Here is a 143,504-nt window from a genome sequence, read left to right as displayed (position 1 = left end):
GGTATGGGCAGAGTGTTTTCTCATGATGCTGCAAGTGGACCCACTGTTCATTTAGGATGTTTTAATTGTGCTGTGCCAGCCCACCACCTATACAACTCCCTGGAGCCAAATGAGCAAGATGGGACAAAGTTGGAGCCTTCGAAATTAACATGAGAGGATCCTGGAGCAGCCCCAGGCAACTTGCACTGGAGAAGTCATGTTGCTGTTGCCTTGAGGGCAGACAAGATCTTTCCAAACTGGCTGCTCTGTCCCTTATGCTTCTAAACAGGTCACTTACAAGCAGCCAGTTGGTTGGCTATGACTGACACATTTTTGTCTGGTCAGTGGAATGTCTTTTTCAACATTTGAATTGGCTTTTAACACTTAAAAATTAGGAGATTTCACATAGAAATCTGGATTTCTGGCTTCTCTTGACAACAGAACACCTGTCCATGTTGGGCCCTCCCTCTCACAGGGCCATCTCCTTTAAATGGGGTAGTCACTACCCAGCCTGCTGAGGCACTCCTTTTTGTCCCCCGCCTAGTCCCGGCTTTTTTCCTAATGACTGCAAATTTCAGTGGGAGGTAGGATCAGATAGCTAATCTCTGGCAACTACAGGCTCTATGATGCCCCTGGATGTGGAGGAAGTGGCCCAGGGCTCTGGGAAACCATAATGCGGTCAAGACAAGGCATTTGTCATCAACACTGATCTCTCCATCCTGTCGCATCCTGGAGGGATGGGCATGTGGAATCCACAGCATGGCAAGTGGATGCCACTTACTGAGCACTTATTCTCAGCCAATCTCTGTGAAGTAGATACTGGATTCCATTTCTAGGATGAAGATACTGAGTTAGTGCCACAATGCTGGTGGCAGAACTGGCTGGCTGCCTCCAGAGCCCTTCTCTTAACAAAGAGCTGCTCTCTCTCCCCCTGTGCATTATCAGCTCTTATTAGGACCAGTCTTAAGTTCAAAACACATTGCCATTGTGGATTCAATACTAGTTTTTAAAAGCACATAATAAAGAATATTTAAATGATGTATCATAGTGATGATTTTCTCAAGCAAAAGCGTAGTGATTTCCTATCTGTAATGCAAGATGGGAGTGGGTGGAGTAGGTGTGCCAGGGCTCTTTGCTTGCCTGGGCGAATGAAGGGTGAGCTCTGTAGTCCACACTGAGTGCCCTTGGGCGGGCAAGTAAGTCCCTGAGCCCATAAGGCTTCTCACAGGAGCAGCTCGTAGACTGCAACTCAGGTTCCTATAAGTTTGTGGCAGCTTGGAAAGAAATGGACATCTTAGATGTGCTTGAAGGTCATGTACATTTACTTTTTACTAGTGTTTAATTATACTTTCTCTTCAACTTTTTCCAAGATTGAGCAACAGTGTGTTCAACTGGTTCTAAACTTCCTTCCTCTGCAACCAGCTCCCTGTCTCTCCCCAACCCCACCCCACCTCACCCAAGCTTTTAGGGACCTGGAAACCACCCGGGGCGATAAGGTCAGTTGGGAATTTAGGAGGTCATGTATGTCGGAAATAACGGTGTAAAAAGGGGGAGGAGGAATTAGTTTTGGCTTTAAGACACCGGAACTTCCAAGGTTTTTACAAGACTATTTGCAGCTTGCGAACAACCTTCAAGTCATCAGCGCCCCACTGCGGAATTCAAAGCTAAGCTTGTCATAATTGTTAACACCTTTGACCAGTCTTTTCATATTTGACAATTATTCTCCTCTGCGGCTTTTTCCCCCCTCGGCAGGAGGGTTCTGCTGTTTTGGTTTCAGGGTGTACCGTATACAGGGAACAGCCCCTTCGCGGGCAGAAGTCAGGGGAAGATTTCTACCGGCTTGCAGGGTGAGTAAACTTCCAAGCTCAGAAAGCGGGTTATACTGGAAGTTAACAACGCTTCAGGTTCTAGGTTGAGCACAATGACCGCCTTCCTCTGGGCAGCTAGCTGGACCCTAGACGAGCGCGGAGGAGCTCGGCCTTTGGTGGGTTTGTGGGAACCCAGTTTCCGAGGGTGCAGACACTGCGAGTGGGGGAACCGCGTCCACGCGGGACCCGGCGTCCCGCCGAGCGCCGGCCGCGTGGAGCTCCCTCCGCCGGAGTCAGGAAGGGGGTGCTCCCTGGTGGCCCTCGGGGGAGCTCCCTCGTGGCCCTCGGGGGAGCCCTCCCACTCTTCCCAACTTTCCCGGCCCCAGGGCCGGAGGAGGGCGCCTCTCCCGGCGGGGACGCGCTCGGTACTTAAAAGGCGTCTCGGCGGGGCTGGCTCTAGTCAGTCGGAGCGCGCCGCGGCGGCGGGGAGGAGGGGAGGAGGGGCATGGAGCTGCCGCGGGCCTGCTGAGCACCGGAGCGCGGGCAGCCGGCGGCACGGTGAGCGCGGGGCTGGCCGGCCGCTTCGGAGGGGCGGGCAGCGCGGGGGCGGCGCAGAGGCCGGGGGCGCGCCCGGCTCCACGGGTGCCCGGCGGACTCCGACTGGCTCCCCCGGATGTGCGGGCGCCGCGTCCAGCGCCGGGAGGCGGGCTGAGGGCTGCGGCATCTCCGGGCTTCCTGGCGACGGGTCTTGCAGCCCCCTCCCCACTGACCCCTCCTCCCTTTCTTCCTCCATCCTCTCCTCCTCGGGTCTCTCCTCCCTTCCTCCCTTGCGGCTCTGGTTTTGTGAATGGATTAGGTGGCGGACGACAGTGCTGGGCACGAGGCTGGCCGGAGTCTCCCTCCTCCATGCCCTCCCGCGGGTTCGCACCTGTCCTGGCACCAAGACGCGTGGCGCCCAGGTTCCTGCGGGTTAACTGGGCCGCGGTCGCAGGTATCTGCTGGCCTGGGCTCCCCTTCTCTCGCCGGCTGGGAGAGGCCAGGAGGAAAGACCCCCCGCCCCGCGCACAAGTTTCCATCCCGCCGCGTGTGGCCCCGCAGCAGGGCACACCTGTCAGCTGCAGAGGCTGCAGACTGGGCAGCCCCGCAAAGTTTCGGGGGTAGATTGGTGGTGTGCGTCCTTGGTTGGAGGTCTTCTCCTTCCGTGGGCCGGGGTCGGGGTCGGTCTTAGGGATCGTCCCTAACCCGGTGTCCTTGAAGCCGAGCGCGCATTAGCCTACCGGGACCCAGCTCCCGTAAATCCCTTCTGAGCGAAGGGGGCGCGCAGGGGCGAGAGGCGGTCCAGCTTCCCTCCGCTGGCTGCGGGTGGCACGGTCCCCTATCTGGGCACCTCAGCCTGAGCCCACACCAGCGTCCGATTGTTCCTGAGGTCACCGGCTACAGGATCTTCTTGGTCTTCGGAAGGGTAGGGGGTGCCAGGGGGTGCCGGGGTAGTGCCTCCAATTCCTGGGCCGGGTGTGGGGGTCCCGCCCGGGAAAGGAGGGCGCCGGCGACACCAGGGATGTCGCCTTTGTCTGCAGGCACACTTTGCCACGGTAGCTGGGGCCCCGGGGAGATGAGTGGGGCCTGGTCTGACTGATTCCTTCGGTTTTCCCTTATGGGTCCTGGGAAACCGGCACGTGGGTGTGGTCGGCGCCGCTTTGGCCAGAAGGCAAGGCTCAGGTGGGGGTGAGAAGAGTGGCGAGTGCCTTCCCGGCTGCATTAACCTGGTGGGCACCGCCTCCAGCACTGCACCGAGGCGGGGCGCCAGCGACCGTCAGGTTGCTGGGCTGTCCTCCGAGCCCTCTGCCCTTTCCCAGATCGTAAGCGGGCACTAGTGCCCGCAGCGCCCCCTCCGCGTGTAATCTCTAGAGGGGGACGGGGGCGCTCCTGGGCCGTTGGTTCCAGGGTTTGGGGGCCCCTGGGCCGCAGGAGCGTGCTAGGAGGGGGTGGGGTGGGGACCAGGGAGTCCTGCAGAGGAAGCAAGCGGCAGGCTCCCGGGGATGGCGGGGCAGAGCGCCCGGAGGCCGCGCTTCCCGGAGAGGCGAAGCTGCCAACAGCCCTTTCCGGACTGAAGCTGCTGGAATGGTGCTGGTGCCTGAATCTCAGGCTGATTTAGGCAGCGACTGTGTGTTCCCAGGGCAACAAGGTGTGTTTATGTTAGGGTGGGGATGGGGGACGGTTTCAGTAAGACCTAGAGTTGGAGCAAGCTTGGAAATGAGACCTTATTGTCTGTAGAGGGTGGGTGGGGTGGTAAGGGGATTCTCCAGATCAGGCATTATCCCCTCCACAATCAGCCTTCCCACTTGGGTAGTCTTTCAGGGTTGGAAGTGCTTCCATTTTTAGGGAAATGATTTACCTGAGACCTATGGAGCAAGAAACCATTTAGAACCAGCAAGGGGGGAGATACCAAGTCTTAGAGAACTTGGGCAAGGTCAGGCAGCCAGGAGGTGGTAGAGCCCTGTCTCAAGCACAAGTCTTCTGGTGTCTCTCTAGTCCTAGGCTCTTTTCATTAAAGCACAGCTGTTTCCAACAGTACAGATGCTAGGAGCCCTGATTGTTGCAAACTAAATCTGGGAGCATTTGCAGGAGTGGCCAGGTTGGGGGGTGGGGTGGGGGTGAGCCCAGAGATTCTGTGCCGGCGCTAGGACCAAGCTGATGGGGCTTCCCAGGCAGCCACTCTCCCCAGGCAGCTGCACCGTGGCTGCAGTTCCCTTTGGTGCCCTGAGCACTGGGCTTCCAGGAGAGCTTTCCACACCCCAGCTCTCATTTCCCCTTCTTTCCCTTGTCTGCCTTTCCCAGTTGCTCTCCCTTTCTTTCCTCTCAAGTAAATGAGAAAAAGGTGAGAAAGAGAACACAGGGAAACTTTCTCTTACTGATTTTGCTGTTTGGAGAAGGGGAAGCTGTTCCCTTCTTTTATCCCTGGCTCCCCTTTACGTTTCCTGTTGTTTCTCCTCACTACCTCCCTTCCTCTTTCTCTCTCTCTCTCTTTCTCCTCACTGGAGGATATGGCCTAGAAAAAGGAAGGGAGAGAGAAAAATCTTCGATGTGAGAAACATCGATCGGCTGCTCCCCCTCCCCCATAAATGCCCCTACCAGGGATCGAACCTGCAACCTAGGTATATGCCCTGATCTGGAATCGAACCCAGAACCTTTGGTGTGCAGGATGAGGCTCCAACCAACTGAGCCACCTGGCCAGGGCCCCCCACTTTCTCCATGGGCCTCCTTGGTGGCTGTGCTTTACTGGCACACATTCCCCTCCCCGAGTGCAATCCCCTATAGGTAGCAGCTCTTGGGCCACTGGCTGCCTCCTTGCCCATCTCCCTCCCTTCTCCCTGGCCCCTCATGTGCTCAGAAGTGCCTCAGGTTCACCCCTGCTGATGCTTGCCTTTAAGTTTGGGGTCAGCCAGGTAGATCCCAGTTCTGCCATCCACTAGCTAGGTAGCTCTCTCCAGCTTTGGTTTGTGTAACAATTATAAGTGTTACTTTAAGTGCTTTATGTATGTAACCTATTTAAACCTCAAAGAGGCTATGAGGTTAGTGCTGCAATCCACATTTTACAGATGCATTAACTAAGGGACAAAACATGGTCACATAGACAGTGAGTGCCAGGGCTGGCACTTGAACCCCAGTAGTCTGGCTTCTGAAGCTACAAACAGTCTTAGTCATGCTCAGTAGCGAAAATGGTTTTAGTGGGTCATTTGCCCTGTTCTGGGCCAGGCCTAGAGAAAATGCCTCCATTCCCACTGACTGAAGATGCTGCCTCCTGCCTGACCTCCACATCTCCCCCCTTGTTCTGCCAGATGCCGGTGCAGCTGACGACAGCTCTACGTGTGGTGGGCACAAGCCTGTTTGCCCTGGCGGTGCTTGGTGGCATCCTGGCAGCTTATGTGACAGGCTACCAGTTCATCCACACAGAAAAGCACTACCTGTCCTTCGGCCTATACGGAGCCATCCTGGGCCTGCACCTGCTCACCCAGAGCCTGTTTGCCTTCCTGGAGCACCGGCACATGAGGCGGGCAGGCCGGCCACTGAAGCTGCCCTCCCCACCACGGCGCTCAGTGGCACTCTGCATTGCTGCATACCAGGAGGACCCTGACTATTTGCGCAAGTGTCTGCGCTCGGCTCAGCGCATCGCCTTCCCCAACCTCAAGGTGGTCATGGTGGTGGATGGCAATCGCCAGGAGGATGCTTACATGCTAGACATCTTCCATGAGGTGCTAGGCGGCACTGAGCAAGCTGGCTTCTTTGTGTGGCGTAGCAACTTCCATGAGGCGGGTGAGGGTGAGACAGAGGCCAGCCTGCAGGAGGGCATGGACCGTGTGCAGCATGTGGTGCGGGCCAGCACCTTCTCATGTATCATGCAGAAGTGGGGAGGCAAGCGAGAGGTCATGTACACAGCCTTCAAGGCCCTTGGCGATTCAGTGGACTACATTCAGGTAAGGGTGCCTCCCTATGAGTGTGTGGACCTGTCCAGCCAGCCAGGCATACCCTTCTCCAGAAGTTTCAAGTCTAGTATAGATCCCCTGTATCATGTACATCCCTCCTCTGCACTTAAGAAGGCAATAGGTATAATGGTTCTCAACAGCAGTCCTGGGGTCAAAAAGACCTGGGATGGAATCCTGGCACTGCTGTTACTTAACTCTGTGACTAGTGTCCTGATAATAATAATAGCAAGCAGATGTATAGCATTTACTCCATACCAGGCACTGTTGTAGGCTTTTCATACATATTAACTCTTTTAATCTTTATAATACTCCCAGGGGATAAGTACTATTATCTCCACTCATAGAAGGTGAATCTGAAGCACAGAGAGGCTAAGTAACTTGCCTAATGTCACTCAGCAGTAAGGTGCAGAGCCAGGATTTGAGCCCAGGCAGTCTGTCTCACATCTGCTCTTATTCACTGTGCAATACTGCCTCACCACTGGCAACATGGGGATGAACCTCTTCATAAAGAAGCGTGGTGAAGCCATAGCTGGTTTGGCTCAGTGGTTAGAGCGTCAGCCTGCAGACTGAAGGGTCCCGGGTTCAATTCTGGCCAAAGGCACGTACCTCAATTGCAGCGTTGATCCCTGGCCCCAGTCAGGGCACGTGTGGGAGGCAACCAATCTATATGTCTCTCTCACATCAATGTTCCTCTCTCTCTCTCCCCCTTCCACTCTCTCTGAAAAGCAATGGAGAAAATATCCTTGGGTGAGGATTTAAAAATAAAACGTGGTGAAGAGTAAAAGACATCATGCTTGAAAGCACTCAAATATTGTTTTAGTTATGGACCAAAAAGTTCTACTCTTCTCAGTGTTTAATTCGTGTCTGTAAGGTGGAGCGACGCAGGTGTGAATCATCCCAGTTTGCTTCTGCAGCAGTCTTGGCAGGGCCAGAACCCTGAAGAGACCCTGCCTAACTTCCAGTCAAAGGGGTCATTGACACCAGCCTAAAAGTTTTATTAGATTGACAAGGTTGAATAGCTCCAGTTTTCAAATAACAAAACCTAGAGAGAACTGACTAGAGCTTCATGCGTTTCATACCAAGTAGAAACATACCCAGGACACCAGATTTCTGGTCCGACATCCACACTATCCATTACTGTTTCTTCCTTTCTCCAGACTTGCCAGAGGGTTTTGCCCATCACTTGAGTGAGTAGTGGCTGTTGTGGTAGCCCACCTGTGTACTCAGTCTTGCTGACAGCATGTTAGGTACTCCACTATTTAAAGTTCCTATACTGTACCCACCTAAAATTAGCTTGGCACAGATTTTTTGTTTTGGTTTTGTTTGAAAGTATCATCCTTGCATGAGTCAGTTGGCACATTTATGTTTTTCCATGTTCCTAGGCCCAAGGACCTCCTCAGCCTTGTAGGGAGGGATCTGAGGCAGTTCTTGATTCTGCAGTTCACCTAGGGTCAAAGGGCCTTTGAAACTTTCCTGGGGACTCAGAAGGCTTAGCAAAATCCCTTGAGCCCTGGGACATGCTCAAGCCACAGTGACTTACTCATTCACTCCCTTGAAGCACAGGGTCCCCCTAAACCTGCTCTGCTACACATCTTCCTTTCCGGATCTTTCCTGTGTCTGGTGGTTTAGCAGCTAGGCTCACATACCTGAGCCAGCCTTTCTCCTCAGGGTTTTGGGATCATTGCCTGGGGCAGGCCTGGTGGAGTTCAGCCTGTCTTCCAACAGCCTTGCGGAGGAGGGTGTGTCTTTCTCTCTCAGGGAAATAACCATGCCCCAGGCAGTAGGGAAACACAAGAGCTCTAACTTCTCAGCTAGAAAGATCTTCCTGGTTACGGTCCCGGCAGAAAGTAGCCATGAGTGCTGGGAAGTTTGGTTTGTAAGCTGAGGAGGCTCTGGGAGTTTGATCGAGGCTCCTTGGGACCTTCCCAGACTGGACCAGAACCTAAGACTGTGTCAGTTGGGAGGTAGGAGGAAGCAAGTGTGATGCTCTGCCTGGTTCCCCCTCAGCCTTCTGCTGTTTGTCTGGCCACTGTCTTCCAACATGGAGAGAGAAAGCTGGGTAGGTTGGAGCATGTGGTGGTTGCCCCCTTCCTACAGGCTAATGGCTTTCACTCAGCACCTCCAGTGAAAGGATTTGGGGCTTTGGCAGAACAGGGTTTGGGCTCATCTGTGGATGCTGTTTTCTGCTCTGTCAGAGGTCAGAAAACCAATTCTCCTGCCCAATATTTATCTGGGGTCTTTGTATCATCTCAGTAATTTTCTAGAAAACAGACAAGGAGTCAGCCACCAGGGTCAATGTTCATAGCCCAGATTCAACTAATAATGGGGATTCCTGTTAGAATTGGACCATGAGCCTCCCTAGGAAAGGAGGGCAGGTGGGCAGGATTTGATTCAGGTTTTGGAGGCAGCTGCTGCCAGAGCCTCCATGCCCGTTCAGAGTATAATCCCCGCGAGACATACTGTGCCAAGGGAGTACTGAAGGCTTGGCAGCCATGCTGGTGGGGGGTTTGTAAGTGGGTAGATACATCCTCCGTTTGGGTTGTGGATCATCCAAGAGGCCAGAAGCTGAAACAGGGAAGACCCTGTTGTTAAAAATCCTATGGCTGCCCGGCCGGGTGTGGCTCAGCAGTTGAACACTGACCTAGGATCCAGAAAAATCCTTTGGCATAGTTTTGGGCAGTAGCCTCTGGCAAGAGCTTGGCCTTCTGAAGTGTGTGTGGCGGCCCTGGTCTAGGCACTGTTCCTGTCATCTGATTTCAATGACTTGTTCCTTCTTTCTTCCCAAGGACCCAGAGAAACATTTTAGGACCATTTCTCAGGAGCCTAGCTTCATAGAGGCTAATGGCTTGTCCAGTACTAAACATTTCTCCCTTCCCAGGTCCAGCACTGGCAGACTCTTGGGTTTCTCTCTCAGCCTAGTGGTTGTCAAGCCTGGTATCTGAACTCTCCTTTTCCTTTGTTACTCATCTCACCCTTTCTATTTGGTGTAGACCTCTTAGCTAGTGCTGGAAGTGAATCATATGAAAGGGGGCTATGTCCCTCAGGCTATGAGTGGACGGAGGTCAAAATGGGCTGACGGTGCATTTCCTCTACAGGTGTGTGACTCTGACACTGTACTGGATCCAGCCTGCACCATTGAGATGCTTCGAGTCCTAGAGGAGGACCCCCAAGTAGGAGGAGTCGGGGGAGATGTCCAAGTAAGAAGTAACCAAGGATTCCTGGGGGTCGGGGGGCTGGACTCTTTCTGCTTTCAGATCCAATTGGATATGTCTGGGAAATGGGCATCTTGACTGCCTAGTATTTTGGGGGGTGGGGTGCAGATATTCCTCTTTGTTTCAAAAGGCTCACTTGCTACTCAACACCTTTCCTACCCCTTTTCAACCTGAGACAGGGAAATTACCAGGTATGTGGCGAGCCTATGCTGCTGGGAGGGGCACAGAATTCTGAGGCCATTGATCCTGCAGGGTGCTTCCTTTTCGGCTGGTAGCACAGCAAGCACCTCCAAAGTTAGACCCTTGAGAAACCCTTGCTCTTAGGTAAATTGCTCTGAAGAGCTCTGGGCAGTGTGGTCAGAATAAGAGGCAGTATCTTCTTCCAGAGGGTACTGCTGGCAACATACCAGGTCTTCCCAAGAAGCTTTCCAACTGAAGGGTCAGGACAGGTGTCTGGGCATTGCTTTGCATCTTTCTCAAAACCTTCTGTCACTGCCACAGGCTGCCTCCTGAGACTGAAGGTGGCTTTGACTGCTAGAGTAACTTTACAGGGACAATCCATGCTGATGACACATTGGAGAGTTGGGGCTAGTGCTGGGGAGAGTGAATGTGGTTGGCTCTGAGCCTTGGGTTTCCCAGCCATGGCTGGTCTAGGACTGATGGCCAGGAATTTGAGCAGTGGGCTACAGAACTCAAGGTAGGGAGGCCTCATGGTCTCCAGTGTGTGTCTCCTGGGGCTCACGGTCTCAGGTGAGGAGGCCCAGCATCCATGGTTCCCTTACAGATCCTCAACAAGTATGATTCATGGATCTCCTTCCTGAGCAGTGTGCGGTACTGGATGGCCTTCAACGTGGAGCGCGCCTGCCAGTCCTACTTTGGCTGCGTGCAGTGTATTAGTGGGCCTTTGGGCATGTACCGCAATAGCCTCCTCCAGCAATTCCTGGAAGATTGGTACCATCAGAAGTTCCTCGGCAGCAAGTGCAGCTTTGGGGATGACCGACACCTCACCAACCGCGTCCTGAGCCTTGGCTACAGGACTAAATACACAGCGCGCTCCAAGTGCCTCACAGAAACCCCCACCAAGTACCTCCGGTGGCTCAACCAGCAAACCCGCTGGAGCAAGTCTTACTTCCGGGAGTGGCTCTACAACTCTCTGTGGTTCCATAAGCACCACCTCTGGATGACCTACGAATCAGTGGTCACGGGTTTCTTCCCCTTTTTCCTCATTGCCACAGTCATACAGCTTTTCTACCGTGGCCGCATCTGGAACATTCTTCTCTTCCTCCTGACAGTGCAGCTGGTGGGCATTATCAAGGCTACCTATGCCTGCTTCCTTCGGGGCAATGCAGAGATGATCTTCATGTCCCTCTACTCCCTTCTCTATATGTCCAGCCTCCTGCCAGCCAAGATCTTTGCCATCGCTACCATCAACAAATCCGGCTGGGGCACCTCTGGCCGAAAAACCATCGTGGTGAACTTCATTGGCCTCATCCCTGTGTCCATCTGGGTGGCAGTCCTTCTGGGAGGCCTGGCATATACTGCTTATTGCCAGGATCTTTTCAGTGAGACGGAGCTAGCCTTCCTTGTTTCTGGGGCCGTCCTGTATGGCTGCTACTGGGTGGCCCTCCTTATGTTGTATCTGGCCATCATTGCCCGGCGATGTGGGAAGAAGCCAGAGCAGTATAATTTAGCTTTTGCTGAGGTGTGACATAACCCTCAAGCAGAGCGGGTAAAGTGCAATGGGTAAGGGAGGGAAGGGGAATGGAAGAGAAAAGATGGGGTGGGAGGGAGAAGGGAATGCTGTTTTAGTTTCTTAATGGTCCAAAGGACAAATCTGAAGTGCGAAGAAAGGTGACTGTAGTATGGCCTGGGCCGTTCTGCTCAGAGAAAACAGATTCCAGCTCGGGAGTAGAAGAGACGTTTTCAGGCTGCATGTCTGCTACATGATGGCCTCTGGGAAAGGTTCCACTCCTGCCCCAGGATCCAGAGGGAACTCAGAAGTGTGCTAAATCAAACAGTAAGTGGCAACTTCTGATAGGTAAGTGAGCAATTCCAGCTTGTGGGAAGGGGTTCTTAGCCCAGTTGAACACAACCAGACGGGGTAGAATTTGAGATTTTGGGTCAGCTAGTAATGTCTTCCCCCCTCAACCTAGTAATCAATGCAATAAGATCGTGCCTGAGATACAAGGCCCAGAAGCTTGATTTCTGGGCATCAGAAAACAGGGTACAGGAATGGTGCTTTATTATGTGATGTACCCCATTCCACATCTCCACATCCCAAGGATGAGCCAAAATAGCAGGGAGTTAGCATTGAACTGCTTTTAAGTGTACATAGATGTGAATGTTAAAAAGGAGTTTGCCAGGAGGAACAAAGATTGCTGGTGGTGCTCAAGGCCATGCTATATGGAGGCCTATATGTATTCCACCTGGAAACTGCCCAGATGTCTAGATGAGCTTGTCTGTGATCTCTGCTGGGAAGATAAAATGTTTTGGTCATCTACCAGGTAGATTTAAACCCCAACATACTAAGGAAGTGAGGGTTCGGTACTTCAACCTGTATACTCCTGAATTCCTCTCAAATTCAGCTGAGTCCTAAGACAGCCTCCTCACTTTGCTTTCAAGGTGATGTAGTCACCTCTTTGCCCTCATCGGGTAAGTTTCTAAGGGGCCAAGTGAAGTCGACTCTCACAGGCTCCTCTGTAATAGGCAAGGCTGCCCTCAGCACATGAGGGCAAACCTGTACTATGAGCCTCTGCCCAGATTGGCTACCATCTTGGAACTGCTTGGGACAGATTCCTTGGCAGCTGGGTAGCATGCATGACTTACAGGTTACAATTTTTGACAATCATCTCCAGTGGAAAGCTTTTCAATGTTTCCTAAGTGAACCCTCAAACCCAAGCTGGTCATCTTTGAGACTCAATTCTCCTCAGTGGCTTCTCCAGGGAATTCTTATAGCCAAGCTGTGGATAGTCACTGCTACATTTGCTTCTTTCCAGAAACCAAACTAGGAAATGGAATTGATTCCTAAATCCTAAGGTTCTTGCTTTCTCAGACCTCTTGAGGCTGTTTTATTTCCTTCTGCTTTTTTTGTGTGTGGGGGGTGGTGGTGGTGGTGGTGGAATGAAGGCAGGCCATTTTTCTAGGCATTGGCAACCCACAGACTATTCTCCACTCTTGGGTTTGAAACCTGGGATCTTGACAAAGCCTCTGACTTAAGGGTTGCTTGCTTGTGCATGCTTTCTCCAAACGTCCATTCTCAGAGGGTTCAGCTAATGCCTCAGAACCAGAACTAAGGCTGAGAGAAGTTGAGGGTACAAGCCTCTAGTGTGCCCAGGTGCTTCCTACAAAGGAACACAGTGTGCTCTGAGCCACAGATTGGCAAACCCTGGTGCTTTCCTTCATCTCCCATGAACTCAAGGGTTTTCCAAGTGCAGCCAACACTGCTGCATCCCAGACCTCAAGTTTCTGATAAGACTGCTGGGTGATGTTGGGCCCAATCCATGAAGGCTAGAAGAGGCAGCAGGCATTTGCTAAAGGCAGTTGGTTCCAGGCTCTTCCGTGCTTTTGCTGGCCAAGAAGTAAACTATTTTGAGCACTACAATGGAGGAAATCCGGTCAGCCAACTGCAGAGCTCGGACTTCACTAAGGGCTTGTTTTTCTTCAGTTTTTATTTGAAGGTTAATATAGGATGGACTCCCAGATGGAAAACCCTTGGCTGTCCTACTATCAGCTCTGCCTTGCACTGTTATCAACTTTCCTCATATCAAAATAGACAAGTAGTGGGCTCACAACGTTTGACCTCGACTGGTTTTTCTAAGTTATTTTGTACATTTCTCAGCAGTGAAACCAAACTGGGTCTTCAGCTTTATCCCCATTTCTTGCAAGGGAAGAGCCTTTATACAATTGGACACATTTTGGTTTTTCCTCATTGAGAATTTTAACTGTCTTTTTTGTATTATTTCTACAGTAATTTGTAAACATATTTATTTTTACCTTTTTTTTAACTTTTCAGGTCAAATTTTTATACTGCACATATTTGTCAAAATAAAGATTCTCACATAATGCTGTTATCTCTGAGCTACTTCCTCCCTCTTTGTACTTAATGAAAGCCAGCTCTTTATTACAGTTGCAAAAGCAGCACTTGAGCTAGAAATATAGTTGCAGTAATTTGAGTGTCACTCAAGCAGGATAAACTGTCACAGTTGCCTTTGGACCTGGGGAATACAGTAAGCCTACACTGATGATACTGTACGCCTATGGTGGCTTGACTTTTATTGTAGAAGGTGGGGAGGATCTTTGGTGAAATTATTGGCAGATGAGTGAGCTAAGGCTAAAAATCAAGCTTACTTCTTCCTTGAGTGAAAGCATTTTATCTGGCAGATAATACAGGATTGTGGCCAAACTGAAACCATGAAAAGCAGTGGGTAAACTTCCTTCCCTGTGGAATAGGTAACAGAATGGAATGACATCAGCAGCCCTCTCATCCCATTTATTAAAGAAACAGTAAGAAAAGATACAACGCAGGAAAAACACCAACCATCCTTTCACATCAGGTTGAACAAAGCACAGTGATTTCTCCCCTTCACCCCCCACCCCCCTACCCCATGTCCCATCCACATCAATTTAAATTTTGAGGTTCTTTGATTCCGAGTACCAGTGGACAGGGAGTTGGATGAACGCTGGAGCCTTGTTTTTGGCCTCCTCTAGTCCCAGAGAAGGAAGCTGCAGGACCAGTCAGTCAAGCGGAAATTGTATTCGGTGGGTCTTTTAAAGTGGTTGCCCACCTCCCTGTTCTGTGTCAAGCCCCCAGGGAAACGTATGGCAGTAGAGGATGACCAGGTCCAAGCTGCCCAGGTCAGAGCTGCTGAAGCACGGTCCATTTACCAATGCAACACTTCTAGAGAGCAGTGAGCTGATCTGATTCTCCAGTGATGAGCAGGGGACTACATATGAATTGGGACCTGCAGGCCAATGTATCCCTGAGGAAAAGTCCACAAGAACAATTCAAGAAACTAGTAAGAAACAAGGGGCAGAAAGCTGTGGGACAAAAGCACAGCAGGCTTCTGGAAGGCTGGAGAGTCTCTCTCTCAAGGCTAGGATCATTCCCACCTGCCATAGTGTGTCTCCCACAAATAACATTTCACCTTCAATCAAGAAAGAAGCAGAGTATGAAAAAGATGGCTCGTTTGAACTTGAGCCCCAGCTATGTACTTCAGACTGTAGCTCCATGTCTACCACCCTTTTACCTAAAAAACAGCCTCTGTCCAGAACCACTATGCCTGGAAACCAAGGTGGTCCTGGAGAAAATGCTGTTTAAGGGGGTAACATTCCATTTGGGTACATTGCAGTCATTGGACCCCCTGGTCTGGGGAAAGCAGCCGGGTTTGTGCCAGGGAGACTACCTACTCTGGGAAATGGGACCAAAGTCTTGGCTACAGGACCATTCATCCTTGGAAAGGAAGCTGGGTTTAGACCCAGGGTCCCAGTTGGCCTTGCAAAAGGAGCTGGGTTGATACCCACAGGGCCTGCTGGAGAAGAGCCCAGAGGCCCAGGAGCTGACCTGGGAAAAGTAACCTGACCAGGGCCTAATGGACCAGCAGACCTTGGGAAAGTAGCTGGACTTGGACCCTGTAGGCCAGTGGCCCTTGGGTAGTTAGCTGGGTTGGGTCCTAGTGGCCCAGAGGCTCTTGGGAAAATTGCTGGATTTGAGCCCTGGAGGCCAGAAGACCTCTGGAAGGTAGTTGGGTTTGAAGCCAATGTGCCAGAAGACTGAGAGAAGCCAGCTGGGTTCAGTGCCCCTGAACCTGTCCCCCTTGGAAAGGGATTAGTATTTACCCCCATGGGGACAGCTGGCCTTGAAAAATGAGCTGAATTAGGGCCTATGGGGCCAGGAGCCCTAGACATGGGAGATGGATTTGGCCCTGGAAGGCCAATTCCCCTAGAGCCAGGACCCGAGTTTGGGCCTATGGGGCCAGGTATTCTTGCCATGGAAGATGGGCCTGTGCCCATGTTTCCAGGAGCCTGTGAGAAAGAAGCTGAATTTGCTCCTAAAAGACCTGCTGCTCTTAGAATGGGAGCAAGATCTAGGCTTTGAGGTCCAGCCATTCTTAAGTTAAGACCAGATCCTGTGCCCAAGAGGCCACCTGCTCTGGTGTCCAGATTAGGGCCTGGGCCCAGGCTACCTGCCCTTGGGTTGGGTCCAAGGCCTGGGCCTAGGCCACTTGCTCTTGGGTTGGGCCCAAGGCTAGAGCCTGGAAACATACCTGACCTTGGGGCAGGGTTTGTACCTACAAAGCCCGATCTCAGATTGGGACTTGGTCCAGGGCCCAGGCCAACAGGCCTAGTATTGGGAGGACCATTCCCAGAAGTCAACAGGACACCCGTTCTCAGGTTAGGTCCAGATCCAAGGCCCATGGGGCCACCACTTCTGGAGTCAGGACCTGTTCCCAGGAGACCACCTGCCCTTGAGTTGGGCATAGGACCTGGCCCTGGGAGACCCCCTAACCTTGGGTTAGACAGAGGCCCTGGGCCTGGAAGAGCCCCTCCTCTAGGGTTGAGAGCTGGCCCTGGCCCTGGCCCTGGCCCTGGCCCTGGCCCTGGGCCCAAGAGGCCACCTGGCCTTGAGAAAGAAACTGCACTTGCACCAGTGGGATTCATTCCCCTTGGAAAAGAAGCCATGCTTGGGTCACGAGCACCAGCAGGGAAAGGTGCTGGATTTGAAGCCAATGAGCTTGATGAAGTTGGAAAAGGAGAAGGGTTCCTTGGAAATGGGGCCAGATTTCCACCAAGAGAACCAGTTGGCATAAGGAAGGAATCTGAGATCATGCCCAGCGGGTGGCCTGTGTTTAGAACAGGACCCTGTCCCCCCTGTGGTCCCAGGGAACTGTCAAGCCGTCCTCGAGGTGGCAGTGGAGCACGAGTCCAAGGAGTTGGCCGCTCTCTAGGGAAAATCCGGGGTTCTTTCATACTTTCTTGGGTACGTTGGTGATAATGGGCTTGGGGCGAGTTTTGAAAAGAATCTTGTTTTTGATGAGTGCTGTCACCAAATACCGGGTGCCAGTCTCGCAGCCACGCTCATCACAGTCCTCCCCAGAAGTGTGTTTGACAAGGACAGCAAAAGGTTTCTCCAGGTGGATGATTTTCCCATACAGGATATGATGCCCCACGATCAGCACAGGGATTCCCTTTGGCAGAACAAGAACGAGATGCCTGAGGTTCAGGGCAATATCATAGCACTCAAGTGCTTCCTAAAGATGCTCTTGGCAGGCAATACTGGCACCTGCACTCCCTGGTCTGGCTCTTCCACTGCTGAACACCACAGTGGACAACCCACCCTCGTGTCCTATTTGGCCCAGGTAGAACTTTCACTTCTAGAACTGTGACCTTTCGAGATTCCCCAAAGCTAAAGAGGTGGGGGGACAACAAGCAGATAGCTTAGCAGATTAGCTAGCTTTTGATTAACAAACCTGAGGGGAGTCCTCACTCTGGGTACTGGGAGCACCACCTTGGTGTAGCTTGCTTTCCTGAGGCATTAGGCAGGGAAAGAAAAGCCCCCTCACCTCAGTGGTGTAATGTAGGTCTCCCAGGAGGTTTCCAGCTAATCCAGTGCTGTAGCGAGCCTCGATCTCCCCCTGTAGCTCCATCAGCACCCATTCTGCCAGGCCTCCAGCCCCAGCACTGCAAGCAAAGGGCTGGCGGTTACAATATTTTTGAGGGGGTGAAAGATGAATAGTGTCCTACACCACCATTCAAGGCGCAATGGAACTCTTTGTCCAGCACAAGTTCTTGGGAAACTGGGCAGTGCTACCCACGGAACTAGAGTTTGAAATGCAAGGATCTGTACAAGATGCACCTGAGGACCCTGATTCTTCCACGAAAATATCAAATCTGTATAGCCCTAAGCATTCAAGCTAAATAAAGAAGTAGCCAAATGTACTCACCTGGAAACAATAATTTGTACCATGAGCCTTCCGTCTTTAAAAAGTAAATGAAAATAAGCTGTAGAGGAAAAAAAAGATTTAGGACAATAATAATGATAGCTAATATTTACCACTTACTGTGTACCAGGCACTTGGTGCTCTAGGTACATTTTATTTCACTCCTCTAACAATTCTATAAGGTGTAAACTTTTAAAAAACTGATGTACATGTAAGATTGTTTAAGATTACTAAGGGTCAACTACAGTATGAACAGTTAAGAGCACAATTGGGTTCAAGGTTGCATAGCTACTAGTCAAAGAACCAGAATTTGAACCCAAGACATACACTGCATAGCCCATGCTCTTGACCACTATGTTAATAACTTGCCTTTCTCAAGGATATTTTAAAAAACTAGTTCTTTTAGATTTTTTTTCCCCCCTGGTGAGGATATAAATTTTGGGTCTACCCCTTCGGTTATTTCGTATTTCAAGATTCAAAGGACCTCCTTTAACTAAAAGCCTTGAGATCTGAAAGTCCTTCAGATGACTTTAGTGAATGGTAAGCTGATTTCTGATGTGACTCTCAAGTGCTTTAACCATCTTTCACTTAGAATCTACCTTTTTTCCGCCAAGGGCCATTTGGATATTTATAACATCATTCGCCTGCCATACAAAATCAAGTTTAAAATCAGCTATGAAAAAAGCTCCTGGATTTACTGAATTTCAAGTCCCGCCTGCAGTTGTTGCCTTGGCCGGGGTAGAACTTTAGGGTGCCAGCCAGAAGTTCCCCACCCCCGACTTAAGATACTAAAATACTTAATCAACTTATACAACACCACCACCTGGTGGCAAGTTTGCGGTACTCCACAAGAATATGTTAAAATGGGAGATTTTTGCCTGAAACTGGCTTCACTTGTACAGTACTTGTCTCTCTGGGAAGGACAGATACATGGGGGACTGAGGGCATGGGGGATCTAAACTACAGCTTTTGTATAAGTCTTTCCAGTGAATAGATGGAGCTTAGTGGAAGGTTATTAGTCTGGTGTTTACCAAATGTAGTACAGCAAGTTAATAAGTATTATAATTGTGCTCAAGCTTAGCAAACAAAACAGGTTTCTTTACTGATCTGTTAATTTTCATTTTGGATCTCCAGGAAAAAATATATTGCCAGCAAGTTTGTATACAACAGCACCACCTGTTGTTTGTATACAACCACTTAAAGCACACCAGAATCTCTACTCTAGAGCACCACACATACTTTGGGAACATGAGGTTGGTCAAATCACTGGACTTAAAATTCAAATATAAACGGCAGCTAATATTTATTGATTTTTCAATGAATCATATGCTGTGCATATTACATGGGTGTTATCTCAATCACTGTGACCATTCTATGAGATAGGTACTTATTCCTACTTTGCACATAAAGCTACTGAGAGATACACTTGCTTGTATGTGGCACACACACAACTAGTACGTGGTAGAACCCAGGCCATTTGACTTTATCCACACTCACTATGACTACCTAATTCTGTCCTCCCAAAGGAGAAAACCAAGTGCCAGTGAGAATGAAAAGGCATCAAGGCATCAGGCAGGCACTGCCTACACCCAAGAGTGGATCAGAAGGGCAACGGAATAAAAAAGGCATCCTCTAATAAGTCAGACCTTCGTAAGCAGCACTGGTTGTGGGACCACTTAAGAACAGGTAATACACTAGCTCAGGAAGGCACAGGTCTTCGGACAAATGAGGAGGCCCTAATCAAAAGAACTACCAAAAGCACTTTAAAAACTGTTTCAGTTTCTTGAAGGGGAAGGATAACAATTTAAAATCAAAACCCAAAAGGTTTGACTGGAATCAGAGCAATCCGTGTGGGATACACCTCCTCATTTGGCTTCAATCTCTATTTTGAAGTTAATTAGTATTAAAATTATTAAAAATCTGAAAAGTCAAAGTGCCACCACAATTTCTAAGAGAAAAGACCAGGTAGAGTGTTATCTTTACAAGTGTCATTTCTCACATAGCTAAACTTTTCAGAACACTTAGTCTGGATTCTTTCGGTTCTGAAATGAAAACAATCCTATTATGTAGGATTGTTGTGTCACTCCCATTTTACAGATGAGGAAAACAGGCCAAAAGCAGCTAAAAGTCAAGTAACTAGCCACAAAGTGGTACAGTTGGGACGTGAACTCTAACATCTCCACAATATGGCCTCTTGCAGTCCTTTCATAGCCCCCCCCTTATAGTACATCTGTACTGTCATATTTAAAAAGTCTGCTTTGGCACCTTAAAATATCCTATCACCTGAATCCTGTTATTTCTTTTTTTGAAACAGTTGCCCTTAGGCAAAGTGTGGGAGAACTCTGATTGCTTTACAATACTAGCCTTTCTCAGCATCACTTACAAAATGGCAAGTAACCTATACAGAAAATCTCACAACTTGCCACCGAAGTAGCTACTACATCTGGGGCGCAGGCAGTTAGAAAAGAATAAGCCTGTTTATTATCATATCTAATTGACTATAGAGGACATTATTTAACACTGTTTCATTTCAATTTCCGATAAAACTTAATTTTCTGAACTGTTAAGATTACTAATGTCATACAAAGAATAGCATGAGCAATGATCTTCATAACGACAACTGCCCCCAAAATAAAATGTGGCAGAATAAAGTATGGAATATATCCAATTAAATAGTACAGCTTTTACTGAAAGGGGCCCTGACTCAATGGTTTAATTTAACTACAAATAAATTTTTCTAGACCTAAATGTCTTATAATTTGTTTTCATTAGAACCTTTTTATTATTGTATTTTAAGCTTTTAAAGAAAGGGAATAAAGGCTTTAACTTTTGCTAGGCCAACGGCATTTAGTGAGCTCTTATTTGGTCCCAGGGACTAGTCTTTGTGTTTAGGGATACAGGGAGAAAAGTCATCTACAATTATGCCACTTATCCTTATGTGTGATAGGAGTAATTTAACCTTAAGTTTCAGATCCCCACCAATACATCAGGCATAAAAAAGAACTTATTTCAAAGAATTGTCAGAATTAAATGAGGTTATGAATGTAAAATCCTCAGCACAGTGCCTAAGACAAGGTAAGCCTTCAGTATCAAGCTATCATCTGTAGGAACATGGCTTTTTCTTATGCTAGAGTGTCTTAATATTACACTGTATAAAGAATAAAATCATAGTAAAATCAAGTTTGCGTAGTGGGACAACAATTCAAACGTGTAGTGAGAGTTCACCACACTGCTTCAGGGATTAAGTTCTGTTAAGTTTTTTCCCCTCTAAGTATGATGACTATTTTTCTGTGTGCCTTTCCACCAAATGAATAATTCAGGCAGTTTAATATACAAATGAATACAGATTATTTTTATTAGCAGTGTTACTGTGGTTCTGTGACTGAAGGGGATGGTCTAAACGGTATCTTGTCTGTGCAAAGCTTTATATCATCAAGTGCTAAAATCCTGTTTCTAAATGAGAAGCTTGCTCCCTTCCAAAAAGGGGCTATGGAGGGTAAGTGGAACTGAATGCTTCCAAACTTTTCATTAGGGAAGAGTGTGTTCAAAAACGTGTGTGGATACTATGCATACACGTGGTACTTTCCCATCACATTTTAGGATTTCCATGATGGAGGGAATCAATTACTGGTATTTGTAGATAATGAAAAGATGGCTTCAGTCGATCTGAGTTACTCCAGTTTTTTCCATCTTCTGCTACTCTGCAGCCCCACCTCAATCTTCCCCAAAGCTCCTTTCTAGCTCTGCTCCAGGTCCCCCTCTATCGTGGACTCCCTTCCCACCTGCCCCCCATCTTCTCCACCCTCTCTCCAGTCCCCTTCCCATCCCTTCAGTTCCGGCCTTAAAACACTTTCTAGTCCCGCCCACCTTCTGGGACTTCTCAATCCGCTTCCCCTCCTTTCACCAATCCCCTCTAAATCACCCCCACTTTCGCTGGGACCTCTAACCAAGCTGTTTAACCCTTTCTCCTACCTCCCAAGGAACCCATTCTTCACACTACCTTACTCCACATCCCCCCCGAGTGATCTTCCAAACCGTTCACCCTCCTCCAAAGATTACTCTTAAACGTTCTTCTACCACCCTCATCCTGCAAATCGTTCCCCGATCCCCCTAAATTCTGAAATACTCCGTCCGTTCCTTCAGGACCCCACCCCGCTCTTCTCTTCCCTCTCACTCGGCCCACAAAAGACCCTGGATCACTTCCCAGACTGCCTCTTCCAAGTACCTTCCGAAATCACCTCTCCCAGCAGGCACCTCCCTCGCGATTTAAAATGTCCCCACTAACAGACCTCACGGTCCTACACCAACCCGCCCCCCCCCCCCCCCGGCTTCCCTTTTCCGATATTCCCGCTACTTCTTGGGTTCCAGGTCTACCCCCCTCCCGCAAGCCTCGTGTGCTGGGCTCCCTCCCCCCCCCCGGGGAAGAGCCCCTCTCCGCACGTACCTCAAGGATCCGGCCCGCGCCGCCCCCTTCTCCGTCCTCCGCCCGCGCTCGGCCACCCTTTCCGCCCTGCTCCGCTCCGCCCCGCCCCGCTCGCTCCCTCCCTTCCCTCCGCCGTCCATCTCCACACCGCTCCCTTCCCCCACAATTCTCTGCCTTCCTAACCCAAGGGCCCCCGTTTCGCCCCCCACTTCGTGGCCCTCCCCGCTCCCTTCCCCTTTCCCGATCTCCCCTCCCCCGCCGCCGCTCCCCGCCCCTCAGCTCGCCATTCTTCTCCCGGAGCCGCGCGCCCCGCCCGGCCCCAGCTTCCTAGTTTCCCGTTCCCTCGCACCGTCGCCCCCATCCCCGGCTCGGCCCTCGCTCCCCACGGCCTCCCGCGCCCCCCGCCCGCGGCCTGACCTGCAATGGCGGCCGCCGAGCGCGGCGCCGCGCGGCCAACGGGCGACAACCGAACCTCCCGCCGCCGTCGCCGCCGCCGCGAGCACTGCCTGCGCACTTCCGGCCTTGCGCCGCGAGCACTTCCGGGGCAGAGCGCGCGCACGTGGGGCCGGGGCGGAGAGTAGCGAGAGCCCATCCGCTGGTGAGTTGGGGAAGGGGTGTGGGTAACGGCTGTGAGAGAGGGCAGGTCAGCGGGCTGCCGCCGGCTCTAGGTCGAAACCCCGTGGAGCTCGCAGGTTCCCTTGTGTCGAGCGCGAGTGGGGGCTACTCCGTAGGTCCCCGGAGAGGAAAGGGGCGGTGGAGACCTCGCGCGAGCTTCAGACTCCCTTTGGGCCGGGCCCAACACACCTTTTCTGCTCTCGGGTTCCTAGCCTTGAAGGGAGACGAGTAAGGGGCGAGCCAAACCCGGCCCCTGCCCTTGCCGAGCGCACGTGTTGGCCGCGGTGGGGTGCGGTGGGAGGGGTGGTTGACAGATGCCAGACCAAGTCCTGTCGCTTCCTCCTTGAGGACCTCTCGGTTCTGTCTGTCCCATCAACCCCACCTTCACTACCATAGTTTGAGCCTGTGATTTGCAACCTTAGAGTGCAGTAGAGTTAGGGAGAAGTGCTTGTTAAAAATGCAGATTCCTGGTGTCTGTCCCCCACCCCCAGAAATTGGAATTCTGGAGCTATGGAGCAAGACCCGGAATCCGGCATTTTTAAGAAACATTTTTTCAAGGTGATTTTGATGCAGGAGTTCTGCAGACCTGACTTGGAGAGACTGATTTAGGCTGTCAGCATTTCTTGCCTCTTTGGGGTGGTCGTGGTGTTTACCCGGTATTCCCAGCATTTAGCAAGTGTCTTCACCCTTCCAGAAACCTCACGCCCCAAATAGACACAAGGACCTTAGTTCTGCCTGGAATACAGCTGGTCAGTTCCAAGTATCTCTCTTCCCTCTAGCCACGCTCCCATTACAGAATGAGATTATGTTCACTCTTTTGTTCTAAGATCGAATTTTAGATTCTCACCCCTTTCCCATACACCTTCCTTCAGGCTGTTGTCAGGATTGTTAGAGGTCTGGGTAATGCTCTATATGTTAACATGTTCATTTATTTGCAAAAGAATCTTGAGCCTCTGGAGATTGATAAATTCTGGTGTGGGGCATGAAAATATCATTAGTTAGATACTTGGAAATGAACTTCAGCGAAACATAGTTGGAGTCTTCCATCCAGAGCAGTGATGATAAGGAATAATACTGCAGTTAACATTTAACAAAAATGACTCTTTTTTTTCCTCCCTTAGGAATGGGTGAATTTAAGGTCCATCGAGTTCGTTTCTTTAATTATGTTCCATCAGGAATTCGCTGTGTGGCTTACAATAACCAGTCAAACAGATTGGCTGTTTCAAGAACAGATGGCACTGTGGAAATTTATAACTTGTCAGCAAACTACTTTCAGGAGAAAGTAAGTTATTTGGGAGCCTGATTTAATGCTTCTGGTGTTAATTTTCTTCTTAAGTTCACCTCTACAAAAACTTGTGTGTCTTTCATAGTCAAAGAGATGAAAAGAAAGTGACTCTCTGTACCCTCTCTGGAGTTGTTTTGAACTACGTAACTTGTGTAGCATGTGATTTCTTGTCTGAGTGATGAGAGAAGCTCAGAGTTTTGATCTGTGTTATGTTGGTTAGAAAGATCCTACGTGGGAATTGTGGCAGCTCACTGTCATTTGGAAACTGAGTTTTGCTGGTTCTTTTGGGTACAAGAAGGGAAATTGTTAAGACCGTTGTTTTATATCAGTCTTCCAACCATTGCACCATTGCTGGGGGTATCAGTGCCAATTTCAGAAAAATTGATGAAACATTTTAATATCAGAAACTTTGGTGATGTAAAAGCAGGAAGGTAGATTCCTAAGTTAGCCTGTGTGAGAGAATTTAGAGTTATTTACATGCCTATATTTGGGAGTAAAGGAGATTTTAAACTAGGTAAAATACCATTTAGATGTATGTAGAGGGCTGTGAGAGCAGCATTTTTTCCAAAGGCACTGATTTCAGGTGCAACATTTAATTCAATTCACACTTACTAAGTGTCTTGCATGCCCTGGGCATCGTGCTGTAAATAGATAGGTGGGTAAATGAATGAATGTAGTGCCTGGCAGCCTAGTACTTGGAATGTGGGCACTCTGTAAAAGTTTCTTTTTTTCTTTTTTTAAAATATGTTTTTATTGATTTCAGAGAGAGGAATGGAGAGAGAGAGATAGAAACATCCATGAGAGAGAAACATGATTGGCTGCCTCCTGCATACCCCGTACTGGGGACTGAGCCTGCAACCCAGACATGTGCCCTGACTGAGAATCTAACTGGTGGCCTCTTGGTTCAAGGGTCAGTACTCAACCACTGAACCACCCTGGCTGGGCTGTGAAAGCTTCTAAATGAATGAGTGGCAAGTAATTAGGCATTAAAACAAATGTCAGGGGCCCTACCTACAAGGAGCTCAAAGTCCAGTTAAATTTTATATAAAGCATAGAATCTTAGTAGAGAGATACGTTACTTTGATGAGGTGGGTTTAAGAATCTTGGAAAAGAATGACTTATTGAGCTGACCCCTGAAGAACTAATAGGACTTAAAAAATTACTGGTCACCACAACTGGGTCTGTAGTGTGAAAAACATGTTGTGGTACATGCTTGTTGCAACCTGTGTATTTCTTGTCATTTATGAAAATTGTAATTATATAATAGTTTGTATATTTGTTTAATGTCTTTCTTCCCCACTGAACTTCAAATTTATGAAAACAAGGACCATACCAGTGATGTTCATGACTATACTCCCAACGTTTAGCAAGTGTAGCACAAAGCCACTGCTGACTTAATATTGGTTGAATGAATTAAGTCAGCCATTTCTTACTTAGTGTCTCATTCTCTCATCTGTTTTTCCAACAATTAATTAGTTCAGTCTCTTCTGCTGCTTTCTCCCTATTCCCCACTGTGTAAGATTGCTTAGCTCTGTTGATCACTCTCAGAACAAGAAAAATTTGTATCTCTTAGAATGAAAAGATTAGGGAGTAGGGGGGAGGGAGACCAACATTCTCTTTATGTCTTTGACTTTGATGCTTTGGGCAAACCACTTAACCCACAAGTACTTTAAGCCTTTTCAAGTTCAAATAGCAAAAATTATACTTACCCAGTATTTTTGTGTCAAGCAAATAAAAGAATAAAATGCCTTGATAGATATGAAACTTTTTGAGTGCTAAGAAAGCACTTAGAAATCTGAGGTTTGAATGAAAAGCTGGAGTGAGCTACATTAGTTTATCTTACTTTTATTTTTTAAACAGCTTTTTACAGGTAAAATTGACACAATAAGCAGCATATATTTAAAGTATATACACTGATAACTTTTGACCTGTGTATACACCTTTGAAACCATCACCCAATCAAGATAGTTGCATTAATTTTTTAAAAATTAGATACATCAGATACAATTGTATACAAACTTTATTCTACTGAAAAGGTTTTTCAGAACAAGTCCTAGTAAAAGAAACAAAACCAACTGTAGAAATAACTAAAATAAGAACCTGGAAAAAAATGAAAATGTCAATAGTCATGATCTTCTGATAGCACAAAATCCCACACTTGTTATTTCTACGGAAGTATTTTACTTAAAAATATATATATATTGATTGATTTGAGAGAGAGAGAGAGAGAAACATTGATTTATTGTCCCATTTATTTATACATTCGTTATTTGCTTGTTATATGTGCCTTGACGGGATCAAACCTGAAAACTTGGTGTGTTGGGACAATGCTCTAACCAACTGAGCTACCCAGCCAAGGCTAGGGAAGTATTTTATTTTTTACTGTGTTGCCTGTGACCACTCAGTGCTGGTAGCTGATGGTCATTATGGGTTGAGAAGTTACGGTGTTTCTGTAGTTTTTCCCAGGTCATGAGTCTCGAGCTACAGAAGCTCTGTGTTGGGCAAAAGGACAGCGACTCTTTAGTGCTGGACTCAACGGAGAGATTATTGAGTATGATTTGCAGGCATTAAACATCAAGTATTCTATGGATGCCTTTGGAGGACCCATTTGGAGCATGGCTGCCAGCCCCAGTGGCTCTCAACTTTTGGTCAGTAAGCAACTATTGGTAATTTAAACCAAGATTTCTCTTGTGCCCACTTAAACTTCTTCCCTGTGTTCTTAGGAAGGTGATTAAAGTTATATGATGGCATATAGCAACTCCAGTCTGAGCTGGATTCTAGCAACCCCAGTATGAGATTGGAGTTGATATTGGGGGGTAAAAGTCCCTTGTCCTTTTGCATCCTTTCTGCTTCTACTTTTGGTCTCACTTATTCATTTATGAAATGAGAGGGTTAGTTTGGTTTCCCAGACTTTGTTCTTTGGAATTAGGAGCTGTAGAGACCTTTTTGTTTTGTTGTGCTTTGTGTTTTATGATGAATTTCATTTCAGAATACAGCATATTAAATTCTTTTGTAGATTCACAGTGCACTAATGTATATTAACAATTCTGAGATCCTTCCACCAGTTAACTTGTGCAACTATGTTTCACCACAGTGTTTCTCAAAATTGTTTGAGCACAGGCTGAGAAGACTACTCCCCTCCCTCCACCACTATTAACATTAAAATGGGTGCTTTCCAAGATTTAACTTTCTGTGATAAGACTGTGATTCTCTTTTGATTTGTACCAATTTGTGCAATATCTTGATAAGTCTTTGTTTGGGTTATATAGTTAATAGGTCTTTTATTTAGGCCATGGGTCTCTAGCAGAGGTGCACTGTGAAATCTACTTCTGTTTGATGTCCTGTGCAGGAATTGGGCCACTAATTAGCCTGCTTTCTCATTAGGACATTATAGCTGCCAAGAATACACTATCAGTTCCTTGGTGCCAGTACTTTGTCTCACCAACTATTTTTCAGAGCAAGTGATTGCTTTAGGGAAAAAAAGTATGTATTTGTAAATATATGTATTTAGTTAAAAATATAAGTTGCTTATCTTCTCTATTTCCCCTTTCCTCCTTTCGCCTAATAGGTTGGTTGTGAAGATGGATCTGTGAAACTATTTCAAATCATCCCAGACAAAATCCAGTTTGAAAGAAATTTTGATCGGCAGAAAAGTAAGGGTCATATCTGGTGGGGCTGTGAATAGCCTTAGCAAGTAGTTATATTTCTGTGCTACTGGAGATGGGATATTTTCCCATGGGTCCAGGTAATGTTTTAACTATATGCTAACTTTATCTGAGTACAGGGTATGTGTTAGAAGCCATCTCTAGCTCAGGCTCTCTCCATTGTATAGCGTAGTTGTGATTGCTTGGTTAAGTAAAGGTATAGAAAACCAGAAATACAAAATAAAAAAGCTAGTGTTTCTTTGTAAGTTGATTTGTTACTTCTCACTTAAAGTTGTGATGTTTTAACAAGTGTGCATAAAGTCTGGAAACCAGAATTTCATCTTCAGGAGCTGTGGTTCTTAATCCTGCTAGTAAGTTCAAATTGAACGGGGGAGTTCTCTAAATAACTGCCCATACTTGGGCTTTACCTGGACCAATTGACACCTCTAGAGCTGGGGCTGGCAAACTGTTTCTGTAAAGACACAAGGTAGTAAATATTTTAGGCTTTTCAGGCCAAACAGTCTCTGCCAACTCTTATTGTGGCACAGAAATAGCCATAGATAATACTTAAACAAATGGGTGTGGCCGTGCTCCTATAAAACATCTTTGGGGTCTTCTTTTTAAATTACAAAGGTGATACACTGCTTGTTAAAAATTTCATACGTTTATCCAAGTATAAAAGAGAAAATAAGTGTCTCATTCCACTATGAAGACAACATTTTGGGATTAATCTTCTAGATTTTTTTGTATATTCATATAAACAAATACACAGGAGTGCTTGAACCTGTTTTCCAGCTTTGTTTTCACTTGTTACATCACAGACATCTGTCTGTGTCAGTCATGCCAGTCTGCATGGCATTGCATGTTATGGTATTCCATGATTTATTTAGCCAAACTTCTATTGATAGATAGTAATTATTTTTTTTTTACTACTACAACCACTGGTGCAGTGAATATTTTTATATACATATTTTTGGGCACTCATGCAAGTATTTCTCTGGTTAATTCCCAATGCAATTCCTGGGCCAAACATGCACATTTACATTTTGTTAGATTACTACCAGATCACCCTCAAAAGCTTGTGCTTCTTTACATTCCCATCAACCATTTATACATTATTAAAGTCAGTATCAAATACTTCATTGTGGATCCCAGGCAAAGTTGTTCCTCATCTGTTATAAACCAAGTTATTCACAAGAGTGCAGTAGTGAGAGCTAAGACTGTAGAACACTAGCCTTGTAGATAATTGTGGAAGGAGAACTCAATTACCGTTGGCTATATACTTATGTATATGTCACTTTCTTTTTTATTGTTCCACTCCCAAGGTCGCATCCTGAGTCTCAGCTGGCATCCCTCTGGTACTCACATTGCAGCTGGCTCCATAGACTATATTACTGTGTTTGATGTCAAATCAGGTGACCGTTTTTCTCAGTTCATTTGGGATGTGGGTCTTGTTTGTCAGATTTACTTTCTGGATTTCCAAAACCTGGAGCCCTTGTTATGCTTTCAAGGATGTTTAAGGCCTAACGTCATTAATCTTCTGGGATGTTCACCATTAATTTCAGGGTTTTTTTGGATTACTGATCCTTTTTTGGGGGGAATCTTGGTTCTTCCATGGGATGCAGTATTTTTTTTTAAATATGTTTTATTGATTTTCAGAGAGAGGAAGGAAAAGAGAGAGATAGAAACATCAGTGATGAGAGAGTGTCATTGATCAGGTGCATCCTGCATTCCCCCCACTGGGGATCGTGCCTGCAACCCAGGCATGTGCCCTGACCGGGAATCGAACTGCTATCTCCTGGGTCATAGGTTGATGCTCAACCACTGAGCCATTCTGGCCAGGCAGATGCTATATTTTTTAATCATAAGAATTCACAATAAAATTTGCCCTCAACCAGTAAGATGTTAATGATCAGTAGAATACCTGTTTATTTATGTCAGAACCTGGTAAAAATGAGCATCTCTCTTTGAAGAACATGAGGTCTTGGTAGCAAAATTGGTGAGACATGAGGTCAAAAAGGTGGAGAACCCATTTTTTTCTCTGCTCTTGGCCTAGAGAATTGGCTAATGGAATCCTTCAGTGATGAGATTGACTTTAATTTGTTAGGTGGGTGTGTCTGCACTCCCATCTTAGATGTAAATCTGGTTAGGTATGTCTCTTTCTTCAATGCTTTAGTAAGTTTTTATTGTTACAAGTTATACATACATATAGTCAAAGAATTAACACCTCAAGGCTTGTTATAAAGAAGCAGGAGTCCCTCATTTCCCTTTTCCTGCTTCTGAAAGGCAACCACCTACAACTGTTAGCTGATTCTTTTGGTATTTATCTCTATGCTATACATAGCATGCTTATTATGCTACATTTAGATTTTTCAGTTTTACACCATTATTTATTGACTTCTACCAGTTAACCCTCTTTCTCTGCCATCTGCCACATGCACACTTTCTCCTGATCCTCCCAGTATTGTCACTTTGTTCAGATTAGTAGTCATTGTTTTCATAATAATAAAATATAAATACTATTTACAAAGTAAATTACCTTTACTCTCATGTATGCTTTTTGTTAATATTGTCTCTCTCTCCACCCCCCCCACACACACTAATTCATCCCCACATTCTTTCAGTTGTATAAATTAGGTTCAAATACATCTGCTTTTCTTTCTACCACTTTTATCCTTTTGAATGATTCTCTGCCAGAGCCTCTGACTTGTTCTTGTGTAGCGAGTTTCTGCTGCACAACCGTGAGACCCTGAACTCTGATTCGGATTTTCTGGTCATTCCAGGGATCCCCTTTGCTTTCCTCTTTGGTAGAATCCCCTGTTCCCATGCCATTCACTTCCCTGGTTTATTCCTTTGGTGAATCCTTAGAAAGGGTTTATGAGAAAGGATTTTAGGCTGGAAATTATTTTCCACTGTCTACCCGCCTCTAGTAGTATTATGAAGTCTAATGTTATTCTGAGAGTAGATCCTTTGATCCTTGTATGGGTCCCCACCCCCATGGGGAGCTTTTAGGGCCTTCTCTTTATCCTTACTATTCTAAAATTTAATAATTATGTTTCTTGGCGTGTAGATCTGTTAACATATTTATTGGACCCTTGATAGGTTCTTCTAACCCAAAAAGCCATGTTTTTCAGTTCTAGGGAAAATTCAGTAGATGAATTTCTCTTTTCTCCTTTCTGGAATTTCATTTGGGTGTTAGCTCCTCCTTTTTCCCTCTTTTTGTCTCTCTGACATTTTACTCGGCTTCCTTGGAGAGTTTGTCATTTTTATCTTTTAATCCTGTTACTGGGTTTTTCATTTCCAGAGGATTTTTCCCCCCCTGATTTTTACAGTGTTCTCTCTTTGTTTCCCTGTATACTACCTCTTCTGTCTCTAAGGCCATTCATGATAGTATTTGTGAACTGTTCTTGCCCCGGCTCCATTTCCTCCTTGTTACTTGTTTTGTTCTTTTCGTCTGCTTGGCCCCTGCCTTCCGCAGTAAAGCTTTCCTCATGCATGTGGTGGCTGCTCTCATCACCGCGTGAGTGGAGCTCATTGCACATGGGCTTCACTGAAGAATGACCTGGCTGGACTGTTTGGGGGACCTCTGAAGATGGGCTCTTTAGATCCTTTCTTTTGTGCTGGTCACATTCCCCGGAAATGTGTTTTTAATTCTCCTGCCAGGTGTTAATAAGCCTGGCCATCAGCATTCTGACGAGGAGGAGACTGGTATGCTCATCTATGTAACCTGTTTTCCATGTAGTGCTCCCACCCTCAGTTGTGCCTGACGTCCGTCTTCAGAGAATAGGTGTCTAGTCTTCTGTTGAGGGGGGCTTGGGGGAGTTGCCTGACTTCTTAGGGGTGGATATCTGAGGTATCTACAAGTGTCTTAAACTTACTTTCACCCAATCCCTCCTTTTAGCCCCGCTTTCATCTCTGTTTCCAGAGTATCTCTGAGGTCACCACTTCCTGGCTTTTTAAGTCGGGTGGCTTCTTGGCTTTCCCCACTGCTGATTTGGGTCTTAGTTTCAGGGCTCTGCTAAGTCAGTTACCACTCTATAAATTCCCACAAATTGTCACTGTTGTCTTCTCTTTCTTTCCCGTGGGGTTTTGGAAAAGAGCAAAGTGTAATGGTTGTGTAAAAATGACTAGTTTTAAGAGAAGTCTCCTGTCTCTTTTCCATTTCACTCCCCCTTCCCAATTTCTGTCCCTTCCCTGTCCCCCTCTTTCATCTTTAGGTAACCATTTTGTGTTCAGAGACTGAGTTCACCATAAGTAGTATTTACTGGCTGTCTGTGATCTGTGCTCAGGTATCTAACTTAACATATGTCTACCACAGGCAGTTTTTGAAGAATAAAGGAGAAATAAGTATCATTCAAACGTGGGGTTCTTTTCTATTTCAGGGAGCGCCATTCATAAGATGCTCGTGGATAGGCAGTATATGGGTGTGTCTAAGAGGAAGTGTATCATATGGGGTGTGGCCTTCTTGTCCGATGGCACTGTCATAAGTGTGGACTCCGCTGGGAAGGTGCAGTTCTGGGACTCAGCTACTGGGACGCTGGTGAAGAACCATCTCATCGCGAACGCCGACGTGCAGTCCATTGCCGTGTCTGATGTGAGTATGGGCCCTCTTTCGAGCAGTCCCCGCACAGCGGGAGGAGAGGAGGCCGCCAGAGGCGCACCACAGACGCTGTTCCCTGATCCCGAATGTTGCGCGGGAGGAAGATGAGTTTAGGAAAATGCCTCTGAAAGCCAAATAATTTCCCTGAACTACCAACTAATTAGAAAATATTCTCTGAAAGATTAGTTAGTAGAAAGGTTTTCTTCAGACACTCCCCAACCCTAGTTAATCCAGTCTAATTGTAGATAGGGCACAAGAAACCTAAAGAATTTTGAGAAAAGCTGTTTCCCTTCTCTGTACAACTGTTCTTCTGCTTCATATCTTGGGAAATTAGAAGATAATTTTACAGTGGTTTTGAAAAGGTTTATTGTCTTCTATCTGAATAAGACTTAAGCAGGTTTGGGTTGAACAGGTGTGCCTCTTTCCTTTCAGTAACCAGAATTCTTAATCAGAAACTTTTGGGTATTTTAGCAGTGAGGTATGGAAGTGACTTTGAGGTTTGTTGACTAGATCCTTTATTTTTTACCTTTTTAGTTTGGGAATTACTTGCTATCTGAAGTGTGAAAATCCAGTTTGTAGTGTAGAGGTCACTCATGTTTGCTTTTCTTGCCTAGAAAATGTTCCTGTCCCATTCCACAGGTTTTCCATAAGAACAATTCGATGTGTGTTAAAGCCCTGTAAAACATTTAGATGTCACCTGTCAACTGTGATAAAAGTATAAGCTGAAATGAGTGGGAGAAAGAGTTTTGATCCAAAATGATTGTAATTATTAGGTTTAAGACTTAATTATTAAATTTAGTATCATTTAAAGTGTACTTCTCAAATATTATGCACTTGTTTCAAAGACCAAGGAAGATGTATATTTACTACTATGGAATGATTTTCAGGATATATTGTTAAGAGGGGAAAACAGAACAGTGTAATAGTGTATAATATAGGACATAATAGTATATTAAGAGAAGAAGGGGCAGATTTATATATTAGATATCCTACATTAGATATTTATATATTAGATATTTTATGTATATGCAGTTATGTTAGTATATATACACACACACACACATACATATGTATAATATCTCTAAGGAGATTTTAAAAATGCAAATGATAATTTCTGGAGAGGGACATTGTGGGGGCCAGTGGGAGGCAAGTTTAATTTGTGTCATATACCATTTTATACTGTTTGGTCTTTCTTCTACCATGTGCCTGTATTACTACATTGCCTTGAATCTTAGATATAAATGATTGTAAAATATACCATAATTTTTTTTTTTGTTACCATGGGAAAGAAGAAACACTGCCAATTAAACTATGCCATAGTGCTCTTTTTAGAGTAAAATTTGTATTTTATAGTATAAGCATATAATATAAACTATTACAATATAAAATGACAATGCTTTTTTTAAACATAGAAGTTATATTTTCCTTATTGATGAGCTCCTTGAGACTGAAACATAAATTTTTGTCATATCACTTAATGCATATATAAAAAGGAAAGTATAACTGACTTACAGTGATTGAGGAATTCCTAAAACTTTTCCACATTCAAAGCTGGGCTCCGAATCACTTTTTAACTAAGTCATCAAGGTCCATGTTTGCCACATGTGCCTCCCAGCCATCCATATGTTGGTGAGGGTCCTAAGTTTTCTTTTATGCTTTTGACAACCTTTCTGAAGTTTTAGTGTTCCCTCTTTATCCGAGGATGTCACACATGAACAGGTTGACAGATACAAGATAACCTGATTTGAGAGCTTTTAAAATGTGGGAAAATGTGTGCCTGAGAATCAGTAAATTGTGGTACTTATTCAACATTCATTGCAATTGCACATATAATATACAGATGATGTATTATAGAATTGTATACCTGAAACCTAGTCACCCCAATAAACTCAATAAAAATTGCAATTGTACAAATTCTAGCCCTCCGAAATGCTTATCACAGACTCTGGAATGGGCAGACTTGGGTTGGAATCCCAGCTGTACCATTCAATAACTACATATCTTCCTTGGGCAAGTTACTTTTTTCTAAGCCTCAGTTTCTACTTCAGTGAAAACAAGGATGCTAGTAACAGAGAGAGCTTGGGGAAAGATTAAATGGGTCATGCTTGTAAAATACGAAGTACAGTGTCTGGCACAGAATGCGTGTGGTATTGGCGTTAATGTTTTCACGTCTCTTTTGAAACTGATCCTAATTTCCAGGTTTTTCTCCACTACACTCTTGCCAGAACAGCTGATTATTTTTAGATTTCTTTCATTGGATTTTCATTGACTAAAATGTGAACAGTGGCAAACACCCAGTCCTTTGATCTTCCGTCTTTCACCCTTATCGAGTCTGCGAGTACTGATTCCTGCAGGGCATCGTAGGGAGCGTTTGCTTTCCTTTGCAGGGCAGTCCTGAGCTTTTTTCCGTGTGAAGCAGTCACTCTGGTTAAAGTAGGACACACACCTTTCCAGTTCTGCTTTTCCCTTGCTTCATTCCTGCTGGGTCCTGAGAGAGCTCTATTCTTTGGTTTCCTTTTCAGTTCTTTTATGATTCCACCTCAGGGAGAGAGGATGTGGAGTGAGGGAGACCTGCCTTCCCAACCCTTCTCTGTAGGTGGGGGTGGGACTTTGATCAAACTGCTACTTCCCCCCCCAGTAAACTAAATGAACTGTTTTGTTGGAGGTGGAGAGAGTGTGTGAGCTCCGAAACTGCACAGTATCTCCACTTTTGCCTTGAGCTAATGGTTTTCAGTTAGTATCCGTAGAGGAGTTGAGGGAGAGGCTGGCCCGGGCCACCTTACGTGCTGACCTTCAGGTATACTTTCCTCCCTTCTCCACCACCATGTGCCTGCAGGTGACCTCAAAGAGACCTGGCACAAGGTTGAGTGGGTGTGGTGTGTCCAGTGCAAAGGCTTTGGAGGCAAATGGCCATGTGTCTGTCCTGCCTCTAAACCTCTTGAAGTACCAGTTTCCTTATCTGTGTAAAGAGCTATTAAATGATTACGGGAAAAAGGGTAAAATGATGGCTCATACAAACATGGGATGGAAATATGTCAGAGATTTTCTGTAACTCATTAACTGAGAGAACCAGTAAGATGGTACAAGCAGAATTCAAGGAACACAGATGTATATGAGGTCGTCAGGAATGCTGAAATCAATTTACAAATTGTTGCAAGACTCAGTGTCCACGGTTGCATTTCACCAGGCAAAATGTTTTGCATTTCTATGCAAAAGATCATCACTCTCAATTTTCTACAATTTACAGAGTTGTGAAACAGCTCCCAGACAATCAAAGGGCTCAGTAAACCAGGACACCGGTACTTTTTAATGCTCATTTCAAAGTTTCATACAGTTTTTCCTGATAGGCCAAATGATGTTTAATTTTGCAAGGTATTGAAGGATTAGAGTTGATATGACATATATAAAGTTTCTAGCGCTGTGTCTGGTTGATGGCAGCTACATGCTAGACATGTTCAGACATCTCATATCTCTTGGCTGACCGACCTAGTCTTTATACTATTTGATTGGCTAACTGCTGATTCAGGTCCTAGTTTTTCATTCCCCTGTCAAATACCCTATCTTCTTTTTCTTGCTCAAAGTTATGTGCTTTATGTGTTTTTTAATCCTCACGTGAGGACATGTTTAGAGGGAGGGAGGGAGGGAGGGAGGGAAGGAAGGAGGGATATATGAGAGAGAAACATTGATCGGTTGCCTTCCATACATGCCCCAACCAGGGATCAAACCCACAACCTATGTATGTGCCCTGGGAATCGAACAGGCAACCCTTTGGCTGCCGGGCAAATAATGTGTATTTTTAAAAACTGGAGTTAAAATGAAAATGGCTTTGAGAAGATAGAGAAGTTTAAAAAGTAAACTAAGACCTTTTAAAACTAACAAATCACAGCGCTCATTATACTGATGAGAGCCTTAAACTGGGGACCAGGGAACCTGGGTCTTTGTATGATACTGATCAGGCCATATCCCCTTCTCAGCCACCCTCTCTTCATCTCTAAAAACAACACAGTGAATTTCAGGGTTTTTCAAACTTCAGTCTTCGACTAACAGTTTTGTAATATTTTGTCCTATATTCTTAACACTTTATTTACATTTAAAATTGTTTTTATTGTGATAAAATATACATAACAAAATTTGACATTTTAAACATTTTTAAGTCTACAGTTCAGTACATTCACGGTTTTGTACATCTGTCACCTCTCCATTTTCAGAACTTTTTCATCACCCCAATGGAAACTCTGTACCCATTAAGGAATAACTCCTTATTTATCCCATCTCCCAGCCCCTGGTTGCCATTTACTTTCTCACCCTGTGAATTTGCCTCTTCTGGGTACCTCATAGGTGGAATCGTGTAATATTCTTTTGTGTCAGAGTTCATCCACATTACAGCATTATGAGAATTTCGTTCCTTCTGAAGGCTGTTGTATATATACACCTCATTGAGTCTGTTTATCTGTTGATGGACACCAGGGTTATTTCCATATTTTGGCTCTTGTGAATAATGCTGCAGTGAACATTGGTGCACACGTGTCTGTGTGAGTCCCTGCTTCCAAATCTTTGAGTATATGTTTTCATTACTGTTCTTGCTTGGGTTGGTTGGTTTCTTTGTGTTTTTGTTTATTTTATATGAATTTTAGAAACAACTTCTTTAGTTCCAGGTATTGGACTATCAGTATTTTTATTGGGTTATGTAAAACTTACAGCCCGGCCGGCATGGCTCAGCTGTTGAGCATCAACCTAGGATCCAGGAGACTGCGGTTTAATTACTGGTCAGGGCACATGCCAGGTTGCCTGCTTGATCCCCAGCAGGGGACGACGTGCAGGAGGCAGCCGATCAATGACTCTCTCATCATTGATGTTTCTCTTGCTTCTTCTCCCTTCTTTTCTCTGAAATCAGTAAAGACATATTTTTTTAAATGAAATAAAAATGAAACTTATAAATTTACTTAGCGATCATCAGTATCTTTATCATGTTAAGTATACCTATTCAAGAATACAGTATGGATTTCTTTATTTAGGACATCTTTTATGTCCATTAAAAGGTCTTAGATTTTTTTTCCTTATATAGGCCTAACACATTTCTTGTTAAATTTATTCCTAGGTGTTTTATTTTTTTGTTGAATTTCTAATGAGGTCTAGTTTGTATATATGAAAGCTCTGTAACCAGTTGAGGTACGTATTGTTCATTGTGTCAGTAGGGGGCGCATTGTTATCTATGAGTGAGCTTGCTCCCATGTAGGAAATGTTAGCTTCTGGAGGAAAAACACCCCTGTAACCTACCTTCCAATTCTGGGCATGAGTTTCCCCTAGGCTGCCCTGTCAGACAACCTCAGGAAGTCTTTTTCGAAGTGGGCCCTATTTTGCTCAAATGTACCTCCTTGATGATTTAATTTCTCAGCAAGAAGACAGTTTCGTGGTGGGCACAGCCGAGGGGACAGTATTCCATTTTCAGCTGGTCTCTGTGACTTCCACCAGCAGTGAGAAGCAGTGGGTGCGGACAAAGCCATTCCAGCATCACACTCACGACGTGCGAACCGTGGCACACAGCCCGACAGCACTGATATCTGGAGGTGGGTTCTGCTCTTGGCCAGGCTGCTTTGCCCAGCTCTGGTTGTTTTCATGTAGACATTTTCTAATTCGGATGTCTTATTGCCTCTCCCTTCTGCCCAGGCACTGACACCCATTTAGTCATTCGTCCTCTCATGGAGAAAGTGGAGGTAAAGAATTATGATGCTGCTCTCCGAAAAATTACTTTTCCCCATGTGAGTATCACCCTCTAGCCCCCAACTCGCCCCTCGTTTTCCCATTCCCCTGCCCCACAAGACTGAGCACAGTTCACACTTCCTGAGCAGACCTGTAGCACTGCCGTAGTACCCGCCTTCATTCCGTTTCTGAGGCAGGCCTCTTGCAAAGACATTTATGGGCGCCAAGAGATTTACAGCAGTGCTCCTGTTTCAGTTTCTGGGGAAATCATTCCCTTTTTCAGATAGCTGTGGTTCATGGGGAGTTTGTTTGTTTGTTTTTAAGGCTGGGCTGTTTATTACTCTGGATATGAGGAGAAAAATTCAGGCTTCCAGTGTTCCTTTTAGGAAAATGGACACCTTCCCAGGCTAAAAACCCTCATCCGCCTGACCTGCTGTGTTCCATTCAACCAGTAAACCTTCCTGAGTCTAGTCATTTCTCTTCATCTACACCGTCAGTGTCCATGTTTGAATTAGTGTCTTTTCTTATATGGATTTCTTTACAGTAGCTTGTTAATGGTCTCCTTTTATTTACATTTGTATAATTCCAGCCTATTCTCCATTGATGTGTTCAAAAAGCAACTTTGTTCATCACTCCATGCTTAAAAGCCTTTGCTTGGTCCTTGCTGCCTTCAGCATGAAAACCTAGTTCCTTAGCACATCTCATTAACATGTCTTGATCTGGCCCTGCCCTCACCTCTCCTCTCACACTTGCAGCGCCCTCCCAGCCTAGCCATTCCGGAAGACTCTTGTTATTCCCTCTAATGCCCTTTTGCCTTTCAGCTGTTTCACATTCCGTCACTCTGCTTGGAATGTCTTGCCCTACTTTTGCCTGAGTAGACTTTACCAGTGAGCCTCATCTGGGCTCCTGTCTTTACCCCGGCAAGGCTAGATTAGATATTCTTTCTGCTTTTTTGTTACATATTGTGCTTAGCCGTGTTAAAATTCTTAGCACACTTAGTGTAATTGTCTATTTAACTCTGTGTCAACCCTTTAGACTATAAGCTTGAGAACAGTAGGTATGTTTTTATTACCAGTGTATTCTTAGACCCTAGGACAGTGCCTGGCATATGGTAGTATGTAGGAAATATTTATCAAGCAAATGGATTTCAACAGTAAAAAAAATGTGCTAAGATGCTGCTGCTATATCTAGTACTGAGGCAGTAGATAACTCCAGCCTACTTATCACTTTCGATTCTTGGATACAGCGACGTCTCATTTCCTGTTCAAAAAAGAGGCAGCTTCTCCTCTTCCAGTTTTCTCATCACTTGGATCTTTGGCGACTGGGATCTACAGTTGCAACAGGTGAGATGGGAGCAAGATTTTTCTAGTAAGAAAACTGGAGAGAAAAGCCAGAAATTAGAATTGCAATCGATACTCTGCCTGTGGAAAAGTGGAAGTAGATTTTTTTGGTGTCCATTGGAGCTCATGGTTTCCCATCCACTAGATGGAGCAAAAGAGTTCTTCAGAGTGTTAGAGCTGTAAAAAGCTTATAGTTCTGTACAGTAGAAAGGGTAGTGAAGGTGCAGGATGTAGTGGGTGTGAGGGCTGTAGAATCATGGTTTGACCTGGCTTGATTGGGATAAAAACAGGATGTGGAAAAATGACAGGATTTAATGTTGGTTAGTGACATCCCTGCATAAAAAAGGTCACGTGGATCTCACAGGGGTGACAGCCTAATGGCCCCTTGTATGACCTGTTAAGGAAATGTTTGGGTTCTGTTGTTTTATATTGGATTAGGTTTACATTGGATTTAGGTTCCAAAAGGAGCAAATGAAGTCGAGGCCACACGAACTCCACTTCCACCCACTGGCAGTGGGGCTGAGCTTCAGCGGATTAGTGATGTACCGTAAGCCATGTAGGGCACCCAAATAGAAGCTAAGAAAATAAAATGTTCCTGCTTTCCTTATCGCATACTCCCAGAAAACAGTGGGCTAGTCAGACACTCTTCTCATTTCTCACTGATAGAGAATGCATTCTACCCAGGAATGACTTTTTAGAAGAAAAAGATATACAAATAACCTTTCTTTGAGAAGAAAAACCTCAGGGAAATTTCTTGTTCCAGGAAAGCATGGGGATACCCTTCCACTCTCTAAAGATGCAGATCATTTACTGCACCTCAAGACAAAGGTAAGGAAGTTTAACTGTGTGTGTTCAGGCTCTGAAATCCAGAGCATTTTTCTCCTTCTGAATTTTGAGAATTACTTCGTTGACATCACTAACTATAAAGTCTAAAATAGTTTGAATGAAGTACTGTGTCAACAGAACTGGATTTCCTGTGATTATAAGTTGGGCATTTAGAATTTATTGGATGGAGGAATACAGGAAATTGGTTTTATTCTTTTGATATTATGAAAATAACATGCTTTTTTTAAAAAAATTCAAACTGTACAAAAGACTATGCAATGAAAAACGAGCCCCCTTCCTACTCCGAATCCCTGGCCCCAGTCTCCAGACATAATCATTGCCAATAGTTTCTTGTATATCCTTCCAGAAAAAAATTTCCACCCACTTGTGCATGTGTCCTTTTACAGTAATGGGAATATACTATACGAACTTCTTTGTGTCCTTCAAAAAACTTTTAATTACACAAATGTTGGTGAATTCGGTCTCACTGTAAAGAATCCAAACAGTGTTGACAGTTTATACCCTCACCCACCTCTGTAATTCTGTCCCGTCTCCTAAAATAGTTGTTGTTAATTGATTAGCTTTAATATATCCTTCCAGATCTTTTTCTGTGAGAGAGTATTTGCGTGTGGAGGCATACATATTTACATATATTTCATGAGCTTTTTGAATTAAAACTTTTTCTTTGTTCTACAACTTTTTTCACTTAACTATTTCTTAGAGGGTTTTTTTTTTTTAATCCTCACCCAAGAATATGTTTTCATTGATTTTTTTTTTTTTTTTTAGAGCAAGAGGAAGGGTGGAGGGGAGGGAAACATTGATCAGCTGCCTCCTCTACACTCCCCAACCAGGATCATACCCACGACCTGGATATGTGCCCTGACCGAAAAATCGAACCCACAACCTTTGTTGTACAGGGCAACGCTCCAACTAACTGTGCCACCCAGCCAGGGCTTCTTAGAGGTCTTTAAAGCAGGTTTTCGTAGACGAAACAAAATCAGTTGTCCAAGTCACCTTGCCTCCAAAGCTTTCCCTCATTAAGTGCCTCTTTGCTCAGGTTTCTAAAGTTAGGGTTTAGTATGAAGCTATCTGTGAGGTACACATGGGCTGAGATTAGCTCACAGTATTCATAGACCTCTGTTCTTAGAAATCAAAGCCACACCATTTAGGTGTTCTACTTCTGACATAATCATAGTGACACACAGCATATGACTATCAGGATTACGTGTAGGTAATTGTGGGTATGTCCAGAGTGATGACAATGGGGATTCATGTCAGAGTGAACCTCGTTGTTAGAAGTTTTACTGGAACATTCATCCTGAATCCTAACATTGCCAGGGTCCCGAGAACATTATTTGCAGCTGCATCTCCCCGTGTGGAAGCTGGATAGCGTATTCTACCGCTTCTCGGTTTTTTCTCTGTCGGTTGAACTATGAACATGACAACATAAGCCTCCAAAGGGTAAGTGACAACCCAGTGTCTGGCTGAACAAGAAGAAAATGCGTAATTGAATTTTTGTGTGAAGTGGAAATATATTGGATGTGAATCCTTGTCAGTGAAAGCTATTTGGAGACAGCTGTTACAAAAAAGTCTTTTATTTTTTCCACTTTGATTTACTTATGTTTTTGGAGAGGAGGGAACTGCCAGAAAGTGGCAATAAAGTTTAGGCTTTTGAAGAGATGAAGGAGGGGGTATATAGGTTACAATAGGCATGTCAGTGTGCTAGGCCCTTGGTCAATTGGCTTCCTTAGAGACAGGAAGCGTTAAAGTAACTTAAGCCTGGTGTGATTATTTTTGATGGCCTCTCGGTCTCACTTCTCTCTCTCACTGGTTTTTACTATTGGTTCACCCCAAGGTTTCCAAAATGCCAGCGTTCCTTCGCTCTGCCCTTCAGATTTTGTTTTCTGAAGATTCAACAAAGCTCTTTGTGGCTTCTAGTCAAGGGTCTCTGCATGTCATGCGGCTGTTGGAAGGAAGCTTCAAGCACCTGCATACTTTTCAGGCTCAGTCAGGTAGGAATTTGGTGACTGGCCACAGGAGAGAGTTGTCAGTCTCTGATGTGTCTTTTTTTCCTTTTAAACCTATTCATTGTCGGGTGTTCACTCACAGTCTTCTCCACTCCGCAAATACACATTCACTCACGTGTTTGCAATTTAAAGTAGGAGGCGCTATCGGGCAAATAAAAACCTTGATGAGGTCTGAAACATTCCTCACACCTACTCTTTTCTCACTGCGCTTTTGATTCCTTGTTTGAGGCCAGAGAAGTTTCATCACCCTTCTTAGAGTTTTTGTTAGCAGGGCAAGAAGAAAGATAAAATCATTTGTAATCCTGACACCCAGAAATAACTACTGGTAACATTTTTGTATATTTCCAAGATGTCTTTGTACATAGGCATTTTATGGACATGTTCCTTCTTTTTTGGTGGTTTTTATAAAGATGAACTTATACATACAGTTTCATTACCTGTCATTTCATGTTCATGACCACTTTTCCATGTTCTTTGAGAACATGAATGAGTGTGCATGAATGAGTAACTGTGTAGCTAACTTGCTGAGTTAATTATTGAGGACTTAGTGCCCAGCTTAAGCTGGCAGTGTTTTGGATACTTCCCAAGGGCCTTTTCCCTTCTTCCTCGCCCTGGGTTATAGCAGCTGCACTGCCATTTAGACTCCATCAGCGTGGAAGTCAACTCTTAAACTCTCACTGTTCATAAGCTGCTTCAGAGCACGCAGGAAAAAGAAACCCACAAGTTAGTAATCAAAGTAAACTGCCAATTTTTATTGAGTACCTGTATGTTTTTATTATAAAACTTAAGACTCTTTATCTTGCATTTAGCATCCCTTAAAATTAGGCTCTGTGTTATATATATAATTTTCTTCTCTCATCTCGCTTCCCCCTTAGTCAAGCTAGTCCCTTGGCCACCTCAGACCTGTGCAGGTCACCTCGCTGTCATCCTCGCCTTGTTCGCCATCCCTTTCTGCCTGCCTCACCCATCCTTTAGCATCTGGCTCTGTCCTGTTTTAAAGCTTTTTTATCGTTTGGGGGTGTTATATGCAGCACATATTTCGGCATATAGCATCACTGTCTGATTTTTATCCCACGTGAGTCTTCGTGTTGCCAGATTGGTTTAAAACCTTTTGATGACAGAGATGGCTCATATGTGCCTGTGCTCACTTAGTGCTAAATATATAGCTGGTGCTCCATAAATTTAAGATATGCTTTAAGCCTACTGAATTGGCTATTTGTCTGTAAATTTGATTAAAAGCTATTTGGTCGGAAAGGATTTTGAAACAGTATAGATTTTAGTGGTAGCTGCTCCCCTGATTCTTCATGTCTATAATAGGCAGTGTCTCACTCAGCCTGAGCAAGTGATGCCTTCATGTTTATCTCTCTGTGAAAATGGATTAACTTATCTAGAACTTATTTGCAAAATTATGAAGAAATTATCCTATTAGTAATTTAAAATTGAGTGTCTTTTACTGGCTTTTGCCATCATCTTCAAGGCAGAGCTGGCTGTGGACACTAAATTCAGACTTAACTGTTGTTCTGTCCTCACAGGGACAGTGGAGTCCATGTGCCTTTTGGCAGTCAGTCCAGATGGGAATTGGTTAGCTGCATCGGGAACCAGTGCTGGAGTTCATGTATACAACATAAAACGTCTAAAGGTGAGCTGTGGGATTAGTAGTGGCAAACTGGAGAGAGTTAGCTCTGCAGCTTTAAGACTCAAGGCCAACTGGTATGTCTTGGAAAATTACTAGGCACTTTTTTTAAAAACCAATAATTTTTCCTGTTTTACTTGTTTTTTGTTTTTAATCTTCACCAGAGGATAATTTTTCCATTGCTTTTCAGGGAGAGAGTGGAAGGGGAGGGGGAGAAAGAGAGGGAGAGAAACATCGATGTAAGAGAGACACACATCGACTGATTGAACCTGAAACCCAGGTTCGCACCCTTGACCAGGAATTGAACCTGCGACCCTTCGGTGCGCCAGCCGATGCTCCAACCACTGAATCACATCAGCCAGGGCCTTTTTTACTTGTTTGAAACCCAAAAGCTATTATCTGTCATTAAAATCAGTCAATGGGAACAGTGAAACTACTCATGCACAGAAATTTGAAATTAAGGATTTATGGCTGACGAGTCTAAATCCAGGTTATTTCTGTATTTTGGAGAGGAAAATTCTGATTTGTCAAGGTGAATAGTTATAGCTAGTAACAATTTCCTTTAATAGCTCGCCTTGTAATCTCAAGGTATTTTTAAAATGAAACAGAACCAGAAATTTGACGAGTAGCAGGAAAACATTTTCCACGAGTCAGTAATCATGTTGTCATTCACACATTGAATCACTAATGGTTGCTTACAAATCTGCATCTTCATCATAAAAGTCAGATAAGAACTACCTCGAACTTGCAATAAACATTTACAGAATAATATCAGGCTGCTGCATTTAGTGGGTTTGCCTGCTAACTACATAACTTAACCTTTATTACATTGTGGCAACAGCATGTACTGCTTGCTCTTTGAGGCTTGCCTGGCATTTAAGTGTTCCTGTGTAGTGGTGCACGTGCCTTGTAATTGTACATAAATGGTCATGCCTAGGCATTGATTTATTTTAAATCCAGTGTAGAGATGTGGATTTCCTGTTTAATGACATGTTTATGATCAATTCACACAAATGTCGAGACAGCAGGGAAAGCTTTATTCCGAGGTTTTCTGCAAATGCTGTCAGTTTTGTAAGCAGTTAAACATTTATTTTTTAAATGAAATTAAAGTTTATTGTTTAGAGAAATGCCTGACATTTATGGGAACTTCCATTTAACTCTTTGAGTTCCAAGGAATACTATTTAAAAACAATTGACTTAGACCATCCACTCTTTCCTGGGGGGAGGTATCACATAGACTTGCCTTTTGTGTCTGTTATTTCTTCCCAGCTCCACTGCACAGTTCCTGCTTACAATTTCCCGGTGACTGCTCTGGCCATCGCCCCTAGTACCAACAACCTTGTCATTGCTCACTCTGACCAGCAGGTAAGAGATTCCAGTGCCATCTAATTCCTTTTTGCTGGATGGTAACTTAGACGCTGAGATAATGACAATTTTGGAAGACCCTGTCTTTGAAAGTACTGGGTGGTATAAAGGGAGTTTTGTCCTGGGTGAAGAAAAGCTCCCATGAATAGCGAATCATAGGCCAGTAGCATCCATCAGGTTGGTGGGGCGCAGTGGATGGCGAAGCACTGAGAGTGTAGAATAAAGAGGTACAGGAAGGGGGAGGAATTCTGAAGTACTTGTCTTACTGGTTGTCTTTAGACTGGAGAGGATGTAGACTCAGGTGTTAGACTGGATATGGGAAGGAATAAGATTTGGGGAGTTGAAAGTGACTAAAAGATCATATAATTAACCTTCACTTTTACAGGTGAGGAAATCGGGTACCTAATATCAGCCGAAATTCATGCTTAGCCTACTGCTTTTTTCAATACCAAGTTGTAAGAAGATTGTCATTGTAAGGAGAAGATCTTTAAAATACCTGAGCTATAGAACACACTATGAAATTATCTGAACTTAATATCTTCGTCTGTAAAATGGCATGATAGTACTGTCCTCGCTGGAAAGATTAAATGTGATCCAAGAAGCACATTTGAGTAGGCTGCTAGGCAAACAAATGAGGCTTGGTACTTTAATTAGCAGTTTTTACACTCGCACACGCATATACATTCTAGCCAAAAAATTAAATCTCTCATTTCAGTTTCATAGACCCATGTCCTTAACCAAAGACTGAAATGTTAGTGAAGCTACATCCTTTGTCACACATAATAGTAATGTTCACCTGATGCCTACTGGCAGTTGGTTCCCTAAGTGCTTCAGTCATTAAAACTGGTGGGAAAGGTTTTTATACCTGTTAGATTAGCAAAGATCAATAGAGTTGATAATACACAGTGGTGTGGAGTATAGGGAAATAGCACTTCATACATTGCAGGGATTAGTGTGACTCCTTTAGAGGACATTTTGGCAACATCTAAAAAAGTTTTTAATGAACATAATCTTTGATACAGAAGTTCCCACTCTAAAAGTTCTTCCTACAGATAATATGCTTTCAGTTGTGCAGAAGGACATTGATACAGAAATAATCATTGCAGCCTTGTTTGGAGTAGCCAGAGATTAGAAGTAACCTAAATGTCCATTAAACAGATTAAATAAGGAAAGCATGGTACATCCAGTGAGTGGGTTATCATGTGTTCTTCAAAGGTGGCGTGAGTGATCTATATTGATGTGAGTCACAGTGTGTCTTGTATGCGTAAAATATCTCTGAAAAGATGTAAACAAGAAATAACGGGCTATTTTGTCTTGGGGAAGAAAGATATCAAGATTGCAGGGCGACTTTTTATTATAAACCTTGCTATGCGGTTTAATTATTAAGTCTGTAATTTACCTCAAATTTTTTTTATTAAAAAAAATAAGTAGTGAGAAAGCATAAGGCTAACTCTGTATGATACTTTTAAGGTTCATATAGATATTTTCTGGTTAGGAATGAGGAATACCCTTCTGGTCTTGGTGGGTATGAGCCAGCGCTCCCTCTGCATTGTGTTCTTCCTCAGATATTTGAGTATAGCATCCCAGACAAACAGTATACAGAGTGGAGCCGGACCATCCAGAAGCAGGGGTTTCATTACCTTTGGCTCCAAAGGGATACACCCATCACACACATCAGTTTTCATCCCAAGAGACCAACGTACATTCTGCTCCACGATGCCTACATGTTCTGCATCATCGACAAGTCATTGGTGAGTTCTTTGCCACTATCATCCGTGCTCTTACTGAATCTTCTTTACCTAAGAATCTTCAGGTTCTAAAAGCAAGAATTATAACAAGTTAGAGGAAGGAGGATCAGAATAAAGTCCTCCCGCTATATTCTCTGGAGGAGAGGAGCTTTTTGTTTTGCAGACTCATTTTTGTTCTGGCGTTCTTTAGGCTCCTGGGAAGGAGTGGGCCTTTGTGTACTGGTTTTTGCTGATTTGACCATTTCTCTGTTTTGCCTATGAGCACATAAACTTAAGTAGGAAAGTGATTAGGTCAGTATCCAGAGGTACCCTCGTGTGGGAATATCATTGATTTGGCTGAATCACTTCCACCTTTGCACCCTGAGGGACTGAAGGATGCGATTTCATCAAAGGAGATACAGACTGTGGCTTTGACAACATGTGCCCCTTGGCTGAATGTACTGAGATGCTATCTGCAGGCTTGAGGAGTTGGTCTTAAGTTTTTTAAAAAAGTCCAGTTTGGAAAATTTTATTCTTCATGGCTATGATTTAGGTGGGATGAGCAGTTTTTCAGTTCTAGATTCCACCTCTGCCAGCTGCTGTTTTGATTCACTGCAAATTTATATGTCTTTTCTGGGAAGGCACTTTCTTTCCTAGGAGCACTGTAAGCTGGGGCCATGCCTGTAATACACTTTGGGCTTAGAATCCAAATAGCACATACACAGTGTTTTGGTATATCTGTGAATGTGGGGGTGGAGGGAACATGGAGAAAGCAGCAGATGGCTCTAAAGGAGGTGTGCGTGGTGATGTGTCACTGGAACTCTTCTCATGGGTTCTGTGTCCTCTGGGCGTGGGAAGCAGAGCTGGCTGACAAGTGCCTTCTGCAATTTGAGTGATACAGGAAGGGCCCCTCCCACTCGCTTGCCTCTTTGTAACTCAGTCCAGACCAGCCCATATTTTTTCCCAAGCATTGGTGATAAGCCCATCACTTCCTCTTGCTGGGCAGAGCTATTTCCCAAGGAAGTCAAAGATGAAATATCACTTGCTTGGCCAGAGGCCATCTCTTGAGGTGTCAGTGACATCAGTGGGGGTGGTTGTGTTACATTTTCTCCTGGGGAGAACGTTAGTCACTTGGCCAGCCCTTGATCTGGTTGGGGGAGAGTCTAGAAGGCAGAACCTTCATGGGCTAAGCTCTTACACATGCCAGTTTATTTCTGTCACACAAAGTGTTACTGACAAGACTGGCCGGAAGCCCCAGCTGGGCACTTTGATCTTGCCAGCAGAGTACCAAGCTCTTTTTGCCTCATAGTCCCCCCTCTACAATATAACTGGAAGAGTGACTACAGCTCTCTTCCTGAGTTAAGGAGAGTCGGGGAGGTAGTAAGTATGTAGTATGATGGTTGGGAGATAGTGTTTGCCTGAAAAATCACTATAGGCCTTTGTTCTGTATAAGCCCAATAAAAATAACAACTTAAACAGTATATCTTTGTCTTTTTAGCCTCTTCCAAATGACAAAACCTTACTGTACAATCCACTTCCTCCCACGAATGAATCAGATGTCATCAGGAGGCGCACAGCCCATGCCTTTAAAATTTCTAAGATATACAAGGTAAAACATCTTGCATAATGTTCTGGACAGTTGATTCCTTGTGATATTATCAAATGTAACAAGCTTTCAAAATGTCATCATCATTTTTCATGCAGAGGACCTAGTTTTGGGAGACAAGTGACTTTCCGAGGATGTGTGTTCCTTACGTCTGTATTTCATTGTTCTTGCCTTAGTAGATTAGAGGCAGGCACATTGTACTTAACCCAAGTGAAATACATAGGTAGTGAGAAGTGATATTGGAGCTCAGGTGGGGTCTTGGTGTTAAAGCTGGCTTTTAAATTTGACTTCTAGTTGGAGAATGTTCCATAAGATAATTTACAGCAAATGGAAGTCATTGACTTTATTATGACTCTCTTTTCTGGGCCAGGCTTTTCACTCTGTATAAAACATATCCATTGAGCCTCTGATATTCCAGCTATTCGTGCTACTTCAGAAGTTCCGTATTTACGCTTCTCAGATTGGAGTTCCTTGGCCGGCCTGGAACATTTTCTCAGGCCTGCCTGCAGTTTTTTTCTTTTTAAGGGGAGGAGGGTCTGTGAATTATTCAAGTATGATTAGCTTCTTGATGCATTTGTAACTTGCCGTTTGTCAAGAATTTTGGTTCCAGAGCCCTCAGTTAACATTGATTCTAAGAAATTAGATTTTCTGTACAGAGAAACATGAAAAATCTCACTGAAATCTTTTATGAGTGAACTCAGTTAAAAGTTCCCAACCTTTTCAGCCATTTTGAGTCCTAGGGCAGAAAGGATTATCGGAGATTTATATCCCTCCAGCCTTGAACTAGACTAACGGTTTAGCTCTAGGTCCTCTATTCAGGACTAGCCGTGAAGCCTAACTCCTGGTAGAGTCATTCTCATTTCTCTGCAGCCTCTACTCTTCATGGATCTTTTGGATGAAAGAACACTGGTGGCAGTAGAACGGCCCCTGGATGACATCATTGCTCAACTCCCACCACCTATCAAAAAGAAGAAATTTGGGACCTAAAACAGGGCACTGTCTGTGTCCTTCCTTGAACTGTTCTACCCCACTTGTTTTCACAAATCATGGAAATAAAACAAAGTTATTCTTTAGGATGAGTCATTATAAATGTTACCTTTCAAAGTAATAGACAGTAATTCCCTTCATTGAATGAAAGTGTACGGAAACACCAGGGTATTTGTAGTAGGGATAATATTCCGTGTAGCTACAAATTCATGCAACTTTTCAGGGTCCTGTTTGTGCTTTTAGACCATAATCTCAGGGGGAGAAATGATAGTTACCCTCTACTCCCTACCACATGCCTGAGGCTTTAGAGCGCTGATGACCTTCACTGTCTGCCAGCCTCCAGCCTGCAGCCCATGCTAAGGTGCGGGGGCCTGCCCAACACTGTCCTCGAGGGCAGGGCAACTATGCTGGCTTACCAAAGATAACCTGACTACCAATAGCAGTAATCAGCCTGTGTTTCACGGAAGAATTTTAACTGCAGTGCTCCATCCAAAACGCAGATGCCTTTGGGCTTTAGTTGTCAGGTAGTAGTTTTATTTAAAAGGAAAAAACTAGGCTTTGGAATCTCAGTCCCATTAACCCTCTTTTCACCTGTTATGTGCCAGTTTCAGAGGTCAAGGAAACACCAGACATTTTGTTAAGCAGTAGGAATGGACGTGGGGGTCAGAAAGCCTGCCATATATTTTACCTTTTCTGTCCTTGTCCACTGACTTTAACATTGTTACTCCTGTGGGTGTTAACTGACTAGCTTTAATGTGATCTTTTAAGTTAGAAAGTGAAGAACTGTACTTAACCTGAACTGAGCAGATAGATTTCTTTCCCATCTCAGTGGATGTATTCTGTTGCATGCCTGTGGAAACCCAGTATGTGTGGTTTTGTTTGTGTGTTTGTTTTGTGTTTGTTATAGGCAGAGAAGTATGTGAGTTCTGATGACATCATGAGTAAAATGCTGGTGGAAAAATATTTTGCTAAGATGAACCCCACCCTGTAGTCTGGAAAAGGAAAAATAAATGTGAGAATTTAAGGGAGATTCATGGGAGGAGAATTAACAGGTAATAAGAGAAAGAAAGCCCAATACATTATAACATAAAGGACAGTTTATTTCAGATTCATTTGCTAAGAGGGAGCAATAAGGTTTATAATGGGCACAACTTCTCGGCCCCTCCTGTTTAGATTTTTTACAGTGATAATCAGGACTAATTCAAATAAATAGATGCAACTTTTAGGCCCTTTGGTAAAATGACTTTCCTCTTGAATAAATGCCCTTAGCATGGCATATTCTCCCAGCCTGCATTTGGCTGGACTATTACAAACTTTCAGTAGACTAAAACACCCTCCTTCCGAAAAAATGGCTTAGGTGTTCTTTTGTGTGGTTGAAACCAAAGTTCGAGTCACTGGTCTACATTGAATATGACCAGAGGGAGGCTAGGATGCCTTAAATATTAACTCAGTTGCTTTTAACTGGCTGGAGAGCTATAAATTCAGAGAATCTTTATTAACTGGAGTCTAGTTTATGACTTGATTTACTTAACCTTAAACACTCTGAAACTTTGTGGATCCTAGAGGGTGTAATTCTGACAGAGAGGGCTCACAGACCATCTGAGTAAAGAAGTAAAACTTCTGAAAGTAGAAAGCATTCCTTTGCAACATTTCCAGCCAGTGATTTGGACTTCCATAAATGGTATGGGAAGTAAGAGCTTTGGGCCTTGAAATTCTTCCTAAGTAGAGAACTTTGAATACAAATGAAGCAGAAACTGATTGGGGCAGTTAGAGAATTTAGGAGAAGGAAGGCAAAGCAGTATTAAAGAAGAGGACACTACAGTGCATGTGTTTTGGGGTGATTTTACTTTGGGGATTGTGTAACTGAAACACATTATATTTCTGTTTCGGGCATTTTGTACTCTGCGGCTCACACTTGGGTTTTACAGAAAAATTTTGATCTGATACTAACCTAGGAAAAGTCTTTTTTTGCTAACCTGACTCAACTGCTTTAACAACATTTTTTTCATACAGTTAGTAATCTGATCTTTGAATGGCTAATGTACCCTTCACCATGGAGATTACAGCAAAGTAGACTGGAATATTGGGAAAAAGTTAGAGACCATCTAGTGTGGGCTTTTTTTAAGCTTTTTTTTTTTAAGCATCAAAACGTTCTTCAAATGTAACTTGATTCTGAACTGCAATATATGATATAGATAAAAGTGAAACTGTTCTGGTTGTTGGGGGGAGAGGTGAGAAGGAAGGAGAGGTTTGTGAAAGAAACCATGTGTCTCTTGGCCTCATTTTTATATTCATGGCAGTGGAGACCAAGAGAAGAGGCGATTTTTCACATAGTCACACAATGGTTTGTTAGAGGCCAGGGTGGCATTCGTACGGCTATCCTCCCACTGTCTCTTGGTTGTAGGGACCCAATCATAAATATGATAGCAGGCATGGTATACAAAAGATTTTCCATTTCACAGACAACAGGGAAAGTGGTTTAGCATTTCTTACTCTGGATAAGCACTTGATTCAGCTATGTAGTTCAGTGGGCAGTGTTGTGTGTGAATCGTATAGAATGTTGTAATGAGCGGCCTAGTATATTGTCTGCTAGGGCCGGCATGGTGGGGTTTCTCTAGGTTAATTCCTGGGAGTGGGATTGCTAGCTCATATTGTGCCCATTCTTTTTCACGTTTAGTTGCCTTTGGAGGGCTATATTCCCATCAGCAGTGTTTGAAAGGGCTCATTTTCTTATACCTTGCCAATGTAGTGCTAAACTTTAGTTTTGGCCTGATGGGTGAAAAATAATATTTTATTTTGCATTTGCCTGTTTACTAATGAGATTGCTCACTTTTTTGTGTGCTTTGGCTGTTGTGTAAATTGCATTACCATAACCTTTTTTCCTAACGTGTTGTCTTTTTTGTTTATATTTCAAGGTATTTTTATTTATTTATTTATTTATTTATTTATTTATTTATTTATTTATTTATTTATTTATTTAACTATATCTTTATTGATTTCAGAGAGAGGAAAGGAGAGAGAGATAGAAACATCAATGATGAGAGAGTCACTGATCGGCAGCCTCCTGCATGCCCCCAACTGGGGATCGAGCCCACAACCCGGGCATGTGCCCTGACCGGAAATCGAACCACATTCTCCTGGATCCTAGGTCGACGCTCAACCGCTGAGCCATGCCCGGCCGGGCAAGGTATTTTATGATCTAGATCAGCACTGCCCAGTAAACCGTCTGTGGTGGTGGAAATGTTCTGAATCTGTACTGTCCAATAAGATCGTTACTAGCCACATGTGGCTATTGAGCGCTTGAAATGTGGTTAATATGACAAAGGAACTGAATTTTATATTTTACTTTAAATATCTACATATGACCCTGGCCGGTTTGGCTCAGTAGTTAGAGCATCGGCCTGCAAACTGAAGGGTCCCGGGTTCGATTTTGGCCGAGGGCACGTACCTTGGTTTCAGGCTCGAACCCCATCCCTAGGGTCGGGACGCATGCAGGAGGTAACCAATGTGTCTCCCTCACATTGATGTTTCTCTCTTTCTTCCTTCCACTCTCTCTGAAAATCAATGGAAAAAATATACTCAGGTGAGGGGGAAAAAAATCCACATGTGGCTAGTGGCTTTTGTATTGGACAGCACAGACCTAGCTATTAAGGCCTAACTTTGTGTCAGTTCTTTGTCTTCAGGAAGGTAAAGAACTTAATACTCGACCTGCATGTATTGGGTGCCTACTATATGCTACATACCAACAATAGATGAAAAGATGATCTCAGCCCTCAAGAACTTCAGAACTCAGTTGGGGAGGGAAACGAGTAGATCAGTGATGCTACCTGAGAGATGAGCATAGAGAAGGGGCACCTAACCAGAAGGGTTAGAGAAGGTTGGAGGTAGGAGATGGTCTTAGGTGGTAATGAGCAAGGTGGAAGGGAGAAGAAAAGACGCGTTCCTGGAGCATTCTCAGGGCAAAAACCTGAAGCAAGAGAGAACATCCAAGGGACTGCCAGTAGTTGCACATGGTTGATACACAGCATATATTAGAAGTGGAGGAAAATAAAGCTGAGAGGGCAGGCAGGGCCTACTGAGAGCATACATATCTCATTCAAGAAAACACCCCTGCACGGTAACAGCTCCCTTAGTTGATAGTAATTAAGAACCAGGTGAGGTTCCTAGAAAAAGTGACAGTAGAGCAGTTTGAAAGAGGAAAGCTAAGCGTCTTAGAAAAATATGTGGAAAAGATAAGTAGATTTGGATAAAGAGCCCTTAAGCCAACATGTAGTGAGAAATAAGACCAGGTAGGAGTGAGCCTTGAAGTTTGGTAAAAATTGTTATTCAGTGGAAAACATAGTTGTGAACCACTTAGATTCAAAGGAATAGCACAGTAAAAAAAACACCCATTTAAGTAAGGGACAGCAGAGACGGCAGGAAGGCAAAAAACAGGCTGTTTGTAGATTCTTGACTTGGGGTCTGCATTAGTTTGCTAGGGCTGTCATAACACTAGCACAGAATGGGTGACTTAAATAACAAGTTTATTTTCTCACAATTTTTGAGGGTAGAAGTCTGAGATCAAGGTGTTATATAGCAGCATTGGTTTCTTCTAAGGCCTCTCTCCTAAGCTTAGAGATGGCCATCTTCTTGTGTCTTCACATGGTCTTCCCTCTGTGTGTGTGTGTCCTAATCTCATAAGGAGAACAGTCTGTTGGATTAGAGCCTACCCTAAGGACCTCATTTTAACTTAATTACCTTTAAAGACCCTCTCTCCAAATGTAGGCACATTCTGAGGTACTATGGGTTGGGACTTCAGTTTTGAGGGGGACTCAGTTCACCCCATAAAAGAGTCCTTGCGAGGGCTTCAGGGGCTTTGTGAGCCCCAGAGTTTGATGCTGAACTCTGTACAAGTCTGCATTTGTCTGAGGCGTGTCCACAGCATGTAGCTGATTCCCAAAGGGGTGCATGATCCCCCCAATTGGATATTCCATTAATCCACTCTGGAAGGAGTTAAAGCTGTGGGACAAAGGCCTAGAAATACCATATGCATCAATAAACATGATTTGATATTCAACAGTATACGGAAAATGAGAGTTGAAGCTGACTCCAAGACTGCGAGTCTTATGAGATACTGGAAATTCTGTCAAAACTGATATTAGGGGAAAGGGAATTTTTATTTTGGAACCTTATTTGAATTTCATGGCAAATTATGTTATTTTCATGATTGTCAATAAAAAACACTGGTAATTTTCCATAACTAAGTAGATTCAACGAAACTAACCTTCTGCTTAGTATGTCCTTGCTAATATTTTCCTAAAAAGAAAGTCACAGAGCTACAAAACTGTCACCAGCTGCTTCTCATTAGTAATGTGGTTAGCAGATGTGGGTTTTCATAGCCATAAAGCATGAGATAGTTAATCCATTTTTGTGGGTTTCAGACGGATAGTGATTTATCTTGGCGGGATGGATTTTAAAATGTGCTTGCATCAGCTAAAGGATATATGCACCTTTGCCTATTTCACTTCATGTTTGTGCTGGAGAGAAAAATACATTTTAGGATATTTCTCCTGGAAGGCAAAGGAGTACTGCCCATTGAAAAGGACAATTGATCTGTCTTCTGACGGGAAGTTATGAGTGGATAATTTTTCAGAGTTGGATGTTGGGTTGGTTATCTTATAAGCTTATTTCTCCCTTTGGCCTCCTTAGTAGCAATTGAGCAGCTCTTGCTTTTGTTCCTCTGGCATCAGGCTGCCTTTGTGGTAGTGACCTTCAGGCTTGCTAAGGGCTGCAATTTTGCCTGGGGCCCTCCTTCCTTATGAAATTACACAACACTCAAACCTTGGAACAAGCCCCAGATCCACTAATTCTTTCCTTTGACGGACTCTTGGCAATATGTTCTCCCTTTCAGCCGAAGTGTAGCTTTATACAAGATCTGTTTGTCACCGAAATTAATTTGGCCATTTGCCCTTTAAGCCTGGAATCAAATGGTATCATGGCAAACTCATTCCTAGATAAAGTGTAGACTCTCAGCTCCAGAGTTTCTACCAAAGGTTTTATTGTTGCTGCAGCTGAAGGTCAACAGGTAATAATAACAGCAGTGGTACTTTTTATGGGACTCTCACAGTGTGGCAGGTACAGGGCTCCTAAGCGCTTGGCATACGTCATCCTAGTCAACCCCCACAACCACCCTCAGAGGCAAAAGGTATCTGGATTCTTCCAAAGAAGAAACTGAAACCCATGACCTCAGCCCCTTGACCATTGTCATATAGCTAGTAAGTGGCCACCTGTGATTTGAACCTTGTGCTCTTAATTACCATGCTATATTATGCATCTACTATGAAGAAGGAAAAACAGACCATTGGGTTTTGAGAGGGCACAGAATCAGAGCCCGAGTCACAGAGTTGTAGGAAATTAGGGAACTGAGAGCCCTTCCAACCTCCTCTTTTTAAAGTAGCAAAGATCCCTGCCTTGTTCTGAGAAAGGTAACAGCTTGAGCAGAGGAGATTACATATTGATAGGTGACAGAAATGAGAGGTTATTAGGAATTATCTCAGCCATTTCCTTTTTTTAGAGGTAGATAAAATAATGTGGCTGTTCAAAAATTATGTAAGCTTGTCTCACAGTCCCTAAGAAGCTGTGGATACAGATGTGTACTCTTTTTATTTCAGATTTCATTATCCACAGTAAGTAGGTTTCCACTGACTACTTGAGATTTCCTAGATGGTAATTTTCACTCTGCAAGGAACCAATAACCTTCAGAGGGATTATTTGAAATGACTGCAGCCCAGGAGGCACTGAATGTCAATCAATCACAGTTTAATGAGTTCCTTTTCTGCAAGGCAATATTTTTGGAATAGTAGAGAATAAAAAGAAGTCCATGGGTGGTCCCTGCCCTCTCCTGTATTTTTAAATCTATTTGGGCAAACCAGCCAAGCATAAAATAAAATTGTTCAAAGGAAAAAATCCCAATGAATTGTGTAGACAGGGAAAACTTGGATCTTGGTAGGTGGGAATCTCACAGCCCTTAGCAAGCCTGAAGGCCACTACCACAAAGGCGGCCTGATGCCAGAGGAACAAAGCAAGAGCTGCTCAGTTCCTACTAAGGAGGCCAAAGGGAGAAGTAAGCTTATAATCAATCCAACATCCAACTTGGGAGGTAGGTAGTGGTTGAAAGGGGCAGGAAGTGTTTGGAAGGATGGACTCAGGCAGGAATTTGGAAGGCATCATTGGGAGACACTGACTGGATGGGTTTGGCTAATCTGAAAGTAGTGATGTGATTGTTGAAAATTCACTTAGGTTCTCATGGAATACCATGTATTGGTTCTTTGTTTTTTGTTAATCCTCACATGAGGATATTTTTTCCCATTGATTTTTAGGGAGGGAGGGAGGGAGGGAGGGAGGAAAGGAGGGAGAAACATGGATGTGAGGTCTCTCTCATCTACTGGTTGCCTCCTGCAGGCACCCCAGCCGGGGCCAGGGATCGAACCTGCAACCCAGGTATGTGCCCTTCACTGGGAATCAAACCTGAGACCCTTTGGTGGGCAGGCTGATACTCTAACCACTGAGCCACACTGGCCAGGGCTTTATTATTATTATTATTTTTAGGAAGGGGGAGAGGGGAGGCTGGGAAGGAAATGATTTGTTGTTCCACTTATTTATGCATTCATTGGTTGATTCCTGTATGTGCCCTGACTGGGGATCAAACCCTCAACCTCGGCATATCGGGATGACGCTCTAACCACATGAGCTACGTAGCCAGGGCCTCTGATGGAATACCTTGTAAAAATAGCTTCAGAGTTTGGGAATTTTTTATGGATATATATATATTTTTTAAAAACCCAAGTAATCCAAATATTAGTCTTTATTACCCTGTCTCCTCCCAGGGTTAAATATTTTGTTATATAACTTACTATCTTATGTAAGTGCCCTCATTTACTATTTAGTTCAAAGATCTGTGACTTCCTCCAGCTCCATGGACCAAAAGGTCTTGATACTTTGGGAAAGAATTTCCAGCACTTCCTTTTTGGTAATAAAGGTGTCCTTAAGTGCCCAACCTCTGGGTGATTACATTAGCAAAAGTGTTCAAAATAGTGCTCATATGCTAAGGAATCAGCTGCCAAGTGCTCTCTAATAAGCAGAAATTTCATATAACTCAGACCTCTGGGGGCTCACGCCTCAGCTGGAGCAAAGCCAGAAATGTCTGGGACTGCAGGTGCAGTTGGGCACATCAGGACCTGCTGGAACAGCGAGCTGGCCTCACTGCAGTTGATTTAGGAGAGGGCTGGAGGGTTGAGCTTCTGCTGACATTTGCAGCTTGGAAAATCCTGTTCTATTAATCGCAAAGCAGATTCTGTTGTAATGATTTTTTTGTAAGATAGTTTTCTCATTTTGAATTCGTTTGGGCTCTGAGTGCTTTCCAGTCTCTATTTTTATTGTTTTAACTCCTGGTATAGGAGGCTCTTTGGAAGTTTTGCCAACACACAAATGTGAATTCATAGAGTGGTGCATGGGCATGGATTACGAGCTTCAACATGTACTTCATGAGCAAGCAGGTATATGGCCCCTTTTACAGGAATTGGTGTACACTCCCTCTTGCAACCTCCTCCCCCCAATGAAAACATGGGGATTTTGCTTTTACTGCTGAAAGAGGGCGCCTTGACCAACATGTTTTTGCTGAGATCTTTCTTTCTCAGCAGTGTGATTTCTGGACCCTCATTTTCGAGGTCTGAGGCATGTAGTTTGTGTGTGTGTGTGTGTGTGTGTGTGTGTGCACGCGTGTGCGTGTGTATGTGTGTTTAAACACTGGTCCAGAAGGCTGATTTCTCTACTTCCTCACTGTGGACTTTGGGCCAGGCTTTCTGGGGCTCACCTTCTTCAGCTCTTCCATCCCATGAAGCTGGGAGAAGTGGATGGATTGCATCACCCACGTCTTTGGATAAAAGCTGCTGTAGGCTCTGCAGCAGGCGTACAATTTCTGGAGGTGCCCACCTACACTTGCCCCAACAAAAGGCCACAGCCCCCAGGATAAGAAAGTCAGATCTGCAAACCCAAGTTCAGACTCTTTGATATTTGATTACATGAGTCTTTTCACACTCATATCTTGCTGCCTCCACTGATCTTATGCTCTGTTCACGTTGGAATTTTGGCATCTTCCTAAGTAACCATCATTCTGCAAATACTGTATCTTTGAGGCCTACCAATAGTGGCTGCAGGGCTGAAGCAGACACAGGTGATTACAAAGCACGGTGACAGACAGGTGATTACAAAGCAGGGTGACAAATGCTCGGAATCCTGTTTCTGGATCTTTGCCTACGCAGTTATCTCTGCTCCACCTATGCACTTTCCATTGTCACCTTTCTGAAGCTGACCCCAGGCCTAACGGAATGTTTCTTCTACTCTGCTCTCAGGGCGTTTTCTATCATTTAACCACATTGTATCACACCAGGTTGGTTGGGTCTTCGTTTTCCTCCCCCACTAGACCGCTAGCTCTCAGCTGTGGTACGTTTTCTTCAGCTCAGCCCCAGGCCTCAGAAGGAGCACACCCGCGGAGCCCTCAGTAAGTAAGGAATGAACCAATCAATGCAAGAATTAACGTGCAACCCAGTCTTGCGGGCTTGCAAAGTGCCTCTCGAAGCTGACTTTGCTTTCCGTGCCCAGGCAGCTCCGGTGAATTGCACGGTGTAAAGGTCAGGAGTTGGGGGTGTGGGTGGGGGTTCCGTCGGAGGCGAAAGGAAGGAGGACCTGAGTCGCAGCACCACATGGTTCACGCTGCCCACGTCCAGTGAGCTGCTGGGGACTGGACTGCGGGCAACTCCTCAACCTTCCGGAAGCGGCTCGTCTCCCCGCCCCTCCGGGAGGTGGGCGTGGCCTCTTATGAATAATGAATCGCCACAGGGGGAGGGGCCGGGCCCGCCCCCTCGGGCGGGAAGGGGGAAGCGCCGAGGCTGCCTGACTGGAATGAGGGTAGCTGCGGCGACTGCGGCGGCGGGAGCGGGGCAGGCCATGGCGGTGTGGACGCGGGCCACCAAAGCTGGGCTGGTGGAGCTTCTCCTGAGGGAGCGCTGGGTCCGGGTGGTCGCCGAACTGAGTGGGGAGAGCCTGAGCCTGACGGGTGACGCCGCGGTGGCTGAGCCCGAGCCCGCTCTGGGGCCGGCGGCTGCCGCCTTCAACGGCCTCCCGAACGGCGGCGGCGCCGGTGACTCGCTTCCCGGGAGCCCGAGCCGCGGCCTGGGCCCCCCGAGCCCGCCCGCGCCGCCGCGGGGCCCGGCGAGCGAGGCGGGCGCGTCGCCGCCCGTGCGCCGGGTGCGGGTCGTGAAGCAGGAGGCGGGCGGCCTGGGCATCAGCATCAAGGGCGGCCGCGAGAACCGGATGCCGATCCTCATCTCCAAGATCTTCCCGGGGCTGGCGGCCGACCAGAGCCGGGCACTGCGGCTGGGCGACGCCATCCTGTCGGTGAACGGCACGGACCTGCGCCAGGCCACCCACGACCAGGCCGTGCAGGCGCTGAAGCGCGCGGGCAAGGAGGTGCTGCTGGAGGGTGAGCGGGGCCGGCGGGCGCGCGGGCGGGCGGGCAGGCGGGCGGCGGGCCCACGCTCACTTTGTTTCTGCCACCCTGCCCCCTTTGCAGAGCGAGCCCGTTCCCTCCCCCTCCGAGTCCTCGTCGTCCCCTCTGCTGGTGGCCCGGCTCTCCCCAGGCCCGCTTTGCTGGGGTTTGGAGTATGGAAAAACTGATGCTCCTTGCAGGAAAAGTTGGGCAGTCGCCGAAGTGTGGCTTGCCGTCGCTAGGAAGAGTCGGTTGAGATTTAGTAAAAGCGGCCGCGCTTGAAAGCCCCGCCTATGCACGATAAGCTGACACTAAGAACTTGGAGGGCTCGAGTTCTGGAGGTCTCCGTTTGCGTCCTGAGAAGTACCGGGTTAGCGCTTTTTTCCCCCACTCACCTCTGGCTCTCAGGGCGGGCGGATTTGTTTAAAAAAAAATAAAAATCCACACGGATGCTCGTGGTATGTTTGGGCAAACCACCAACACGCCGGTTAATTTATGGGAATTGAACCCATCATTGGCTCTCAACAATAACCAAAGGAGATCATAGCACTTCCTTGAAGCCAGAAAGCTGAAACAGCAAGTCTGTGTGGTTAATGAGCCTTGTTTAACAGTAGAGGCTCACGTGTTTGAACATTTACTGCCAACTAGAGTTTTTGCCCCTTTTGCAAAAGACTGGTGCCAGCTTCCTTCCATTCACAGGCGTGCTGCTGCTTGGCTTCAAGCTTTTAGAAGCCTGAAATGTTAAAATGCAAGATATGTTTGAATAGCCAGGATTAGTTACTTTTAGTATATACATGTATGTGGTCTGTAACCTGGATCTCTCACGGTGAATTATGCGACTAAGGCAAACTAATCTCATCTTCTTGAAGGACTCATGCATGTTGGAGGTGATGAGTAGTATCTGTATTGTAAATGCGATGTGAAAAGCCAGCTTACTTCAGAAGTTTTTGAGCGATTGGCTTTCTTTCACTGGTGATTCAGCCATTCAGGAAGCATTTATTGCTGGCCGAATATAGAAGAGAATATAAAGGATGATGTGTCTCTGTTTAGTCTCTAGTTGAGGAAGTAACAGAAAAATGCAAAACTTACAAGTTACTGGTTATGTAGTGCAGACTATATATATAAATGCCAAGGGAATGTAAAGTTGGGAAGTAGTGAAAATCAAGATTAGTCACGGAGGACTTTTTCAAGGAGCTGAATCTTGAACCTGGTCTCCAAGGATGTGATGGACATAGGCAGGGATGACTAAGGAGGGTATTCCTGGCAGAGGAAGAACAGAGGGAAGGGGTGGTGAGTAGGGGTAGAAAGGGAGCAATCCTCAAACTGAGAAGCCAGAACTCCTGCTTGGCAAAGTGATTTTTACTTTTTTCAAAATCGCTGGTAAATATTTGGAAAAATATTAGTTTGCAAATACATGGTTTGATGTGTGCCAGTTGTGCAATTCCATTGTTCCACCTCTGTAACAGCCTATTTGTAAATCTTATTTATATATTACTTATAGATGGGGCTAGATAGTGCTCAGAAATTAGTGTTAATAAAGCAACAAATGAACAAACAAGAAAAACAAAAACTCATAGACATAGACAACAGTATTGTGGTTACCAGAGGGAAGGGGGCAAGGTGGGGTAGCGTAGTAAGGGGTAAAGGGGGTCAAATATGTGGTGACAGAAGATTTGACTTTGGAATTATACACTTGAAACCTATATAATTTTTTTAACCAGTGTCACCCCAATAAATAAATAAAGGAATTAGTATTAATAATTGGAGTAAAAATATAATTGTGGCTTCGGTGGTATGTATGTTGAAAAATTGTTATCTTAACTGTGTTCCTTGAAATTGGCTTAACTAAGCGTTTGATTATAAATTCTTCGAGCCAGAATGTTGAATGCAGTACTACTTATGTAGTACTCGGTAGTGACAGGCAGACATTCCAACTCTTTACACCATTTTTTTTAAAAAACCCAGTTTTAGTTTAAATATAATTTCAACCTGGTATTCATACCAACTAAATGAAAATCATCTAGTAAATGTTTTCATTAGTTTAAAATAGGCCACATATGCTTTTAGAAGGTTTACAAACGGTAGCATAATTACATTTACTGAATGCCTTTTTACACAGATTCTACTTCACTTTCCCGTTTTGTAAAAGACAAGCAGTTTTTGTCTTTATATGTGTGGGGAGGTATAAAACTGCACTTTCAAGCCAAGGGATATAAAAATAAAGTTATTTAGAATAAGCAAAAATCACTGAAAACAATGATTTAATTGATCCAGTCAAACTATTTAAAATTGAGAGCTGCTGTCCCATCCAGGTAGGCCACTTTTAAAAGATAGATTTTATATTTAGCTTTGGAACTGTATTGTTCTTTCATTAGATGTCTCAAAACTTGAAAAGCTGCCTTAACATAGCACAGCGATGCTCTTTTGTGGTACGGGCAGGGAATTTCAGGCATGCCCTCGCCACCCCCAAGCAAGGAAAGCTGCAGTCTCTGGTTGCCTGTGGTTAGGAAACTGAGCCAAAGGGTTCCTATTTATCTCATGGATTTGTAGGGATTATTCATTCATACATCTAGCATTTACTCAACTCTGCCATGTGCCAGAGGTATTTGAAGATACCTAATTTCTGCCCCTCAGGAAGTTTGAAGTTGAGATAAATAAATACAGCAAAAGGCTAAAGCAAAGGGCTATAATAATAAAACTCTAAGAGGACACAGCACAAAGGAAGGGGAGATCTACAGAAAATCAGAGATTGAGGATGCCCAGGAAAAGGCTGATGGAGAACTTGAAGCCTGAATTGAGCCTTTCCCTAAGAAGGGAAAGCTGCTACCAGTAAAGACACACAGTGAGAGACAGTAAAAAGGTATTCTGCCCAGTGAAGGTAGAGTGCAAATGAGGACTTTGTGGTCAGACAGACATGGGTTTGTTTCTGGCTAGTGGTGTAACCCCTAGGCAAGTTACTCAACCTTGCTAACCCTTCGTTCCCTCACCTGTAAAACCAGGATGTTAATAATGCCTCCCTCAAAGGTGGTTATTCATTTGACAATTTATGTGCTGGGCACCTTTTAGGGACTGGCATACAGGAGTGAACAACAACAATAACAACAAGAAAAACAAAGTGTGAATGAGAAAGGTAGGACTGGGTCATGAAGGTGTGCCTTGAGTTAACAAAGACATTCTCAGAATAGCCAGGATAACAAGTTGTTAAAATCCAAGGCTCCATTTTACTTGAAAAGAAATACGTGATAAGAATAGGAATTATTTTAGGTGAACTTCAGGTTAGGAATGAGTTTTCATTTCTTGGATGCAGACACCTTTTTTCTAACTTTTTTTTTTCTGTTTTCCTATCATCTCTGGTCTAGGCCAACTTTTTTATCCTTAAATTTTGCACTTAGTTTTCCATACCTCTGATTTTTCCTCTGTGCATTTACTACTCTGAACCTTAAAACTTGCTATTAACTGTGTGCTTGTAGTTTTGGCTAGTGATTCTTAGCACTGATATTAAGCTATGCAGAGTTACACAGATTGTAAGCATAATGGGTGACTACTTGCCTATCAGATGTTGTATGTTTCTGGAATTTATATTTTTAGGGCTATAAAATTGGCTAAATGAACATTAATTAGACTATACATCAAAAAGTGTTCCATCAATTGAGGGGAAAAAGGGGACACGTGTAGTGCCTTCAACAGTAAAGATAAATTAAAAAAAAAAAAGTGTTCCAGAAAAGGTTAGGGAAGACAGTATAAAGTGTCCAGTTTAGAGTTTGATATTTGAGAAAAGATCTACATTTTTAAAGCAGTTCTCATTAGAAAATCATCTTTTATTGCCTAAATATGGTTTGTAAAGTATTGCTATTGAATGTACTGAAAAGAAAATGTTTGAGTTTATAGAGAAAGTAGATTGGTGTGAAATTTAACTTCAAAATTGAAAATAACTTTTGTATCTAGAATGGTTTGAGATTTTGTGTGTCATATATAATATGGCTTGTTGTATATGTTAGGGGACATGTAACAAATACTGATGACATTATTACACTGCTAAATTAAAGAAGCTAGTTTAGGTTTCTGCACTGCCACTTTCTTCTTTGTATGTTGGACAAATTGAGAGTCTCCTAGGGAAACCATTTTACATTTTCATGGAGGCTTTGTGTGCATATCATTAATCTGTTTCTTAAAGAACAACTAAATTGTCAGGACATCTGTGTTTCTGTGTTTTTGTTGTTGTTTAGCCTCTTTATGTTTCACTTGAATGATTAGACAGACATGTTTGTATGAGAAGCTGTGTCTTTATAATCAGATTATTTAGTATAGATCCCCTTCATGCTAAAACGTGCCCTTTAAATTATCAAAATATGAGAATATTAGCCTGGACGGCATGGCTTAGCAGTTGAGCATCTACCTGGGATCCAGGTGATTGCTGTTCAATTCCCAGTCAGGGCACATGCCTGGGTTGTGGGCTCCATCCCCAGTGGGGGACATTTAGGAGGCAGCCAATCAATGACTCTCTCATCATTGTTGTTTCTATCTCTCTCTCCCTCTCCCTTCCTCTCTCTGAAATCTATAAAGACTTTTTTTCAAATGAGATTTTTATTGATTCTAATACAGAGTGGTTGTAAAAATTCTCAGAACATTTTTAGAAACCATAACCAGGCTTTAATTTAGATCTCAACTGCTGACTATGTAACTTCAACTGATAGTTTGTGTTGTGTAATCCTTCTGGGATAAAAGTTACTTTACTCTGTGATTCAATGTGTGTCTTTGTACATTAAGAAATAGGGTACAACCTGTGGCTATAGAACAGTGGTCATTCAAAGAATCAGTCACTTTCCTTGGCTAGGTTTTAGCACGTTATCCTAACTGAACAGCAAATAATGCCCCTTGCTTACATTTTCCATAAAATGCCTTGCATTTTTATGAGGATTTTAAAATTATCTGTGCATTTTTATCTGTATTTTCTCATCTGACCTTTACACCATCCTTTGAAGTGGTGGGCTGTTTTATGTTTGTCTTACAGATGATTACACTGAAGTTCATTAAAGTTAAGTGAGTTACCAAAGGTCTAAGAAAAAAATTTAATGTTTCCTTTGGGCAAGAAGAAAAATCTTACCTGGAATTTCTCAAGTGCACGTGGGAAATTCTCAAAGATAGACCACATGTTAGGACACAAAACAAGTCTCTACAAGTTCAAGAAGACTGAAATCATATCAAGCATCTTCTCAGACACTGACACCATGGAGTACTATGCAGCTGTAAGAAAAGGAGGACCCCTTACCCTTTGAGACAGCATGAAGGGACCTGGAGAGTATTATGCTAAGTGAAATAAGCCAGTCAGAGAAAGACAAGTATCGCATGATCTCACTCATATGTGGAATCTAATGAACAAAATAAACTGATGAACAAGATAAATCCAGAGACATAAAAGCATGGAACAGACTGATGAATCTCAGAGGGAAGGCGGGGGTGGGTGGGAGATTATGCATATATGCATAACCCATAAACACAGACAATAGTGTGAAGGCCTGGGGGGGGGGGGTTGCAAGGTAGAGAGGATCAATGGGGGAGAAAGGGGACGTTTGTAATACTTTCAACAATAAAAATAAAACATTTTTTAAAAGTCGTAAAGTCTCACCTTCCAGATGAGAAATTTATGACTCAGAGAGGTTAAGTGGCATGTTTTAGGTCACCTAACTAATTAGTGGTGGAACTTGGACTAAAACCCAGTGCAGTGCTTACCTCTTAATACTGTGCTACTACAAGCAGTCAGTCAGATCTTTTAGCATCTCCTGTGCATCATCATGTTGCAATGTGTTGTTAAGAGATCAGTGTGCAAAAGAAGTTGAAGGTGGTCCCTGGCAGTTTCAGAACTTAGACAGAAATTGGGGAGAGAAAAATACCAGCGAGAGAGTAACTCCTAAAATGCATCGTGCTCACTCTTCAAGAGTTCTCTGAAGGGACTGATCCATCAGTTGGGAGACAGAAGAGTTGAGTATGACTTCACAGGCAAAGGACAATTTAATCTGAGGTGTGAAGGACAGGTTGCTTCTCTATATGGAAGGCAGTCCAAGTTGAGGGGGTAACCTGAGCAAAAACCAAAATGAGCACGACATATGATAGGAAGTGAGGAGAACAGGAATGGACTTGGGGAACGAAAATAAAGCTGGGTAGATAAATTGGAGCCAGATTATGCAAGGCCTTGAAAGTGAGCCAGAGGAATTTGGACCTTTTTCATTCTGTCAGTCAACATTTATTTTATTAGGTACCTATTGCAAACAAGGTGCTATGGTAAATGCTGGGAATTCAAAATTGGGAGTAATCCCTACCCTTTAGGCTAGTAAGGAAACAGTTATGGCAGGTTGTGATAAGTGCTTTAAAAGAGGTGAGAGCATGGTGCCCTGGAAGCAGAGGTAGAAGCTCAAAGGAGACAGCATATTAAAAATAAGAAAGTGAGCCCAGCCACCGTGGCTCAGTGGTTGTGTCAACCCATGAACCAAGAGGTCCCTGGTTCAATTCCCGGTCAGGGCACATGCCCGGGTTGTTGGCTGGATTCCCAGTAGGGAGTGAGCAGGAGGCAGCTGATCGATGTTTCTCTCTCACTTCCCCTCTCTCTAAAAAATCAATAAAAACATATTTGAAAAAAAAGATAAGAAAGTGGTAAGTGTCTGATGTGTTGAGAGAAGTAAAGCATGGTAAGATATGGGAAGTGTGTACCTGGAGAGCAGGCTGGAAAGGTGGGCAGAAGCCAGATCACCAAGAGCCTTGTGTGCAGTGCCAAGCAGTGGTCTCTAAGTGGGGTTTATACAGGGTGGGGCAAAAGTAGGTTTAGAGTTGCTCATATGGAAAATAATACAATAATTAATAAATGACACCACAAGAACAAACTCTGTTTCGAATACTCACAACTGTAAACCTACTTTTGCCCCACCCTGTATTTACTTTTCAACCTGAAAAAAGGTCTCGGGCTCTATTGATATTTAATGTATAGATGCCACTGGTTCTCTCACTCAGTCTTATAAGACCATGCCATTACACATTCAGGATACAAGTTGATGGATTGAGAGGAGACTGGAAACTCCTCAAAGCAGAGAACTGAGAGTGGTGACCTCACTAATATCATATTGCAACTTACTGCAGTTTACTTGAGTCTGATTGAGTGGATTTACTTTATATTATCTGTTTTTAACTAAATTAATCTTCACACAACGAACAAGTGGCTTAAAGATCTGCACAAAGAAGCCATGAGTTGAAGATAATTCTAATACAGCAACCAGTAACAGAGCGGTAGCGCTGACATTTCTCCTAGTAGGAGCCCTTTGTCACATTTCAAGCTAATCAAATCTGTCAAGAAGTCAGCCTATAGATTGAAATTGCAAGTAGACTACGAAATGTGGATTAACACATTATCATTAATAATGAACTTCACCCTGAGAGTCAGAGTAGCTAGTGATAGTATGACTTCATCAGGGATATGTCTGTGTATTTATTCCATCTTTATCTCATTCTTTCTTGATTTCTATACTTTATAGGTTTTAAAATATACATTATATGAATTAGTGAATATTCATAGATTGAGGGTGTAGACTCACATTTTTACTGATGGGTATGTACTATTAAAAGTGTTAGGCCTGGGGCCCTGGCCCACGGTGTTACACAGTGGTTAGAGCATTGGCCCACACACCAAAGGGATTACAGGTCAAGGGCACATACCTGGATTGCAGGTTCTATCCCCACACTAGTTGATACAACCAGTCAATGTGTCTCTCTCACATCCATGTTTCTCTCTCCCTCTCACTTCCTCTCTCTCTAAAAATCAATTAAAAAAAAAAAGTTTTAGGTCTGGGGAGCCACTCAGGCTTTGAAGTGTTTTAAGTGAGGAAGTGCTTTGAATGAGGGAGTGATGTCTTAGAAAGGTCAGAGTGGCAGAGGGAACGTAGGAGCTCAAGACATGTGGTAAAGGAAAGCAGTTAGGAAACTGTTGTGACACTATAAGGATAGTGGCACTTGACAGCACAGTATGAAACTGAAAAATAGTAAGGACATAGAAATAACAGGTCTAAATGATCTGTTCGTTTGGGGGCAAAGGGAGAGAGAAAAGTGGAGGATAGCTCCTAGATTTCTGGCTTGGGAAACTGTATAGCTTATGAGATAAAAATGAATGAGGGAAGAACTAGTTTTTTGGGTGAAGATAAGAAGTTTGACTTGGGCCATGTTAAATTTGAGTTACCTGTGTGACATCCTGATACAGAAGGCCAGTAGTTGGTTTGAAGTACAGGTCTGTAGTCAAGAGAAATATCAAAGCTGAGCTGAAGATTTAAGAGGTCAGGGTAGCCCGGCCGGCATGGCTCAGTGATTGATCCAGGTGATCACGGTTCGATTCCCAGTCAGGGCACATGCCCAGGTTGTGGGCTCGATCCCCAGTGCGGGGCATGCAGGAGGCAGCCGATCAATGACTCTCTCATCACTGATATTTCTCTCTCTCTCCCTCCCCTTCCTCTCTCTGAAATCAATAAACATACATTTTAAAATATAATAATAATAATATGTCAGGGTAGAGAAGGTAATTGATGCTATGTGTGGATGTAATCATCAAGAGAGTGCAAATTAAAAAGAGTAGAACCAAAATGGACCCCCGCAGAATCCCTCCATTTAAAGTGAGAGTGGAGGAAAAAGAAGCTGGAAAGAGATGATCTAGGAGGGAGGGAGGAAGTCTGGAGGAGAAAATGGTGCAGTGGAAGTCAGAGAGGCAGGAGTTTCAAAAGGAGGGGTGATCAGCATCTTCAGATGCTACACAGAAGCCAAGAACGACAAGAATAAAAAAGTAGTCTGTTGGACTTGGTAATCAAAGAACATGATTGTTGGGGTTCTCATAAGAGCAGTTCCAGCAGAGTGACAGGAGCAGAAGGCAGTGAGCAGACCACGCTTTTTTAAAGCTTCTCAGAAAAATAAAAGAAGCAAAGTTGGTAACTAGAGTTGAGTGAAGTGTCCAAGGAAAGTTTTACTTTTGTGGTGATTTTTATTTTGTTTTGTTTTAAATGGGAAAGAATTAGGACATACTTGTACAACAAGGAGAGGCGGCCAACAGGGAAGGGTAGAGGGTTGAAGAGATAGAAGGGATGGGGAACTGATGCAATCAATTTTTGAGCCAGGAAGTGACAAGATGGGAACAGAATTTGGGGTTGGCAGCAGTGGATGTATTGGATGCAATGCAAGGAGAAAAGACCAAAGGTAGGAACACTACAGCTGTTGCAGTAAAACACAGTCCAAATCAGAGGTGATAACCATTGAAGGGGATGGGGGGTAGTGGCCGTGGCACTGGGAATAGAGAGGAAGATTCAATTGAAGAAACATTTTTTTAAATTGATTTTTAGAGAGGAAGGGAGATCTCTCTATTTGAGAGAAACATCTATTTGTTGTTCCACTTATTTATGCATTCATTGTTTGCTTTTGGTATGTACCCTGACCCGGGATCGAACCAGCAACCTTGGTGTATCAGGATGATGCTCTGGCCAACTGAGCTACCCGGCCAGGGCCTCAAGAAACATTTTAAAGCAGGTGATTCTTACCAGGGGACAGTAGAATCCCACCCATACAGCCTCCTTCCCTCTGCCTGTGCACCCAAAGATTTGATACTTGTAGAGAATCTCTGGCAGTGAACCTGTTGCTAGTGCAAGCGTTGGATCCCTCAGAGACACTGGGGTGGAAGATTGAGAACCATTATTTTAAAGAAAGAAATGACAGGATATGGGGGCAGGCTGGATATAGTGAATTAGTCCTGAGATTTCTATGTAGGGACAGTAGAAGATTGGTTGTTGCCTGTGTGTGTCGGGGGTGGGGTAATGGAATAATTGGGAGGGTGTTAAGTTTATACATTCAGCTTTGTTATAAAGTACTTGGGCAGTGTAACTGTGGCTGTGGGGACTGAGAAGAAAAGTTTTAGTCTATAAACATTACATAGAGTCACAAAGCATGAGAACATATTCTTCCTTTAAAGGGTTTTGGTTTTTGTTTTGTTTTTCTAGATTAGAGAAATGAGCTTTTGGCTTCCTCTGGAGAAATTATGGTGTGTTCAGATAAGTTTAAAATTTTGTGTCTGGAGAAATACAGAAATACAGTTGATTTAGTTACTTTAAGTGCTGTTCTAAGGAAAATACACTGCTTCCTTTATCAAATTTGTGTTTGATTTCAATTTAAAAACAAAACTTATGAAATACCTGTATATATGAACAAAGTGCCAGTGATTATAGTTTCAGTAGATTTGCCTTTTAGAAAGAGTAAAAGAGTTACAAAACTCAAATCTCGTTTCGTTTCTGTGACCGGGCTCCCAAGACATTGCTAGAATGCTTTGACATGTGACTAGGTAAGAATATGTGAAGTGCAGATTTTTTTTTATTCCTTTGGCTTTTCTGCAACATTTTTTTCTTTCTACCGTCTTCTGCCCCTCTTGTTTTTGAATTTGCAAATTATTTCAAATGCTTTATGAAAAGTAAACTGAATGGGAAAGATGAGAAAGTTGAGTCCTGTATCTTTCCATTCCATCTGTCATCTGTATAAAATGTCACGCCTCACACTTGGAAAATGGGAAGCTTTGACTGTTCATTGAAAGAGGCTCCGGCTCTGGCCCCTGGCTCAGTTGGTTGGAGCACCGTCCTGTACACCAAAAGGTTTCAGGTTCACTTCCCGGTCAGGGCACATACCTAGGCTCTGTTTGATCCTGGGTCCGGATGTGTACGGGATGCAGCTGGTCCATGTTTCTCTCTCTTACTGTCCCTTCTTCTCTCTCTAAAATCAGTGGGGGGAAACCATATCCTTGGATGCGGGTTTAAAAAAAGAAGAAGAAAGTGAATCAGAAAAATTGTAGATTTATTTATTTATTTTTAGTAAAATGAGTTAACAACAAAAAATGATAGTTCCCGTTCCTTCTTCAAGGCTCCTTTGGTTTCAAAGCACAGAAACCTCTTCAAGCTAGTTCACACTGAAGGATGGAGGTACAGTAAAGATGCAGACAGGTCTCAGAAATGTCGGGAGCCACGGCATGCTGAGGACTGCCGCACTCACTCCCTCGTGTCTCCTCCTCTCAGAGCTTTTCTTGTTCTGTCTGAGAATTTCTTTTACAACAGCTTTGTTCTAGACTTTTTATGGTTTCATTTTTTTTACATTTAACTCTTTAATCTATGTAGAGTTTATTTTGGCATATGGTGTGCAGTAGTGATGTAACTGTTTTATCAAATAGCTGATTGTCTCAGCATTACTTGTCAAATAATCCTAATTCTCTTGCATGACTGTCTGTTAGATTGATGGGGCTGCCTGGAATGCCATGTGGGGAAAGATTCAAAGCCATATCTACATTTAGCAGGAAAGCATGCTAGTTGGTTAGTGATGCCTGCAGTGAGTGTGCCGTGGTGAGGTACGATACACATGCTACCTGTCTACCTGTCTACCTGTCTGCCACCAGAGGAATGGCCTGTCCTTATTGATTTGAAATGTTCCTTTTTTTATACACTTAATTTTTTTATATTCTGTGATCTGATTTTGGATTTTCTATTGTATTCTATTTGGGTATTTTGTAACATACCACACTTTATATTTATGTTGTACCTTTAACATTTAATATGTGATAACTCAAGTGGACTATTACCAGTCAAGAAAAATTTGAAAAATAACAATAAACAATGGCAGGCTGGTATAGTTACTTATTTCTCCAGATAGGGTTTAGAATGATTTTATCATTCTTTAAAAAAAAAATCCTTTGGGATTTTTATTAAAATTACATTAAATCCATAAATGAATATGAAGAAAACTAATGTGTTTGTAGTATCTTTCCCAGTCATTCTGCTAGAAATCTGGACCTCACTCATCTGTGTTCCAATCATGTGGCAAGGGCTACAGGATGTTCCGATTGGCCAGGCTTAGATCAGGCACTCACCTTGGAGCCAGGGAATAGGACAACCTCTCCTGGTTCCGCATGGGCTGCAAGTGGGCTCTTCTCAAAGGATAATCAAGATAATGTTACCAGAAGGAGGAGCATGGATGCTAAGCAGACATAAACAGCTGATGTCCACTACGATGTTCTAAAACCATCAGGAGACTAGTATTAGAGATTAAATGAGAAACTACTATATTAGTTAAGAGATTTAGAAACTGTATAGACAGCTGTAAAAGGAAAGCAAGAAGAATAAATTTGCTTGGGTACAGGTGAGGTAGTTGGAGCTTTTCAAAAACTTTTGACACTCCAAAGTAAATAATAAATTATTCCCAGCATTTATTTTAGTACATTTTGAGCATCACTTTTGTATGAATTTCAAACAACTTTGCAAATATGCATTATAATTATTTTATAACTAGGACAACAAAAATATATAGACCTCAGGGATAGGCCTTGAAGTTAGATTAGGATGGAGAAAAATCATTGTCTATTAAAATAGACGTGCACAATTTTTTAGTAAGAAGTATTTTGGTTGCAGACACCCAAACCAAACTAAGCAGAAGTGGAATGTATTGCCTCATATAACTCCTAAGAGTGGGGGTGGATCTAGGTTTAGGTCCAGAGGGATCCAAAGGCTCAAATTATCTTGGCTGCAACACCTCCTGCTGTGGAGTCTAATTCTGTGTAGTCAGCTAAGATGATGCCGGCAGTTCTGGGAATATATTGCCCTAACTTAGTAACCCTGTTAAAAAAGAAAAGTCTTTCTCTTCTAGCATCCACTTTTCAGTCTCTGGGAACGACTCTGAGTAGCTCTGCTTTGTCTCCCTCTTGGACCTATCATTATTTCCAAGATGGTGGAGACTGATCTAGGCCTGGGTCACGTGTCATCTCTGGTATGTTGAAATTGGCAGGCTCACTACACTATGAAATGTGGAATGGGGTGGTGGCTCAGCAGACTTACGTCCACTACAACAATGCAGATGTTGAAGCTATAGAGCTTAAAATATTTTTGTAGCTAAATTATAAATTAAAAAAATTAAAACAATAGAAATAATGGCATTATTGCTGCTAAGCTTTACATGTATTATGACAGTTATCACCTGTGTGGCATGTAGCATCATGCCCATTTTAAATATGAAGGAATTGAGGCCTCGAGAGAGTAAATAATTCACCTAAGGTGACAGCACTTAGATGATAAGGGCAAGGTAGTTACTCAGATTTATCAGACTCCACAGCTCTTGATATTTACCATTATAGCAGATTGCTTCTCTGGTGAATCAGTTTAGGTTAGGAAACTAGCAAGCCTAAAGACCAACAGGATTTATTTATTGTTAAGACAGGCTTCATGTACAGGAACTTGTGCTCTGGCTTCTGTGTTATTGTGTCTGTCTGGAGGTTATTGTTATGGTCTCCTAGTCTTTTTGTTTCTGATTTTTCATGCTGGGCACAAATAGATAGCTGTACATGATTAATCAACCCATATTGAGTACCTACACTCTTTTAAGCACTCTGTGTACTTTTAAGAAGTAGCCAGATGAGTTTATAAATCTTAATAAACTACATAAATTAATCCAAATTATTTTCTGCATTATAAGTGATAGACAAACGCTGAGAGTTCTTGGAATAAAGGAGCTCCTAATGTTTGCAATACATTTTGGGTCAGGTAAAAGAAGGGCGGGGCAGGGAATGAAGGTGGGAAGTACCGAAGGTGGAGGTATTCTATGTAAAGGGAATGGCATGTCCAAAGGCGAGAGATGGGAACAAGTGACGTAGGGACTCCAAATAGCTGATCTTCAAGGCTCTGGAACACTGACTTTAATAATTTTAATGTTTTATTTTAAAAAATTACACAGGTGACGTCTTAGATATTCTTTTAATAATTTTGTTCATCATCTCTGCTTTGTAATGCAAAATCAAATTTTCTTTCATAATTATTCTAGCCAAACACTTTTGTTAGCGCTTCCTTTTTTATTTTATTATTCTATTCTATTCTATTCTATTCTATTCTATTCTATTCTATTCTATTCTATTCTATTCTTTCATTTATTTATTTTAGAGAGAGAGAGAGAAACATTGATTTATTGTTCCACTTACTTATACATTCATTGGTTTATTTTTGTATGTACCCTGACCGGGGATCAAACTCGAAACCTTGGCGTATAAGGGCGACACACTAACCAACTGCACTACCTCGCTCTTCCATTTTTAATTTATTACTATGTTATTTTACTTTTGGAAAACATTAATTTTAGCAAAGTAGCATTCTTCAAACTGTATCCACCTTCACAAAAAAATGTATGCCCAAATCAAACACAGTCTGTTTCATTGAACACTGAGTATCTTGGGTTTGCCTCCTTAGTCTACTGTAACCGTTGGCTAGTAAAGGTATTTAAATTGTTAGCTATTTTCATTGCAATAAGGGCAGTCTACCTTTTAGAAAATCTCTAGTAACCTGTACTACATTTTAGAGTACTAAGGATAAATATTAGTATCTTCAAAGATTAGTAATTACATGCTAGAATAAAACTACATTTGTTTTTACAATGAACATAAAGTAAAAGTAATTGAAAAAATTAAGCTAGCTCTGAGCAAATATAAATTCTGCAGAAAAACAACAATGAAAAGCTGAAGTGAATTTCTGAAAATCACTGTTCACCACATATGTTTTAATATCAATCTGTGTCTTCTTACACTGTCATAGAGTTGATTTTTATACTTGTTAATTTTGTTTTAGGATACAGATTAAGGACAATAGTCACAAGATTAATATTAATCATTTACACTGGAAAATAAAGAAGTGAAATACTTTTAAATGCTGCCACACTGGTTTTTAGAAGCCAGGTCTGGTAGGTAGTATCAGACAGCTGTATTTGTATGTATATTTTACATATATATTTTGACAACAAAAATGCTTTTCGATAGTGCGGTGAAGGCCAAGGGAGGGGGAGGGCGGGGGCTGGGTGGAGGTGGGCAAAGGCAGGGAGGAATGGGAGACATCTGCAATGGTGTCAACAATAAAAATTTTAAATTGAAAAAAGCCTGTGCTTAGGTCTCAAAAGAAGTCTTTAGGCTCCTTAAGGCATCTCTAACCCTCAGAATGTAGTTACAGAAACCACCCGAGTCTTCTGGTACCAAAAATGCTTTGGTTTCAGACCAGAGAACGAGAGGACAAGATACTCAGGGGAAAATACAGCAAAGCATTTCAACAGCCATTAGCTCTTAATGTGACCTTGGAAAAAAATAATTTCAGCATTACAAGCCTTACATTCCTCATCTATTAAAAATAAGTTGCCTTCCAGTTCTCATATTTTATCATTCTAAATATGAGATAATCAGATAATGAAAAATTATAGTTAATATAAATTGACTGTATACAAATACATGGGTTGTCAGAGAATTAGAATATAATCAAATTCTTTTTAATACTAAAGGTATTTTAAATATAATTGAAGTTTTAATCATTCCTGTGGGACCTCAGGATCTGTAATACCTTATTGTGATTTTACTGTTGTGATAGAGATGCACGAAGTGCCAGATAAGAGATTTTATGTTATAGATTTGCAGATAAATCTGTTTTTGCTCTTCCGCCTTTCATTATAACTAGTAACTAATATTGTTAGGCCAGCACAGGCAACTTGTTAAATGATCTTTTTCTCCAAACAGAAAAGAATCACTTAGAGAAGAGAGAAATAGTGAGCGATCTAGATTCCAATTAATTTCATTGCTGATTATAGTGTAACTCGAGGTTTCTGCATTGTTCTTTAGTGAATGAGGGTGAGACTCCCTTACTGAATACTGCAGAGAAAGGTCAAAGTCTAGGACTTAGATGCTGAATAATCCCTTCTTTGCCCTTTTTAGAGTGTAAAAGCAGTAGAAATGTAGAAATTATTTGCATAAATATTGTATTTACTTGTGTTGGTTATCGTTGAGCAATTACTCAGTGATTGAGGAATTTAGATGCTAGGAATATTTTGACAAGGTGGGGAAACAATTTCTTTTGCCAGGAAATTAATATACATCTTGTTTAGCATTAGCACAGTGGCATGAAATTATTTTTACGTCAGACATTCTGCTCTAGACTGTGTTCTTGGCACCTAGCAAAGTGCCAGTCACATCGCTGGTATTATGTATGTTTTGTTAAATCAAAGAAGGATGGAGTTATGGAGCATCTAATCTTAAGTATAGAAAGGGCGTTTAAAATATAGGTGACTTAACCAATAAAATATAGGCGACTTAAAAATGTTCTTGAAATACAATTTATTTTTCAGGCCCATAGAGTTAAAATATAAGAAAAACAACGAATTTGTGATACATTAAGTTCAGGATATGATTACTGCTAGGGCAGGAAGATGAATGGATTCAGGGAGAGGTTCAGAAGGACTTCTTGTTAGGAAATAAAACTAAACAGATATGACAGAAGACTGATAAAGTTGGGTATGTGAATGTTCAAGATAGTAGATACACTGCAAAATTTTGGAGATCCTTGTTCTTGTAATGTCCTCATTTTTGGTAAGTCTGACATTTTCATTTTTATTATTTAATATTTAAAAACAACTATCAAAATGATCAAGTACTTTTAAAAATTCAATCAGTATAGGGAAGTATAGAAAATTAAATAAAGATTCCCGTTTTCCCCAGATATTTTTCTGTTTATACAATTTCCTTTACTTGGGTCCTTTTATAAGATAAGAGAATATATTACTATACACTTACAGATATACATACCTGGTATAGCCTAAGATGGTAGTTATAGGAGAGCATCCTGTGTTTTCACAGTGATCATTTAGGGAGGTTTTACAGAGTCCTCTCATCTACTGTGTTATGTAGTTCTGTAATATGAAAATGTTTACAGAGTACCCAATTCCTTTTGTGGTTAAAAATAAGCACAATAAGGATAAAAAATGTTTTAAATCAATGAAATAAAAAAAAGAAATCTTATACTCATTGGCCTGAAGCTTAGGGTAATAGTCTAGGATACTTTGGAGGGAATTTGTTTCCCTTAAATTCTTCAAAACTTTTGTTTCCTTAAGTACATGCACTATTGTTTGGAATGTGTATGTTTATTTTAATGTTATTTAATTAGCCATTTCAAATGTAAAGATCCTAATACTATTTAATCATTCTTTAGCTACTCTTCAATATAAACTTGAAATGTAAAAGAAACAAGTTGAATTGAAAAAGATTTCCTATGTGGCTTTTATTGTTGTTGGTTTATTTTATGTGTATTTGTAGATTAAGGCTAAGGCCAAATTTGAAATAACCTGTGCATGTATTTTTGGAGCGCATAGACACAACCCCTTTTACCTGATTATATGTTATTACTTGAGGTCAAGAGCCCTGTCATATACACCTTACACTAACCTGCTCACAACTGAAGTGATTTTTTTTTTTTTTGGTTAATCCTCACCCTAGGATATTTTTTTTATTGCTTTTCAGAGAGGGTGGGAAGGAGAGAGGGAAAGGGAGAGGGACAGAGAGAAACATTGATGTGAGAGAGACACATCAATTGGTTGCCTCCTGCAGGAGCCTCAACTGGGGCTGGGGACTGAACCTGCAACCCAGGTACGTGCCCTTGACTGGGAATCGAACCTGAGACCCTTCAGTCCACAGGGCCTGAAGTGATGTTTTTGATGTGTGAGTGAGATCCTTTCTTTACTCAAAAGCTATCTTTAAAAATATACATATAAAAGAAAAAAACAAAAATAAAAATATACATAGATCTGTTACGAAGTTTTTGGTCTGTGTTTTAGCACTGATCTTAAGCTCTGCTTTGAGGGAAAAGTCTTTTATACTTTCTAGGGTACTTGTTTCCTTTTATAGACTTATCTTTGTAGTTCTTGAATGAGAAATAATCCATAACGGCCAATATTACCTTTCCTGGTGTCTGATAACACTTAATATCAACAACCTTTTAAGAGCAGATCTCTGCTTTTCACCTTGAACCCTAAACTCTAGCCTTTCCTAGCCACTTACATTTCTCTGAGTGTTTCAAATGTTTCTCCTTGCCTCTGTGCTATAACCCAGCCAGACTCAGTCATTTCCACCTTGTCTGCCTGGGGCACTTCTGCTTGCTTGCTTATTTATGTATGCATGTATGTATGTATGTATGTATGTTAGGGCTTCCATATATTTTATTTAGTTCACTTATATGCAACAAGTTGCACTTACATGCAACATTGCTACATCTTCCAAGGGAGATGGTTGAAGTGGTGAGGATAGGACAGGCTTCATGGAGTTGAGGGGACCACAGGCGGGCTTTTAGGATCATCAAGGGAGTGTTGGGTCAGCATAGACACAGTGGCTAGTTTTGGCTGAAGGGAGATGAGAGAACAGGTTTGGAAAAGAAGCTAAAGACTAGCTGGTGGGGGACCTTGGACATTGAGGGAAAGGCATTTGAGCCTGATTCTTTGTAATATCTTTTGAAGAGTTTTGACAAAGGAGTAATGGATATGGAAGATGTCTTTTAGAATGAAGAGTCTCGAAGGTGTAGCTGGAGGGATTGAAAGGGAAGGAGCGTGGCTGGAGGCTGGGAGACTAGTTTAGATGATGCTCTAAATAGTGATAAGGGTGCCTGGGTCAAGTGCTGGTACTGGAATGAAGTTGTGTAACTGTTACTCCATTCTTTCCTCTGTCAGCAGTTGCTTGGACTATATCCACTTGAAAGTAATAAGAGAATGTCATATAGTACAGAGAGGACATACAGAAGGCCAGTAGACAAATGAAAGGGTGCTCAATATCATTAATCATCAGAGAAATGAAAATTAAAACCACAATGAGATAGCATCTCCCACCTGTCAGAATGGCTGTCATCAATAAATTAATAAACAACAAGTGTTGGTGAGGATATGGAGAAAAGGGAGCCCTCGTGCACTGTTGGTGGGAATGCAGATTGGCACAGCCACTGTGGAAAGCAATATGGAATTACCCTCAAAAGTTAAAAATGGAACTGCCTTATAACCCAGCAATTCCACTTCTGGGAATATATCCAAAGAAACCCGAAATACTAACTCGAAAGACTATATGCACCCCTATGTTCACTGCAGCATTATTTACAATAGCCAAAATTTGGAAGCAGCCCAAGTTTCCATCAGTAGATGAGTGGATAAAAAAGCAGTGATACGTTTACACAATGGAATACTACTCAGCCCTAATAAAGAAGGAAATCTTACCTTTTGCAACAGCATGGATGGACCTGGAGAGTATTATACTAAGTGAAATAAGCCAATCAGAGAAAGCCAAGTACCATATGATTTCACTTACATGTGGAATCTAATGAACAAAATAAACTAACAAAGTGGAGACCAGCCTCATGTATACAGAGAACAGACTGACAGCTGTAAGAGGGGAGGGGGCTGGGGGCTAGGTGAGAAGGGTGAAGGGATTAAGCAAAGAAAAAAAAGAAAGACTCATGGACACAGACCACGATATGGTGATTGCTTGTCTCTCAACGATCAAGGTCTCCTATGTGAAACCTCTCCTGACTGACTCCATTCTACTTCTCCCTTCAAAGTTGAGCACTCTTTTTTTTTTTTTTAAATATATCTTTATTGATTTCAGAGAGAGGAAAGGAGAGGGAGAGAGAGAGCTAGAAACATCAATGATGAGAGAGTCATTGATCGGCTGCAGCCCACAACCCGGGCATGTGCCCTGACCGGGAATCGAACCCTGATCGCCTGGATCCTAGGTCGACACTTAACCGCTGAGCCACGCCCGGCCGGGCAAGCACTCTTTTATGTTACCTACTTTGTGTAATATATTTATATATATATTTCTATAACAGTGCTTAATGTACTGAGTTGTAATTATTTGTTCATTGGTAAAATACAGTAGTAGTTACATGCTTGGTCTTTCTTTTCAGTCTTTGCTATTTAATGGCATGCTGGCAAGTGGCAAGTTTTTGCCTTCTCTGAGACTTCAGTTTCCATTTGTAAAATGGGAGTAATAATGTACCTATCTCATAGGGTTGTTGTGAAATTAAATGAAATTATGTACATAAAGCACGGAGAGTTCATGCATGTGACTGGCCATGTTCAAACATAGCAGATTGCAATTCTTTTTACTGAATAAATCCTTTTTGGTGACAAAAAATAAAGAAAACACGGCTCTGTCTTTGGCATATATTGAGTATTAAATAAGTAGTGAAGATGGTGATTGCATATTTGTGTCATCTGTTATATTTTAAGCTTCTTGAAGACATGGGATATGTTTTCTTCATCTTTTGTTTCCCAGTATTTTGCCCCTAACAGGTTTGATCAGTAGGTGCTTATTCAGTGGGAAAATAACTGTCCAAAACCTTGAGATCTTTATGCCTATTTTCTTTTATGTTCTTCTGTACTTTTTTCTTTTTTTCTTCCTTATTCCAAAAGGTTATACAATGAGATATACTGTTATTTTAGGGTTTTTGTACAGTGTTGTGGCTTCAACACAAATAGAACTCTAAAAAACATCTATTTTAACCTTCAATAAGAGTTACTTTTCTGTGGCGATTGCCGGGGGTTGGAGGGGAGGTGCAGGAGGTTATGGGGGGGTAAATGGTGATGGAAGGGGACTTGATTTGGGGTGGTGAGTACACAATACAGTGTGCAGATGATGTGTTATGGAATCGTGCACCAGAAACCTGTATAATTTTGTTAACCAGTGTCACCCCAATAAATCCAATAAAAAGGAAAATAGAGTTACTTTCCAGTTAATTATCAGTTAAAATATGCTATGTTTAATATTAGGATAGGATTTCATGATTTAAGGGTCTTAGAAATTATGTTTAATATCTTACGATATTTTTGGATGTATGACATACATTCATTGTTTTTAAAGATTGAAAGTTATATGTGAGAACAAGGAACCATATTTTTGTCTCCTGAAGAGGGTGTAGATGGTTGAGAAAGAAAACAAGAGAAAAGTGACTGTACTCTTCTAATTTTGCATGGCCCTGGGGAACCCAATACATATGTTTTATGAGATTTCCAGTTCTTATTTTTAACCCACAAAAAAAGGGAGGCATTTCCTATTAAAGAACCCATTATGGTTCAGATGCATATGCTTTACTACTCATTCTAGACATCTTGTTTGCATTGTTGATGGGACAATATTTGTTTCACACTTTTCTACTTTCAGGGTTTCCACCATTAGAAAATAAAAACACTGTAAAATTAGAGCACTGAGGCATTTTTAAAGATTTGTGTGTATAGTATCAAAACATTTTGTTCATTCACCAAATATTTCAGCAGAATAATGCAAGTTTAAGAATTATTCAAACAATTTTCTCCACCTCCACGAGGCTGTTATCACTACTGAAAATTCAGCTTTATTTTGGCCTTTGTGCTATTGATGCAATAGGCTTATACATTCTAGAATAACGGTACTGAGCGGAGCTTGTTTCCTCAGAGCCCTGCTTGCGTTATGAGCTTTATCTCATTAACCCTCACAGTAGTTCTCTGGAGTGTATTGGTCAGACTCAGAAAGGGATAGTGGTCATTTTTCTGAATTCTCACCACATGTAATCCATTCTGTTATATGTTAATGCCCTTGGGAGGAGGTCTAACCACTTTGTACACTTACTCATTTAACAAACACGTATTGAGCACCTGCTTTTTGCCATATACCATGCTAATTTCTGAAACTGAAAATGACTGTTCTGCATTAGGTAATAATAGCAATATCTCAAATTTGTATAGCTTTCTAAAATTGTATTTCATTTAATCTTCACAGTATCCCCCCTAAGGATAGGTTTTATGATTTTACATTATAAACAAGCTGAAATACAAAGAAATGGAATTAAGCCAGTTCTATGGATGTAAGTTCTAAAGGGATGGATACATGGAAGCACAATCTTTTCTAAAAAGTAATAACTTTCTTTGAAAAAACAGTATTTTTGCTTTATGCTTTTTATTTAGTTTTGAGTTGGCTGGGACTACTCTGCTGCTTTTCCAACCAGCTCCTCTGCACACTGCTGCTGCCAGGCCCATGACAGGGAGGGAAACAGTGGCTATGACAGGGTAGGCTCCTCTGTGCTTCTCCTGGCTCAGAAAGCACCGTTTGCTTTCAGAGTGGGCATACTAGGGAGTTAAATAGTGATCCCTGATATTTTTCAAAAAGCCTTGTGTCTCATACAGAAAAAGTGAATTACCAAGGAACCTGGCCTGAGTTTTTAAAATATGTTAATGGTAAAGTAAGAGTAATAAAATGTTCCCTGTGAGGTTGTTAGTCAGCACTCATGTTTTGCCCTTTTTTCTTTTTTCCCCATTCTTGAAAAATGAATTGAAATGCTCACTTGCTCTCATACCTGGTGAGATTATCATGTCAATCTTAGATAAGAACTGATTCATTCACCCTGGCTGGGTAGCTGAGTTGGTTATAGCATTTGTCCCGATAGCCAGAGTTGCAGTGCAGGTTCAATCCCCGGTCGGGGCACAAGCAAGAATCAACCAGTGGATGCGTAGTTAAGTGGAACAACAAATCGATGTCTCTCTCTCTCTCTTTCTTTCTGTCTTTCTCTCTCCCCCCTCCCCCACCTTCCCCTCTCTCTCTAAAATCAATAAGTTAAAATTTTAAAAAAGAACTGACTAATTTGGTTTTTGGCTACAAAGACCTAGTAAGCAAGTTTGAGTGCTGACTCATTTGTACTGGCTCCTGAGTAATCTATACAAATAGTGTTTTATGATTTTAAGCTAACTAAAAAACCAAATGGAAAGTTGAGGATGTATTCAGGAAAAGATGACATGGGGTTTTAGCCATGGCTTTGCCACAGACTGTGACTTAGAAAAACCAAGTTTTCTAATTTCTTTGGGCCTCATTTTTCTTATGGTTTCAGTTTAACATTTTAAAAAATGAACAGGTTTGACTGAACTATCTCGCTAAGGTCTCTTGCTCTAAAATTCTATACATGACCTATTTTTAGATTAGTATTTGCACGTAGGACACTCTGGATGGGTTTGTGTGTGGAGGGGACAGAACATAATACACTTGAAATGATTAGCTGTTTTTAAAATCTTCTCTAAATATTGTCATTTACTTAGGCTATCTTGAGAGTAGCTCTGTAATTCATGTGTACTTACTACACTGGTGAATCTTTCTCCTTTCCTAGAATAATCTCCAGGAGAGAGAGGAAGATTTAGCATGCGGAAGACAAATATAATCTCAAGATAAGCACTCTTACTGATTATAGGAAGCTAATATTAACACAAATTGGCTGTCAATTTCAAGGACAAACTTTCACGTATCCAAAGCTGCTTTATAATATTGCCTTAATATTTTTTGACCAGAATATTTGTCATGGAATTTTGGAATTAAATGTAGATACATCTAGAATGACAATATTTTTTGGTTTTGTCATTATTCTAACATCTCAAATTTATGCTGGCTCATTAAGAATGAAGTAAAAGTGGGTGGCGGAAATGAGAAGATACTGGTGAGAGAAAATAAAAGGATCAGGTATTCAGCATGGCCACTAGTTAACAGTAGTATAGAGTGTACTTAGAAGTTACTAAGAGAGTAGATCTTAAATGTTCTCATCACAGACAAAAAATTGTAATCATTTGAGGTGATGGATGTGTCAATTAATAACCTAATTGTGGTAATCAATTTTGAATCTTCTGCATCATTTTGTAGAATGCTTACCAATTTGGATTTGTCTTTTATTTTGTCAAGACTGCAAATATCCCATTAATCTTTAAACTTTCCACTAATTTTAGCATTCAACATTCAGTGGGCCTTGCCTACAATTATTACTGTAGTGTTCTAATGATTATTTTCCATTTCTCTCATTTGTTTGGCATTTATTATTTGGAATTCTTCTATAAGAGCTGTCCCTTCACCCCCATTTATTTGTTTAATTATTTATGTCAGTATAGACTCATGGATATTTACTTGTTTTATAGGTTATAATCCCACACCGCTATTATTTCTTTTGATGCTCAGGTTGTTCCAGCTTTTGTTTTCATTACATTTTAATTTGAAAAATTAATGAGCCCTGGCCAGGTCGCTCAGTTGGCTGGAGTGTCTTCCCATACACCAAAAGGTTGTGGGTTTGATTCCCAATCGGGGCATGTATAGGAGGCAACTGATCGATTTTTCTCTTTCACATCAATCCCCCCCTCTCAAATCAATAAAAATATCCTCAGGTAAGGATTTAAAAATAATAATAAAACAAATTATCAATGAATACAGTTACTTGAGGTGAGGTGAGCAGTGTATTTCACAGTAGCTTAGTATTCATTAGCTGATTTCTATGAACTTGCACAGTTCGCATCCACTATTACTGAACTCCTTAGTCATGTGTTATATAAGAATGAGGAAGGAAAGAACATGAGCCCATCTTTGTCTTTTCTCCTCTTCATGAACCCAGCTAATTCTGCCAGTTTGGTCAGAAAATCCCTAATGACAACAAAAGCTTGGCAGTTACTAAGAGCAGTTCTTTTGTACAATTAAAAAAAAAAATTACAAAGTGTTTAAAGATATGGAAACTCGGTGGTGTTCTCATTCCCCAGTGGTGACTCTGTGACTGGGTGTTCAGGATGGAGTGCTTGCTGACCCTGGAACACAGCTATTGTGCTTGGTTAATACTGTGTTTCCGTCTGTAGTTTATCACTTGGGGTGCCGATCCAAAATAAACCATCCGGTGTATCCATCTAGTCCAGGACATACCCACTTAGCAACAAAAATACAGCTAAGGATTTCCTTGTGCTTGAACTGCAAGAGTTTTGAGTTTGGTGTGTTTGCGTGAGCGGGTGCGCGCGCGCACGCACGTGTGTGTGTGTGTGTGTGTGTGTGTGTGTGTGTGTGTGTGTGTGTGTGTTGGAAATGTTTTTTTGTCTAGTGAGAAACATTACTTTTTAGTATTTTTTCAGTTACTTCATTTTGTTTACTGTTGTTATTTACAGTTATGTGTGACATTTTATCTATACTTCTCTTGCAACATTGATCGCATTTTGCCTTTTATAATTTCTACTTTATGAGTTGGTCTATTTTTGCAGGGTGCACGTCTTCCTTCTCCTTCTTAACTGAGCAACATGAGGACAAAGTCTGTATATCAAACATTTCAAATAAACCACATGCTTTGCACACTGTCTCCTGAGTTTGTGAGGCAAGGATTTTCCTTACTTAAGAAGAACGTTCTAATCCATAATTGACTCCTCATAATAAGGTTAAATTGTTATGTCACTGCAATAGCAAACTGCTCATACTTAAGCCACGTGTTTAAGCTGATAATAATTTATTGAGGAGAATTTTGTTTTAATGATAGATTGTTCTGATAGCAAATTTAGCTGAAGAGAACAAAGATCATACATTCAGAATTTATGTGGAGAGAGTATATGGAGAGAGTGACCATGTCCCACGTAGTCAAAAGACACATAATGGTGTTGAACAAGCAACCCTTTATCCAGATATTCGCAAAATTTCTTAATTGAGATATTATCAACATTTTTTAATTTTTATTTTAGACGGTGAGAGGAAGGGAGAGAGAGCGAGATATCCATCAATTTGTCGTTCCACTTGTTTACGCATTCATTGGTTGATTCTTGTATGTGCCCTGACCAGGCATCAAACCCGCAACCTTGGTATATTGGGAGGATGCTCTAACCAACTGACCTATCTGGTTAGAACCTGTTAACATTTAAAAACTGGGTTTTATTACATGCCATAAGTATTCCTCATGATTTCACCAGGACAGGGAAATTAAGACTATAAAAATATATCTGTATTTGTGACAGAATTTTTCATAATTCATCTAACCAATATTTACAGTGTATCTTCTGTGTGTTAGTGATCCTTGCTATGAACACTTTATCAATGTACTGCCTAGGCCTAATGTATAAAATTCATTTATGGTACAACCAAGTATACATATTGTTATAGTGTTGTCATGTGGAGTGGGGTACAACTCGCTCTAAAAGTTTAGAGCAAGTGTAATGTCAAGCCAGAGTCACAGAAAGATTGTGTAGTACTTGAAAACCACGTGGATTTTACCTCAGGAATGTGCAGGAGCGTGTATGCAGGGCCTTAAGTAGCCCTGCACGAACCACGCCGCAGTTCTGAAGAACGACTGGAAGAGTGGAAGAACCGTGGGTAGGTAAACATGATAGAAGTGATGTGTTGTAATTATTGGCGCGTGTGGTGTTTTGAGTCTTAATTCCTTCAGTGTAACTTGGTGACATATGACACGTGCCATAATAGCGATATGTGGAGTGTAAGAATATCAATAAGGGAGGCTAAGTAAGTGCTGTCAAATTTGGTCTTCTTCTGACGGGGACAAAACAATTAGCTTGCTGTCTCTCTGGAGATATCTTAGCTACCATGTCCAGATACTCTTCCACGTTGCGTAATAATCCCACTCCGTAGGGCACTTCTGTTCCGTGCTTACTCTCTTCCCAGCTCTCTGAAGCAGTTTATTTTGTTAGTCAGTCTTATTCAGGCCTCTCAGTTACTTGGTAAAGTTGCTATTAGGGTTAGTATGACAGTTTTATGGATTAGAAATTGAGATTGAAAAGTGAAATTATTGGTCTAAATTACAAAGTTTTATAATTCACAGAAGTGAAATTCAAATCTGGTTTGTTCAATTTCAAATCTTAGACTCTGCCTACTAAACTATAATTCCTCCAAACTCTACTCTATACTGTATTAATTGTATACACACACACACACACACACTAATATCCAGTGCCTACAGTGCTCAAGCACAGACCTAGGCATGTTTCAAATATCATCTCACTTAATCCTCACAACAGCCCTTTGAGGCTGGTGTTTTGTTTTAAAAATGAAGAGACTGAGGCTCAGAGAGGTAAAATACGTACTTCAAACCTCCCAAAAGGTAAATGGTGATATCAAGACTTGAACTGAGATTCTTTTGACTTTAAGGTTTGTTGCTCTGCATTTATACTTTAATGATTTTACAAAAGAGCAGCAACTGTAGGTTAATGCAAGTGCATTGTAGGGTGTGAGGTATAGATCTAAGATAATTCCATACTGATACCCTGTGGTTCTTTCAGCATTTATTGAATAGTGACTTTCCCCTCTTCTATTGTTTCTGCTACTGAATCTATTTCTGAAATTACTTTTCTAATCCATTTTTCTTTATTATTTGATGGCCTGTATTTAAAAATTAACTTTAATATTACTTATTATAGAACACATGCTGATTATTTAAAAGTTCAAACATTATAGAAAGTTAACTTCAAAAATATAAGTCCCGGGCTCAGCGGTTGAGTGTTGACCTAGGATACAGGTGATTGGGGTTCGATTCCCGGTCAGGGCACATGCCTGGGTTGCGGGCTGCAGCCAATCAATGACTCTCATCACTGATGTTTCTATCTCTCTCCCTCTCCTTTCCTCTCTCTGAAATCAATAAAGTTTTTTTTTTAAAAAAGTCCCTCTAATTTCAATGCAAATATAACTCTTATTAGCAATTGCCATATTTTTTTGAACACTTTATGAACATACTAACTTATATATAATTTTAAAATATAACTGAGAACTTGCTTTTATCACTTAGCAACTCTAATATCCTTAGTTTTATCGCTATGAGCCATTATGATGCTTTTAAAAACCTGGTGGGATTCTTTTTTTTTCCCTCCAAAAAACTAGTCTCTATTTTAATATTTCAGCAGGGACAAAGAGGCAATATAAATTATTCCTAAGCAGCCTGTTTCTTCTTGAGAAAGGCCTTTCTCATTGCCTCTGCTTTATGTGAAAATGAAATTAAAGTCTTGCCTTTCTATTTTTTCTCACCCTATAAGTGGTCAAGACCTTTCTAGTGTTGTCAACAGTCCTCTCTACTTTGTACGTTTTGAAGGAAGCAAAGGGAACATTGTTTCACATTAAGCAATATTTCTTTTTAGGGGAGGGAGAAGTACTAGGAAATGGAATTGACTTATAAAAATAGGCATGGCATAGAAAATAAATATAAATCTCAATACCAAAAGGAAAAGAAAAATTATGTAATTTGAAGTAATTTTTCACATGCAGCGTCTCTCAGTTTGGGGATTACGTATATAAAAGCTTATAAACACACATACTTAAGGTACCGCCATTTCCACAGGGAAATTTGCTGGTAGCAAATTTCCTTACAAAAACACTTAAAAATGCAAACCTAAGATGTTTAAAACTTAAAAAAAAACAACCTTTTTAAATAAAAAGTTGAAAATCTTGCATATTCTTTTGCAGTTTGAGGAAACATTCCTAAAAGAAACACTTTTTAAATTCATTTTTTAAATATTTACTTTATAGCCTAGCTGGCATGGCTCAGCGGTTGAGCATCAATTTATGGTCCGGGAGATCTGGGTTCGATTCCTAGTCAGGACACATGGGTGGGTTATAGGCTTGATCCCCAGCAGGGGGTGTGCAGGAGGCAACCAATCAATGACTTTCTCTCATCGTTGATGCTTCTATCTCTCTCTCCCTCTCCCTTCCTCTCTCTGAAATCAATAAAGATATATTTTTTAAAAATAAAAATATTTACTTTATAAATGACCCACAACTAGTTTTGCCATATAAAATTAGTAGTTAAAGAAGACTACCAAGGAGAAATTATATACTAAATAGTCCTAAGACCCAAATTGTTTCAATCTAGCTTGTTCTGTGTTTGTATATATAAAAGCGTGAAAGCGAAGACTTTTGTATAAAAGTAATAGATATCTGTGTTAGAATTTGGTTGAGGCAAAAAAATATATCTTTTTTTCCAGTTTACATAATTTTATTATAAAAAGCCATAATTTAAAAATACTAACATTTTTATTACTGAGGGGAAATTGTAGAACTACCTAATTTCTGGTGTATTTGGACCTGTTCCACTATAGCTCAGAGGTTTAAAGGGAAACTTGAGTTCTACTTGTAATCCTAATAGTAATTTGAGATCCTCAGAAAGGATATGTAACTCCTACTTTTATTGACTTGGACAGGCCTTGGATTGAAATGGAGAAGGAACGATGGGTAATGAAGTGAATTGAAAATCCCAGGACCAACATAAACCACAGCTGTTTTGTTTTGTTTTTTAAACCCCAAAATGTTGAGATCACATCTATAAACACATACATGTACTGCTTCTGAGGACATGCTTGGTTTCCTTGCTGGGGATTTGTTTTCCTCCTGATGACTAGCAAGAATAAAGGAGCTAACTTCACTAAGTTAGGTGATAAGGCAATAACGGGAAATTAAGTATGACTTTGGAAACGCTGGTACAGCAAATCCAGAGAATTGTAACTCAAATTTTTTATTAGATCTGAGGTGCTGGTGATCCTCCTGTAACTCCTCACTGTTATAACCTCACAAATCATTTCTCCCATGTCTTTAGATAAAAAAAGTATAAAGAGACAAGGATTTCCTGCTGTTAAAGAAAAGAAAATAATAATATCCTGCATTTGTTGAGGCAGGAGATCAAGACTGAATAGGCATATATACATAACATTTTTCACCCATTAAAATAGCAAAGATTCTTTTAAATAAGGTTAACTTGCTGTTGGCAAGTGGACTGACATAGACATCATACACTGCTGGTGGGAACATAAAATGGTACAATCCTATTAAGGATTTACAGTATTTATCATGAACCTTAAATGTTCCTTGGACCCAGTAATTTCTCTCCTAAAAAAAATATGTTCACTATCATATTATTTAAAGTAAGTGCCCAATAATTAGGGGATGCCTAAATAAAGTATGGTAAACACATAATGGAATGCTGTCTAGATATTTTTTAAATAATGCTTATGTAGAGTTTGTATAACATGGAAAAGATATGTGTTACTAAGGAAAGGACTAAAAAGTGGAAGGAGCCTGGCAGGCGTGGCTCAGTGGTTGAGCGTTGACCCATGCACCAAGAGGTCTCAGGTTCAATTCCCTGTCAGGGCACATGCCTATGTTTCGGGCTTATAAGTTGCCCTTTTATTAATCCCGTGCCATTCGTTTCCTGTTGAGACCCTGATTGATCTTATCCAGTCTCATGGCTTTAAATATCAACCACATGCCAACAATTCCCAAATTTATAGTCCCAGCCCAGACCCATCTCCTGAACTACAGTCTCATATCTCGGTGCCTGCTAGATTTGATTGTCTAATATATGTCTTATTGATCTTTCCTCCTAAACCTGTTGATGGCAACTCTGTTTTGTCAGTTGTTTAGAACAAAAATTTCAAAATCATCCTCAATTTTTTTTTCTCAGCCCCTCCCCCCCCCCTTATCCAATCTGTCAGGATATCTAAGTAGGCCTGCCTTTAGTAGAGAATCTGACCACTTCTCACCACCTCCTCTCCTGTCTCCCTGGCTCAACTACTGAAATCTCTCATCTCTAATAACTTCTCAGTTGGTCTTCCTGCTTCTGCCTTACCTCTTTCACCCTATTTCCAGCATAGTGAAAATGATTAAAATACAAGTTAGATCATGTCACTCCTCTGCTTAAAAGCCCCCAGTGGCTTCCCACTTCAGAATAAAAGCCAAAGTCCTTAGGATGACCAAAAAGGCCCTACATCATCTGCCTCCCACACCCTTTACCTCTGTGACCCCATTTTCTGCTCTTTCCCATTACTCTGCTCTAGTCACACTGGCTTCCCTTACTCCTTTAACACTGTTCTCTGTCAGGAATGTTTCCCCAGATATCTGCATGACTAACTCCCTCACCTCTGTTAAGTCTTCATTCAAATGTTATCTTAACGGGGCTTACCCTAACCAGCTTATTTAGAATGGCAATTTTACACACGCACACGCACCCAGCACCCCTGATCCATCTTCCCTTACTGTTTTTCCTTTTCTGCATCACTTAACATCTTCTAACATACTATATCATGTACTTATTTATTTTTTAATTTTTAATTATTATGCAGTAAAATTAGTTTCCCCCCATTTTTGTATACAGTTCTGTGAAATTTAGCACATGTATAAATTTTTATGTCCATCACCACAGTCAGGATACAAGACATTTCCATACTCCAAAAAAACAATCACCTCTTCCCCATCCCTAACTCCTGGCAACCACTGATCTGTTCATCTTATAGCTTGTCTTTTCAGTAATGGGATCATGCAGTTTGTAACATTTTGACACGGGCTTCTTTTACTTAGCATAATGCCTTTGAAACTTATCCAATTCCCTGAGTGTATCAGTAGTTCATTCCTTTTTATTGTCAAGTAGTATTCTGTTCTGCGGCTGTACTGCAGTTTATCCATTCACCTACTGAAGGAAATTTGGGTTGTTTCCAGTTTTCAGGGCACTTACGAACAGAACTGCTAAAACATTCATGTACAGATTTTTATGTGAGCATAAGTTTTTGTTTCTCTGGAACATAATTTACTTATTAATTACATTCACCTTCTGTTGCATGTTTTGTTCACAGATATATTAGTCTAGGTTTCTAAAACAGTATACCTGGCACATACCAGGAGATCAGCAAATTGGTGAATATGCAATGTTACTTTAACACATCCAGGGTTACTCTGAACACATCCAGGGTTTACATCACCAAGCCCTAGACTGCAGTCTACTCAGACCTCAGGTGGCAGGAGACTTGAGTTGAAAGACATCTGCGAATTGAGAATGTAAAAGGCTTTTTACTGAAAGTAATGCCTTCCTAATGTTTTTGGTGGCCATCTATCAGATTCCTGATTTGAGGAGGAGCTTGGGATGATGTTAAGGAGAAACCTCTTGGGAGAATACTTTAACAGTGATGTCAACATAACTCATTTGTGAGCAAAATGAAAAGCCAGCTCCCTCCCTAAGGAGAACCCAGAGACCAACTTGCTTGCAAGGCAGGGGAAATAATGGCACCATTCTCCCCATACAAAAAAGGTCACTAGATGGGATAAGAAAAAGATAAATTTAGAGATAAAGAGGAAAATAATGATTATATGAGAGGTTGACATTTATAAGGGAAGCTCATTGATTTACTAGAATATTGGGGTTAACAGGCATAGCCTGTGTCTGACTATGAAGTATCTTTTGGATAAGTTTTTAAATGACATTTCATTTGCTGCCTAATGTCCCAAACCATAGCAATGTACCTCGTTAAAGTACATGGGCCCCCTATAACTCTATTCTTTAGCGGATGGATTTCAGTAAGAATCATTTGGCTCTTAGTGCACTGTAGTTTTTGAAGGCTAACAAGATTTCACTTTAAGGTGGTTACATGTTTCAAATTTGAGCAAGGTTTCAGAATAAGTTTTCATTCTTTAAAATGTTTCTTTTGGTATGAATGATATGGACTCATAAAAATTTTAAATATACAGAACTATATGAAGAAAAAAAGGCAATCCTACACCTATATATAAGCACTATTGATATTTTGATGAAAATCCTTCCAGACATCTTTGAGGTGGATGTACAGTACATGTGTATGTTTTTGTCACTCTAAAGAGAAGGGGCTGCAGTGATGCTTTTAGGGTGGAATGCAGCCCCCTTCATTTTCAATAAGAGTGACCTGAACATAGAAGAAAGAAGATTAACTTCAGTACCTAAAACATTACAAACATCAGTGTTTAATTGAACATTTTTAAGATGATCTTTTTCAGGAAAAATGAAATAATTCTGAAATATATTGAGGGTTCCGATTTGACTTGAGTACATGTGAGGGTATAGAGGCTTTGTTTATTCCTCCAGGTATCCAGGTTAAAGCACTGTGGCAACTTACAAGGTCTAAGTATAGGACTCAGACAGCACCATTAACTTTCTATGTTCCCTATGCCTCAGGTGAGTTAGAAATAGATGTCTGTTCACAGTCCTTCAGCCACTGTGGATGGCCAGTTAGATGGGGGTGGGCTTCAGTGTCATCAACTCAAGTGAAACTCATTGCTCTCTGCATAAAGCCATGCAATAGGCTGTGTATGTATGTGTTTTATTTAAATATGTGTGCAGTAACCAGTTAAGTGATGCTACTGTGTGATTGAACTTCTGAGTAGATCATGAAGGGTCCTTTTCTAACCAAGATTAGTCATTTAGAATGTCTTTAAGTTCCCCCGATTGGTAGCCCAATAGTTGGTATACTGCCTTAAATAGTTGAAAAAGCAAGTCTCTGCCATTGGCAGTGACTAGAAACTATAGGAATTTCTGCCAAAGTTTTTGTGATCTAATCCTCTGTTGGAAGTACAAAGCTAAAGCATGTATTGAAATGCCTGAGTCAGCCCCACAAGGGATATATTGGCTGCAACCCTGCTCATTTTTCTAGGATGAAAAAATCCCCTTGGTGACCTGAGACAGCTAGCTAGCTTTAACTCTCTCCACCTAGAAATACACGTATTATAACTATGCATAGGAAGCACACATACATATATATAAACACACATAAACTATATCTAAATGCTGGCATAATTTAAAAAGGACCCTTTATGATCTCTTATGTTTTCTAGAATTATGCTTCATTTCAGCAGATCTTGTTTAGTAACTTACAAGAAAATAACTTCCCCCTTCTATTGCTGTTTAAAAATGTTAACTTCTCCAACTTTCTAATTTAGGGAAGGAAAAGAAAACCAACTACTATTTATTGACTGTTTAGTATATGCCTGGAATTTTTACTTGTTTAATGTTAACTCCCATTTTATAGATGAGGACCTCAGAACAGGCAAGTGCGGTCACATAGCTCGGAGGTGGCAAGCACAGTTAATATTTGAGCCAGATCTGTATGACTCCAAAGGCCTCTCTACCACCACATCATGCTGTAGAATGAACTGTAGAATGCTAGGCTTATAAAAGACTATTATCAATGTTATTAAGTAAAAAATACAAGATGCAGAACAGTAAGCATAATATGTTGCCACTGTGTGAAATGTATGTATACATATATTCACGTGTGTCTGTTTTACATATGCTTAGCATATCTAGTATATCTCTGGAAGACCATACAATCATTGCCCCTAGGGATGGGAATTGGATTGCTAGAAACCTAGATTTTTTATAATAAAATTTTTTATATCATTGAATTTTGTCTTATGTGCATATATTACCTATTCAAAAAGGAAACTATTTTAAAGACTGTTGCTAGCTATGTTTTTAGAAACATTTGATTCTTTTTTAGATTTAATAATCTATTTGTTGGTAAAATTTCATAGGCTTGTAAAGCTTCTGATGCTATAAAATGTTAATGCTAGTAATTATGATACTGATAAGCATTGATAATGATCATATCTTTCTAGTTTCAATTCCCATGATGCTACTCTCATGACTTACCAATTTGAGAGGGAGGTAGAATACTGATATAACATATATTGATGTTAGCAGAGGTAATGGTGACTTGTTCATCTACATTCAGCTATTTATTTAGCGCTATTTAAGATTTTAAGAATCTTTGGTTTATCTACTTTTTGAAACAAGAACATCATGTCTCAAATGACAGTAGTTGCTAGTCATGACTGAGGTAAAAGAAGTATTTTATGTGATTCCTAAAATTGAACTTAAAACGTTTCCTATCTACTAAAAGCTATATTTTAATTTGGGGCTACCATTAATGGAAATACCTTATCTTGAATATGCTTATTTTTGTACTTGTTTTCAAAACTGTAAGGATCTGTTTACATAGCTTTCTTCCTTACTAGATTGGTCATTCCTTGAGGGTAGGGTCCATGCCTCATATGCTCTTGTTTCTCAGTGCCTAGCCTAATGCTTGACACTCAGTAGGTAACTAAAAATGTTGATTGAGTTGAATCAAATTGAACTAGAGATGCTGACCTTAATCCAGAGGAGAGAGAGAATCTGTCTTCAGATATTTGAAGGTGTTCTCATGTGCAAGAGATTGTTTGTTCTGTATGGCTTCAGTAGACAGAAAAACCAATGAGTGGAAGTATCAAGACATTTCTAAATGTTGACTCAACTAAAGCTAGATGGCACTGTCTCAGGATTTACTGAATCTATCATCAGGAGATTCTTTCATGGCTGGTCAACAATCAAGACAATTCAAAAATTTAATTATTCATTTGTTCCTTCCCTCATTTATTGAAACGTTTACTGAACAGACACTGTTCTAGATATTGGATGCCAACATGGAATAAATCATAATCCTTCCCTCTGGGAATTCAATAGCTAGCAAAGGATTACAACCCAGGGTTCTAAGAGGTTATTACAGAGGTGTAATGTAATACCCTGGAGAGAGCGGACAGGAAAGGCTGCTGAGGATATGACTCTTGAGAGAGTTGACTAGGCAGACAAAGGGAGAAAGGAGTGTCCTAAGTAGATAGAACAATACATGCACAAACTCAGAAGTTAAAATTTTTAGAATAGAATAATGCTATTTAATTTGGATTATGTGCCCTTAAAGGACCCTTCAGTCCTAAAATTCTGTGTGCTGGCTCTTTAACATAGCGTACTTTTTTTTTTAACTTCATGCCAGATATTGCATGAATGTGTATGTATTTTAGTTGTCATTTTTTATAGAAAGCAAAAATACTAATCTCCTTCTTTGGTTTTTGTTCATAGTCAAATTCATCCGGGAAGTAACGCCATATATCAAGAAGCCATCATTAGTATCAGATCTGCCATGGGAAGGTGCAGCTCCCCAGTCACCAAGCTTTAGTGGCAGTGAGGACTCTGGTTCTCCAAAACACCAGAACAGCACCAAGGACAGGAAGGTCATTCCTCTCAAAATGTGCTTTGCTGCTAGAAACCTAAGCATGCCGGATCTGGAGAACAGGTGAGCTGTACCTAAGCAGAACATCATACTTAAAGACATGTTGCAATATTACTTATGCATATTATTTTGCAATAATATGACTGACTAAATTACAAAGAGGAAAATATCAGTCTGAGATGAGAGAATAGTTTTTGGTGTCCCATATTTAAATTACTTCGACATATATGTACAGTACATATGTAGAAAAATTTTGGACAAACACACATTTGGAAACTTAATGGTGGATATTGCTGGGGAGTGAAATGGGATTAGAAGGAAAGAAGGGGCTTGTGGTCTTCATTTTATACCTTTCTGGAATGTTATTATTACTTTTTTCACTGTGAACATTACTTTGTAATTGAAAAAATCTTACTAAGAAACTTTTCAAATGTTTCTTTAGATGGAAATTCCTTAGGCAGAGTCAGAGATCTGAATTATATATAGATCTGACTGTATCAACTAATAATGTGACCCTGGCAAGGTAGCGTCGGTTGACTTTAGTTTACTCGGTAAAATGAGAGAGTTGGATTGAATCATTTCTAATGTCCCTCCTAGTTCTATAACCATTTGGGTTCTATGACTTTGTCTTCATTAACTCCATGAAGTGGTACTGGTAAACCTATTGTTAGATTAGGAATTAGGTGGGAAAAAGAGATAAACTTGTCCAAAGACATAGGTAAGGACAGACTTTTTATAATGAGCTTTCACTTTTTTAAATTTTAAATATGTCTTTATTGATTTCAGAGAGAGGGAGAGGGGGAGAGAGAGATAGAAACATCAATGATGAGAGAGTCATTAATCAGCTGCCTCCTGCATGTCCCCTACTGGGGATCAAGCCTGCAACCCAGGCATGTGCCCTGACCAGGGATCAAACCGCAGTCTCCTGGATCCTAGGTTGATGCTCAACCACTGAGCCATGCCAGCCGGGCCCTTTATCCATTTTCGTATTGATAGGCACCTGAGCTATTTCCAGTTTGGAGCTAATATTAATAAAGTTACCGTGAATATTTTTGTACAACTCTTTGTGGGCATACACTTTAGTTTCTCTTGGGTAAATTCTTAGAAGTAGAATTGACAGGTCAAGGGGTAGGTAGGTATATGTTTCGTTTTTTTAAAAAACTGCCAGACTTTTTCCCTAAGTGGTTGTGCCATTTTACATTCCCACCACCAATAAAGGAGAGTTTCTGTTGCTTCATATCCTCACCAATATTGGTGACATCAGTTTTTTTAATATTAATTCTGATGTGGTATGTAGGTATCTCTTTGTGGTTCATCTTTTACCTTCTAAATGAAAAACTTATTTGACCTGAGAGGGAAACATCTTTTTCTTCTGTTTTACTATTTTCATTTAGTTTCATATTCACTATCCAGAGCTGGGGGGGGGGCGGAGTGCTGACCATCAGAATGAGTAAGCAAGGAGGAGGAAGTTTATTCTCTTCCTCCACCTTGAGTTCTCAAGACCTAGAAGATGCTTCTGATAGTTATAAACAGTTCATTCTGGAAAGTGAAAGCTAAATAAATAATGATGAAGTTCATGGAGAGAACATGAGCCCATTCCTTAGCAAACAGCATTGTGGGCAGTGTGGAGTTTAGCAAGGACAAGGTGTTCTTAAACACTGCTTTCAGAAATGTACATCTGTTTCCTTTGAGCTGGTTCACAATGTCTTGTTCATCTTCCCATTGGCTGTTTTCCATGTAAAAGGTAAATTTTGGCTTTGTGACATATAAAACAATATGATTATTACTAAATTGAACACATAAATTATGTATAAGACTTTACTAAACAGAAAAAATAAGCAGGCTAGACTTACAGAATCCTGCGCTTCTGTTCTGTACCTAAACGTTGATTTGATTCATATGATCAAAATGGAATTGCATTTCTCAGGAAATCCTGAGTGGTTTGACTAGAAGCCAAAACTCTTCACACTGTAGCTGTTTCCTCCTCTCTGCTGTGGACCCAAACAATTACTGGCAGACTGCCTCCAAATTTGTGTTAGAAGCGTTTTCATATGAATTTTTCTTTTAAAGCAGCAGTAGGCTTTAGGAAATACTTTGTCCCCTTTATCAGGTGTTGGGGAGCTTCCTCTTCAAAGGAAAATTCTTCTGCATCATAGGATCATCAGGACTTTGAAGTTTCTTTTCTGTTTCTTCTCACTTAATGTGCTACTTCACAATTCCTTTTTTAAAAACACTGCAAAATTTCTCTTTTCATGAAAAATTGGTGATCTTGGCCTGAGAACTAATTTACTGCCTGTTTTCATCTTTTTCCAGCCTACTGGACTTGTTAATCGAGTTTAGTTTTATTTTATTACAGATTTACTTTCCGTTCGTGCAGTTATTAATAACTAGGGTCTTTGACATTGGAATTTTCAGAGTTTAGATTGTGTTGAAGGAGCTGTGTCTGAGAGACTGTCCCAGGAATCGAATGAAGTGAAAAGGCGTTTTCAGAAGGTGAACGTTTTGTGCCCAGGGAAGGGTAAACTGATTCCTATCTGTAGTGCTAAGTAGGCCAGGAGGAGGAGTGAAAGAAATTTCTTGTCATGGTTTTACGACTGAACTTTTAGCATGTGTCTAAAGGATGTTAAGCTGGTTACAGTGCCAGAGCAACCAGGTGGAAATAATTAGCCCTTATAGAAAACAATCAGCCCAATAGAGGGTCTGAAATAAGGACATCACCGGCTCTTCCTCCCAGTTAGGTAGGATGAAGGATTTTAAAAATTCTTAAAACTCAACAATAAGAAACCAACCGAGTTTAGAAATGGGCAACAGATCTGAACAGACACCTTACCAAAGGAGAAATACAGATGACAAATAAGCATATGAAAGGTGCTCAACATCATATATCATTAGAGAAATGCAAATTAAAACAATGAGATACCACTGCCTATTAAAATGGTCAAAAATCAGAGAAACAGGAACCTTTTTTTAAAATCCTCACCCAAGGATATGTTTCCACTGATTTTTGGAGAGAAAGAGAGCAAGAGAGACATCAATGTGAGAGAAACATCAATAGGTTGCCTCCCATATGCATCCCAACCAGGGATGGAACCCACAAGCCAGGTATTTGCCCTGACTGGCAAGCTGACCCACAACCTTTTGGTATATGGGACAATGCTCCAACCAACTGAGCCATCTGGCCAGGATAGGGCAACAGTAACTCTTATTTGTTGCTGGTGAGAATGCCAAATAGTCCAGCTACTTTGGAAGACACCTTGGCAGGTTCTTACAAAGCTAAACATGGTCTTACTGTATGACCCAGTAATTGTGCTCCTTGGTATTTACCTTCAAGATTGCTAGATGGGTAACTCCAGTGGGAGGGCAGGTGAGTGGGTGAGTAGGTAGATGTGTTTATAACCTGTCTCATAGCATGATACCTGTTTGGGGGATGTGCCCCAGAGGTATAGAGGCCTCTATTGCAGTTCTGCTTTCCTACTACTATCTTGGGAGTGCCTTTTTAGACAAAAACTTCATAAGTCATCACAGTCCTTAATAGAAGCACTTTTTAACCTGTAATTGTGTATTAATTAATTGTTAATTTTCTGCCTTCTCCTTTAGACTACAGACCCAGTGAGGGTAGAGACTATTTTTTTTTTCTATCTTTTTCATCACTGTATCTCTAATACCAGTACCTACCACAGTATCTGGTATATAGAAGGTGCTCAGTCAATGTGTATTAAGAAAGGATAGGCTGACCACAGTTCAAATGAGTATGAATATCTGCCATATTAAATATGGCAAATTAAAATATTTGGTGAAAGAGAGGGATGCAAGCTTTAAGGCAGAAATGCTAGTATACATGTAAATTGCTTATCTTTGGCAGGAGGTGTTGGATCTGATGACAGTGCTTCAAGGCAGCAAAAACTGTCATTAGAAAGATGAAAGAATAAAGAGATCTCTCCTTGGTCAGTGGCAATTTGTCAATTTCTAGCCTCCCCGGAAAAACGCTCCTAAGAGCTTTTTCTTTTCCATTTTGAAAGAACTGTTAGAACACGGCAGTGTATATATGTTAGTCATTTATTTATTTGGCTTTTTTAACTCATCTTGACAAAAACTTTGGCAAAAGCACAAAACAGTACCCTGTAAATTGCTGTGTAAAGAATTTGTTTGATGTACTTTTAAAAAATTTTAGCTAATTCCTAAAGGTTACTTTTGAAGTATATAGATTGTTCTCAGTTGATCATTAACAAATAATAGTCATAGAGTTGAAGATTTCTTAACTGTTTTTCTACTATGATTCAGTGGATGATTTAATCATATGTTACCCAGACACTAAAAAACAATTGTAAATTTTCATAAAGAATCATTCTTCCACTATTTTCTCTTTCCTTTATTTCACACAGTGGAAATTTCAGTTCACTGTTTGGCAGTAGGTTTATTTACCTAGCAATACCTTATAATGATATTTTATAAGGTATTTCCTATATATATATTTTAAATATCCTTCTTTACATTAACAATTCCTTCTTTACAATGTGCCTATCAGATTCAATAAGCATGCTTTCTATTTCCTTGACAGGGAAATTAAGGCAAAGTAAAGTGTTCTGTTATAGACTATACAACAAGTTTCCTCGTCTTAGGTTATTATATTAACAGATTGAAACAAGAGACCCAATGGTTAGTCTTTCTGATGATTATTTTACCCATGTGTGGTTTTCTCTGGAACTATGGAATTAGGAGAAAGTTCTCTATTCTGGAATGTAAAATTAAAGTAGATTTCCAGTAATGTATGTTAAACTCTGCCAGGTTGGATGACTTCTGATCTAGCTCACTTTTTTCTTTTCTTTTTCCACACAGATTGATAGAGCTACATTCTCCCGATAGCAGGAACACGTTGATCCTACGCTGCAAGGATACAGCCACTGCACACTCCTGGTTCGTAGCTATCCACACCAACATAATGGCTCTCCTCCCACAGGTGTTGGCTGAACTCAATGCCATGCTTGGTGCAACCAGTACAGCAGGAGGCAGCAAGGAGGTCAAGCACATTGCCTGGCTGGCAGAACAGGTAGGCTGAGAGGCAGGGCAGGGTTGCCATTCAGAGCCAGGATGGTTCCCCCATTTTGTATTTATCATGCAGTCAGGTTCTGGACATCTGGCTTGCAGAGTTCATGTATCTGTAATATTGATCATGCAGTCAGGGCCTGGGTACCTAGCTTGCAGATCTTGTTTCTCCTCCCTACCATTTAGCTATTTCTTGCTAATGATCACCTCCACCAGAAGAACTGACCATCATGATAATCATCATCACAACATAACTAAAAAGAGGTTCTTACTTATCATCTCTGCTCTTAATGACAGAGAATCCTTTTCATAATTTTAGAACAGGGTCAGCAAACTGTTTCCGCAAAGGGCCAGCTAGTGTCGCAACTACTTGAGCCTGCCATTGTAGCAATAAAACAGTGATAGACGATATGAAAATGAATAGGTGTGGCTGTGTTTCAATAAAACTTTATTTACAAATACAAGTAATGGGCTGTATTTGGCCCACAGGTCACAGTTTCTCAATTCCTGTTCTAGTCTGTTGACAGAATTTCAGGGGCAGTAAATTTAATCCCTGCTCTGGGAAAAGTATAAAATATACAAAATATTTTACAGGCCAGTAGACAAACATCTTCCACAACTAAAAAATGAAAAGAAGAGAAATAAGAAAACCTAGGTGGATATTGGCTGAAGGGAAAGGAAGAACTTAATCCAAGTTCAACCTAAGGGAAACTAAAGGTTCTATGCGATGTTGTATATATATATACTTTTCTTTTGGATCCTTCACTATCAGCTGGGTCAGAAGGAGTTGAAAAAAGAAGACTGGACTTGGGGTTCAAAGATGAGTATTTAAGTGCTTGTTCTGTGTTTCACTGCTTTTAGATCTTTTTAAAAGTTCCTTCATCTCTTTGAATCCTGGCCCCTTCATGTATATGCAAGGGGGCCGGGGTTGTGTCAGTATCAGCACAGGGTGCTTTTGTTCTTTTGTTTTTGTTTTGTTCTATGTACAGTTTTCCAAGCCTGGCCCCCCACCCTTCCACCTCAGCAGAGTTCTGACTTGGTAGATCTGTCATGAGGCCTGGCAGTCTTGCTTGGTCGCTTTCAGTGACTGTGTTGTGGACCACTTTGGACTTCACTCATCTATTTTTTTTCAGCTCTGAAGTTTTGTAAACATTTCAAATGGTAATTATAATAAATTAGAACATAGAATTAGCACTGTGACCATTTCTAGGAAGCGTAATTAGAATGACTAAACAGAAGAAACGAATGAAAATCATGGTATAAGTACTTACGACTTATGGAAAGTTTTAGTGTTTTAGTTAAGTCTATCATTGTTTCTATTTTTTTATGCGCTAGTTGAAAAACTCGATTGAGTGGTAATTGTTTGGTGATCTCAGCAATGTTAGAAACCTTCATGATTTTAAAAAGGTAACACATTCACATGGTTCAAAAATCAGAATAAAAAGTTAAGAGGTGAAAAGTCATACTCTCTTTCCTGTCCCCCATCCACCTAATTCCCTCCTACCTTCTGTTTCCCCAGAGAGGTCATCAGTTTCATTCCTTTCTAGTGATTTGTTTGAGACTTTCTCTATGGAAATAAAAGCAACTATGAACATATGTCCTTCTTTTCTTTTCTTATGGAAGAAGATAGCATATTATGCACACTATTTTATACCTTGCTCTTTGTTTCATTAAACAATTTATCCTGGAGATTTTTGCATATCAATGAACAGAGGGCATTCTTTTTTACAACTGTATAGTTTTCCATTGTGTGGTTATAGTTAAATAAGCACTCCCCCAGTTTTGTTGTTACAAATGATGCTGCAATGAATAACCTTGTAGTTTGTCCTTTTACACCTGGGCTCTCCTAACTCTGATTCTCGAGTTCCAATAGATCAGATAACAAGGAAACCCGTGTATCTGAATATATTTGGTTCTTAACTTTGTATTTGTGAGTAGTAAAACTTTGGTTAGAAAGGGATTTATCCAAAAATTTACATCAGTTCCTGAGTTTGGGTAATGACAGTTCAGAGAATAGGGGATATTTCTATATCTGTACGATAGTTCCCCAGAAGTGCTAAGTTAAAGGTTGTATTAGTTACGTTGCTATATAATAAATTACCCCAAGATTTAGTGGCTTTAAGATAACGAACATTTACCTTACACAGTTTCTAAGGCTCAGGAATCTGGTTACAATTTGCCTGCGTGGTTCTGGTCCAGGATCCCTCATAAAGTCAAGCTGTCAGCCAGGGTGGCAGCCATCTGAGGGCTTGACTGGGGTTGGCAGGTCCACATCCACCATGATTCATTCACATGGCTGTTGACAGGAGGCCTCAGTTTCTTGCTGCCCATTGCAGAAGTCCTCAATTCTTTGTCATGCAGGCCTTTCCACAGGGCTGCCTAAATGTCCTCAAGACATGGCTGCTGATCTTCCTCAGAGTGAGTGATCTGAGAGAGAACAAGATGGAAGCTACAGTGCCTTTTATGACCTAGTCTCTTCTGCTTTATTCTTTTCATTAGAAGTGGGTTACTAAGTTCATTTAGCCTACATGCAAGGGCTTCACCTTTTAAAGGGAAGAGGAGTCAAGAATTTGTGAATGTATCTTTAAACTACCACAAAGGGTATATGCACTTGTCATTTTGATAAATATTGCCAAATTTAGATTCCCAGCAATGTATGAGAGTTGCCAGACTTCTAAAGTAAACGTAATATGGTTTATGCTACATACAGATAAGCAGAAAGGAGAAAAAGCCACCAGTTCATCACAGTCTGTCTTATAAGGACTGTGTTATATGTTTCCTCCACACACTTTTTCCAAAACTTAATTGCCACCAGAGAACTTAGCCTCGTGCTTTCTATATAGTAGATGCTCAGTAATTTTTCTTCGTCTCTGTGTATGTATATACATATATATATATATATATATGTATATATATACACACACAAAAAGCAAGCAGACAAGCCACTAATTATAAAATCTTGTCTACGAAACACAGCTTTAGGGTTGGGAAATAATACTAAAGGAGAAAAGTTTCAATCACTTAAAAAATAGTACCACTGAACTCATTGGAAGTACTGTTTCTCAAATACTCTTGAATTTTCCTTTTCTGAGTTAGTTGTCTGGGTTACCCAAATTAAATATCACCCTCAGAATAAGATGTTCAAGCAAGACTGGATACTGTTTCTCAGACTATTATGAGCTTACATCTCTGATAAAGGTTGGACTAGGTAAATGCCAGAGCCTTCTCTCTCAGATTGTTTATGAGTGTGAAATGGTCAAGATAATTTCAGCTCCTGTCATCTGTTTAATATAGGTAAGCATTTCTTTTGACAAGAGGTATAGCTCCTGAAAAACTTGCATATAAATAAAACTGTTTTCATTGTATTTAGAAAAAAATAGTTATGCCCTGGCCAGTTTGGTTCAGTGGTTAGGGCATCGGCCCTCAGACTCTGAAGGGTCATTGGTTCGATTCTGGCCAAGGGTGCAAGCCTCAGTTGCAGTCTCAATCCCTGGCCCTAGTTGGGGCACATGCAGGAGGCAACCAGTCGATGTGTCTCTCTCACATCAATGTGTCCCCCGCGCCCCCACCCCTTGTACTCTCTCTGGAAATAAAAAATAATAAGATAATAAAATAAAATAAAATAAAATAATAAAATAAAATAATAAAATAAAATAATAAAAATAAAATAATAAAATAAAATAAAATAATAAATAAAATAATAAAATAAAATAAAATAATAAAATAAAATAAAATAAAATAATAAAATTAAAAAAAAAAGATGGCCAGTTGGGGCAAGTAATTTAAGAAATAATTTAAGAAAGGATCATTTAACTTTAAATGACTTCTCTTTCATTTATCCTTTTTTTTATTTTATGTTGTCATAAATTGAGTTTGTTTGAAACAGGGAAAACCTGTAGTACAGATATTTGGTAACTGGTGAATAATCTGTTTTATGCATAGGGACTTCAGCCCTCTAGTGATACTGATTTTTATGTGACTGATAGTTTACCTTTTAGTTGGTTATATTCGTAGAGGGAATTTTCTTTAAGTGCACCAAATGGGGGAACATATTATCCATAAAACCAGCATTTTAAAGCATTTGAACATAGGTTAGAAAAACCAATAAAGCCAAAGAAAGCTTTGTTCCCACAGTTCCTACTTGGTCTCTGATAACTCCCCAAATGTATAAAGACTCAAATTAGTATTAGTGAAATGGTTTGTTTAGTGTTTGCTCTGTGTTTTCTATTATAAAAATAAAGAAAGAGCCCGGCTGGACGTGGCTCAGCAGTTGAACATCGACCTAGGATCCAGAAGATCGAGGTTCGATTCCCGGTCAGGGCACATGCCCGGGTTGTGGGCTCGATCCCCAGTCGGGGGTGTGCAGGAGGCAGCCAATCAATGACTCTCTTATCATTGATGTTTCTATCTCCCTCTCTCTCCCTCTCCCTTCCTTTCTCTGAAATCAATAAAGATACATTTTTTAAAAAATAAAAATAAAGAACAGAAGTACATCACTTGTCAAAAAGATTTACAAGATTAAAAGATTTAGGGAATGAATAATAACTATTAGTATTTTTTCCTCTTTAGTGCTATCCAACTTTATTTATTAGAAAATAAAAGTTGGCAAAGGCTCTTATTTGGCCAGTGTATGCATGCGTATGGATGTGTGGGTGTTGAAACACAAGCAAACAAGAACCCTAACATTAGTGTCCCTTTTTTCTCCAGCCAAAACCTCAGTAGTGGAGCCCCAAGGCTGCTTGCACTGATACCACAACTGAAAACACATGCTATATATAGCAGGCAGCATTTGACTTCAGTAAAAGCAAACAGTATTTTTATAAGTTAAGGCAAATAGGCAAACAGAATTACTTAAATTGAGGTTTTATTTTCCTCCAATGATAAGTGGAAGAGGGAAAAGATATTCTTCAAAAACTAAGGACTCAAAAGAGCTAAAGAATAAACACTTTTTAAAAATTTTTAATTGAACAAAAAATTTTCTCTCTTGAAATTGGATATTACTTTTATTGACATTAGCAGTTTTCCTTTAGAGCCTAAAATCTCTTCCTTGGGAAGAAATACATTTAATTTAGGTTTTCCAAATCCACATGCTCTGATTGAGCCTTCAAAATCTATTTCTTACAACTTAGGGGATAATTAATTTTTTTTAAATCAGATACCATTTTTAACCCTTTGGGAAGATAGATTTTACATTATTTTCCCTATTAAAATAGTATCCATAACAATCTCAGAGACAAAGACTTAGTAGTGCACATAAACTAGAAATCCCTTTGGGGGCACCCATGACCCAAAAATGTAAGAATACAGAGAACCTCTTTAGAAATGATCTTCTCCCTCCAGATATTACAGTTACCCATGAACTAATACAGAGTCCCAGAAAACTTGGGTTCACTGATAAGAAAAGTAGAATTATTTCTGCGATACTCTGCTTGAATTGTGAACGTCAGGTCCTATATTTTGTGCTTTCAGCACATGGTAGAACAAGGATTACTTCGCTGGGTGGAATTCATTTCCCATTCCTGGAATCAGCTGGGGGCTCTAGCTAAGAGAAAAGAATCTGGGTGGTAGATGTTGTAACACTGAACAGAACCACTTAGGCCACTTTTCAGATTACAGATATGTTCATAAGGTGCTCTAACATGTCCAGATTGCCTTCAGAAGTCACTAAGGAGGAAAAAATAAAAAGTGGCTCTGAGACAACTCTTTTAAGAGACAAGTAATTCATCAATTTGGATTTCCTTAAAGCCACCCCTTTCTATGATGATAGTGAACTGAAGGATCAGTGTTAAAATACACTGTTGGTAAGCATTGTCTGTTTAAAGATCTTATCTCATTAGGGCAAATGTTTTTTTATAATTTATTTACTTACTGATTGATTTTAGAAAGAGAGGAAGGGAAAGAGAGAGAGAGAAACATCAATTTGTTGTTCCACTTATTTATGCATTCACTGGTCGATTCCTATATGTGCCCTGACCGGGCGTCAAACTTGAAACCTTGGCTTGTCGGCACAATGCTCTAACCAACTGAGCTACCTGACCAGGACCATGAGGGCAAATATTTTGATGATACCAGAGCTTTTCTTGAACATAGTCTTTTGCTTATGGGCCTTGGATCCTTGACAATATGGATAAACAGTGGTTGTTTTCCTACATTTTAAAACCCTCACAGAGAGAACTGAACTTTTTGCAAGTAAATGCAGTGGTACGTTTGAAACTAAAACATAAACTTCCTAAGTATAATAGGACTTTGACAGTAGTTTATATGAGTGTTTTCCAAAATACAACATAGTGGGTCATCAGCATTTTTAAAAAAATTATCAGAACACTACATAAAATATAGGGATTGTATTGTTTTGGAAATTTTTAAATTCAGTTATTTATATATGTTATTGGGTTACAATGTAAAATGTATTTTTTTAAAATATATCTTTATTGATTTTAGAGAGGAAGGGAGAGAGGGAGAAAGAGATAGAAACATCAATGATGAGAGAGTTGTCATTGATTGGCTGCCTCCTGCACGTCCCCAACTGGGGATCAGGCCCACAACCCGGGCATGTACCCTGACCAGGAATCGAACCACAATCTTCTGGATTGTAGGTCGATGCTCAACCGCTGAGCCATGCCCAGCCAGGCTAAAATGTGTTTCTTATAAAAATATTTGAAAAATACTGATGTTTAGAGTATATGGATGGGGAAACAAAATGGAGACTGGAGACCTGCTATGTTAGACCATCACTGAAGGGACTTTTACAATTACATGCCGTTATAGTTAGCTCTGCTTTCTGGATTTCATCATTGTAACAGGCAAAACTAGATGGTGGAAGACAACATTGGAGACCTGTTCTCATGGCTGTGACTGAGAAGGATTTGCTGCTTTATGACTGTATGCCATGGACAAGGGATGCCTGGGCATCACCATGTCACAGCTACCCTCTTGTTGCCACAAGGTAAGACAAAAGATAAAAAAAGAAAATTCTGTCCTACTCTAGATCTTCTAAAGAGTTTGAAAGTGAAATCCATTGTCTTAGTTGCCTAAAATAGGCACCTAAATAGGATTTAAGTAGCTGAGATAGTTGATTTAGACAAAAACTTTTCTTTCACAACCTTATTGATTATTTTGCTTCTCCTAGCTCAGAATAAATGGTTTCTGTCATTAGTATTTCTGTGTGCATTTTTTAAGTTATTGAAGCAGCTTCCTAACTGCTCCCTTCAAGACTTGCTTAGTCATGAATATAAGTAAATAGTGTGTGTTTTTTCCCTTTACTTTATTGACTGTGACTAGAAAACCACTGAAATTGTGGCAGCCTTTTGACTGAGTGATGAAATCATTTAAACCAGAATGTGGTACTGTGGATAAACCACACAACTCAACCAAAATATTCTTCAATTTCTCTTTCTGATATAAGAGCACATAATTTTTATTCCATCAAATAAACATTGATTTGACCTGAAGCAATAGGCTGTTTCTAGCATGCTAGAAGTGGAGAGTTGGAAGTACATAGAACAGAGAAATGTAGATTTGGGTGCCAAGATGTCTTAAGAGATAACTGGAAAGTAGTTATCTAGTGTAAAACAAGAAGAGATACATTTAGTTTTATTGGGGCTTAAAAAAGAATCAGGTTTTGATGTAACTCAAAAACTACACATTAAAAAGGAGCCCCACAGAAAAGTATTTGGTAGTCAAAAAAGCTAAATTTTGAAACCACGTGGTATGCCCCACAGGGATCAGTATGGGGGGGTAGTAGTTCCTGCTTAAGCAAACAAAGATTCATGTGAGGAAGGGTATTCTTTACATTACAGGAAGACTTTCATGTTATATAGGATTTCCTGCAACTTGCTCAGTTCTTTTACATATATGGGGTTTTTTTTAAATAAAAATATAATTTTTACATAGTTTTTCAGGAGTTTCTCTGTAATTTAGAGCTGGAGCACTTAGATCACAGAATAGGGACAAGGGATTTGTTGAGCCTCAGAATTAGAGAGGTGTGCCCTCATTAATTCCTTCAGGATGTGTAAGGGTCCTGCAGGATGACTGGATGTAACCGTCAGTTTCTCTGTTTTTGTTTTTTTAATCCCCACTAAATTATAACCTTCTTGAGTTCAAGAACTTTGACTTAGTCATCGTAGCACTTCCCATAATGCTTTGCATATAGTAGGCCTCAATAAATCTTAGTTGAGTTGAATTTTTTTAAGTTATAGTTTCTTTGTCATGGTTACATTGGGAGCATGGCAGGAATCCTATGAAAACATGTGGAAATGTGTCAGTAGTTAAAGTAGAGCAATTAAATTTATATTTTCCAAAGAGTTAGAGCTTATGAATATAACTGTAGAGATTGCTTAAGTTTAAATTTCATGGAAAAAGCTTGTTCTCTAGTTATGATCATAAAATGCAAGGTGGGCATTTTATCCTTAGACGTTTCCTTAACTGTGTGGCACTAGAGGGATGGAGCAAAAACCTGTGACATCCCAGCCTTTGTTTAATACTTGAAATCACAGTCCCATGAACAAATAATTTCTGGCCATAGACCAGACGTGGCCTAGACCACCAAAGCACTTTGGTACTAAAGTAAAAATGGGGTGGATGTGTTTATACCATCAGTGTGGTATTAATTTGCAACTAGAGAAAAGATACAAGTAAGACTTAAGAGTTAAAACTATAACAGGAGTAGATCTTCATGACCTTGGCTTAGGCAGAGCTTTCTTAGATAAGACACCAAAAGCATAAGCAATAAGAGAAAAAAATAAATCAATTGGACTTCATCAAAATTAAAAAATTTTTGTGCTTCAAATGTTACCATCAAGAAAGTGAAAAGCAAAAAACACACACAAAAACAATAAGAAAGTGAAAAGACAACCCAAAGAATGGGAAAAAATATTTGCAAATTATGTATCTAAACTGGGACTTTTATCTAGAAAATATAAAGAACTCTTACAACTCAATAATATAAACATAAAAAGGATCTGAACAGACATTTGTCCAAAGAAGATATACAAATAGCTAATACGCACATAAAAGGACGCTCAAAATTAGCCATCAGGGAAATGCAAATTGAAACCACAGTGAGATACCTCTTTCTACCTACTAGGATGGCTATAATTAAAAAGACAGATAATAACAAGTGTAGACTCGGATGCGGAGGAAATGGAACCCTTCCTTATACACTGCTAGGGGAAATATAAAACAGTGCAGTCGATGTGGAAAACAGCCTGGCAGTTCCTCCCCTATGTTGTATACCCAAGAGAAACGATAACTTATGCCCACCCAAAAACTTATACATGAACATTTATAACAGCATTATTCATAAAACCCAAACAATGGAAACCACCTGAGTGTCCATCAGCTAATGAATGGGTAAATAAAATATGGTATATATCCATTCAATAGAATATCCTTCGGCAATGAAAAAGAATAAGGTTTTAAAAAGCTCTGCAACATGGATGAACCTTAGAAACATTATGCTAAGTGAAAGGAGCCAGACACAGAAGGCCACGTATTATATGATTCTATTTGTATAAAATGTGCAGAATAGGCAGATCTATAGAGGCAGGAAGATTAGTCATTGCCAGGAATGGGGGTGGGGGATGGGAGAAATGAGGAATGACTGCTAATGAGTATAGAATGTCTTTTGGGAGTAATGAAAATCTGCTAAAATTGCCCGGCCGAGCGTGGCTCAGCGGTTGAGCAACCTAGGATCCAGGTGATCGGGGTTCGATTCCCGGTCAGGGCACATGCCGAGGTTGCGGGCTCAGTTCCCAGTCAGGAGCGTGCAGGAGGCAGCCGATCAATGACTCTCCCATCATTGATGTTTCTATCTCTCTCTCTCCCTCTCCCTTTCTCTCTCTGAAATCAATAAAGATATTTTTTTTAAAAAAAAAAAAAAAGAAAGAAAGAAAATGTGCTAAAATTAAATGTGGTGATGGTTGTATAATTCTGAATATACTGAAATCCATTGAACTGGACACTGTAAATGGGTAAGTGTATTGCATGTGAAATTATATCTCAGTAAATATGTTACAACTTAAAAAAGGATACGATTTAATAGAAGGGACTCAGGCCAACCCTTAATAAACTTGAGTTTGAATCCCTATTCTGCCACTTTTGGAAGGTGATTGGGAGCATGTTACTTAGCCTTTCTGTGCTACAGATTCTTCATTTATTAACGAAACCCTAATGAGCCCCAATGAGATAGGGCAGGTGTGAGTATTAAATGAGTTAATACTTGTAAAATGCCTACAGTTGTATCTGACACATTGTTAGCTGCTTTAATTATTATTATAATAATTTATGATTAAGTGAAAATATGTCAAAGAAGAATTCTATGTAAAAAGTATAATTGGTTTAATTTGGCTATTGTTAAAAGAGGAGCTTAGTTCTACAACAGGTTTTTACAAGGAATGAAAGCTTCATATTAAATGTGTGGAATTCGAATGTATTATTTGGATCAACCTAGATATGCAATTGAAATTGACCGTTAATAAAATGGATGGGGCCTGTAGCTCCCTGAGCATGTTTCTTACTGAGTTTAATTAATGTAACAGCAGGGAATTAATGTAGCTCCTTGTTCAGGAAGTACCAGTGGATTAGGAACAAAGATGACAGGCAGATGAGAGGTTTAGTTTTCCCATGTGGCCATGTCTGCCAGGTGGAATTGATTTAAGTCACTACATGATAGAATTAAGTGGGACTTAATCATCTTCTGCCTCCCAGAGGTGGTAGAGTGTGGCCACTGAGAGAGGCCAGAGGATGGAACCAGACCAGGAGGTTTGCCACAAAGAAAGGCAAGACCAGAAAGTGGTGTGCTTGTATCTTTAGTGTGGGGCAAAGAGAGGGTTTGAGATTTATATGAGTAATGAGAAAGGGCTGAGTGTTCACTTTTTACTAATTCTGTCTCTAATACTTTGGAAGATGTTCTTATGAATGAATGGATGAAACGAAAAAAGATGACATAAACACATAGGGAAGAAAAAATAAATTAAGGACCTTGATTATCCACAAAAGTAGATAGACAAAAATCAAACAGCATTGTTAGGGTGCTGTAAATTAACATGAGTTATCATTTATATGCACCTTTACAGATTCTTGGAGCCAAGGGGGGGTGGGGGGGGTGGGGGGGGGTGTGTGTGTGTGTGTTAATAGCTGATATTTCAGGCTGGTGAAGAATTAGGTAAAGTGTGAAAGTGGTAAATGAAGAAGATTTTTTATTTTTATTTTATACATGTCTTGAGATTAAAGCCAGATACTTGATAGAGGTGTAGAACACATTGGTTTTAAAGGTGCTGTGGATTTTGCAGGATGCACATTTTGTCTTCCAATAAGCTTTCTTTGACTGGAGGAGAAAAAGATTCAAAGGAAGTGTGACTGCTTTACAGTGTGGAAAAGTGAGTGGTGTTGTGCTTAGGGGACTTATGGGGCAAAAGCTGCTAAAACGCCCTTGCATGAGCTCAGCTGGCCTCCCCACTAATGGGGCCTTTTGGCGGCGTGTGCTAACCAACTGCTCACAGCAAGACTCCAGCAGCTGGTTTGCATTAGATTCCCTCTGCCAGATATTTCATAATCACATCTGTAGGAAAAATTTTCCTAGACTTTGTATTTTTTAATGTCTCACTTGGGATTAACAACCAAACTGAATACAGTAGACTACACCCTGTCACTTTCCCCATGCTCTGTCTTACTTGGATCATATGTGGAGTAATTTTGAAACTTATTTAACTCTTGCTGAAATAGCTAGTGTTTAAGTGGCATGTTGGTTCTCTGGGAATCAGCTTGGTGAGGTGGTTCTCAAAGTCCACTTTCACGGACATCTGGGGATCCCCTCTTCAGGGGATCTGTGAGTTCAAAACTGTTACTAAGATATAACTTGCTTTTTTTCACTGTTGACGTTTGCCCTGAGAGTTGGTAAAATTGCTGCCATAGCATGAATCAAGGCAGTTGGCACCAAGCTATATGGACTTGGAAGGAATGGGAGTGGTGCCAATTTAACCTCAAAATGTCTTTGTTGAAGCAGTAAAAATTGTTAGTTTTATTCACTCTCAATCTTTGAGTATTCATCTTTTTAATATTGTGTAAAGTATGATGGTTTTCTCAAAGGAAAAGCACATGTGTATTTGAGATGTGAGCCAAACTAGCTGTTTTTTTCATGGAACACCATTTTTTACTTGAAATAACAACTGACTGACAAACTATGGTTAATTAGACTTGGGTATTTGTCAAACATTTTTCTCTAAAATGACAAAAATGATTCTGTCACTTAAGGAAAAAAAACACTGATAGTATTTGTTGCCAATTATAAAATTCTAGTTTTCAAACAAAAATTAGAAGTCTGGAAAACTTGTATCTGTCACTGTGAGCTGACAGCTTCCCAATACCTAAAGAATTATTTGATGACATCAGTAGTGGTATTAGCAAATGTGACTTTTTGATATTGTATAATGAGATGCTTTAAACATTTGGAAAACCTGCATAGCTCAGTGAAAAAATATTTTCCAAGTGACCAATACATGGTGTTACAAAATCATGCAAGCATATAAAAAAGATCCATTCAAAGTGCAAGAGAGACCAGTCAATTTTTAAAGTAACAGGATATTAACTTTATTGATAAAGTTTCAGATCCTGCATTGCAGCTGACCTTTAAGAAACCACTTGAGTTTTGGTTTGGTGGACAGGATATCCACAAATATCTCAAAAGGCTATTAAAATACTTCCTTTTCTAACTACATATTGTGTAAGGCTGGGGTTTCTTCATATACTTCGGCTACATACGGCAACAGAATGCAGAAGCAGATAAGAATTCAGCTATCTTTCATGAAGCTGGATATTAAAGAGATTTGTAAAAAATTTAAAACAATGCCACTCTTCCCATTAAATTTTTTTGTTTTGGAAAATATTTTAATAAAAAATAAGTTATGTTGACATGTAATAGGTTTATTATTATTATTATTATTATTATTTGTTGTTGTTGTTGTTGTTGTTAATCCTCACCCAAGGATATTTTTTCCATTGCTTTTCAAAGAAAGTGGGAGGAGGAGGGAGGGAGAAGGAAGAACATCTATGTGAGAGAGACACATGGCTGCCTCCTGCTCATGCCTCCACCGGATCCGGGGATGGAGCCTACAACCAAGGTACATGCCCTTGGCCAGAATCGAACCTGTGACCCTTCAGCCCAAGGGCCGGTGCTCTAACCACTGGGCCTAACCGGCTAGGGCTCCATTGATTTTTTTAGAGAGTGGGAGGGAGGGAGAAGGGAGAGAGAAAAACATCGATGTAAGAGAGACACATCAATTGGTTTCCTGCTGCCCCTGCCCTGACAGGCCAGGAATCAAACCTGCAACCCAGGCATATGAACTTGGCTGGGAGTTGAACAGTGCATCGATGTGGGGAGCCGATGCTCTAACCACTGAGACACTGGTCAGGGCTATTATTTTTATTTTTAAATTAATATTTTTAAATTTCTCAGTTTTAATTTCTAATTATAATTAATATCAATAAATATGACTGATATAAACAAAAGCATTTTAGAGTACTCAGTAGTTTTTAAGAGTGTAGAAGGGTACTCAGACCATAAAGTTGGCAAACTAGTAGTTTAGTGCTACACACTTGAATCATCTGGAAAAATGTTAATAAAATAAGGTTGAGCCGCACCCTAGTCCAGGTAAATATGAATTTTTAAGGATGTGAGCCAGGCATCAGTCATTTTTAAAAGCTTTTATGTGTCAAGTTCAAGAATGTTTTTGGATGAGATTAACATTTAAATCAATGAATTGTGAATAAAACAAATTATTCCCCCCCAAAATAAAATAAAATAAAAGCTATGTACCAGGTGATTCTAGTGTACAGCCAGGGTTGAGAACTATAGTAATTAACTTGACTAAACCAGTTGGTGGATTAGAAGAAATTGTCTTTTCTCTGAGAGAGACACTCTTGCTTTTTATCTGAACCAATAGTGACTCCCTGACAACTAAAGGAAATGTAAAGGAGCATCCACTTGTTCTTAGATGTGTTCTTGCTCAGGTTGTTATTAGAGGAGTGAAGGAAGGCACCAACACATTTGTAGAAAAATATTATAGGTATACAGCCTACAAGCCATTTTATTTATTTCTCTTTGCTGTACATTTCTCAGCCAAGTTTTTAAAAATTCTGTATGGAAAACGTATTCTGCTGGATTTCTAATAAGTGAGGAAGTATGTTTGTTCTGTTATACTGATCTACTTAGAGCTTCTTAAACACAGGGAAAATATTTTTGGAAGAAGTTAATAAATTGAACTATTTATTAAGTGGTTGCCATGAAGCAAACTGTATTAAGTGGTGGCCATGAAACAAAATGTTGAATAGTTTAATGACCCTAAGGAAAATTACTTTTCTCTTGTTTTGTCCAGATGTGTACTTCACTGTTTTGTTTTTTTTAGCAGTTTCATTGAGATATAATATACATACCATATAAATTACCCATTGAAGTTTTAAATTTAATTATTTTTGGTATATTCACAGAGTTGTACAACCATTGCCACAGTCAATATTCGGACACTTCAGTCACCCCAGAAAGAAACTCCTTACCCATTAGCAGTCACTCCTCATTTTCCCTTCCCTCAGCCCTAGGCAACCACAAATCTACTTTCTGTCTCTATGAATTTGCCTGTTCCTTATAAATGGAATCATACGTTTATATCTTCAGGGTTCACCCATGTTGTAGCAGGTGTCACAACTTCATTTGTTTTTATGGCTGAATAATATTCCATTGTTTGGATATACTATATTTTGTTTATCCATTCATCAGTTGATGGACATTTGGGTTATTTCTGCTTTTTGGCTATTATAAATAATACTACTATGAACATTTGTGAACAAATTTTTCTGCTAACATGTTTTTAGTTTTCTGGGACAAACCTAATATCTAATACCTACCCTAGACTTAATATTTCTTTAAAAAAATCTTGTGTTTCCCTGACAAACCTGTTCTTCCTGCACTCTTTTCCATTTACTAAATGGAAAAACCTTTTCATGTGCTTATTTGCCATCTGTATATCGTCTTTAATGAAGTGGCTGTTTAGATCTTTTGCCCATTTTTTTTTTTCAGTGTTGTTAACTCCAAAGATTTTTTTAAATTGTTGTAAAAACTACATAACAATATTTACCATCTTAACTATTTTTAAGTGTACAACAGTAATGTTAACTATATGGACATTGTTGCACAACAGATTCCTAGAACTTTCTACTCCTGCAAAACTGAGACTCCCATTTCCCCATTCAACCCAGCCCCTGGTAACCACATTCTGCTTTCTGTTTCTCTGATTTTGACTACTTTGGATACCTCATATAATCAGAGTCATGCGGTATTTGTCCTTTTGTGACTGGCTTATTTCACTTAACAGTGTCCTCAAGGTTCGTCTGTGTTGTAGTATATGACAGGATTTTCTTCTTTTTAAGACTAATAGTACCCTATTGTATGTAGTCATTCATGCGTCAACAGATATTTAGGTTGTTCCCACCTCCTGGCTGTTGTGAATAATGCTGCAATGAACATGGGCATGAAATACCTCAAGAGCCTGGTTGCACTTATTTTGGATATATACCAAGAAGTGAATATTTGCCCATTTTTTAAACTGGGTTTTTTGTTTTCTTACTGTTGAGTCTTAAGAGTTCTGTGTATATTTTGGATACCAGTCATTTATCAGATACGTGTTTTTCATATTTTTGCTTCTCTGTGGCTTGTCTTTTCATTCTCTTATCAGTATCTTTCAAAGAGCAGAAGTTTTTAATTAATGAAGTCCAACTTACTGATATTCTCTTTCATGGACTGTGCTTTTAATGTATTATTTTAGATCACCTACATTTTCTCTTAAGACGTCTTCTAGAAATTTTATACTTTTGCATTTTACATTTAGATGTAAGATTCATTTTGACTTAATTTTTGTGAAAAGTCTAAGGTCTTCCAAAACAGGAAGCGCCAGACCCAGATAACTTCACTGGTGGGTTCTACCAAACATTTAAGGAAGAAGTTTCCTATAATCTCTTTCAGAGGATAAAAGCAGAGGCAATGCCCTGGCCACTGTGGCTCAGTTGGTTGCATGTCGTCCCATGCACCAAAAGGTTGCTGGTCCAATCTTGGTCAGGGTTCGTGCCTAGGTTGTGGGCTGCATCACCAGTAGGGAGTGTGCAGGAGGCAGGCAATCAATGTTTCACTCTCACATGGATGTTTTTCTCTTTCTCCCTCTCCCTTCCTCTCTCTAAAAATCAATAAAAATATTTTTTAAAAAGAAAGCAGAGGTAATACTTTCTAATGCATTCTATGAGGCTGGCATTGCCGTATTACAAAAACCAGGCAGACATTACAAGAAAAGAAAGCTAAAGGCCAAGGTCTCTCATAAGCATAGATGTAAAAATCCTCAACACAATATTAGCAAAGCAAATCCCCAGTAGGGAGTATGCAGGAGGCAGCCAATCAATGACTGTCTCTCATCATGGATGTTTTTCTCTCTCTCTCTCTCCTTCTCCCTTCCTCTCTTTGAACTCAATAAAAAACATTAAAGAAAAAAAGAAATGAGTTATCAGGTCATAAAAACATGGAGGAAATTTAAATGCATATTACTAAGTGAATGAAGCCAATCTGACGAGGCTTTATACTGTATGATTCCATCCTGGAAAAGGCAAAACAGTGGAAACAATAAAAAGATCAATGGTTGCTGGTGGGAGAAGATGAATAGGCAGAGTTCAGAGGATTTGGGGGGCAGTGAAAATACTCTGTAAAGTATTATAGTGATAGATGGATGTCATTATACATTTGCCCAAACTATAGAACATACAATACCAAGAGTGAACTCTAAAGTGAACTATGAACTTTGGGTGATTATGATGTGTTAGTGTAGGTTCATCCTTGGTTAAAAAAAAAAAAGTACCGCCCGGCCGGGCGTGGCTCAGCGGTTAAGCGCCGACCTAGGATCCAGGCAATCGGCGTTCGATTCCTGGTCAGGGCACATGCCCGGGTTGCGGGCTGCAGCCAATCAATGACTCTCTCATCATTGATGTTTCTATCTCTCTCTCTCCCTCTCCTTTCCTCTCTCTGAAATCAATAAAAATATATTTAAAAAAAAAAAAAGTACCAATCTGGTGAGTGATGTTGATAATGAGGGTGGCTATGCCTGTGTTGGGGCTCATTGTTTCCTAATAAAAATTGAATCTATTATTGATATGCATAACCTCTTGGGAGCATAAAAATGCCAGTGGGAAATTGGGACCTTGGCCCACCAGCCCAGTATTCTGCCTGTGACATCAAGGGTCATTTTATGGGAAAAAAGAATGGTATCTACTTAAAAGGCTATAATCTTATTTTGAAATGTACTTTTCCAAACATTGCTGACGGCTTTTATAATTATCTGCGTATCAATCAGCATAAATTGCTGACATCTTCCTCTAACAATACATTAATTACTTTTAATTTTTGCTTTGTTTGTGGTCCTAGGTTGGTTCATTCTGGCTCTGGATGTCGGTCACCCTCACTTGGTTCTGACCTTACATTTGCTACCAGGACAGGCTCTCGGCAGGGCATTGAGATGCATCTCTTCAGGGTGGAGACACATCGGGATCTGTCAACTTGGACCAGGATACTTGTTCAGGGTTGCCATGCTGCTGCAGAGCTGATCAAGGAAGTCTCTCTAGGTATAGATTCTGGCATTTCATTCTAATAGTCATTAAACAGAACTGTTGTTATATGTAAAGTAAAAACCATTATCATGTATACCAGACTTAAAATGTTCTGAAATTTGGCAGCTTAAAGTGATAATGATGGGAAGAAATCTGGTTTGTTTCAGCAGCAAAGTTTTTCTAAGCCTGTACATGGCTCTGCACACATTCATGAAACCCTCTGTACAAGATGGCAGTTTTACTGTTCATCGTTTTAATCTGAATGATAATATAAAAGGGCTCATTTACCAAGTACTAGATGCATTGACCCTCTAGTAGATTTGGAATCTAAGATATGGGTAGATACCCTTAAAATAAGAGTATCTGGCAAAGCTTATGGCTAGAGAAAAGTTTGGAATAGGAGTTTCTCTTCAAAAGTTTCAAGATGTATGCCCAATACTTACTGTAATAGATTAATCTAAAGGAATTAATTCTGGTGGTCTCTTTCCATTCTTGAAGCGCCCTCTTGTGGCTAGCCTATCTGAATTGGGGTATGGTTTCATATGTATGTATGTACAGTATTTGTGTATGTGTTATGTGCTGTATATACAGGGTGTCCCCCCAAAATGTATATACACTGAATAATTATAAAGGCAGTGTTTATTAAAATACATTTTATTTCAAAATGTAATGGAATCAGCTGTTAAAGTCTGCTTTTTTTTGGACACCCTGTATGTATAGATATTTCCAGATTGCTTTCCATTTTAATAACAGAGAATAGTCAAAATTAATATACAATTATAGTTTCTAGTGTAGTTTAAATTACTTTAAATATCTTGGTTTTAAGTTAGTTTACTTAATTTTGCTTCTTTTATCTATGATTTTATTTTATAAACCTAGTTTTATAGAATTTATAAAAGGGAAAATGTTTCAAGAACAGAATGTCTTGTGATCTATCCTTCTTTCTTTATTGCTTTTTGAAAGTGAGGGAGCTCCGTGGCTTTAGAACTGCATGAGCAGCATTTCTATGGGTCACCATCTAACATTGGCACAGGGACAGTTTTTTGATGTTGTCAGACAGCGCAGATCTTTTCCATTATTTAGGACCTGCTTAGTATTTTCCTCACAGCCACAATGACGATTCAAGTAGTGACACCAATGACCAGTAAGAACCCACCGTGGATTTTGACCAAAGCCACCACATCCACACTGTCTTTCTCACTCGTCTGTCTCCTGCCTGTTTCTCTGTGGAGTGGTTGGTTGCCGCATTAAGGGCTGTGGGGCTCTGGTTTTCATCTTGACCATAGAATGTGCTTTCTGGGATGGGCCATTCTACAGTTTGAAAGTCTGTGATGCTCTGTGTTCCTGTGGGGAGCCAATCAGGCCAGCACACCCATCAGGCCCTTCACCGGCATCTGGGGTCATCATATCTTCAGGGATCCAAAGAGATATGCTTCCCAAAGAGTTCAGCTTGGATTTTTAACGTTTTTTAGTTTTGGTTTGTTTCTGTGGTGTCTGGCAGCTAAATTTCATATCGCAGAAAATAAAAATCTATCTAGTCCCTGGCTTGCAGTTGTTTAAATAGAGATGGCTTGAGGAGAGGGAGCATAGGGACCGGCTGGTTCCTTATATTTTTAAATAGACAAAAGAAATATTTTTAGGTAATTTTGAACTTTTTTGTTTTCATTCACAGCTATATTTTAACAACTATATTTTAATATTGCCGTTGTAATACTTTCATTTTCACGATTCAGGTCAACTGATGTGCTGTACCGGTTAATCACTTACTCTGTAGCTAGAGCTGTGCCTGATATATTAAACTGGCTGAAGGGAAACCACTCTGATGAAAGTCAGAGTTTCTTTAAAACGTGTGTGTATGTGTGTACATGCACATACTCGTGTGTGCACACTTAGTCTGTTATGTCTTAATATGTGTATGCTTAGTGTGCACATACACATTTGCACATATACACACACATATACATAAGACAAGCATGTCCTTCAGATACATGTTACTACCTTCTGTTCCACTGTGGGAGATTTAGAAAGGTTCATTTAAAATTGTAATTATGGCATGTTGTACCACCTACCCAAATATATGTGGCCTAAAGAAAGTTAGATAGTTGACCCAAAAAAATCACTTAAGCTCTGGTTTTTTATGTCCTATGTGTTTTGGTTATTGATTATCCATTTAGAAAAATTTCAGTGACTACCTACACGATTTGACTAGTAAATGTAATATATGATCTTCATAATGTTCATTTAGTTTTAAACCTTGATTATAGTTACAGTAGAATTGATCAGTGATCCTTCTGGAACGCAAGGACTTTTTTTTTCTAGCAAAGATGAACTTCAAGATGACTAAGCAGAGAATGCAGTTAACTTCCTCGGGTCAATAAAACCATTTCCATTAGTCACAGGAATTGAAAGTATGTGTGTAGTTGTTTGAACTTTAATAAGTATCCTTTTAAAGGCTTAGTTTCATTATACCAATTACCCAAGCTATTAGAGTTTTTAAATCATGCAAGAACTTTTTGAAGATACTTTATATTTCTGGAACTTTGGTGATATGGACTAAAAAGTCATAGCTATAGGTAGCAATTGCATTAATAAATCTGCAGAAAATCTGCAAGAGGAAAAGAAACGTGGGCATTTAAAAGTATTTATATTGTTAGATTATGGGAGTAAAGAATTTGCGGTAACCATGTTCTTCTCAGTTTTGTAGAAATTTTCTAGTCCCTTTTTTTCATGTACTCAGCAGATACTGGTTGAGTGTATTCTCTGTGCTTTTACTGGCTATACTAAAATAAACAAAACAAGGTAGAGCCCCTGCCTTTGAAGTAGGAAGGACAGAAACAGAAAAAACAATAGTACAGATCAGGGTTGTCATAAGCCATAAACGAGATACATGTTATCTCACCCTGACACACAACCCTCTAAGGCAAATTTTATTACCTCCATTTCCAAGACGAAGGAACTGGGTTAGTGTGGCTGGGACTTGAACTGGGGAATTTCTGACTTCAAAACCAGTGCCTCTAGCCCCTGCATTAACCTCTAAATGACTCATTCTTTTTTTTTTAATAATTTCTTTTTTTAATATCTTTATTGATTTCAGAGAGAGGAAAGGAGAGGGAGAGAGAGAGAGAGATAGAAACATCAATGATGAGAGAGTCATTGATTGAGCCCACACCCCGGGCGTGTGCCCTGACTGGGAATTGAACCCCGATCTCCTGGATCCCAGGTCGACTCTCAACCACTGAGCCACACCCGGCCGGGCTACATGACTCATTCTTATGGCCAAGTTAAACTCCTGGTGGCATATACATTATCGGTTTCTCTTAATTCATTAAATCAACAAATATTTACTGAGTATTAGTTACAAAGCCCTGTTTGTTAATGAGAGTAATAAAAATAAATAAACCTCATGCCTTTGACCAACTAGCTATAAGAAAGGAATATAGTGTCATGTTCTTTGTAACCCTGGGTATGATTAGCCTGATGATTATACTTGATGGACTGGCTTTTGCTATGCACAGTAATGGAGAATGTTGCCACAGTCTTTCTCTGAGAGAGTCCTGAGCAGTCCCGCCAAGTTGAAGCTGCAAAGCCCATTCCTTCTTGGTGGTTCTGAATGCCCAGAGGAGCCCACAAAGTCCTATAGCTGCTAAAGGGTCTTGCTGGAAACATTGGAGCCCCCAGAGCCCTCTTCCCAAGTAACTTACCGCAGAGCAGCAAAAACAGGATTTGCAGGATAGAATTTATTTGCCATCAGGGTCTTTGTCCTTCATGATACACTGGTAACCACCAGCAGTATCTCATTTGGAAAGACACAAAGAAGACACAAGTTGTATTTACCAGTATTCATCTTGGTGTAACACTAATAGATTTATTATTAATTAATGAGCTTTTTTTCCCCTCTTAGCTTAAATTTTTTTTTTTCCTATCAAGGGAGCTGCTTAGAAAGTTATCTTTAATGTATGTCATTATGCTCAGCAATATCTTTGTGGTTTGAAAAAGCCAGTGTCCCTTCCACTTAGCGGATTGTGAAGTAGTAGCCAGAGCAGTAGAAGGAAAACCAGGGCAGGTGGTGACAGTAAGTTTCACGGAAGTCAAAGGAAGAATATTCAAGGAGAGGAATAGGCAGTAGGGGTAAATGTATCAGTTGGCATGATTTAGGGTGCAGTTAACAGAAAACACCCTCTAAAACTACATTAAACATTGAAGAAATGTATTCTCTCACATAAAAGAGAGTAACAAGTAAAAGGAGGGCGGGTGGTATTTTCTCTTCTCAATCATAGTTCTTTTCAATCTGAGCCAGTTTGGTTCATATGCACATCCTGGACCAATGCCAATCACCAGGAGAAAGCCACGCTGTCTGCCCTTGACGTTGAGGTCACCCTTCCCTAAAACACATTAGGAGAAAGTAGAAATCTGAATAAAATTGGGGTTTGGCTGTAAAGGAAGAATAGAGAAATAGAAGCTGTGTAGACAGCCAACAGTGTGCACTACAAATATCAAGTAAGACAAGGGCTGAAGAAGCAGGTCAGATTTAGCGACATGCAAATAATTGGTGCCCTTGGGGACAGGCGGCTGGTGGTGTGATGGCAGATTGCAAAGGGCTGAGGATTGACTGGGAGGTAAAATGTGGATAAACTGAGTGTAGACAGCTCTTTCAAGAAGTTTTGCTGTGAAAAGGAGGAGAGAGGGGACTGGTAGAAAGAGGAAGGTAAGGAGTTGTATAGGAGGTATTACTTTTAATGAGAGAGACTTGAACATTTTTAAAAGTTAATGGAGGGATCTGGTTTAGAGGGAAATGTTGAACATGGCAAGAGGAAAAGAGGAATAATCAGTCTTGTTCAGTTTTTGAGAAGGTGGGAGTGGATGGGACCCAAAGCACAGGTGGAGGGATTGGCCTTAGCCTGGAGAGGGACAGATGGGAGAGGGGAAAGGCTGGGTGGAGCTGTGCATCCACATCTTAGCCGTTGAAGTGGGCATTGCCTTTTCCTCCTGAGTAATTTGTGCCATAGACATCCTGGCTTTTACTCCATCCCTAACTGCAAGTGCAATTACAGGTTACTTTTATATTGTTTGAATTTTTAAAGTTGCATCTTACTTGTATAACAGGACAACTTTTTTTGCCTAAGAAGCCATCAGTTAGTCCCATATACCAAAACCATCACTACAAAGAATTTTACAATATAATACTACTGAGAAGCTGGGAGAAATAGCAGAGTTTTAGTTTGAGGATTTCCTGTGAAGTCTAGGGCTGAAAATAATGGATTTTGCTAGGGCCCAAATATTGGTCCTCTTGTCCCAATCCCAGTGTCTTATATTTGCCCAGTTAAATAAGGTTAGCATAATCATCAGGAATGGTACCCCCCAAAAAAGCCAGGTATTAATGCTTCAGATCAGTGGTTCTCAGCCCCAACTGCACAGTGGGATAGCCTGGAAAGCTTTTTAATCATTTCGATGCTCAAGTGCTACCTCCACACGTTTGTTTTGGTTTTTTGATTGATTGATTGATTGATTGATTGATTGATTGGAGAGAGAGAGAAGAAAGGAGAGAGAGAGAAACATCAACTTGTTGTTCCACCTATTGATACATTCATTGGTCTGACTAGGGATGAAGCCATCAACCTTGGCATATTGGGAGACGCTCTAACCAACTGAGCTACCTGGCCAAGGCTACCTCCACAGGTTTTAATTCAGTTGAACAGGGCGTTAAAAGGTCCACAGATTATTTGAACCTTTAATAGTTTAAGAACCACTACTTTATATTTTGAAAATAAATTTTAAAATTTAAAATTAAAAAAAAAAAAAAAAAATACACACACACACACACACACACACACACACACACACACAATTTTGAATGTACTAAAAACCATTGAGTTGTATCCCTGGTCGGTGTTGCTCAGTTGGGCATCATCTCGTACACCAAGAGGTTGCAGGTTTGATTCTCCATCAGGGCACATGCCTGAGTTGCCTGCTCGATCCCCAGTAGGAGGCATGCAAGAGGCAGCTGATCAATGTTTCTGTCTCATCAATGTTTCTATCTCTCCCTTCCTCTCTCTCTAAAACCAATAAAAACATATATTTTTTTAAAAACATTGAGTTGTATACTTGAAATGGGTAAATTGTAGAGCATGTGAATTATATATCAATAAAGCTTTATTTTATTAAAGCTTTATTTTATTAAAAAGATAAATCAGTTATAATAATTGAAACCTTAAAGGTAAAGTCAGAATTTCAAGTGCAGTGATTCATGATACAGGGAAAGACTCATCAAGGAACTATGTTTAGAATGATTGAGCTTGGATGAGTACATATGGTAAACTCAAGATTCCTGGTTTTATGTGGTTGGTCTGCACATAGGCCTTGCTTCCCCACTATCTCTCACCCCATCCCTGGTCACCACCTTGTCCTTGACCCCTACCCCAGTTTGTGGGTGGGTGTTGAAGTAGATCTCAGCAATGAGATGTATCTTAGGCAAGAGTTGAGGATGTCTCTTTTGCATATTACTTGGTAATAAATTTTCCCCCAAACCCTGAAAGCTTATTATTTTAATTTTTAGATGAGTTAAAGGTTATAATTAATTTTGGTATACAGTACACACTCTACAAAGTATCCATCGTTGTTTGTTGTACTTTTTATTATTATTTAAGACTCAACTGAAATAGCACCTCTGTTAAGGCTTTTTCAATTTCCCAGAGTTAATCCACACCCCCCTCTTCTGTCCTCTCACGGCATTTGGTCCATCTTTCTGTTATAGCACTTCTTTCTGTATTCGTATTTCCTTTTCTTTCTCTCTCACTTGTCTGAACAGAAGCCATCTTTTATTCAGCCTGTATCTCCCATCACCTAACACAATGTCTGGCACATAAGTGCTCAACACAATCCAGTATAGATTGGTTGTAATTAGCCGTCTGTCTTCCCTGCTACCCTGTCAGAGCAGAGAATTTAAAACTATATGAATAAGTGAAATAATGAGCAAACAAACCAATGAAGTAAGACATAATTCACGATTCCACTGGACAGTCACTCTTCACGTATGTTTTCTAATTATTCTGGATCCAGGCTCAAGAAGTTGCTTCCCTTTATCTTCAGCTCTGCCCACCATCAACGCACGTTGTACGGGACAGAAGGAACACAAAGCACCCAGTGCTGAGTGCTGAGTGTTTATCTCCCTCCGCTGATTACCTCAAAAACTGTAGTTTTCTCTTTTAAACTTCAGTAACTGAAGTCCTGAGATTGGCCCTGAATGCTGCTGTTGTGTGTCTTTTTATATTTCTGATAACAACCCTGTTAAGCAAAATGAGTATATTAAATTTTTTACTGACTTATCTATAAATTGAGGTGGATTGTAGTTTTATAGCCATCTGAAAGGATTTTAGTTGACTCAAAACATCAGGATGGTTATAATAAGCCACCTGGACCAGCTCAGAGTTTTGCTAATAATTAGTCCCAGATCCTGCCCTATCAGAATAGGGCCACTTGTCACAGGTGTCTGCCCTACACAAACACACATATGTGCATGTGTGCTGTCTCTGTCTCTCATTAAATCGGCGTCAGAGGCTTATTTATCTTTGGTTCATTTCTCCTGCAACCCAGTATGGGTGAGGTGTGTCCAGTACTTGATCAACATCGCCTCACTGGTTTTTCCTACTACTTAGGGAGAAACCATTTAGCCAAGACTATTAGGCACAACAGCTTTATGGCCAGTTCATATTCTCATTCAAAACTGTCTGGTATTGATTATAAGTTTTAGACTAAAACAAACTCAATTCTAAACCTAAACATATTCAGTATGACCTTTACTTACTCCTTCTCAAAGGTGAGGTAATCATAAACAATATTCTGGTTTGTTTTTTAAGTAACACACACAGACACTGACATTTCGATTTCTTTCCTTCCCTCCTGAGGGGAAACAGTCCTGAACAGAACATTTTAAGAAATCTCTTGCTAGACAAGCTTGTTGAGGGGTTAGTGGCCTGGCTTTGCTAGCTGTGATGGTGGATCTTGCCCCACTGGGAGTGCACCTGCACTGCACCTTTTTCAGCCGGTGCTGCAAGAACTTGGGCAGGTCCTTGCTCTTTGAGCGTTTCTTTTCTAGACTAGAGCTGACCCCTCTCTTCTCATCAGATCTCAACTCCCTTGACTATGCTATATCTTCAGGGATGTTAATAGAATACAATTCTCTTGAAAACTACCCTGGTTGCCTTGATTGGGATCTGTCTGTTCTTTCTCTAACCCCCTCAGCTATTCATTTAGAGATTGTTGCACTGAATTACTTCTACAGGGAGTTAATTTTATCCATGTGCCTCCCCAAGGTTTCCTTTCCGAGGGCAACTAGTGTTTAAAGTCCATTGTCCAAAACTCTCTTCTTTGAGTAGGGCTGAGAATGGACAGTGCCAATATTTATATTATTCATTTTCCTTATTTCCTAAACACACCAGCTGCCTTGACCAATTGGATGTTTTTACACGTCCAGTGAAAGAACCTGTTTAAGTGTGAGCACTTGCTTGTTTGGGAGCCATTCTTTCTGTTTAAGTGACCAAGCATACTCGACTCCGATCCTTCAGATGATGTTTTAAGTTCAGCTGTCAGAAAGCTGTGTTAATTCCCAGGTCTTACATGTACCCCTGTACTGACAACAAAACTGTACTCAAGCGTTAGTGAGACAGGGATTTCCCCAGTCTCTGACAAAGTTTTTTTATCCTATCAATTCAAATGTGTCCTTTGAATTTTATCTCTGATAGGACGGACAGTACAGCTTTTGCTAACGATAGCCTTTATGTTTGATAAACATTATCTTTACCCTCTTCCCAAAGGCCAGCCAAACCGTTTCTGCCCAGGAAAGGCGCGTCCGCCTTCTCCTCGGTTGTCCCTTCTCGCCCACAGGAAGCTCTCTCCCTCGCCCTCACTGCCTGCCCAGTTTGGCCTGTTCTTTAGCACCTGCTTGGAGTCCCATCTCCCCCAGGAAGCCTTTCCCTGGCTCTGGCCCTACTCAGTTTGGTGGTTAGTCATGTTCTACACGGTCTACTTTGCACAGTTAGGGATTTCATGTTTATGCCTATTCATTATGAGGCCCTCGGGAGCAGGCGCTGAGCCTCTTACTCCAGCGCCACGCACAGGCTCCTGCCAGCCCAAGTGTCCAGTCGATACTCGCTGAATTGAACTGAATCAGGTCGGATGTCAAGGGGAGTTAGGGCCATTTCTTCCTGATCTCAGTCAAGATGTTGACTTGAGTGACCAGAACAAGCCTCGCTTTCGGAGGCTCCAAGTAGGTTAGGGATCACACATTCTTCAGAAAAGATTCCGTTCCGTATTTTGAAGTCAGAAGAACCCTTTTCCACTTGATAACTGAAGTAGGAACTTTATTCATATTTTTGCTTGTCTTCAACAGGCTGCACGTTAAATGGCCAAGAGGTAAGACTCACTGTCCACTACGAAAATGGGTTCACTATCTCCAGGGAAAATGGGGCCTCCGGCAGCATGCTGTACCGCTACCCCTTTGAAAGGCTGAAAATGTCTGCTGATGACGGCATCAGAAATCTCTATCTGGATTTTGGTGGTCCCGAGGGAGAACTGGTAAGAGAGTTTCTGAAAAACATGTTTATTCTAATAGGTATTCTCTTTCTTATTATTGCTTTTTACTCTCTTGTATAGAAATATTATGGGCTGATACTCCATTTTTCTTCAGTTTTCAAGATGCATTAGGTTTGGGTTCTTTTCTTTTTCTTTTCCTCACATTAGGAAATCATTCCCTTTTTTAGAAGTTTTGTTTGAATCTTAGAAAGAAAAAGTAGCCCTTCTAAGAAATAGGCTTTTATAAAAAATAAGATCATAAATACTAAACATATCAAATACTAAATTCTATTAATTGCTATTTAGCAATTTATTGGAATAAGAATTAAAATAGGATGACTTGGTTGCTACAGAAATTCTGCTGATCAGAAAAAAAAAGATGAAGAGCCCAGGCTAGCATCTCAGTGGTTACAGCATTGGCCTTGAGGGTCCTTGAGGGTCTCGGGTTTGATCCCCAGTCAAGGGCACACACCTGGGCTGCAGGTTCCAGTTGGGGCATGTTTGGGAGGCAACCGATCGATGTGTCTCTCTCACATCAATGTTTCTCTCTCTCCCCCTTCCCCCGCATCCACTCTCTTTAAAAATCAATGGAAAAATATCCTCACTCCTTGGGCCAGGATAAAAAATAAATTTTTAAAAATGAAGAGGTATGTGCATACAGCCATGATTTTCTTTTATATCTCCTTGTCCCTTAAAGGAAATATCAACAGGAATTCATGACTCCCCTTTAAAAACTAGAGAAGTGTGTCGAGTGTACTTCAGAAATCATACCTTGTGCTAAAGGAGTAAAATAATGCCTTTCTCTTTTATCAATATTGAGCCAGTAGTTCAGGTCTTATATGTGAAATCTGACGTCCATAGGCAGTCACAACAGGTGTAAATTGGAAAACAGATTGTTGACATTTTAGAACTGAAATGTATCTTAGATGAGAAAACTGGCTAGAAACCTTATTTTAAATGATGAACCTTTGGGAGACTATGGATAGGCCATGGACCAGGGCTTTTCAAAAGCCTGAAGCATTAGAGAAAGTTAAATGCTTTTATTAAATTAATCAGTTATTAATATCAGTTGCCATTTAGCAAGCAAGGTTTTAGATTATCCCTGGCTATTTATATATTGTTAATACCTGCAGGTTTGATGATAAATTTGATACTTATAACTAGATTCTCCATAAAAGTTGTTTTTTTCTTTGCAAGGCATAATTGAGCTATGTCCTATTCCTGGTCTCTGTTATCAGTGCCAATGATTGACGACCCACTCGACTCATGCAGTGAGCCAGGTCTCCTGTTCATCTGGTGCCAGGTGTGCTTAGGAAGGTATAATAGCCCTCCTTACTGGCCTCAAGACTTGTCATTCCCACCACAAACATATATGGGATGTCAAAAACCGTACCACAGATGGTCACCGTTCAGCTGGGTTTACTGTGGTTCCCGCTCAGAAACGGTCTCCATATAGGCTATTCCTTTTTTACGTCCTCTGCTTTTTAGTTCTACCAGGTGTGGTAGAGCCCAGTATACCACCAAGTGCATCCCAGTAGTGGATGTGAAACCTCACACTGATGTTTAATTATAACGCAGAATAGTCTAACTTTCATTTGTGGCTTTCAGTTCCCAAGAGTTTCTGTAGCTCTGGCATATTCTTTATCTATGTTCTTTTTAAAAAGTAGAATATCACGCCTAAATTTGTTTCTTTTACCTGTTTGTTTATGAACGCATCTATATGTGGTCGTAATAAATAGTATCCTTTCTCCACAGACCATGGACCTGCACTCTTGTCCGAAGCCCATTGTATTTGTGTTGCACACTTTCTTGTCAGCCAAAGTCACTCGCATGGGACTGCTTGTATGAGCAGCAAACAATCAGAAAAGAGCCTTGAATGTCACAAGAAGTATTTCCACCTCAAAAAAAAAAAAAAAAAGCACAAAAAGAAAGCTCTTTGCTCTCCTCCAGCACAGTGCCTTGATGAGGACCTGACCTGCGAATCACTGCTGACCCATAACCGTGTTTAAAGAAGAGCCTACCTTTCACAAGCTACCTTGGCCAGAATTTCTAGGACTCTAATAAGCTCCAAAATTAAGCTGTTGTGTTGTTAGCTTTCTAATGTGGTTTTTAAGTAATTCAGTTTAATTCTTCTGTTAAGAAGGGTGGCTCATTGTTTTTCCTTTTGAACATAGTCAAATATCCAAGAAGTTAGGGTTTCTTCCTGTAGGATTTATTTCAGACTTAGCTTTGATCTCTTGCTTAGGATGACTATCTCGTCCCAGGTGCTAGTTTGCAGCAACCCATGCTTCTTGGTCATTCCAGATAGGTTGTACATCGTGTTGGAGTTTACGGTCCTCACTTGCTCCTTCCACCCTAGGAAGTCCTCTAGTTGGATCACCAAAGCATTCTCCCATCTGTCCTGCCTCTCGCTACGTCCCACCATGGCCGTCCCTCCCCACTGCATCACCAGCTTCGCCCCTCCTAAGTGCTAACTGTAGACTTAGAACTTGCAAGATTTGATTTGCCTGGCCATCCACTCCCTTTCTGGTGGTGACCACATTGAAAAGCAAGTTGGAAACCACTGTTTTGAAAGAAAAGTTTTACTTGTTGGAGGGTCTTCTGATTTTTATCTTTGGTAGGAGCCAGGGAATATGGTAAGATTTATTTTAAAAGAAAATCCTCACTCTATTTTTCCCCCATCAATTAAATATAATTGATATTTACTTTAATGAGAAAATCCTCATTTTAGCCTAAGCCATTTTTTATTGCTTACCAAATGTGCCTTTGGTTAGGGCTAGGAGCTTTATTAGCCACTATTTGAATAACTGGATATCACTGCCATTCCAGGGAGGTCATCTGTCCTAGTTTTGAAGAACAGTCTTTGAGGCAGGTTTCCTTAGTGGCATCTTCTCTGATAGGCAGATATCTTTGAGGAAGATAAATCCTGGAGAGCAAGCTTGTCTCAAGAGGAGAATCTGTGGATGAAGCCAGCTTTGCAACACAAACAAAATGTTGAGTTGCTCTGGGCTTTGTGCACCCATGTGGGATCCTGGCCCTGGCATCTCCCCTTGTGGCAGCAGAGTGGCGTGGACGAGCAGCTGCTAATCAAGACTCAGTGTAGCTTAGTAACACATCCTACAGTGAACAGGGTGACGACATCGTGGGTTTTGCTAAGCATTGCCAGATGTCATCTTTAGGACACGTTAGCAGTAAGACTGCTGGTTTCATGGGGAGAACACATTCAGCATGTTATTTCTAATATGAAGGAGGTGTATATCTGAAAACATTTGAAGTAGTATAATAACTATATAAAATGTCAAGATGAGCACAGTCCTTGGAACTGAAAGAAAAGGTAACATTGACTTGGATGTTCTCTGTGTTCTCTGAAGAAAGGTCTGGGTTAGTTCTCATTTACTAGATTTATCAAGAGTGCCATAGAGGATGTGAACACTGCGGAGGCTGGAAGAGGGTGGCACTCCAAGGAGAAAAAGAAGGCGCAGCAGTATGGGCAGCACATGAGCTATTTGGTTTGCGTGCAGACTGACGTGGAAAAGCTGCCCCTTGAGCAGAAAGTTCTAGTCAGACATTCTAACCCCATTGTCTTCACTCCTGCCCTGTGTGCAGTGAGATTAACCACATACAGAGGCTGGGAGAGATGTCTCTTCTCCCCCCACCACTAGTCCCAAAAGTGAATTGTCTGATCCACTTGAAACTGGAAATTGAAATCTAGACTAGAATATGTCTTTCAAGAGCTTTAGTTTTGCAAATTCATAAACCCAAGTTTGGTTCCACCTGGAGTAAGTTTACAAGTTAGGGAAAGAAAAAAAATATCTTGAAGGTACAGCTATGATTTCTGGAAGAAGAATTTGAATACATAAGACCCTCAGATAAGGGAGCTTAGACATTCTTTGCTGTGAGAGTAGTAATCTGAGATGAATGATGTAATCACAGACTTTTGCAGCAAACCATTTGGTTGAGGTTTTCTGTGTTAGTGTGAGAGGCTAAGCCACTGAAAAGATTTTCAGAGGGTTACTTTTGAGCCACCTGCTCATTAGTAATATGAAAAAGTTCTGTAAAAAAGGTGTGTTTAAAATGTGGGCAGGAGAGATAAGGCAAGTGTGCATTTCGACTCCTTTTGTTCAGCCTTAAGCTGTCAAGTGTAGCCCCAAGGTCCATAGGGTTTTAAATATTTAATAGGATCTTGAGTCTTGGAAATGAAGTTGATGGGAGGTTCCTGTGACCACTAGTGCCCCCAAGAGCAAGAGCCCTTGAGCTGCTTGTTTAACATACTTCAACAGCTTTTCAATCACAGATGACCAGGTTGTTCTTCAATTAAGTGTGTTTGAAGTACTTTTTATGAATGAGACAGCCTTGATAAATTCGTGCGTATTTTCAATCCACAGTTGGGAATCTGCATATGAGGAGGGCTTACTGTATCCATTGTTCTACACTGTTTCATGTAAGGGACTTGAACATCCGTGGATTTGGGTATCCATGGGTGGTCCTGGAACCAATCCCTTGTGGATAACAAGGGACGACTGTAGTTAAGTGTTTGGGGAGTCAAAAGTTAATATGTGGATTTTCAACTGCGTGGGGAGTTGGCACTCATAATCCCCATATTCTCCAAGGGTCAATTTGTACTTTGTATTTAGATGCCAAAATATGGCAAATTATTTTCAAATGATAATTTAAAATGAGCATTTTTCATATTTCACATATTTTACAGAACAGCTAATTTTTCATTTCTTTTTGATTTTGAATTAGGAAAATTATTGAGAATGTTGTGAGCTTCTATGTGTAGAATGTAGAGGAATTGCAGAGTAGTGACCCCTCATTCCAATGGACCACTTTCTGTGCCCCTGAGACCTGGGCTTAGACATCTTCTCCATACTCCACACATATGCCTATAAGAGAAAAGGCTCAGTTATTATTTTTCTGAAAAAGGTAAGTCCTTTTCTGAAGTCACCAAATGAACCTTACCTGGAAATTAGTATCTAATATTTTATATGAAGAAATACTTTAATGTATGTTTATACAGTATTTATTAGATAGTTGTAACTGTAAACTTGCCTACCTAGTAGACAGAGTTTCAGGTTAAATATTGGGACATGTACAGGCAATCAAAAATATTACTTTAAATGTCACTCTCCTATTTTAAAGCTATGTTTTAGCACTTTTGGGGCTAGGTAAAGTCTGATAGTGCCTGTTTTTATCATCTGTAATCTCACAAACTTTGTTACTGAAAATTATTGCATGGCAGGAGAGATTGAATTATTTATTTCTTATATTTTTATAAGTGGAAAAATCTCTCTAACCAACAAATGATAAAAGTTGTTACTGATTTGTTTTCTTAACCTCCTAAGCAGAATGGTAACAAAGCTTTCTTTTCAGCTGATTAAATGCACTTAGCTAATAAACCAAAATTTGTTCTTTAAAAAAAATTGAGCTGTGTGGAATCTGGATAAGATTATGTTTCTCCCAGAAAGACAAGTTTTACTGTAAATGCTTTTGATGGACAAAAGTGTGACCACTTTTTAAGAAAAGGTTATGATGATTTGTTTTTTTAAAAAATTTCTGAGAACCTCCAGGTCTTCGTGTTTAATTTATATGCATGTGGATAATTTGTATGTTTTCAAAAACATAGAAGAATCTCCATATTTTTTAATGCAAATTTTATCTTGTAAGCTGCTATGCAAATTGTATTAAAAGCCCTACCTACTTAAAGAGTTTAACATTTTCGAAGCTTTCAGGGAAGACCTGTAGACGTAAGCACTTTCTCTGCTTTTTTTGTATCTTATCTTGGATACTTACGCTGAATTATGTTATTGTTTTCACTGGTTATAAGCTATTGATTGTACATAATATGTAAACCATCCAAATATCCAGCATACGTTTCCATGTCGCTGCCATCCACTATTGACACCATGAATGAAATGGCTGGTTAGAAAGCCAAAGGTTGTGTTTTTTCCATCCTTAATGAAGAAGTAAAATACCAGATCTCTTTGGTCTCAAAACATTGTTCTGGTCTGATCTGACCATCTGTGTAAGAAAAGAGACTTATTTAAATTTGGGATGCTTAAACTTTTAAGTTGAATTTGACTATAGTCATATTCTGTTTATATATCTTTATCAGGTATATTATGTGGCAGGTGATACTATATTCTACCTTGAGTTTGGAAATTTCTTTCAGTTAAGTTTGAATTGTTATAGTGGCTGCTGAAGATGAAAGCAAAGGAATCTGCCATCTGCTACTATTCTCTCTCTGTGTCCCGACTTTAATTGCTCAGAAATCTAGAATTATTTTCACTTTCTGTATACTGTCTTTAAAAGCAGACAGCAGCAGTCTTCCCCCTCCCTCTCCCCTTTTTAAGCTACATCTTTGTGCTGAGTATATAGACACCCGATAAATGTGTGATGATAGACTGTTCTAAAATAATTATGCTTTATATCAAGATGATGTTTTCTTGAGCAGTATAGCTTATTCCTATGGAGAGATTTATTTTACTCTAGTAATAGACTGCTTACGTGGCTGATTTGAAACCCTTTCTCTAAAGAACAAAAACATCTGGCAGATAAGCACTTCCAGTTCATCCTATTAAAGGATCGAATCCCAAGTCAAGGTAAGGTACAGGAAATAGGCACGTAGAGCATATCTGTTCCCTTATCTCTCTTTGACACCAGCTAAACTGCCAACTGGAAGAATGATTGTTGTATATTAACGAGAAGAAATATTTTAACAAGATTTCTTCTGTTGTTTCAAAGCTGATAAACTTGAACTTAATGTTGTGCCACTTACTCCTTTCCCCTGCAGGTGGCTGAACCAAAGCATAGTTTGGTTTTTAAAGTGAATCTACATTTGGTATAATACATAAATATGCTATTTCCAAATGACTGCTTCTTCTCCAGTGAGCACTTGGTTATAGTCAGCAAAAATCTACCATATGAACGCTGAGCCTTGAATTCCTCAGAACAGATTAGTCGAAACTAAAAAGCTATAATTTATTGATACTTTGTTATACAGGAGTGGACAGAAGTAGATTTACAGTTGTTCGTATGAGAAATAATATAAATAATAATAGAAGCTTAGCCCTGGCCAGGTGGCTCCGTTGGTTGGAGTGTCGCCCTATACGCCAAAAGCCTGTGAGTTCAGTTCCTGGTCAGGGCACATCCCTAGGTTGCGGGTTCAATCCCCAGACAGGGTGCATACGGGACGCAACCGGTCCATGTTTTTCTCACATTGATGTTTCCTTCCCTCCCTCCCTCCCTCTCTCTCTCTCTCATTCCTCCCTTCCTCTCTCAAAAAACAAAAACATATCCTTGGGTGAGGATTTTTTAAAAAAGGAATAAACTCTGTTTCACATACTCCCAACTGTAAATTTACTTTTGCCCATCCCTGTATTGTGAGATTAGGTGTCCTGATAGATTTCTATCTTCTGAGTCCTCCAAGTACTTACTCAGTTTTGCAGTAATCTTAACCTCCATGCCATTGACACCAATGCTTTTTTAGTTTCTGAGTCCCTCTGAATCCCAGTCACATACACACCTGGAACCTGATGGTTCTGTCACCTCATCCAAAGTGATAGAAGCCTCTTGTGAACAGACAAAAGTTTCTTTGGAGGCTTGGAGAAATTTTCAAATTGCAGGGCTAATTAATGATACAGTAATTCATGTAGTCTTTCATCTAACAAGCATTTATTAAGGTATGGTTCTTCACAGGCACGCTGAAGGGCCCAGAAGAAACTTCTTGCCCTCAAGTAGCACATAACCCATTACTTCTCGTTCACGCCACGCCACCTATTAGTCAGAGGTTGTCACTAACCACTCCATATTTTTACCAAGGTACATCTGAAGGTCTCATCTGGCAAACTGGAAAATGTTAAAAGGTGGCTCGGCCTTTGGTCCACGCCAGCATGAAAGAATTCCAAGCACATTTCAGTAGGCTGGTCTTTTCATCATGTATACTTTTTTAAGTGCAAAATTAAGATTTTAGTTTGGGAGAGAGAACACTTCAGAATATCCTTAGGAAGATAAATCACAACAGCAGTTAAGCTCTGTTGCCCGACGTGGATCAATAGGAAAGTCTTTTTAAAGAAATGCTCCTTTAAACAGCAAAGCTAAATGTATATTTTCATCTACCCCCCATTTCTAAGTTGCCCTGACCAGTTCACTTCCACACTTACACCCTTGAAACATCTCATTGGCTGAAAGTCCTTAAACATGGTAGGTGGAGTATTTCTTCATAATGAGAGATCAAAATGAAGGTATTTAAAACTTAGTAAAATACCATTTATCCCAGACACTCTGGCATTCAAACTCAGTAAAAAGGGCACCTAAAGAAAATGAAAGATGGTTAGAATGTTTCCATATTTTTTGTATAGTAACCGTCCTTTTCGATCCAACTTGCCTTCCATTTATCACTAGGGTCAGCCTTTCAGGTAACATCCTTCATCGTACTCAGAAAGTACCTGAACTATGTGATTGGAGTGGCGTAACAGACTCTCATGGGCTCCTTCCCCTTTGTTTTCAAACGTCCTGGAGTTGTGCACACAAATTAGGTCATGCCTCCAGTGTCTTGGTCTTTCCTTTAAACCTACCCTTTGACAATCAGGTGCTAATGATTATATATTATTGGAACCAGCACATAAGTATTGTCATGTAAGTGTCCTAGGTTGGAAGAAGTGCTTTCCTTCTGAGTCCTCTTCAAGCGGATGTCAATTATATTTTTACCTGTTTTGTAAATTAATAGAATCTGGGGGAGAGGAAATTATTAAAACTAAGTTCTGCGTTTGGCACAATCCTCAATCTTGATGCTACACTTCACAACTTACAGCAAAGCTGCCCTTCTCATGAGATCCAGTTTCAGAATTTGTTTTTGCTCCGGTATGGGACTCCAGTATTAGGCTTACAACCTGTTGGATGGGTTCAACATGATACGACCTTGGTACCCAAAGAATTGTTTTCCTCCTGGTATCAGAGCCAAGGCCTTTTAGAAGAGAATGAGGCAAACTGCTGCCCAGGAAGACCTATTTTGGCTAATCTCTGCAAACTCTGATTAGACCCACTTGTTTGTATTCTGTCCTATACAACTTTTATTTTTTGTTAAGTATTAAGACTTAGAAAGCTAGAATAATACTTCTACAAAGAATTAAAAGTATGTGGTATCCGGGGGGGGGGGGGGTACTTCTTTTTAGAACCCTGTATTTAAACAAGACTTCTTTTTAAGTATTGTTTAAATTTTAAGTTTCAAGTCTTCTGGCATCACCAGACTACCAAATCGAAACCTGGGGCGTAAAACAGGGCAGTATTTGTGTTCTTAATTAAAAAAAGAGAAAAAGCTTTATGTATGTGTGCTCTATAAATACAAATGCATAGACAACACTTTCCCTTGAGTTGCACACCAACGTATATAGCATTGTATATTACAATGGAAATTTGTAACTTAAGGGTATTATATATATAAATACATATATACCTTTGTAACCTTTATACTGTAAATAAAAAATTGCTTTTAGACTTGTATTTTTTCTTTTAATGTTAAAATAGTTCCAAACCTACAGGAAAGTTTCAAGAACAGCACAAAGAACTCCTACATCCCCAAATTTCCCAGTTGTTAATATTTTAGCACATTTGTTCCATCTTTTTCTGACATGACGCCCTGTCAGCCTTAAATTCTCTAGCGTGTACCTCCAAACACAAGGACGCTCTCCTGCATCGCCACCACACAGCCCTCCCAATGAGGAAACCAACATGGGTACGACACTACCTCCCCACCCAGACCCCATTCCAATGGTACCAATGGTCCCAGCAACTTCCTTTTCCTTTCTTACACAGGACCCTATCCAGTACCACATGTTGTGTTTGGTTGTCATGTCTCATCAGTCTTTTCTGGTGCCACTTCTAAGCAGATTTAGGGCAAATCCAAACACTTTAAAAACTTAATTTTGGTTCTCATCCCACCAGTGACTTTCTGTGTGATGGGAGTTTAATCATTGGATCTATCTGAGCTTTATCATACTTTGAGTCACACAGAGGAGTGAGAGGGGAGATGGCTTCCCAGGAATCAAACTAAGAATCATCAGTGCTCCATTTATTTGGGTGTCAGTCACTCACTTTGTGCAATATCTTAGCAAAACTTTGCCCTGGCCCTACCTCTCCAAAATGTTACTCACCTAAATCTGGTTTTTGTTCACAAATCTGGTTTTTGTTTTGGGTGGCTCTTGGCCCCACCCAAGGGGTTCCCTAACAAAGTGTTAGGAACGCATTCCTTGGCACAAGCCCTAGAATGCTTGAGTTTGTACAGTCTGATTTTACTAGGTCCTATTGCTAAGCAGAGTTGATTCACTGGTCCAGGCTTGGGTTTACAAGTGCCACAGTCTGAGCATCATGATCCCATCTAGAAGAGTGCTGTGCGAGAAAGAGCAAATGGATTTGAGCATTTAAATATCAATGACTTTCACCAGTTGGGCGTGGCTCAGTGGCTGAGCATCTACCTAGGATCCAGAACACAGTTCGATTCCTGGTCAGGGCACATGCCTGGGTTGTGGGCTCCATCCCCAGCCTGGGCGGGGGCCTGCAGGAGGCAGCTGATCAGTGATGACTCTCACCATTGATGTTTGTATCGCTCTCCCTCTCCCTTCCTCTCTCTGAAATCAATAAAGATACTTTAAAAAAAAAAAAAATCAATGACTTTCTACCTAAAGTGTAGAAGCTTACAGTATGGGAGCTGAGAAAGTTAGAACATAAAGGTACTGATCTGATTCAGAATCATCAAGCCTAAACATGCTCCATGTGCCAGCCCACAGATAACAAATTGAGTGCCTTTATTTCCCCCTCTCCTTACTCAACTTACTCCCCCATCCCCAACAATGGCAACACCACTGCAGAACTGAGGGGTTCTCAGAGTCTGTTTTCAAGCTCTTCCAAGAAGAAAGTAACTGTGGATGATCAAGTGAGAGGGGAGGAGATCCCATTACCTGTCATCAGAAGCAGCAGCTCAGGACAGAGCTTCTGGGAAGCTCTACCTTGGAAGCAGGGTCAGTGTCTGGATGGCAGGCTTGTGAAAAACAGAAGCAGAGCAAGAGGTCCAAGAAAATTGAATAGGCAGAACAAAGATGCACACAGCCAGTGGATCGCAAACCCGGCCCTCATTACGGGCTCAACTGTGTGCTGCCAACATTCGTATGTTGAGTCCTACCCCCAGCACCTCAGGATATGACTGTATTTGGAGATAAGGCCTTTAAAGAGGTGATTCAGTTGAAATGAGGGCATTAGGATGGGCCCTAATCTAATATGACCGGTATCCTTACAAGAAGAGGAAACTTGGACACACATCCCGGGGTTTGCAGGCACAAAGGAGGGACCCTGTGAGGATGCAGCAAAAGTGTGGCCATGTGCAGGATGCAAGCCAAGGAAAGTGGCCTCAAGAAACCACCAATAACACCTTGATCTTGGACTTCTAGCTTCCAGAACTGTGAGAAAATACATTTCTATTGTTTAAAGCAACCCTGTCTGTGGTATTTTGTTGTGGCAGCCCTACAAAACTAATATAGCCCTCTTCTAATTGTAGGGACTTTTCATTTAATTCCATCTTTCAACTCACACAGCCCATCTAATAGGTGGGGTTAATGCGTTCTCAAGTTCTCTGCCTCACTCTCACCCACCAGTTAAGAGTCCCTCTCTTTTGTTTGCTCATTTATTAATTCTGAGTAAGTTAATTATTAATTCTCCCGGCACATATTGAGTGTGCTAGGCCCCTGGAAAAGAACCAGCCCTGCCCTCCCAGTGACACAAAAAGGCAGTGACTATGCCAGGTGCCATAACAGCAAACAAAAGCTTCCCCACTCAGCTCCGTCACTGTCTAATCGAAGACTGGAAGGTTCAGGGTAGAAGCTAAGAAGTCACGACTTACAGGTTGTGTGCCCCTCTCTCACCCAGACTCATCAAAGGCCTTGCCCTGCCACTCCAGTCATTATCCTGACTCCAGTCATCAGGGATGCTCAGCACTTGGCCTTTTGGTTTCTTACCTCCCTGTGTGCGATGATGGGCCCCTTCGCTTCATCTCACCATCTTCCTGCTCCCATGGTCACCCCCTGGGCTGCATTATTGCTGAAACAGCCATTTCTGAAATCAGTAACTGAAGCATCCCTCTCTGGCAGACTCTCAGCATGACTATCCTTCAACCTTCTGAGTTCTCAGTCCGTAAACTCCTACCTTCTCCCTCTGCACTTCCTACCTTACCTGCCCCCTCTCCGACTTCCAAGACATTCTTCTGGCTACCCTACCTCTCCAGCTGGCTTTCTGAGCTGCTTTTGCGGGCTCATCCTCTGGTTGTCCAACAAACCCCCAAGCTCTGTCCTGGGCTCTCCCCTACACTCTGCTCTTCCCCGGGAGGCCTTCTTCACACAGCTTCCATTCCCACCTATACCCAGATGTCTCACAGATGTGCATCTCCAGCCCTCATCTGTCTTCTGAATTCCAGATGCATATATCCGACACTCGATATTTCAAAGGTACCTCAAACTCCTCACCCTTCCTCCACACGCCTCCCCCAAACCTGGTCTTTGTCCAGTATTCCCCATCGCAGTAGCATTACCACTGGTCCAGGTACTTAAGCCAGTAACCCAGGAGTTATCTCTGCCCCTCCTGTCCTCACCATACCCCATATCTAATCCACTTCCAAGCCGGTCTTCACACACAGGCCTCAACATGCTTGTTACATAATTTTTCCTGGTGTACATCATCTCCCTCCTCAGACTGCAGGCTCCCCCTAGAGCTGTTTTGATCATTGCTGTATCCCCAGAAACTTCACAGAGCTCTGAACATAGTATATATTGATGAAATATTGTTAAATGAATGAATGTGGCTCAGTTGGTTGGAGCATTATCCCGTACACCAAAAGGGTTTGACTCCTCAGGGCACACACCTACGTTTTGGGTTCGATCCCCAGTCCGGGCACAAACAGGAACCAGCCTGATCGATGTTTCTCTCTCTCCCTTTCTCTCCCTCTAAAAATCAATAGAAATATATTCTCGGGTGAAGATTTTTTAAAAAACTACTTCTAGACAGAGCCACAGGCATCAGTTACCAGGAGCTGATGGTGCTGTGGACACTCACAGCTAGCTCATTCATTACCCTGAAAAGCCAGAAAAGGCAGATACTGTTAGCACACCCTATTAAACATCAGGAACAGAAAGCTCTGGGAACCAAGGTTTAGCTAAGGTTTACTGTGCCCCTAGAACTGCCCGACAGACGCTATGTTATTGGAAGTGGGGTCTAGGACTTGAGGATTCTACCCCGCCCAGCCTCCCGCCCGGCCCCATTGTTCCGCCCCGCTCCTGGGCCCCAACGCAGCCCCCGCTGGGCTCTCGGCCCCGCCCCCGACACGCCCCCCGCGACACGCCCATGGCCCGGCTCAGGACTGGGCGGCCCGCGGCCGCGGAGAGCGGTGCCTGCAGTGCGGGCCGTGGCCGCCGGGGGGCAGCCGCGCTGCTCGGGCCCGACCGCTCTGGGCCGCGCTCCTCGCTCGTTCTCCGGCTCGGCTCCGGCTGCCAGCGGCCACCCTTCCCCGCGCCCCGCGCGGACCCATCGGGCTCCCCGCGCCGTATCTAGCACCTCGGCTCTCCGAGGCCGGACCGAAGCCGCAAGCAGCACCGCGGGGTGTGAGGCGGACCCAGGAGATGAAATGACAACGCCAACCCTCCAGGTATCTGGGCGCGGCCCGGCCGGCTCGCGGAGGCCGAAGGAGGCGCGGCGGGGCCTGCGGACCGGCAGCCGGGCGGGCGGGGGCCTCCTCAGCCCAGGCGCCCCGCCGCCGCCCCCGCCGCCGCCCCCGCCGGTTTCTGTGTTTACGCGCTCGGAGCCGAGGGCCACCTCCGGTCCAGAACGCCCGGGCCCAGTCGCCTGGCCGAGCCCCGAGGCCCCTGCGTGCAGCCGGCGCCCGAGTTCGGCCGAGGGGCTCAGCCTGGCGCGGGCCTCACAGGCGCCGCCCGGGAAGCTCGGGCCCGCGGGCCGGCTGCTCGCTCTCCCTCCTCCCGCCTCCCTCCCAACAGCCCCTGCTTCTTCCCTGGTCTCCGATTTCCTCTTCTCGGCCAGCGACCCTTCATTCATTCCCTCTATTGTGTTGGGTGGTGCCGGGGTGGCGCCACCTGGATGCATGACTGACCCGTCCTCCAGGTGCTGCCAGTCCTGCTGGGCCCGAAAACATAAACATGCTCCGCCTCAGACCTGGGTTTGAATGTCGACTCTGCCACTCACTAGTATGTGACCTTGGGTTAGTTACGTGATCCTGGAGTCTGGAGTAGGGTGGTTGTGACGGTGGCTCTTGATTAATTCTGGTAAAGCATTCTTAACATGGTGTCAGCTACATAGCAAGTGCTCAGTAAGTGATGGCGGGCGCAGTGCTTGCGGGAGTTAGGCAAGACTTCATGGAAGAAGTGGCGTTTGGCAGGATTATCAAACCTGTACTTTTGTTCTGAGCCCCACCTTTCAAAGGACAGACCTAAGTAAGAAGGCATTCAGATTCCTGGAGGTGGAGGAGGGATGGCCTCCACTTCAGGTGGAGGAAGAAGTGGCAACAGTGGGTAAACTTCCACCTGTAGATCCCACCTGCCCAGTTTTTGTATGGCCTGTGAGCTAAGAATGCTTTTTTTTACATATTTTTTAAAAAAAACATTTATTAAGGTATAACTTACACACCATACAATTCATTCATATAAAGTGTACAGTTCAATGTTTTTAGTATATTTACAGTGTTGTGCAACCATCACCACAATAACTTTTAGAGTATTTTCACCACCCCAAAAAAGAAACCCTGAACCCTGTGGCTGTCATTGTCCCCAGCCCGCCAATCCCTCTATCCCAGCCTCTGGCAACCACTAATTTACTTTCTGTCCCTACAGATTTGCCTACTCTGGGCATTTTATATAAGTAGAAATTATTCAATAATGAAGTCCTTTGTGACTGGCTTCTTTCCTGTGACGTAATGTAGGTTTTCACATTTTTAAAAGGCTGAAAGGATATTTCATGATACATGAAAATCATGAAACTCAGATTTCAGTGTCTATAGATAAAGTTTTATTGGAACACATTCCTGCTCACTCATTTATGGCTGATTTGGGGCTACCAAGGCAGGGATAAGTTGTTGCTACAGAGACTGTGTGGCCAGGAAAGTCTAAAATATTTACTGTCTGGTCCCTTGCAGAAAGCTGGCCAGCTCCCTGTCAGCACACCGCCGCAGCCCTTTCACCCTTATCCTTTGCGATACGTGTTACTAGAGATGAAGCTGGGCTGGCAGTTTTGTCACCTTACTCTCCTGTTATGCAGAGTGTTCCTCTCCAAATTGCAGCTGAGGCCTCTTGCACTTGAAAAGCTGTATGTGGTGGCCGGGAAAATCTTAGGCGCATTAATTATCAAGATGTGGGGAAGGGATGGGCCTGCTCTGCCACATGGAGGACAGAGCGTACCTGGTCTTTTGTTCTGAGCCCCACCTTTCAAAATGACAAACCCTAAGCAAGAAGGCATATAGAGCAGAGATTTTCAACCTTTTCCATCTCATGGCACACATAAACTAATTACTAAAATTCTGCAGCACACCAAAAAATATATTTTTTTCCAGTCTAACAAAAAAAATAGGTATAATTTTGATTCATTCATACTGTGTAGCTGCTGTTGTGTTGGCTGTTGTCATTTTTTAAAAATATATTTTTATTGATTTCAGAGAGAGAGAGAGATAGAAACATCAATGATGAGAGTCATTGATCAACTGCCTCCTGCATGTCCCCCACTGGGGATTGATCCCACAATCCCAGCATGTGCCCTGACCAGGAATTGAACCACGATTTCCTGGATCCTAGGTCGATGCTCAACCGCTGACCGGGCTGTTGTCATTTTTTTATTTGACAGTATAAGAGAAAAGAGGTCAGTGCCCCTGACTGAAGAGTCAGGTATTGCATGTTTTAAAATTCTGGTGGCACACCAGTTGAAAATTGCTGGTATAAAGTGAAAAAGTCCAAGGAACTGGGGGTGTTTGTTGTAGAGAAGGGAATCCACCAGGGACAGGAATACCCCTTTCATGTGTTATCTGAAGGGCCGTCATGGGGGAGAGGGTAGACAA

General features: G+C 41.4%; 6 protein-coding genes across 13 annotated transcripts in view; 4 read left to right on the top strand and 2 right to left on the bottom strand.

Annotated features, from left to right (window-relative positions):
• HAS3 (hyaluronan synthase 3) overlaps nucleotides 1-13,560 on the top strand; it is a 22,524-nt gene extending 8,964 nt beyond the window's left edge. Inside the window, exons 1-4 of one of the 3 annotated variants that reach the window (XM_016200786.2) lie at nucleotides 3,843-3,972; nucleotides 5,627-6,262; nucleotides 9,367-9,468; nucleotides 10,268-13,560. In XM_016200786.2, coding sequence (XP_016056272.2) covers nucleotides 5,627-6,262; nucleotides 9,367-9,468; nucleotides 10,268-11,191 — 1,662 coding nt within the window. In that variant the 5' untranslated portion in view covers nucleotides 3,843-3,972 and the 3' untranslated portion in view covers nucleotides 11,192-13,560. Of the gene's footprint in view, nucleotides 1-3,842; nucleotides 3,973-5,437; nucleotides 6,263-9,366; nucleotides 9,469-10,267 lie in introns of those variants that run through there. The other 2 variants (XM_087827517.1, XM_087827516.1) reach the window with 2 other exon arrangements.
• A 397-nt stretch (nucleotides 13,561-13,957) lies between these two features.
• DERPC (DERPC proline and glycine rich nuclear protein) lies at nucleotides 13,958-16,449 on the bottom strand. The gene has a single exon (XM_087827518.1). It carries the CDS (start codon nucleotides 16,447-16,449, stop codon nucleotides 14,797-14,799), a length of 1,653 nt encoding a protein of 550 aa, XP_087683644.1. The 3' UTR covers nucleotides 13,958-14,796.
• Nucleotides 16,446-22,353, bottom strand: CHTF8 (chromosome transmission fidelity factor 8). The gene is made up of 4 exons (XM_087827519.1): nucleotides 22,261-22,353; nucleotides 17,424-17,481; nucleotides 17,043-17,160; nucleotides 16,446-16,667 (listed from the first exon to the last, which is right to left on the bottom strand). Exons 2-4 carry the CDS (start codon nucleotides 17,444-17,446, stop codon nucleotides 16,446-16,448), a joined length of 363 nt encoding a protein of 120 aa, XP_087683645.1. The 5' UTR covers nucleotides 17,447-17,481; nucleotides 22,261-22,353.
• UTP4 (UTP4 small subunit processome component) lies at nucleotides 22,266-49,283 on the top strand. 5 transcript variants are annotated; one of them, XM_087827515.1, is made up of 18 exons: nucleotides 22,266-22,420; nucleotides 22,482-22,504; nucleotides 23,634-23,740; nucleotides 26,200-26,391; nucleotides 27,312-27,396; nucleotides 28,713-28,802; nucleotides 31,770-31,981; nucleotides 37,383-37,554; nucleotides 37,655-37,746; nucleotides 38,934-39,030; nucleotides 39,791-39,855; nucleotides 41,191-41,313; nucleotides 41,708-41,864; nucleotides 43,412-43,518; nucleotides 44,782-44,877; nucleotides 46,443-46,628; nucleotides 48,103-48,213; nucleotides 49,081-49,283. In XM_087827515.1, exons 1-18 carry the CDS (start codon nucleotides 22,266-22,268, stop codon nucleotides 49,195-49,197), a joined length of 2,187 nt encoding a protein of 728 aa, XP_087683641.1. In that variant the 3' UTR covers nucleotides 49,198-49,283. The 5 variants fall into 5 exon arrangements, with proteins under 5 accessions (XP_087683641.1, XP_016056265.1, XP_087683639.1 ...); XM_016200779.2 differs by lacking the exon at nucleotides 22,482-22,504 and having other exon boundaries at nucleotides 22,400-22,441; nucleotides 23,580-23,740; XM_016200780.2 differs by lacking the exons at nucleotides 22,266-22,420; nucleotides 22,482-22,504 and adding an exon at nucleotides 22,958-23,016 and having other exon boundaries at nucleotides 23,580-23,740.
• Nucleotides 49,284-59,136: 9,853 nt separating this feature from the next.
• Nucleotides 59,137-136,904, top strand: SNTB2 (syntrophin beta 2). The gene is made up of 7 exons (XM_087827507.1): nucleotides 59,137-59,716; nucleotides 95,017-95,230; nucleotides 100,004-100,214; nucleotides 107,014-107,156; nucleotides 117,663-117,859; nucleotides 127,230-127,414; nucleotides 129,167-136,904. The coding sequence occupies exons 1-7, from the start codon at nucleotides 59,137-59,139 to the stop codon at nucleotides 129,257-129,259; spliced, it is 1,623 nt and encodes a 540-aa protein (XP_087683633.1). The 3' UTR covers nucleotides 129,260-136,904.
• A 4,054-nt stretch (nucleotides 136,905-140,958) lies between these two features.
• Nucleotides 140,959-143,504, top strand: part of VPS4A (vacuolar protein sorting 4 homolog A) — a 10,754-nt gene continuing 8,208 nt past the window's right edge. For both annotated transcript variants that reach the window (XM_087827506.1, XM_087827505.1), the window contains exon 1: nucleotides 140,959-141,095. In XM_087827506.1, the coding sequence (XP_087683632.1) occupies nucleotides 141,075-141,095 (21 nt within the window). In that variant the 5' untranslated portion in view covers nucleotides 140,959-141,074. The remainder of the gene's footprint in view (nucleotides 141,096-143,504) is intronic.

Source organism: Miniopterus natalensis, chromosome 18 (assembly GCF_054644295.1).
Source record: "Miniopterus natalensis isolate mMinNat1 chromosome 18, mMinNat1.hap1, whole genome shotgun sequence".
NCBI lineage: Eukaryota > Metazoa > Chordata > Mammalia > Chiroptera > Miniopteridae > Miniopterus > Miniopterus natalensis.
The sequence above is the reverse complement of the archived record's forward strand: the minus strand, read 5'-3'. Positions and strand labels throughout refer to the sequence as shown.

Excerpts from the sequence above, each read along its gene's own strand:
- DERPC (XM_087827518.1), bottom strand. The coding sequence starts at position 16,449 with ATGAAAGAACCCCGGATTTTCCCTAGAGAGCGGCCAACTCCTTGGACT.
- CHTF8 (XM_087827519.1), bottom strand. The coding sequence starts at position 17,446 with ATGGTACAAATTATTGTTTCCAG. Across the intron at positions 17,161-17,423 it reads GTACAAATTATTGTTTCCAG|TGCTGGGGCTGGAGGCCTGG; the intron begins GTGAGTACATTT and ends CTTTGCTTGCAG. Across the intron at positions 16,668-17,042 it reads ACCTACATTACACCACTGAG|GGAATCCCTGTGCTGATCGT; the intron begins GTGAGGGGGCTT and ends GTTCTGCCAAAG.
- UTP4 (XM_087827515.1), top strand. The coding sequence starts at position 22,266 with ATGGCGGCCGCCGAGCGCGGCGCCGCGCGGCCAACGGGCGACAACCGA. Across the intron at positions 37,747-38,933 it reads GAAAAATTACTTTTCCCCAT|CGACGTCTCATTTCCTGTTC; the intron begins GTGAGTATCACC and ends TCTTGGATACAG. Across the intron at positions 43,519-44,781 it reads ACAACATAAAACGTCTAAAG|CTCCACTGCACAGTTCCTGC; the intron begins GTGAGCTGTGGG and ends ATTTCTTCCCAG.
- SNTB2 (XM_087827507.1), top strand. The coding sequence starts at position 59,137 with ATGAGGGTAGCTGCGGCGACTGCGGCGGCGGGAGCGGGGCAGGCCATG. Across the intron at positions 59,717-95,016 it reads CAAGGAGGTGCTGCTGGAGG|TCAAATTCATCCGGGAAGTA; the intron begins GTGAGCGGGGCC and ends TTTTGTTCATAG. Across the intron at positions 107,157-117,662 it reads TACCCTCTTGTTGCCACAAG|GTTGGTTCATTCTGGCTCTG; the intron begins GTAAGACAAAAG and ends TTGTGGTCCTAG.